This window comes from Saimiri boliviensis, chromosome 2 (genome assembly GCF_048565385.1).
Source record: "Saimiri boliviensis isolate mSaiBol1 chromosome 2, mSaiBol1.pri, whole genome shotgun sequence".
NCBI lineage: Eukaryota > Metazoa > Chordata > Mammalia > Primates > Cebidae > Saimiri > Saimiri boliviensis.
In genome coordinates, this window is record NC_133450.1 from 97,391,569 (window position 1) to 97,503,510 (window position 111,942).

The 111,942-nt window shown below is 39.0% G+C and overlaps 1 protein-coding gene and 2 non-coding genes across 4 annotated transcripts; all 3 read right to left on the reverse strand.

The window, feature by feature from the left end:
* Nucleotides 1-15,028: 15,028 nt before the first annotated feature.
* LOC120364077 (U6 spliceosomal RNA) lies at nt 15,029-15,133 on the reverse strand. Its single transcript, XR_005579430.1, has one exon. It is a non-coding gene; the product is annotated as a U6 spliceosomal RNA (small nuclear RNA).
* A 6,469-nt stretch (nt 15,134-21,602) lies between these two features.
* FRMD6 (FERM domain containing 6) lies at nt 21,603-110,268 on the reverse strand. Of its 2 annotated transcripts, none has more exons than XM_003930528.4 (14): nt 110,159-110,268; nt 67,119-67,363; nt 56,874-56,964; nt 51,216-51,295; nt 50,144-50,220; nt 47,488-47,674; nt 44,160-44,315; nt 40,786-40,851; nt 39,849-39,917; nt 37,119-37,293; nt 32,187-32,522; nt 30,969-31,100; nt 26,500-26,591; nt 21,603-24,628 (listed from the first exon to the last, which is right to left on the reverse strand). In XM_003930528.4, the coding sequence occupies exons 2-14, from the start codon at nt 67,215-67,217 to the stop codon at nt 24,344-24,346; spliced, it is 1,845 nt and encodes a 614-aa protein (XP_003930577.1). In that variant the 5' UTR covers nt 67,218-67,363; nt 110,159-110,268; the 3' UTR covers nt 21,603-24,343. The 2 variants fall into 2 exon arrangements, with proteins under 2 accessions (XP_003930577.1, XP_003930578.1); XM_003930529.4 differs by having other exon boundaries at nt 51,192-51,295.
* LOC120364096 (U6 spliceosomal RNA) lies at nt 28,838-28,944 on the reverse strand. Its single transcript, XR_005579449.1, has one exon. It is a non-coding gene; the product is annotated as a U6 spliceosomal RNA (small nuclear RNA).
* Nucleotides 110,269-111,942: the final 1,674 nt, after the last annotated feature.

The following is a 111,942-nucleotide window of genomic DNA, read 5'->3' on the forward strand; positions in this document are numbered from 1 at the left end:
CGCGGCACTGTCTATTCGTGAGCAGTTCCTGGGCCAAATGTGTTGTTGATGCTGCAAGCTGTCTCTGCTGCTTTATGACCCATTTTGAACATGAAAAAGAGAATTGCTCACATTTGATATTTGTCCAACAGTATTTCCATAGTCTAAGATAAATATATAATAAACAGCAACTAATAAGTCATTAGGAAAAACCATAATGCAAGAGATGCACATTGAAATGATGTATAACATAACCACACTTATTTTAAGAATGCATTTCAATATCAAATGGCAAGTTTCAACAGTGCAAAAAACACAATTACATTTGCACCAACTGAATAGCTAGAAATGAGAAAAACAAGATAAAATACAGTCTAAGAAATTGAAAATGTTACTGTTCACTCTATTCCACCTGGACAGGAAGAATCCTCACATCCCTCTCGGAGGTGTGCCCCTTTGCCTTTATCCTTATTTCCTTCCTGCAGATTGTATATAAGTTCCTTATAATGAAAAAGAGTCACTTTCTGAAAGTGTAAATTGAAATGTGCTGGCTACATAAACTTATCAAATTAGTTTTCCTGGTGGAAAAATATCTTAATTAAAAGGCTGCTTTGAAATAAGGAAATGTAATAAAACCTTTTCATTTTGTTTGTCTTCACACCAGCCACATTCACTTTTATGATCTAATTTTAATTTTTCTTATTTAATGGATGACATTAGATTTGTCTTCCCAGCAGGTTCATTTTCAAGAAGTTAATGAAGTTAAGCTAAGCATATGTGGTAGATCATTAGGTCTTCTGCTTACAACCACCAATATTCCATAGTCCTGGATTCCACTTTCTCTTTCAGGACACAATGGGATTTTTCAGAAACACGAATTCCTCTTTCTAAATACAGAGGACAAAACCATGTCCTCTGATTTCATGTATTATGAAATCTCTTGGGAACTATCAGAATTACAGAGGAACCAGCACCCTGTCCATCTTCTCCAAATGAGTAAATTTGCCATGAGATCAGTTTTTTGTGGCTTTACATAATAAAGAATTGAACAAAAGTAAGATTTGGTCTATGAGAATCAAAACTTGAGAATTTTTAAATTGGTATGTAGTAACTTAGTCTTATTAAGGATCAGCATTTTAAGTATTTGTTGAAGTCTGGTAAAACTTAACTTTTTATAAAATCTTTCTCTTTGTTTAAAGGCGAAACCCAATCCTTCTTTTCTCAAGTGAGGCTACTTACAGAAAGAATATGGGATCTGGGGTCTAAATACCTTGGTTTGTGTCTGCGCTTTCTAGCCAAGATGAACAGGAATGAGATTTAAAATTCCTACCTGAACCAGCCACAAAACTCGGGGGAAAATGAAAGAATGTTTTTCAAAACACGGAAAATAGGAAACAGAGGGATGGTAAAAATTGCAGTGAGCCTTACAATATATATAGAGTCAGTGCAATGCTAAGTAAAATCTCAGAAATTTTTAAATACAAATTGACAAGCTGATTTAAAATTTGTATGGAAATGCAAAGAACCAAGAATAGTCAAAACAGCTCTGAAAAAGAACAGCGGAGTTGGAGGACTTCTCTACCTGATTTTGAGAATTCTTATTATAACGCTGTAGTAATCAGTATGGTATTGGCTTAAAAATAAATAGATCAATAGAACAGAATAGAGATGATAATAATGGAGTTATATATATCTGGTCAATTGACAGTCAACAAAGGCACAAAGGAAATTCAGTGGAGAAAGGACAGTCTTTTCAAAAAGTGGTGCTGAAAAACATTAGATATTCATTTGCAAAAAAAAAAAAAAAGTAAAATTTAAAAACTCCAATACACATCCCACATCATATAGCAAATTCATCAGAATAAATCATAAACCTAAAAGCCAAACCAAAACTACAAACCTCTAGAAGAGCATATAGGAGAAAATCTTTGTGACCTTGGGTGACTAAGACTTGTGGACCTAAAAACGTGATTCTCCCAAATTTTCACAAATTGCACTTCATTAACATTTAAAACATCTAGTCCTCAAAAGAAACTATTAAGATAATGAAAAGGAAATCTACAGAATGAGAGGAAATATTTGAAAAACCACATACCTGATAAAATATTTATATATGAATGTACAATGAATTCATAAAACGCTATAACAAGCCAATGGACAACCCAATTTTTTCAATGGGCAAAAGATTTAAACAGACATTTCACTAAAGAAGAAGATATATGAATGGCTAACAGGCACATGAAAATATGTTCAACATCATTAGTCATTAAGGAAATACAAATTAAAATCACAGTGAGATGTTACTACCTACTATAGTGTCTAAAAAGAAGACTAACCACACCAAGTGTTGGCAAGGATGTGGAGAAACTGAAAAACTCACACACGCTGGTACAACCACTTTGGGGAAACAGTTTAGCTGTTTGTGAAAAATCTAAACATACAGTAATTACTGATCAAATAATGCAGACATTTCGTTTTTAGACTTTTACCCCAAAGAAATGAAAACTTACGTCTGTTGCAAATATTTTCACATCAATTTTTATAGAAGCTTTATTCATTATTGCCCCAAAGTAGAAATAATCTAAATGTCTATCATTAAGAGACTGAACAGTGACATACCCATGTAAAGCCATATTCCCTAATGAAATGGAATGGTATACAAAGCAACATAAATGAATCTCACAATAATTATGCTAAATAAACAAAGCCAGATAAAAAGGGACATACACTGTATGTTTCTATTTATATAAAATCTGTATAAAATGAAAACTATAGTGACAGCAGATCAATGGCTGCCCAGGGATGGCAGCACAGGAGTGGAGACTGGGGGATTCCAAAGGGGCATGAGGAACACGATGGGATAAAGGATCTGTCCATTATCTTGATTGCGGTGCTGGTCTCATGGGTTTATACTGTCCAACTGATCAAAGATCAAATTTTGTACTTTAAATATGTGCATGTAGTCTATTGTATGTCAATGATACTTTAATAAAGTTATTTAAGAGAAAGGGCTGCCTTCAAGTCACAGCTGTGTAATCTCAAACAGGTGTTTTTACCTCTTTGCACCTGAGTTCCCTCAAGAATAAAAAGAGGATAATAGCACACACCTCACAAGGTTGCTGTGCCAGGAAAGATCTTGTAGCAACAGCCCTGAAACAGCACTAAATCAACTCCACAGAGAGCGTCTTGTCGTCTCTGTCAAGATTTAACTTTCCGATTGATCCCTCAGCAGAATGGCAGTGTTCCCTCTCTCATCTTCAGAAATCAAAGGACATGACTTTTGAAGCTAGAGTCGTTAGATCTCATAAATGCCTTTATAAACATTAGATGGAGAAAAATGAGAACACACAGGAAATTAAAAAGCAACACTATAAGTATCAGTAGCTTTGTTGAGCACTTGTGAAAATTGGGCTTGCCCTACCATCAAGGGACATAATAAATTTAAGCCATCTGGCCTATGTGTAACCCCTGCACACACACACACATGAATATATGTATCATATCCATAATACACAATTATGAAAGGCAAATTTAAAAAAATAAACTGCAGCCAGGTGCGGTGGCTCACACCTGTAATCCCAGTACTTTGAGAGGCCGAGGCGGGAAGATCATGAGGTCAAGAGTTCAAGACAAGCCTGGCCAACATAGTGAAATCCTGTCGCTACTAAAAATACAAAAATTAGCCATGCCTGGTGTCATGTCCCTGTAGTCCCAGCTACTCAGGAGGCTGAGGCAGGAGAATCGATTGAACTCGGGAGGTGGAGGTTGCAGTGAGTTGAGACTGCCCCACTGCACTCCAGCCTGGGCAACAGAGTGAGACTTTGTCTCAAAAAGTAATACAATAATAATAAATAAATAAATAAATAAACTGCATATGCTTTAGAGTCAGACCTTGAATCAGATCCTGACTCATTCACTGGCTCCATGACACCTTGGACAGCTCCCTCAACCCTGCTGAGGATCAGTTTCCTCACTTGTAAAACACTAACCTGGAGTAAGAAAGTGGAAAAACAAAGCAACCCATGTAAAGTACGTAGGACAGTACCTGGCAGAGGATGCTGCTCAGCAAAACAGCTTCCCTAAGGTAACACACTAGATTGTGATCACACCTAAATTCAAACTTCCTGGTCCCAGGTCAATAACTTTTCGGTTGTCCTCTATTGCTAGTTTACTTGAGTAGTCTGCAGCAGAGAAGCAGTTGGAAACCAGTTGTCTCAGCTCTCACTCTGGCGTTGTTGCCACTGTACAGAGTCATTTTTTAAACATCATCATTAACGAGCATCTATTAATTGGGCGGAGAGGTTGGGGGTGGGAGGGCGGAATGGGACCTAGGGCTGAAATCACACTGGTTGAGGGATCAGGAAAAATCCCTTTGGACCCTACTCCTATGCTACTGATTACTACCAAGTCAGTCCCCAGTGTGACACCTGTCTCTCCACTGGTCATTCCCTGTTTGCCCCTGCAGAAGAATCCTTTCCAGAGCTTTCTATCTGGAAACCCCGGTACCGGACTGGGCGGGATGTTGGGAGTACATAATTGTTGTTGTGGCGGCCCTCAACCACAAGATGGCAGCACACGACTCTCCTCTTTCAGAAGAGAAACCTGCAATGGGAATTTTGCAACCTGGAACGTTTCGAATAATATGAAAATGTATTTATTTTTAAAAGTTGCCTCCGTCACCCTTCAAATGGTAAGCATAAACCAAAGAGCACAAAAGGAGGCTCTGCTAAGGCATGAGGATGAGGGATGAAGGGAAGACTGCAGTAGACAGAGCCTGTAGAGATGCTTGGCAGCTATAGGATGTGCCTTCTCGGTGTCTGCACTAGACCTTGTTGCTGTCCTCTTTGTTCACATTTTTCCCAGAGCTCATAACTCCAAAATGAACTATGCTAGGGGTCTCTGCCCTCGATCGAGTCTATCTGAGCTTTGACTAGACTTTAAAATTCTGAATTCCTCTATTTCCATTAAGATGTGAGTGTATTCCTCATTTATTTTCCCATAATATCAAGGGCGTGGATTTTTGTTGTTGTTGTTGTTTGTTTTCTGTCTTACTTTTCTCTGCATGTTCTCTGCTGCTGCACATCCACTTTGGACATCATTTATTGTTGTGGTTATGGCGGTATCAGGAGATGGAGCGGATTTTAATCTCCATCTCACCTCAGATACACCAAGACCTGAACTAAAGCAGTCCTGGCTACCCTCAGTGCCTCAGCCCCAGGTAGCCCTCTGCTGATGGGTTTCTCACCTTCTTTCCAAGTTCCTCCTTTTCACCTGGAATCTAAACACCTGTGAAGGGCAGAGCGCAGCTCCTAAAGCATTTTAAACTCCATTGTGGGAGCCCATGAATCTTTCTTTTCAGATGGAGTCTCGCTCTGTCCCCCAGGTTGGAGTGCGGTGACGTCATCTTGTCTCATTGCACCCTCCGCCCCAGATTCAGACAATTCTCCTTCCTCAGCCTCCTGAGTAGCTGGGATTGCAGGCACCCACCACATCTAGATAATTTTTTTGATTTTTTTTTTTTTTTTTTTTAGTAGAGACGGGGTTTCACCATGTTGGCCAGGCTGGTTTTGAACTCCTGACTTAAGGTGATCTACCCACCTCAGCCTCCCAAAGTGCTGGGATTACAGGTGTGCACCACCAAACCTGGCTGGTTTTTGTATTTTTAGTAGAGATGGGGTTTCACCATGTTGGCCAGGCTGGTTTCAAACTCCTAACCTCAAGGGATCCACCAGCCTCAGCCTCCCAAATGCTGGGATTTCATAAACCTCATGTTGCAAGCAAGAGAATACTGTGATTACCAAAAGTAACTAGAAGTCCTGCATTTAAATTGAGTATCATCATCTTTACTGTTAGGTCTTAAGAAAATGTGGTACGGGCACATAGATAATCGGAATGTAAATTGGAGGGGGTGGGGATAGTTGGTTAGTGATGATTCCTAATGAAGAAATGAGCAGGGCTTAGCAAGGCTTAGGTGGAGCGGGGTGCTGGGGTGAGGAAAGACATTCTCCTCGGAGAGCAGTTCCTGAGGTGTGGAAATGAGAAACAGTGAAATGCAAGCAAGCAACCACAGGCAGCTCTGTCCTGCGAGAGGGTGAAGTGCGGAGAGAGTCAGTAACAGAGAGGCTCTTCCCATAGGCAGTTCCTAGACCAGAGGATGCCTTGCATGCCATACAAAAGTGCCGGGGCTCCTGCTCTAGGAGATGGACAGTCACTCAAGGGTTTGATGAAGACAGTTCATATTTCAGATAGATCACTTCACCCTTAAGATGGGGAAGATATTTAGGAAGCTGATTCCTGTAAGTGGGGAAACCAGTGGAGATACTGCTGCAATAATGCAGGAAAGAGACAAAAGGGTCAGAGCCGGAATATGGGGAAAAGATACAGAGGGGCATTTAGGAGCCTGCTCAGGAAGGGCCCGCCCACTGGTTGGATGTAAAGTTTCAAGGGTGGCTTCAAAGTTTCTAGCTTAAAGGACTGAGGAGATGGTGTCATCGCCACCTGAAATAGAGACGTTTAAGGAAGAGTTGGTTTAGAAGGGAACCCTGGTGATGAAATTGGTTTTGTGGATGCTGAGGCAGAGGTGCTGGGAGGACCTCCGGGCGGGGAGGCCAGCAGGCAGGTAGATACACACAGCAGAAGCCTGAGAGAGGACCTGGGCTTGAGACATTGATTTGAGAGACACCAATGGTTGGGGGCAGTGAAAACCAGGAGAGTGAATACAATTGCCCTAGAAGCGGGTGAAGAGGGAGAAAAGCCGGGGGTCAAGGAGAGAACTCTGGGAACATCAACAAAGGATAAGTAGCAGAGAGAAGCTGTTGGGAAGAGAAGTCCATAAAGGAGAGGGAAAGCGATGGTCAGAGAGGTAGAAAGGTTGCCCTAGACACCAAGTGACTAGGGACCCTCGAGGAAGACGGAGCTCACAGTTTCAAATACAGCAGGAGAGGCCTAGCAAGGTGAAGACTGAAAGCTCTCCATGGGATGTGGCAGTGAGAAGGCTGCAGATGTCAGAGAGTAATGGACTGAAGAGTGAGCGGAAGCTGGGGAAGTGGAGCGGGGATGGCGATTACATTCTGCATGGCGCTGAATAGGAAGAGGAGAGACGTGGGTGATGGGTGGGGCTGGTGAGGTGGAGCTAGTGGGGTGGGGACTGGGCAGGGTTGAGCTGGGTATGGGGCAAAAGCAGCTCATTTTCTTGTGTTTGTGGGATTGTGTAGAACAGGAGGGCCCTTGACACATTTAGGGACTGAGTGGGGAAGAAACAAGAATGTGATAATTTGAAGGTGTAGGATGAAGATGAAGAGGCATCGTCCTAAGAGGGCTGGAGAAGTTGCAGTAGGGGAGCATGGGCTTCACAGGAGGGTGTGCGGCTTGTCCTCTGAGACTGGAGGAAAGACCGTCAGGCTGGGTGGATGGGTAGAGATGACTTTGTTAAGTGAGAGGGCGGGAAGTGTACTTTCTGCAAGAGAGCAGCAGATTAGAGCTGGGAGATCTTGGGGAACTGTGTGGCCTGGTGGCCACCAGCATGGACTCTGGAGTCAGGCTGACCTGGATGGCAGTGCCACCTCCACCACTTACCGGCCTTTTGGCCTCGGCCAAACTATCTGACCTTTCTAAGGACTCGGTTTCCTTATAAAGTGGGGAAGAAGACCTCCCTCATAGGATTATTGCGAGAATGAAATGAGATTCCATGTCGTATCTGAAGGAGATTGACAACAATGAAGACCATGCAGCAAATCGAAGAGCTCAGTGTGCCAGACAGACTCATGGTCTAAATAATTGTTAATTTTCAGTTTATACGTCTTTTGATCGCCTCCCTCAAGGCTGAAAATAACCTGGGGGTAGGGGTCATATGCCTTGCTTTTGTTGGTCTTCCTGGCATTCAGTACAACACCTGCTTCATCAAGGGCTCTCAGTAAAGTTTGTTAAAGGATTGAATACATGAATCGCACAGTCAACCCAACCACAGCTCCAGTCTGCACACCACCACCAGACTGCACAATTCCCATGCTAAAAAACCCACTACCTTTCTTGGTCGGGCCTTAAATTCCCTGTGTTTACCAACATCGTTACACTATTTGTGATGACTACACAAAAGAGTAACAGTTCCTAGCACTGGGCACTAGGCTTTGGTTCTGGAAACGCAAAAGCGCATTATCATCATTGAAGTCAGGTGACCTAGTTCTAGTAACTAACTATTAAGTTAATTAACTCCTAAGGACGAAAAAGGAAAAGGAGAGGGTGATTTATGGCCAGAGAGGCTTCTTTAAGTATTTTTATGGCCATTTTCATCCTGTGGGTGACTGAGCTTTTTAGCACGTTGACCAGGTTAAGCAGCTGGTTGCCGGAAAAGCCACACCTGGGCCTGGCGGGGCAAGAAAGGGCCGCCGCAGCTGTGGAGCGCGCATGCTCAGGCCTCAGTGGTTTCAGGTGCCCCAGGCACGTGAGAGCGAGGCAGAGTGGGCGCCCGGCTGCTGAGAGAAGGCCCGAGGCATGAATGATGGAGGCCACAGGCACAGCTTCCACAGCTGTGCCCGCTTCCTAAGCTTTTCAACCTTGGTCCCCCGCCTTAAACCAACCAACCAAAATAACCTTTAAAAACATGAAAAGACCCAACATGTCCTTCCTTGTCCTCTCTCCTCTACCCGTTCGATGAAATGCAGCGATGCAGCTAAAAATGCTCCCACAAATGTTCAGAGCCAGGGGAGCTGGCGAGATGAGTGTGCCACGGAGGCAGAACAAGGAACCTGGCAGAGCCGGAAGCCGCGCGCCACCCCCTCCTCAGATAACCCCAGGCTTGGCAAAGGAGCCTCTGCAAGTAGAGATGGAGTTTATAAGGGTTTAATTTCCTCCTCCCCCAAGGCCCCAATCGCAAAAAGCCAAACTTTCTGGCTTCCTCCTACCCAACTACTCCCTTCTGACCACCAGAGGGCAGGCTGCAGTTAGGAACAGGCGGTAGGTCCCCCAAAGGAGAGCTCTGGCCTAGTTCCTCCCGGGCTCTGCGGGTGCGCCTGGAGCTCCTCCAGCCTTACCCGAGCTCGCCCAGCAGGGGCCTGTGGGATTCCTTTCTCCTCTGTCATGGACACGGGCAGGCATACCAGAGGCTGCCTGGACTGTGATAAATTGAAGGTGCGGAAGAAAGATGAAGAGACAACATCCTCAGAGGGCTGGAGGAGGCGCGAATGAGCTTCCTGAATGAGTCATCCCCCACTTCCACTGATTAGGTTCGAGAACCACTCACCTAAGAATCCTGTGAAGCAGGGAGCTGATTAAACAGCAGACTCAGGGCTCTGCTTGTAAAGGCCGGTTCTGCAGATTGGGAATTGGGCCCAATCCCCTGCGTTTTAGCCAAGCTCTTCGAGAGGTTCTGACGTTGGTGGTGCAAGGTTACACTTTGAGCAGATGATGCTTTAAGCAGTTGCTCAAACCTGGGGCCGTAGCTAAGCACAGACTTCGGGTTTGTGCCATTCCCAAGACTCAAGCAAGCAGATGGGATTAGGCCTCCAGGCCCTCACAGCTGTAGGCCATTGAATGTGCGCTTGCTGGAGCACCTGAAGTCAGGCAGCTTCTCCTGGCCCCATCCACTCCCAAGCTGGGAGGAAGGAAAATTCGTGCTGCTCCGTGCAGGATGAGGACCATGGCAGGCAGGCCCTGCCATCTCCGGATGCCTTCCTACTCCACGTGCCTTCTCGACATTTCTGGGCACTGGTTTCCTTATTCCCACCCCTTTGATGTGCCTCGATCCTCGTTACTCAGAAAAAGCATCCTGGATTTAGAGGCAGCTAAGCTCCCTTCCCGGGATAATCCTTGTTTATTGTCCTTCCTTGGTGCTAAGACACAGTCTACCACATGAGCACCTCAATGTACCTGCAACTTTTCAGAGGAGTGAGAGTGAAAAGTGACATGAAATATGCACATCCAATGGAAGATGCAGCCCCCTTCCAGAATCGATAAAAAGTGCATTTTAGAAATGTGGAAGTTTTCTCTCCTCTTCTAATGATCTAGTGTTACTGTATTCATTCCACCCCAATTTATTGAGTGCCTGCTGTGCCAAGAACCTGCTCCAAGTCCTAGGAGAAGCGATTAAGCAAGACAGACAAGGGCCTCACCTTCACAGGCCCACATTATAGCATAGGAGGCACGCAAAGAATAATCAATACGTGGATTAGTGAATCAGAGTTGTGATTGCTGGTATTAACAAATAAACAGGGTTTGGTGGTAGAGACACAATGGAGAACCAATTCTGGAATGGGTGGTCATGGGAAGAACTTTAGAGGGAGGGTTCGTGGAGCTGAAATCAGAATGAAGAATACAAGTAAGGGGGGCTTAGTGGTTGTTCCCACAGGCTCACCTGGCCTCCCAGCACAGGCTGCAGAAGTTTCACTCACTGCTTTATTCAACATTTATTGGGCGCCCTTTCTATGTGGCATTGGGCTAGTTCCTCAGGATGAAGCTGAAAACAAGGGAGACGTGGCTTCTGCCCTCGTGAAGTTTATAACCTGGTGCATTTGTTATTTAACGAAAGCGAAAGCTCTGCTGACCTTCAATTTCTAAAGGTCTGGATCTTCTCCATCGTGGAAAATCTGTTCTGGGCCAGGTACTGTGGCTCATGCTTGTAATCCCAGCACCTTAGGAGGCTGAAGCTGGTGGATTGCTTGAGCTCAAGAGTTCAAGAGTGCCTGGGCAATATGGTGAAACCCCATTTCTACAAAAAGTACAAAAATTAGTTGGGCATGGTGGCACATACCTGTGGTCCCAGCTACTCAAGAGGCTGAGGTGGGATGATTGCCTAAGCCCAGGAGGTTGAGTCTTCAGTGAGCTGGGATCACACCACTCCTCTCCAGCCTGGGCCACAGAGTGAGACCCCATCTCAAAAAAAAAAAAAAAAAAAAAAAAAAAAATCTACTCTGGATTTTGAATTAGGCTGGTTTTGGTGGGAAGGGCTTTGTGACTACAAATATCAAAACCCACAGGAAAATTAGCAATGGAGGTCCCAGGCAGCTGAATATGACATCTAGTGGCTCAAATTTTAAAAATCCAGTTATCACCTTCCCCCCATTTTGAGGGGGGATAAAGTTTTGTCTTAGCTCTCTAGCATTGTCCTCATACTATCCAAGTCTTCTGTGTTCTGGGAGGGAAAAGAAATTCAGTTCCAAAGGCAAAGCTCTATTTTCCATCCTGAATTCAGCCCGTTCAGGTATCTTCATTTTTGGTAGCATCTGTTGGTGCTGAGCAAAAGCACAGCAGCCTGGTCTTTGATGTTCCCTACCACACACCTTCCACACCTTGGAGGGTGCAGGAGGAGCAAGAAGTATTTGTCTTTGAACCTCTCAGTTCATTCTCAGAGAACCTTCAGAGGTCTAAGAATCTTCAGAGGTTCTAACTGCAGATGAATGATGGGAATAAAAATGGCAACAACCTACGGGCTTTGCTACAGCCCCTCCTGGGAAGCACCTGCTTCTCTTATAGCATGAGATCATAAATGACAGATGCCGTCAACACCCTAGCAAAAAGCAAATCTTTAACAATGTTCTCTCAGACACCTGGGTTTCAGAAAGTTCTCTTTGCATCTGAAATTCTAATGAAGAGGGAAGAAGAGAAAGCTCAAATAGGCAGAGGATTCCCTTGGGAAATGGGCAGGGGTGGTCTGGAACTGGCACAGCTGGCTCCCAAAGGTGGTCAAACAATGAATGGGTGCATCAGAATCCTCGGCCTTACCCTTAGAGATTCTGATCAGTAGATGTGGGCTAAGGCCTGGAAATAAATCTATACTTCAGCAAAGCTCCTCTGGAGCTTCTGAGAATCATTTAAGTTTATGAACCCTTGAACTAGGGGCCAGACTGATCAACAATCTCCTGGTTAGCCTCTCCTCCCGTCCTGACTCCAGAACTCTCCACCTCTGTGTCTCCAACCTCTCCCTCTGAACACCAGCCTTACGTTCGGTCTTTAGCTCCACTTTTTGTCATTAGCCCCTAGAGGCCTGTGGCTGAAACCAGAGTCAGCCCCAGCCCCGGTGCCAGGTGGAGCAATTGACTTGGGCTGTTTCAACAAAGGCTTTGGGTTACCAGACACGCATCTGCTGGCTGTTCTCCCCAAAGAAATGGGAGTCAGATCACTCTCACTGGGTGTCAACCCCACACGTCCCCAAGTGCGGCAGGGAAGAGGATCTGCCTCACCTTCTGGCGCCTTCACTACTAACAGCTCTCAGACAGCTCCCCAAGGCCTTCTCATGAATAGCCTAACACCTCCCAGAAGAGCCTGAGTGTGTTGTCAGCAAGAGCCAGTCCAAAGGAACAGCAGCCTCCCTCTTCCACTCCGTCTCCTGGCTGGGCGCCCACGTCCTCTGTTCATTCAAGATAAATTTAACAGCCCACTCCTCAAAATAGAGACCCAACACCCACACATCCTCAACCTCACTTCCTTCCATTTGTTGGTCCTTCTCTCTTTATGGCTTCCAGGAACCCAGGGTTATTAAAAGGAGTCTGTGCTAGTGACTGAAATAGTTTTTATCTTCTTCTTATAAAAAGAGACTTTTTATTTTTATCCAATATGTCTATACAACTTAAAAGTCAAATATACTATAAAGCCTCAAACAAACAAACCAAAAAAAGCCGTTTTCTCTTCCTTCTTTCCCCAGCCACTAACACTTTCAATTCTTAAAGTGGTTTTAGCAGAAATGCTAAAACCTCCATATTTCTAAACAATAGTCTTATATTTGTATGCTGTTTTTTCATGCTTTTTCAACTTGGGACACTATCGACTTCCTACTATGGAAAATGGCAATATAGCCCTTTTACATACATTTACTCTTTTCTCACTATGCACATAGAATTTCCCTTTTCACATATTTATATTTTTAACTTTTAATATGTAACTTTTAAAGCTATAAGGTAACTTTTAATAAGTTGACATTATAATATCATTTACATTATGATTGTACAAGTGCTGTTCATTGTTAGCCCATGTATCATACTATGATGATGTGTTTTCCCACAACATTTTGTTCTCAGCGTTAATAAGCTCCTCTTTTTGCTTGCTCAGTTATTCTATGTAGGCATCATCAACTTTTCCCACTTTCTTCAAAGAACCGTAAAAGCTCTTGTCTTTTCTAAAGACTCTGGAAGGGTTATGACTTTTACCTTTAGGATTTAAAATTTCATGATGCTATGTCCTGGATTGGTCTTTAGTCCTCATTTTCTGGGCATTCCTTGCATTGTTGTTGTCTTGCATTTTGGAAATGCATGGCTTTCAGTTCGGAGGAATTTCCTTGTAAGACTTTTTTCCTCTATTTTTTGCTGTGTACTTAAGCTGCCTACCTATCTCTGTGTAAGCATACGTGTAACATTTGTCCTTAGATGTTGGGAAGCTCTCATTGTCTGTCCTTTTTCTGGTCCAAATTGTTGTCTTTTTGTTCTGCTTTCTGAGAGATTGCCCTGATCTTCCACTTCTACCACTGGAACATTTATTTTGGCTATTATATTTTGAAGAGCTCATAATTCTCTCTCTCTTTCTATATAGCAGTCCTCTCCAATTTTCTGAGTGCAATATTTTCTCTCTCTCTGACAATTATTATGAGGTTGTTTTTTCCCAAAGTTTTTTGCTTTCTGCATAATCTCTGCTTTTTTTTTTTTCCTGAGAAGCTGGAGGTTTTTTTTTTTTTTTTTTTTTTTTTAAGGCAAGTTCCCTTTCCTCTCTTTTTTTAAAAAAAATTTAAGTTCTGAGGTACATGTGCAGATCTTGCAGGATTGTTACATAGGTATACACATGCCATGGTGGTTTGCTGCCTCCATCCCCTCATCACCTACATTAGGCATTTCTCCTAATGTTATCCCTCCCCAATCTCCCTACCCCCTGTTATCCCTCCCCTAGCCCCCCACCCTGCAACAGACCTCAGTGTGTGATGCTCCCCTCCCTGTGTCCATGTGTTCATCACCCACTTATGAGTGAGAACATGTAGTGCTTGGTTTTCTATTCTTTTATCAGTTTGCTGAGAATGATGGCTTCCAGATTCATCCATGTCCCTACAAAGGACATGGACTCATCCTTTTTTATGGCTGCATAGTATTCCATGGTATATATGTACCACATTTTCTTTATCCAGTCTATCTTTGATGGGTATTTGGGTTGGTTCCAAGTCTTTGCTATTGTAAACAGTGCCACAATGAATATATGTGTTCATGCATCTTTATAATAGATTGATTTATAATCCTTTGGGTATATACCCAGTAATGAGATTGCTGGGTCAAATGGAATTTCTATTTGTAGATCCTTGAGGAATCGCCACACTGTCTTCCACAATGGTTGAACTGATTTATGCCCTCACCAACGGTGTAAAAGTGTTCCTGTTTCTCCACATCCTCTCCAGCATCTGTTGTCTCCAGAGTTTTTTAATGATTGCATTTCTAACTGGTGTGAGATGATATCTCAATGTGATTTTGATTTGCATTTCTCTAATGACCAGGGATGATGAGCATTTTTTCATGTTTGTTGGCCACATAAAGGTCTTCTTTTGAAAAGTGTCTGTTCATATTTTTCACCCACTTTTTGATGGGGTTGTTTTTTTCTTGTATATTTGTTTTAGTTCTTTATTAATTTATTAATTTTATTAATTTAGTTCATATATTAATCTACAAATATACAAGAAATTATATTAGCCCTTTGTCAGATGGGTACGTTGCAAATTTTTTTTCCCATTCTGTTGGTCGTTGGTTCACTCTAATTGTTTCTTTTGCTGTGCAGCAGCTCTTTAGTTTAATTACATCCCATTTGTCTATTTTGGCTTTTGTTGCCATTGCTTTTGGTGTTTTCGTCATGAAGTCCTTGCCTATGCCTATGTCCTGAATGGTATTGCCTAGGTTTTCTTCTAGGGTTTGTTTTTATGGTGTTAGGTCTTATGTTTCAATCTTTAATCCATCTGGAGTTAATTTTTGTATAACGTGTAAGGAAGGGGTCCAGTTTCAGCTTTCTGCACATGGCTAGCCAGTTTTCCCATACCATTTATTAAACAGGAAACCTTTCCCCATTGCTTTTGTCCAGTTTGTCAAAGGTCAGAAAAAATATGAAACGCTTCATGAATTTGTGTGTCATTCTTGTGCAGGGGCCATGCTAATCTTCTCTGTATTGTTCCAATTTTAGTATACTGCTGCCGAAGCAAGCACCCTTTCCTCTCTTTTCTTTCTTTCTTTTTCTCTTTTTTTTTAAGATGGAGTTTCAGTCTTGTTGCCAAGGATGGAGTGCAATGGGGCAATCTGGGTTCACTGCAACCTCCACCAGGTTCAAACGATTCTCCTGCCTCAGCCTCCAGAGTAGCTGGGATTAGGGGCATGTGCCACCACACCCGGCTAATTTTGCATTTTTAGTATAGAGACGGGCTTTCTCCATGTTGGTCAGGCTGGTCTCAAACTCCCCACCTCAGGTCATCTGCCCACCTCAGGTGATCTGCCCGCCTCAGCCTCCCAAAGTACTGGGATTACAGATGTGAGCCACCATGCCTGGACTCCTCTCTTTTCGTTAATACTCCCTTCTTCAGGTTTACCAATAGTTTAGTTTGCCAGAATCTTTCAAGGTCATTTTTCAGGCACTTACATTTAAACATACACATATACTTATGTATCTTATATTTTTTTATACTACACTAGTGAACTGTATTTTGTCTTTTTGAACATAACGAATGCTGAAGATATTTTAATGTCTGTACATCTTAACCATTTATTATTTTTAACTTCTTTATTAACTCCACAACAAGATTGTGCCAATATTTATTTGACACTTAGATCATATAACATGTTTCTCTTTTCAAATCAATACTGCTAAATTTTTTATGTTTATTTCTATAGGATAAATATTTAGGAATCAAATTGCTGAGTTGCAAGTAATTTTATTCAAAATTTTGGTAGAAACTATCGAACTGTTCTACAAAAATGCAGTATTAATTTATACTACGATAAAAAATTATGAAGTTACCTATTTCTTCACACTCTTACAAACACTAGATATTTTGAATCACTTTAATTTGTCAATTTGATAGACAAAAAATGTCAGTATACTAATGTTTGGTTACCTTGTTACTGGTAAGGTTGAACAGTATTTTATAAGCTGTTTTAAAATTTTTCCTCTGTGAATTGCCCATTCATAGATTCCTCTAATATTTCTACTGTGTTGTTTGGGGGTTTGCAGAATGTCTTAATATGCTATAGATCCAATTATTTGTATTTTGTAAAAGTTGTAGATATTTTCCCCATGTCACCTATCTTCAGGTAATGGTATAGTTTTTAAGCCTTTTTTTTTTTTTTTTTTTTTTTTTTTTTTTTTGCACTCAAATTTATCAAATTTTTTTGTGTGATTTGGGAGTAATGTATGAATCTTAGGAAAGTTTCCCTACCCTAAACATTCTCTATTACTCTCTAATATTTTGATAGTTTTAATTTAAAAATATTTCTTTATTTTTGTGTAAGGTAAAAGGTTGAGGGTTAATTTTATTTTTCAAAAGAAAGCTAATTTTTTTGGCATTAACTACTGCACAACCCATCTTTCCCTCTGTGATTTTAAATGCTGCCTGTTTCATACACTTAGTTCCCGTTTGTAGATTAGACAATTCCTGGATTTCTTTGTTTGTTATATTGCTCTCAATCAGGGATTGGCGAACTGTAGCCTGTGAGCTAAATCCAGCCTGCTGCCTGTTTTTGTAAATAAAGTTTTATTAGAACACAGCCATGTCATTTGTTTACATATTGATGATGGCTGCTTTCAGGGTGCAATGGCAGAGTTAAAGTAGTTGCAACAGAGACTGTATGACGGTGAAGTCCAAAATATTTACTCTTTGGCCCTTTATAGGAATACTTTGCCAGTCCTTGCCCTAAATAGCTATTGTTGTATTAGTATAATTAATAACAGGAACCCAATAGTGTGTTTGCATCCAGAAAGGTAAATACCTCCTCATTGGGTCTATATTTCAAAATATTCTTGGCTATTTCTTGTAATGTCTTTGGGGTAAATTTTACATTTAATTTACTGTTATGGCTGGGTTTAAATGTACCAGGTTTCTATTTTTTACTTGTCCTACTTGTTTTTGGACCCTGTTTTCCCTTTTTGTCTGACTTCTTTTTAGTTTATTAATTTTTTATTTCATTTTATCTCTTATGCCTCTTTGTTTTATTTCTAGGGGTTGCTCTAGAATTTGTAGTATACATCTTTAAGCTATCATAGTGCTCCTTTACATAATATTATACCACTTCAAGTATAGCATAAGAAACTTACAACAGTATACTTTCATTTCTTTTTGCTATTGTGGTGAGACATTTTACTTTTTACATATGTCATAAACCTCAGAATGCATTATTTTTATTTTTGCTTTAAATAGTCAATTATTTTGTAGAGAGATTTGAAGTACTTTTAAAAAATTTTATTTGCCCACAAATTATCATTTCTGAGGCTCTTCATTTTTTTGTGTAGATGTAGTTTTTAAAATCTGGCTTCTTTTTATTATTTTTTTCTTCTGGCCTAAAAGACTTCCATTAACATTCCTTGTGCAGATCTGGTGTTGAGTTCTTTCACCTTTCGTTCACATGAGAAAGTTTTTATTTCATCTTTGTTTTTTGAAGAGATTTTTTGCTAGGTATAAAATTCTCAGTCGATAGCACTTTTCCTTCGATATTTAAAAAGGATTGCTTTTCAAGCTTTGTTAGGCAGGACCAGAGCAATCTAAAGGAATACTCTTGAGTCCTTTATGAGGTGCCCTATGTAGTACAAGGGACTGAAACTGTTCTTGGCCCTCCATGAGCTCCAGGGATGATTGTGCTCTTTTCTCCTGGTTCACTCCATGCCTTGGTGCTTTCCTCTCAGGTACTTACAGGTCAGCACTCAGCTAAAGGCTGGAGGGGAACCTTCTGCATATCTTTATGACCTTCTCCTTCACTCTGTACATCCTCTCTTTCTCTGGTACTCTGGCCTGTGAACTCTGGCTACTTTGGCCCACCTCAATTGTCAACTCTGCCTTCTCAATTCAGGGAGACTACTGGGACCCATTTAATTTCCTCCTGTCTGTGCTGTGGCCTGGGAACTCTCAGGCTGTGAGATGGGGGCATTTATCATGTTTACCTTCTTTAGTTTCCTTCTCTGGGGACTACTCAACTGCTGTACCTATTGTCAAATGTCTAAAATACATTTTTTTTCATTTATATTTTTTATCTTTTTAGTTATTTAACACGGGAGGGTAAAAGCAGTCCCCATCCTTCCATTATGCCTGAAATGTTTCATTTGGGATTTTCATTGGAATTGATGGGAAAACGTGACACATTATATCATTCTTCCTTTTAGGAATAGGGTTTTTCGATTTATTTCAGTCTTCTTTAAAATCCTCCATGGACTTTATGGTCTCACACATTCCTATTGATGTTGTATTTAAAGGCCCCAATACAGGCTCCTTACCTTCTCTCCCAAACCATGTTATTCTTACTCTAGCAATTCAGGAATAGAGTCTAAAAAAGACCCTGGGGCTTCTGCTCCTTAGAGTGACTCCTAGACCTATCCTCTTCCTCCTGCCTTTTCAGGTCAGGAGAAAAGGGCCTGTTCTAGCTTATTCTTTTAAAATGGCAGAGCAGCTTGAGCAGCTCCGGACTAGAGGGTGTGGATGAGAAAACAGTGGATGCATCCCTCATGGAACCCCAAGGGAATGCTGGCTTAGAGCTGCATGGCTTGCCTGAAGCTTTCTTCTGCTGTTATCCACAGTACGGCATGAATGTACTATGAGAAGTAAAACCTGAAGAGTCAACTGTTGATCTACAGGGGGTACTAGCATCTCTATCTGGTTGTGGTGTCACTCCACCTACCTTGTTTATGTTGTGGGCCTGCCTCTTTGACAGATGGGTTACAAATGCACAGAAAAAAATCTCTAATAATGTCTCTGGGCTAAATAGGCATTTATAGGCTAATTAGGGAGGCTGGGGATCTGTGTTCTAAATGTCAAACAACCAATTAAGAAGCAAAGTTGGAACTGAGTCTTCCTTCCTAAGTTGGGAACTATATGTTCTTATGAAATCCATCTCACAGTAATGACAGTAATAAATTGAGGAGCCCTCGGCTGACTACATTGACACTAGATAGGTAAACACCCATCCTAAGTAATGAGTTGGTTAATTATAGCTGTGCCATGTTCATAGACCTTCAATTAATCTCTTGAGAAAATATAACTTTATCACCTACAATGGTTCACAGCATCTAAGCAGGACTTTTCAGAGGTCAGGCTTCTCCATTAACTCAAAATACACGTCTTAAGAATCAAAGGGCTGGGTGGAATTTAGCCTACTTATTTTCATTATACTTCTGTGTGGGGATCAACTGTTATAAAGCACTAGAGAAATGACAAGGCAAATACAAGAATGATAGGGAGGAGATTTTGAAATATTTTGATGCACTCACATTATCCCCACCCTCATACTTGGCCAAACAGTCATACGTAACACCCTGATTTCTAGAATGTGGGTGTATTCAGACTTTCTGAAAGGGTGAGTTGACTGGCCCACTCAAACATTGCTCCACTCTCTGACAGCTTTATTGGCAAAAGAAAACAATGTCATTCTGACAAAATGCCATATACCTGGACACTCTGGAGACCTAACCCATCCTAACTGTAGATCATGCTAGTTCAGGGTATATAGCCTGGCTGATCTATATGGTTCAGGCTCATGTTATAGACCCATGGGTTGCAATCCTGATACACATTAGCATCATTTACAGAACCACCCGAAGACCAAATATATCAGAAACTTGGGGCTGGGACCCAGTCTTTCTAGGTCATTCTAATGTGCAGCCAGGGTTGAGAACCACTGCTGTGAACTTAACTGCATTGCGCCGATTTTTAACATTCAACAAATTTATCAAGAGTGAACTTTAATTCATATTATAAAGCAGTACTTCACTCTAGTTTTCCCAAGTAAGGGAAGATTGCCTATTTCTCTGGTAGCATTAGGAGATGACAAACTTTTGTTTTTAACACAGTCCTTTGGTTCTGTTTCTGAATCTTTTCCTTTTCTCTCTGCTACCAAACCCTCAGGTCAGACCCTCATCACCTTCCAGTTGCCTCCCAACCTTCTGTTAGCATTGCTCCCATTATTTCTCTCAAGCCCCAAACACATGTCTCTTCCTTTTATAGCTCCCTTCAGTGGCTCCCTGCTGTCCCCCAAAAAAACTCAGTGTCCTCATTTGGGTGTTCAAGGCTTTCACCGCTAGATTGGAGCATGATTACTCAAGCCAAAAAACCCCTTGCAGTTCATGCAGGTACCTGACTGACCACTGTTATCTTCACCTTCTAAGCTTTTGCTTGGATAGTTTGTGGCTTACTCCATCCTGCCAGAAGTCCCCATGCACGTTGCAAGTCACAAGTCGTCTTTCCAGTAAAACCTCTGATCTTCCTGCTTCCCATTTCTCACCTCTCAGGTCTTTACTGCCTCTCAGCCAAAGCAATGCCTATATATGCTTTGTAAATGTCTGGCACACAGTAGATGCTAAAAAACAACAACAACAACAACAACAGAACAAAAAAAAAACCAAGTTAGCAAATAAATTTCATTTATCACACTATCAGAATTTGAGTCTGTCTTCCCTCTTAGGGTCTGATCTTTAAAGGCAGTAAGTAACAAGGTGTATATAGTTAAAAAAAAAAAAAAAAAAGCAAGGCTTTTGGAGAAAAGTTTGGGTTTAAAACTCTGCTCTACCAGTCACTAGCTGTAGAATCTTGGGCAAGTTTAACTGTTTCCTCAGCTGTGAAATGAGGGTGACAACTCCTTGAAGGGTTTTGAGGATTAGAATATTAGACACATAGTAGGTACCAAGTATTTTCTTTCCTGGACTCAACTCACCATTTACCAGATACTCTGCAAAATTCACCAGTAACACTCAACTGGAAAACATTTGTTTTAGACTGTATGAATCCAAGTGGCTCTGTTTCACAAAAGCTAAATGTTAGATCTGACAACCCTCCTTTTTCCCATCTAGTCATCAGGGGCATACGAAACCATTAACTTATTTGATTCTCGAGAAACAGTCCCTTGAATTATTATCTCCATTTTATGGCCAAGAAAAGTGGAGCAAAGAGAAGGCAATGGATTTCCCTTCGGAAAAAGATCTGGAGCTTTTCAGAATCCTGTTGACTGACTCTCAGCTCTGGGCTCTTTTCTTAATGCCATGCTGCCCTCAGTCTTGTGAATACATGCTTTTAAATGCAACCATTTGTTTATTTTATAATTAAACCAACAGTCCAATGATGATGGTTTCCAGGGTGTAAATTAAAGTAGTTATTTTAATTAAAATATTTCTTTTTAAAGGAGAGTTTTTTTCAGCTGCATAATTTGGACTGAATAGTTACGGACTAAGAATAATAACAGTACCTGCCTTATGAGATGAGGATTGACTTAAGACATACAATCTGAATACACGTGCAACTGGGTCTGGCACATGGTAGTACTCAGCATCAGCTATTACCATCATTGCCACCAAGACTGCTTGCTTGGAATTCTCTCACATGGAACCTTGTTGTCCTTTACTGTGATCGTTACAGCAAAGAACATGAAGAACACACTGTCACTTCTTAATGCTTCTCGATTGAGAGCTCTAATAATCAAAAAGGCAAATTAAAGGCAAAAAAGTAACTTTATTGAGTACTAATCTTACCATGAAACATCTATAAGAAATAATTACAAAATAACGCAGGTTTTTTTTTTTTTTAACATACTTTTGGTATCATCTTGATATGATGATCCTTTCACAGAAAGGATTATTTACAGTTTATGTAGATATAAAGCTCACTGTTACAAATACAAATGTAGGTTTGCAGAGGCAATATATACGAAATGGGTATACTAACTAGCAATAGATATGTCAGAAATGCAGAATAAATAACAGCTTCATATTTTCCTTTTCCTTTTTTTTATAACAATTTCCAAATACAAAATATGGATTATTCAAAGTGGATTTTTCATATACATATATATAATTCTGCTGCAAACAGTGGATCAAAAAGCAAAAGTGTTCTTAGCATGTTTCATTTTTGAAAACCCACAGGACTATTTATAAATCCAATTAGAAAGAGCATGTGCAAAACCACCAACAATGCCAGCAAAACCTTAGTGATCTGATTTTGGTTGAAGTAGAGAGAAAATAAAGCATAAAGCAGTACCTGTTTACAGTAATTAAATAGGTTTTTCCTTTTACCTTTTGTTCTTAAATATGTCTTTTTTTTTTTTTTTTAAGGTTTGCAAGAAACTCTAAGGGCTAAGGAAATGCACTGCATTATGATCTGGGCTCCTTAGAGTACAAACCTCATCAGGCTTAAACATCATCCATAAGAAATGGTGGATTACTTAATGACTTGTAAGTAAAACAGTCATTAAATGATCCTTTCATACTTTAATCCTTTTATGCAGACTGAGATACTTCCAAACATTTCAATATCTGCAACTTTGGTTCTATTAAAGCATTTGATAAAAGCAAAATAGTTTTGTGACCACAGAACTCGACACAACTTTTTTTCCTTTTAAAGTGTCAGGTGAACCTAATGTGATGAGGCAATTTTGCATACAAATCCGAGACCCAGCACAGGAGGGGCAGGCAGCACAGGCAGGCATGCTCCCGCTCACCATTTGTTGTGTAATACTGACTCCCAGCCACGGGTAACACTGCTTATGTTCCACTGGACCCTAAATCTACTTCTTTGTTACCTGAAAACATAACTTTGTATAAAAATATGATTGTTTCTTTAGAAAATAATATATAGTTTTTTTTTAATAAAACCTGGCAGATAGAAAAAAATGGTATATCAAAATATGGTAAACAAACGTTGTAAAATACTAAATCATTAAAAATATCTCATAGAAAGACATTGTGCTATGAAGTTCTCTCCTGAAGTATGAGCAACGTTTTTACTGTACACCAAAAGATTGATAAATTCACTCCCCTGACTTGGTTTCATTATGTATTGTCACAGCAGCACAGCAGGTAACTGTCTTAAAAATGGCCCTTTCTCATACACTACATCTTCTGTACACCTTTACTTCAAAATTAACAAAAGACACCCCTGGGATCAGTGGTTTTAAACTCTGTTGCATATTAGCTCCATCTGGAGAACTCTCAAAAAAAAAAAAGGCAATTCTACCTGGGTCCCACCACAAGAGAATGATGTAATCAGACTGGTGGGAGACTCAGTCATTATTTTTTAAAAGCTCCCCACACCACATTCTATTATACAATCAGTGTTGAGAATCATGGCCAAAGGCACATGAGGAAACAGTCATTCTTAACTCTATGTAAATCAACTGATTGTCTGCAGGTATCATTCATTCAGTGACATATTCTCAATCTTAAGTAATTCCACGTATAACAGATAGTCATGGAAGCCAAAATGAAGGCATACTAAGCTTTAAACACATATAAACATACACAATCCCATGTATTTATATATATATAATATATACATAGAATATTTTGGTTAAGCAGAAACTAGCATTGCCATGATTTTTTCTTGATAATTAAACAAAGCATCACCAAGCACCAATGTTTTCTAAGACATTTCTCCGTAGTTTTAACAGACACGGGTTTTGTAAACTCCACAAAATGCGTTACGACATGAACATAATTCATCTGTTACTTGGATGAGGAACTCAACTGAATCCTGGAGATTTCTCGAAGATCACAGAAGAGGACACGGCACTCAGCGGGGTGAAGGAGTCACAGGCATCACAGTATATGCACTTCTGGTTTTCTGGTTATTGCTTAATTCATGTCTTGACTCTGCGCAGGTGCTTCCGTCACGTACGTATCTTTGGCTTGCTACAACCTCATGATTTTGACCACTCCATCAGTGTTCACTTTGGGACAGCCTCAGGGAGGAAGCAATGGCTATACAGAGCAACCATCTCTGTTAAAAGAAGAATCTTCCCTCTTTCCTCTCCCAAACGATGAGCATTTTATGAGGGAGTGGTAAAAAATTTACAAGCAAACAAATAAATCTACCATCTTTCACGTGATAAAAAATGTGATTTACATGTAGCTGAACTAAAAAGCATCAGATGAGCAAACACACCACACTCCAATATTCTGAAGGTATTGTAATCAGTAAAACGCACTTCCTTCCAAAGGAGCAATGGGCTTCTGGGCACTTCTCTTGCTGTACATTTTCTGTAGTTCTTCTACTTCTGTGTTTAATACTTAAAGTGCAATTGTTTCAAGGCTTTTGTTTCCATCATCACAAATATTATAAAGAAAGAGTTATGCTTAGGGTGAAGAAGATATGGCACAAGTAATACGTAAAGAACCCATGATTTTCGCATCCTCTACCAAACAGTAAGCTGCCTGTACAGCTGCACACAGATGGACTTTATACAACAAACTCTGGAACTTCATCATGAGTGAGATCCAGAGAAAAGTATTTGCTGGTTCTTTTTACTGGAAAAGCATCTTGCATGTTGATGCACTGCTGAGCCAAGTAACTGTTGCAATAGAGGCCTTCCTCATCCAGTTCATGGCCACATCCAAAGGTGTAACTCTGAGCAGTGTCCTGACACAGACCTGCAATGCGCAGGAAGTCTTTCTGGTAAAGTCTGATGTCATCAAGGCTCAAGCTGTGTCGATCAGTGGAGGTCTTTGGTTTCCGACATATAGTCTGTAAGATAAGGGAAGGCTGAAATGACTTTATAGACTAAAGTGAAAGGTTCGACTATTTGCCTTGTAAAGAGAAATGCTACAGAACCACAAAAGGTTAAGTAATCCTTTTATGTTAGAAAGTGGTTTCCAAGCTGTGGTTTCTGGGCCGTAGGGGGAAATACGCCATCAACACCATCTCCACCAGAAATAGCAGCTAACATTTACCAAGCAATTACTATGTGCCAGGCCCTGACCTAAACACTCGGCATGCCATTAACTCATTTAATCTTCCCAACAGTCCTAGGAAGCAGGCACTATCATTCTTCTCATTTTACGGATAAATAATCCAAAGCACAGAATTGCAAATGCAACAGGAATCCAACTATCCTTAGCATTTCAGAAATCAAGCAATTATCTTGAAATAAGGCCATACAGGTAAAGATATGGTTTCTTTTGTTTGTTTTTTTTCACTAGGATATGGCAATTCAATGTGGCAATACTTTTAGACCAAGGTCTGTTATTAGAAATGGGAAAATAAACCAACTATTATCAAGAAACATAGTTTTGCTTTTTAAAAAGTCAGAATTCTTGGGTTGAATATAAAGTGTTCTTTGTGCTGGGTTGAATATAGAGTGTTCTTGGTGTTGAAGAGGCTGGGAGGCAGGCACCAGGACTCAGTTCCCCAAGACAAGGGCGTGGGATTCTGCCAAATGCTGTACACAGTAGAGGGCAGACTTTTATTATCCCAAGAGGTGGTATTGATGGAAAATAGAAATGGGTTAAAAATGGTTCTGATAATTACATGAATGGAAGATATTTAATGGGTTATTTAAGGAAACCAGCCATTACATCTTTAAATTTTGCTGCTTAGCACCACAAAGGACAACTCTGTTAGAATAAGATGCAATTTTTGCTAAAGGCAAAAGTTCCAGAAGCACGTTTTACTAGGAAGTGTCACATCTGAGTGATCCATTGTGCTGATGTGGTCTTTAAAGGCTCCAACAGGATTTCACACATCGAATCATCTGGTCATTCCCACAAACCCTCAAGGAAGGCACACAATGTTTTCCTCATGATGTAGGTGTGGAATCTGACTATCAGCTATGCCCCAGAAACATCTAAGAGTAGATTATTCACTGGAGTTTTCAGAAAAATATTTCATAAACATCATTTTCACATTATGGTTACTTCAGTGGAAGTAAAAGAAAGAAAAGACATAAGAGAAAAAAAGGGAAGAAAGAGGAGGAGAAAGGTAGAGGACAAGGAGAGCCAGAATGCAAATAAAAAAAGAGAAACATACACAGAAGGGAAAAAAAAAGAGAGAGAGGCAGGAGGAGGGAAGACATGCTCTGGAAGTAGAGCCATCAGTCACACATTACATTCCAATGCTGAAACCATGAGTTTCATAGTATTTTATCTATATTGTTGGACATTTAATAGTTTAACCAGTGATCACAGGTTGTCAAATGCTCTAGGCATAGCATACTTTGAAAATTCAATCTGAATGGAATAACCAGAGTGTGGAAACATTTCTGCCAGAACACATTGACAAAAATAGTATTCTCCCAGGTTGAGAACAAGCAACACACACAAAAACACATGCATGTGCACATGTGGTTCACTTGAGGTCTGAAGATCAGAGGCTACCCAACCATATAAAGTGTGAAGCAAAATACATAGTTTATCTGAGTAAAAAATTGGTCAGCTCAAAGATAAGCAGAACTAGCAAATAAGATGGAAATAAATTCAGAATAAAGCTAGAATGTACGTATCTAAGAAGAAACACTTCCTTAGGGTTTTTAATTTTTTCTCATTTGTATAAATGTAAGTTAATACTTAAAATTTTCTATAATTTATTTCCTAATTTATGTTTTTCACTTTCTTTAATACCTGTGGAAGAGAATCAGTACTCTGGCCACGAAGCTTAACAACTGTTTCTGAAGAGCTCGAGGTGGAAGAACCAATTTCTTTCACAATCAACCCTGAAATAAAACACAGAGATATAAACAACAAATACTTCAAATTATTCATACCTCTTGCCATATAGTCTAACATACTGCTATCAGGAATGAAAAATTCAATATTAACCATTACCAAAAAGTCTCATTGTGACTCTTTGATGGCAGACAACCAAGACAGCACACATTCTCATCTTACAGTAAACAGAGGTTAATGAGTAGGGTTAGAGTGTAGGAAGACGTTTAGAGTCTGAATTTTCTAAAACAAACTTTTAATTAAGCTATTTATGATGAAGTTAGAGATAAAAAGCAAAGACTATAGGTGTAAAGCAGCCTTTTTACTGCATCTCATAAAGCTTCCTCTCCTCCCCTTTCTATACAGCAGCAGCATTAAACTTTACCCTTGCTGAACACATGCCTCTAGATTTGGTTTGGCTTGGATGTATAGTGATGAATTGTGGAGGCTCTGGCCTCTGAAGTCAGACAGATCTGGCTGGATCTTGGCCCAGACAACTAATTAGCCATGTATCCTGGCCAGTTACTTAGCTTCTCAGTGTCTCAGTCTTCTTCTTGTATAAAATGGGGCCAATAACAACACCTGCCCGCTAGTTTTAATGATGATCACACAGTGAACGCATAAAAGGGTGAGGTACAGGGACTATACATGGATACCCTTAGTTCACGACAGCTCTGTTTGGCTGATAGGACACTTGGCACATACCTCCTGCAGCAGATCCCACGGGCAGGAGACAAACCAGGAGGCCACAGTGAAAATTCAGTACTGGGTATTTGAGAACAGTATCCTTTCACCTAATCACCTCAGCACGCAGTGGAAACCCGCTAAAATTTCAGAAGCAGAAATCCAGGGCTGACACTTCCCTACGTGACTGGCATGTGAGTGAAGCATTTAGAAAAAAATGTCTCAGAAGTAAAATTACCAATAAGAACTAGAGGTGTACATAAACAAGGCTGAAATTTTTCTTGCCAATAGATGAAGCAAATGTACTACAGGTCAAGCCCTAGAACCATAAGGCCAATGGCTACTTAAAAAAAAAAAAAATACATCCTCATCTTCAAAACAAACAAACAAACAAACAAAAAACACCTTAAGTAATGTGATTCTTATTCAAATATTGCCAGTAGTCTACAGAATGACTTTTTGGGTTCTATCCCTTAACTCTTTAGAAACACTTCATAATGACTCAGTGTCTAGCATATGCCATAAACACATTTAAGTATTCAATAATTAGTTCAATTGAAACATGAAGACATTCCTGGTTTACAAGTAGACACTTTACTTATGAGACGGAGTCTTGCTCTGTCACCAGGCTGGAGTTCAGTGGCGTGATCTCGGCTCACTGCAACCTCTGCCTCCCAGGTTCAAGCAATTCTCCTGCCTCAGCTTCCCAAGTAGCTGGGACTACAGATGCATGCTGCCACACCCTGCTAATTTTTGTACTTTTAGTAGAGACGGGGTTTCACCGTGTTGGCTAGGATGGTCTCGATCTCTTGACCTCATGATCCGCCCGCCTTGGCCTCCCAAAGTGCTGGGATTACAGGCATGAGCCACCATGCCAGCCTACAAGTTGACACTCTAAAAACTCAGGTGATGACCGGGTCTGGTGGGTCACGCCTATAATCCCAGCACTTTGGGAGGCCGAGACAGGTGGATCACCTGAGATCAGGCATTCGAGACCAGCCTGACCAACTTGGTCACCTCTGCTAAGAATATAAAAATAGCTGGGTGTGGTGGCACATGCCTGTAATCACAGCTATTCTGGAGGCTGAAACAGGAAAATCGCTTGAACCTGGAGGCAGAGATGGCAGTGAGCTAAGATTGTGCCACTGCACTCCATCCAGCCTGGGCAATAAGAGTGAAACTCCTCTTAAAAAAAAAAAGAAAAAAAGACTTAAGTGATACTCACATTTTAGGAGTTAGTACAAACTGCTTTAGTAGAAGATCTAGAACAATATCTTCTAAAGAACATTAAAACAAATCATCACAGAGACATGTGGACTTGGGTCTGTGTGCACTGGTTGGCAACTGGCATGGTTCCTTTTGGATTTACTGGTAAATGTGCCCTCAGCTACCATGCCTGTAAGGTCTTCTCCAAACCCAGATCCAACATTGGGAAAGTCAGCAATGAGCTCGTGCTCAAAACACTGAACCAACTCCTATCAAACTCCGTAGGAATGAAAGACAGAGAGGTATACTTCAGCACTACTCAGTCTTAGGCTGAGGGTGGTTATTCACTTATTTATTTTTTTTGAAAGATATGGAACGCTTCACAAATTTGCATGTCATCCTTACACAGGGGACATGCTAATCTTCTCTGTATCACTGCAACTTTAGTATATGTGCTGCCAAGACATGCACTTAGCTGAATGTTTCATAAGCAACACTTAAATGCTCAAATTGTAGAGAATTTGGGAAACTAGGATGATGTAAGAAATAAAATCATCTATTTCTATAACCCTAACATCCAAAGAAAAAGCTATTAATAGTTTTATGTGTTTTTTAAATACACAGATAAACATTCTTATTTTTAAAGCAGATTTTATATAATTTTTACTGTTTACCTTAACTATCTTACGTTATTAAATACTGTTTGAAAATCTCAAATTTAATGGTTATATACCATTGTATGAATATGTGATAATTTAATCACTTGTTTCTTTTTATTTTTTGACAGAGTCTCACTCTGTCACCCAGGATGGAGTGCAGGGGCGCAATCTCAGCTCACTGCAACCTCCACCTCCCGGGTTCAAGTGATTCTCTTGCCCCAGTCTCCCACATAGCTGGGATTACAGGCCCATGCCACCATGCCTAGCTAATTTTTTGGGTATTTTTAGTAGAGATGGCATTTCATCATGTTGGCCAGGCTGGTCTCCAACTCCTGATCTCAGGTGATCCGCCCGCCTCGGCATCCCAAAGTGCTGGGATCACAGGCATGCGCCACTGCGCCTGGCCTTACCACTCATTCTTTAATTTTTTTAAAATAACAGTTCAATAAACATTTTCATATATAAATCTTCTTAAACAGTCATCCTTTTTACTTAAATTTTATCTCTATTTAAAATTTACAGTGATAAAAATTAAATGCAGAAATATATAAACGCAAAATGTAGGTGAGCTTCCCTAATATTCCCCTTCCCAGAGGCACAGTGGCACACAGTTTTTAGACCATTTCCCTTCCACAAACATATATACATAGAGCTATCTACGGACCTAAAATGTGCATATAATTGTGAATGTTATATTTAATTTAAATTAAAATGTAAAGCAGATGGGCAAAAAGGGGCAAAGTTTGGTATCTGAACTCTAAGCATGTTTACAGCAACCAGCCTGAGGAGGCAGTGTTGGTCAGAGAGTGATTCTCTGCAGCCACAGGCAGAGAATGCTCCTGGCAGAAGATCTGGAGGCCAGGGTTCTGCTGGGTTAGCAAATGGAATTCTGAAACAAAAGATGCCTCCTGCTCTTGAGGACTAAGTGCCAGGATGGTGGTGAGTGTGTATCGGTCTGGATCATCTCTGATTTCCAGTGCCTGGCACCTGGAGGAAGAGGCTCAATGAGCATCAGGGGCTGTGGATTTGCCAGAGTAGGGACAGGTCACCCCAGTTGGGAACTTCATTCAATCAAAGCTGGAAGGAACCGTCAATAGCGTTGGTTGCTGAGGCATATTTCTCTAGAAAACAGACTGATTCATGATGTGTGACAACTGCAGTTAGATGTGACTGATGTCTATAAACAAACCCATACTGCTGCCATTTTTAAAAGATAGTTATCTTACATGTGACAGAAATATATATTGTACATTATATATCTATAATAGGATTATAGTGAATGCATGTTTTCTAGAAGAATTTATACAAATATGGAATTTAAGAGTATCTTTTTAGGTCAACCCATTTTGACACTTTTCCTCCCAGACTCCTCTACGGGTGTTAACACAGTGGGGGAAAAAAAACAAAAAACAAACAAACAAACAAAAACCCTGGAGGCCTACTTCTGTTTCTAGCCATGTAGAATTTGCCCTCTTTGAACTATAGGATAGCTGATCTGTAAAAAGGAGGCCAGACTGAAGGGGTCTACAGGCCTTCTGGATATATTATATGATTCTCAACATAGCCTAACATAGAGAGAACCCTATTGTACAACTACCTTTTGTCCAAAGTGTGGAGAAGAAAATGCTAATTCCCAATCCTGGGTGTTTCTCCTCTTCCCTTTTTTCCACAGAAGGCACAGGGTTCTGCAACTTATGATACTGACCTGGAGAGGCTCTTAGTGCAGCCCAGTCTCTGATCTAGAGCACCCAGCCACCCCTTCTATTTTCTGAGGCAGGTGTTTTTCAGTCCTGGATAACCTGCTACCACGGAAGAAGAACTTCTGTAAGAGCTCACCAGAGTGTCCATTCAGCTTCCGCGACATGAGCATGTCCTCTGTGATGTAGATGCACATGTCTGGGCTGACTTCCAGAGACTCTTCATTCATCTGCTCCAGGTCCCGAGGGTCATCAACCAACATCTCTATTTCTGACGCAGAAGAAGGAAAAGACAGTTAATGACAAAAACGGAAATGGTCGCCATAATATACAACCATATTTTGTGGGTGGCTAGGTAATTATTCATATTTGAAAATAAATTTGCTAATGAGACTCTAACAGAAAACTCCAGGGACAATTCTCAACAGCTGCTACTTGTTCTTTCTGATAGGATTGCTGCATTATCTACATGTTTTCTAATACTATAATTTGCCAATTAATCTGTATTTTTTAAGAAGAAAAACTATACTACCTTGCTGCAATGACAAAGGATAAACCAAAACTGATGGGCCCTTTGCCTGATGCCAAAGCAAGGCTCACTGACACAGGCAGATGAGAAGTTCACAAAGCCCCCCATGTCCCATGGTTGCCTACTCTCAAGGGCACTGAGGGACTTGAGATCCGCACAAATTCTATAGAAACTGAACAGACGGTCTGCACTTTAACAGTCTGTCTTTTCCCTCAAGCCTGAGTGCTATAGCACTTATTTGAGACAGAAAAATAATATAAAAGAGGAACATAAATATTAACTTTGGCTGAGATAAGCCATAGGATTCATCTTATCTCCTTAACACTGAGTAAGTTCCTATCAGCCAGGTGCTATATTTATCTTCTCTATAGATCTGGATACATGGGAGGCACTTAAGAAAAACATTACGAAGTAACTCAGTGGCATGGACTCCAATCTTTATTTTGTGGGGAGGGGTAGAGAAGTTTAAGATGTTTTTGTTACTATTACTGCACTCCACCGTGTTGTTCTAACCACTGTTTTATTTACTCTGGGAATTAGAAATACAGACACAAGGGCTCCAGGACTTATCTCCAATCTACTTCATAGAAACAGCTAAGACTTTGAGTCCACAACCATCTAATCTTGCGGCCACAAAGGATCAAAACTAGAGGGATGTTTGTGCACAGCCAAACACAAGCAACGCAACCAAGTCATTGGGGAAGACAGGGCACTTCTGCTCTATTACTACGACGTAAAGTTCTCTCCAGACACCAGTGCTATAGAGCCAATACTTGAAAAAACTGGGAGAGACTAAAAAGAGAGCCAGTGAGGGGACAGTACTGTTACCATCATCCTGCGAGTCCTCTTCTAGTCGGTCTTTGCCGCCACTCTCCACCCCTGAGGTGTGGGAGCTGCCATGGCTGGTCATAGAGCTGCAGGTTTTCAGCTTGCGGTGGATGGCACTGCTGGAGTAGCTGTCTTCTGGCCCTGTGTCCCGGGGCTTGGTGTCTGCCTCAATGCCCGAGGTGTGGGAACTGCTGTGGCTGGCGGTGGAATGACGAGACAGGCGCTTGTGCTTCATGCTGCCTGCGCTGCTCCCGCTGGCCCGTGACCGCTTTTCTAGCTGGTCCATGTCGAGGTCCAGGTTGTCACTGATGTAAGATTCCCGGTACTGCTTCTTCTCTGTGTGGTGGGGAACACAGTTCATCATAACATCAACCAAGACAGAAGGGACAGCTGGTGAGCTTAAGTGACTCATCAGGCCAAGAACAAGGATAACTTCTAATTCAGGATCTAGTGATTGGAAAGTAGTGATAATTTAGACAGGAACTTGACTTCAGAAGACTGAAAAATGAATAAAAACCAGTGCAACAGATTTGAGGGGGATATTTAAACTACCCAGTTTGTTTTTTTTTAAAGCTCCAAGCCGTAGAAGAGTGGTATTTAAAGTGTAGTCACAGACCACTTCTTGTCTGCAAATTTACTGGTCCATAGTGAAATAAGTTCAGTGAGTGATAATGAACATTTAGAAACTTTTAGAGCTATGTGACATTGCCATGACAGCCACCAATGTGATTTTGTATTTTGTAAAAGTATCCACAGCATATTAAACATTTTAAAAATCTGGGCCTTTTATGCAGATAATTTCAGAAGCATTGCTCTAGAAGACTACTTAATATAATCATGCAAATTGCCATTCATTTTATTTGTTCATTTGTTCAGTTTGTTCCATTGTTAGCTTAGCTCTATCTGCTGAATACAATTTAAAATGAAACTATTCTTCTTAAAATTTCCTGTGAAGATTCTAAAATTTGGATTTTCATTAATATAAGATTGATTTTCTCCACTTAGGTTGAATTAGTAAGGCTTTACCTTCTACTTGGGAAATATCAGTAATCACTACTGGTCTGATGATTTCCAACTCTGACTGGTAAAGCTGTTCTTTAATTTAACATGTCAGTGCTGTTCTTTAATTCAGTCAAAAACACAACACTGCAAAGTCCCTTTTATTACATACTAAACTAACCATTCCACTAAGGCACAAAGTTACAACCCAGCTGCCAGTTACCATGCAACTGATGCAAAAATATTATTTTTGTCTTTCAGGTCAGAAACGTAAAACAAGGAAGAAGTTTAGATTCCTTGGCTTTTTAATACTGTTGAGAAATAATACAATAAAACAATATTAAAAATGGAGAGTGCATTTGGAGAATGTTAAGTTGATCTAATTTTAGAAACTGCTAACTAGTAGACTAATTGGGTTCTCAGGGGCTCGTTAATGGATTTTAATTGTCTTGTTTCTTGGTTAAGTGAAAATACTTGCACGCCTGATGTCTGAATCCAGCTCAGAAATATAATCAACGCAGGCTCCCTACAGAGAAAATGAGCCGCAGGAGAAGGAAAAGATGCCCCTTCTAGGATGCAAAATGCACAAATGCTTGGAGAAGGCCAAGTGTACATTTCTAGGTTCCAGCCCATTTACATCTTTCCAAGGAACTGGCTGAAACTCAAAGGTGAGTACATGTTGCCACACGGGAAGTAGGATGAAACCAGACACCAGAGCCCCGTGCACACATCATCAAAACAAAAATGCATCCATGTACAACTCATCATTTAGAGGGTAGACTAGGTTCTAATAATCCCTATCTTCTAAATCAGCAGGCATGAGATGAAGGTGGAAAGCTAAAGCAGTTTGTAAAAATTGTCATAGTTTCTATTCACTGTGGTTTCACAATAATAGCCATGTGGCCCTTGGATGAGTAGTAAATGAAGAGAAAAAAGTAAAAGTCTGTAAGTTGCTGGAGTGCCATTGCTCTAACATAATTAGGAATTGTGGGTCTAATCATTTTAAAGCTTTTCTGCATCTTTACACATAGCCTTTTTACTCCCAACTTTCTGATAGGTTCAGAGGTCATTATAGTTCCTCTATACTCACTAGAGTATGCTCACGAGAAGACAAGTACTTGCCAGCCTGTTTTCTACCTATTTCTGTGAACATGTTAGCATGGTCTGGGTGTTCCACATGGCTGGCTTCTGTTCCTAGTGCTGTATCAGACCCTCTCCAGATATTTAAGAAGCTTCACACCACTCAGTTACAAACTGAGAGAAATTTAAATAATTCTGAAATTTATTTTAAGAAATGTAAAATGCAACCTCTCATCCCCTTAATAATCACTAGGGTCAACACTGCAGATCATCAATATGCCTGTGCTGTTTCTACTCCCTCTGTTGTAAAAGCCCAGACACAATGAGGTTTTTCAGACACTGTTTCAGAAAATAATGCCGTAAATGTGACCACTTATCCTAAGAATAAGCTCCAGCTGTTGAATAAAGTTAGGCTTGCAAATGTTTTCTAATGACACAAGGCATGTTTTTCTTTCTCTTTTAAACCCTATAGAAAAATTCTTGTGATCATTTTCTGCTAAAATGCTAAAATAGTGTTTCAGACAAGGTGATTCTAAATAAAATTAAATTAAGAAAAACACAGACTGTCTTTATGCTGTTTTTTTGTTAAACTAAAGCCCAAAAAAGGGCTTTTCATGTTAAAATGATAGAGCCTTTAAACGTGGGTGAGATCATTGGATTCAGGCCAAAATTGGCCCAGAGAAACTTGGTTTCAGGCCTTTTCCAGACCTGGAAAACCTCTAAAGTAGAAGAAACTACATATGTTTTTCTTTGGAAGAAAAAAAAAGGCTTCCTCCAAAATCTGCCTCCCCTCATCCAAATAAAAGATCTAGTCTACGTCTCTTTCATTCCTTCATTCCCCTACTGCTATGGTTTGAAAGTTCTCTCCTAAACTCATGTTGAAGTCTAATTGCTATCATAATAGTAAGAACTGGGAGCTTAAAGAGACGATTAGGTCACAAGGGCTCTGCCTTCGAGAATGGATTAATGCCATTATTGCCCTAGTGGGTTCATTATGAGACGGAGTTAGGCCCCCTTTTACTCTCTCTCACCCTCTCTTTGCCCTTCTACCTTCCACCATGGGATGAAGTAACAAGAAGGCCCTTGGTAGATGCTGGCCCCTCAATCCTGGACTTTCCAGCCTCTAGAACTGTGAGGAAATAAACTTCTGTTCTTTAGAACTTACCTAGTCTGTGGTCTTTTGTGACAGCATCACGAAACAAATTAAGATACCTATACTAACTTAAGCCTCCAAATATACCTGACACTATGTTTGGCAATGAACAAAGCCTCTCTGAGAACTCAAAATGCTTTGTAATTTTTACCTTAGAACCTACAGAGGAGGATCATTAATTCTTTTAGGCTCTAAAGGGATCTCTTACGGTCATCTGAACAAAAATGTGCTAAAACGCATCAGGCAGAAAGCTGACAGAACAAATGAATTTCTCAAGGTACCATGTTAGACATTTAGGACTGAAGCTGACTTGGCAAATTATGAGCTCTGCACCTAATTAAGACGCCTGCCCTCACAGGTTCTCCTGCTTCTTCATCCTCCTCCTGTCCCCATCTGAATTCCTTTTAATATTCATGTCAGCATAGGAGAGAGATATTTGTGGCACTGTTGAGTCATCGTGGAGAAGAACTGGCAGTCTAGCATCAGCAGAAGCCAATACACCTGACAGTTATACCAATTCTCTCTGAAGACACATGCAGTTTGTGGCAGACAGTGAGGAATGATTCATGTTCTAATCGCTATTAAATTACAAGAGAATTGTCAAACCGGATCTCACTTGGGTTGAGAGAGAATTTTTGAGAGAAATCAATCAGAATCACAAACTTGTACAACGTCTTTTGTTTGTTTAAGAAGGGATGGGTATTTGCCTTGTTTCTAAAAGAAAAATGAGGTCTGAGGTGTCAAAATTTATCTCAGACATAAACCTAAGATATGAATCTTCATCCTGGTGTTCATACAAATACCCCAAATCCAATCTAATCATATTGCTGTTAGCTATTACTACAACGTGAATTTGCAAAACAAATTTTTGCAAAACAAACCTTTGAAAGCATAAACAAAACCCCAAAGCATGAAAAAAAAAATACGTAATGTAGCACTTTTGGAGATTAGGGTTGGGGTGTATCAAATGGAGGAAATCCAGGGTGCCACAACTCAAGATAAAAGGCTGTTAGATTAATGTTGTTAGTTGAAGCCTCATGTTACAGACGCTAACACTGCCTTCTTTCCCATCCTGACTTGCTTCCCTTTCCAGGTCCAGTACTCTGGGGCCCCAAAGACTGGTCTATTTCATCTGCATCTCAGCAAAGCCCCCATAGGACTAGCTGACTTCCCTCTCCTTTGTTTGACATTCTTGCCAGACCAGACTTAGGGGGCCTCCCAGCTGTTAATCAGAGGCTGGAGACACATCTGTAACCCACCTTTATTGTGACTCTAACCCTAAGAAATAATCACATTGGAAGGAATTCCAGATCACTTGTGGATAATAGCACCAAGGTGTGTCACTGTATATACAAAGCTTTAAAAGCAGATAAAATCTGAGTTGCAGATAAACCCTTGCCCTGTGCCTTAATGGGGTGGCTTTTTGCAAGGATTTTCAAGTCAGGCATGGGAAAACATTAAAGACCGAGACAGCTAAATGGGGTCACCTCAAGATATTTTGAATAGGTGCCAAGGTAAGTGGAGCTGAAGCCTAACCCTTTGCCTTCTGGAACATAATGAGATGTAAATAGAAATGCTGCTCTCAATCGGAAAGTCCCAGTCCCAAAATCCAATTCTGTAGGAGTTCAAGACCCCCATCCAGAGTAAGAGGCATGGGTGCAAAGGTACAATTTGCTTCCACACCCTGGACCCTGCGATACCTTCGTTTTCCTCCAGCTTCCGGATGTGGCGCAGGACAGGCTGCAGATTCATGTAGAGGCGGTGGCTGTTGCTCAGAAGTTGCAGGAGGTGTCTGGAGCGCATGGGGCACCCCGTGTAGTATATGAGCTTCCGGGCTGAAGGCAAGCCATCTGGCAAAATCTCAAATTTCTTGCCCTTTGGAAGGAAACCATGAATCAAATTCAGGAAGAAAAAAATCTCTCATTGGCTTGCCAAAGTCCCCTTTGTTTTCTATTTAGTAAGGAAAATTATAGATTCTGAAATAAATAAAGTTTCATTTAAAATTCCTTGTGGGATAAATTACCGTTTTCCCTTTCAAAAATGTCATAGGACAAAAATTTAGGAAAGCATCTAGCCATAAGGGTCTGTCGGTAAACACTGACTATCCAAAACAGCTGAGGAGTGTCTTTGGTTTCTCTGGCTGGGCAGGCTATTTGTGTAATGGAGAAGAGAAGGTCCATCATAAAAGAACCATCAAATGTAATCCCAACACCCTAACTCAGCAACGAAACAACCCATTCTAAAAGAGACTAATGCAGTCAAATATTTATTGAACACTTACTATGTACCAAACACCTTACTAGGCACTGAAAAAAAAAAAAAAAAAAAAGGTAGTGAATAAGACAGACCGGATATCTATTTAGGGTTTAGAAGAAATGGGAAACTTCCCTAGCTGGACACAGAGAGCTGGTAGTTGGAGGGATGAGATGGGAAAGAACAAGAACAGCTATCAGTAGAGATATAAGGAATCTCATTCTCTAAATGTGAGATCATTAAGATAAAGACCTCAGTTAAGGGCAAGGCTTTGACAAAGTTTCTTACAGTTATGGGATATTATGAATTCTCTTAACTTTCCTAATCATGAATAGGGCAACTGAAATACAAAAAGGAGTACTTCAGATATAATGATTCTCAGCCAGAGGGTGGAGGTAAAGCAAGGATGGAGGCATATTCTAACCACACACCTTGAAGTCTGCACACAGCAGTATGGGCTTGTGTAGCCCAGATAGGGATAAGGTGGTAGTGTTTTGTTTTTTTTAATCTCTGAGCTTTCCCTCATTTTAAAGGAACTACCAGTGGATCCCAACAATGAAACAGTAACAACTGACGTTTATTGAGCACTAAGCATGTATCCACTCACTTAATCGTCACAGCAAGTCTAGGGAGATAATTATCCACATTTTAGAATGAAACCAAGAAACAGAGTTTATGTAACTTGCACAAGGTCATACAGCTAGGCAGGGCTGGGCTGGCTGCAAGAAGTATCATCTGAGAAACTTGTCAAAATAGATTCCTCATCTCTACTCCAGACTCACTGAGCCAAAAATCTCCTGGAGGAGGATGATGAGGCCCCAAAATATGTATCTTAAAAAAGAGCTCCTCGAATAAGGGCAATACACAAATAGATTTAGTAAGCGCCATGTCCAGGACCCTTAAAAAAAACCTCAATTTTATAAAGGTACTTTATTATTACTTAATTTGGGACATGAAAGGGGCAAGTGGGTCAATAATTTGCTCATTTTCAGACAGCTCAGATCCTTTCACAAACAGCTTGAAACAAAAAAGAGCCAGTTAGGATGAGACAGGTCAGGCCCAATGTAATGTATGAGTAAATTGAAATCAGATTGAATTGTGCCCAAGTAATTAAAATAATGTGAAGTCAGAAACACATCTTTTGATTCACAAGGCAGCAAAGAGTCAATGCCCACATTCTATCTGCAATATAGCCCTTTATTTATATAGGCCTTCTTCCTTACAGGAGAGAAGCCCACGTCTACAAATCCTTACCTTCCTTTCTTCATATATTTTTTCCAACAATTTCTGAACAAAGCAGAACTGTGAATTTTTTTTTTAGTCTTGGCTCACTGCAGCCTCTGCCTCCCAGGTTCAAGCAATTCTCCTGCCTCAACCTCCTATAGCTGGGATTACAGGCACCCACAACTATGCCCAGCTAATTTTTTTACTTTTAGTAGAGACGGGTTTCACCACGTTGGCCAGGCTGGTCTTGACCTCCTGACCTCAGGTGATCCACCCACCTCGGCCTCCCAAAGTGCTGTGACTACAGGCGTGAACCACTGGGCCCAGCCAGAACTATGAATTTTTATGATGAAATGTACACATTATTAACTATAATTATTTGAACCCTACAAAAAAAATGGATATAGCTGGCAAAATAGAGAAATCATTGGGAAAAATGAAGAAGCTGCTCTAACAAAAGAAAGCATATCACTCTCAATATTGTAAGAGTATTTTTCCTCTTAAGAGTTGTAGACCTCTCTTTAAAATAATGAGTTTTAAATAGTCAAATATTAATAGAAGCCTCTTTTTATGTAATTCTTTATTCTTTGCTCAAAAGAGGTAACTTTCAAAAGAACTGGCTAACTTCTACACTAATTGGTTTCTGCAATTAGAATAACTTAGGGTCATGTGCTAGGGACCAACCATAAATTAAAATTACTAACTTCTTTTGCTCTAAGATTCTTTACTGTAAGATTCTTTGATTTTAAGATCATTACTGATATACGTGGGAATGAATATATAGCACATGCATCAGAATACAAGAAAGTAAATTACCTCCAGTGTCAACTTCTTAAAAACAACAGCTTTTGTACCTGAGACAATATTGTTTAAAAACAAAAACAAAAAATAAAAATCCACAAAACAAAGCAATTATTGAGACTCTTCTTTTAAGCCAGTTATTTTAAACTTACCACAAACACCAACTTTCCAACATTTGTCCAGGGGAAATCATAAAGTAATTGTTTCTCTTCATCTAAATTCTGTGAAAATAACAATGCATATGGAGTTAGCGGGAAAATGACAGATACTGTAAAATGGCTCTAACTTCTTTCCCTGAAAACTAAAGTATAGTAATTAAAATCTGAAAACCCTCCCACATCTCTTTGGAGAAATACAGAAAATAATTAAAAGATTAGTGATAACAATTCTGTGGCTTTTGGTTCCTGTGTAACTGTATTAACTGGCCCTTTCAAGGCAATCTTTTCCCTTCTGGCCTATCCCTAAATTTAAATAAAGAGTCAAAAAGACTCAGGTGTTCAAGAGATGCGATAAAGCACTCAGATTTTCCTAACTGGATATTTTGCCTACATCAAACCTAAGAATCCTTCTACTTTTCTGTGTCTTGCAGAAAGAGGTATTCTGTCTCCCTTTCTGATGGCTGCAGGATAATACTGTCCCACCTGCTAAAGGGTGACAGTTACTACTTATTTAAGGGATAAGTTTGATCAGAAAAGCATAACGGAAATTAACATGTCTGGTCAGGCACAATATTGAAATGTTATTTTTCTTTTCACTTATAAATGCTCCAGAGGATAAAAGAATATTTAAAATCAATGATGCACAGAGAGAAATATTTGGATATTAACGATCTGTCAGTGATCTATTAGTGACGAACCTGGGTTAATCTTTGGCTTATTTTTTTTTCTGTTATAGAGGATTTATAGAGGAACAACCAGGCTGAGTCACTTTATCCATCTTACATCATCCACATTTGTGCTAGATAAATAGAAAATTAGGACCAGCCAATGGCCAAAAATGGACTACTGAACCTATGGCAGGACCACGGAGGCACACTGTAAATATAAGACATGGCCGATAGCATTTGACACTTATTTCTCATTTACCAACCTGAAAAATCTGTATTCCTCGCATGGTCAATCCAAGAGTCAACGATGCTTCAATTTCCCTTTTATCCTGTAAAAACAGGATTTTATAAAAAAATTAAATCTTTTTATATATTTTTTTCTATGGTGGACAATTTAGCACCAAAGAAACATTTCAGGATGGAAATTCAAGACTGAGAAGTTTTTGACTTAAAATAACTTTGCTCAAGCCTTTCCAAATACCTAGTTTCCTACAAGAATTAAGAAAACCATGAATACATATTAAATCAATAATGGTATATTCTACTTTTTAAATTCCTGAGATTTCAAAGCTTTAGTGTTTTCACTACATTACATACACTTTTGTATCTGACAATATTCTAAATACTTGTTATTGAAAACTCCAATAAACAAGACTATTTCTGCTGATTTTGCATCATTTGATTTTTTCAACCTTCCATCTCAAGATTACTCTTTTCTCAGATGTTAGAATCTTAAATCTAATGTAATAGTTATATTCTGAGATGCATAAGATTTTGTATGTTTAAAACTGGGCAAATCTTCCATCTCTGAAAACAAAATTAGGGGCAAGTGATTAAATATTCAAGGCTCTCTCATGAGGATAGATAAAAAAGTTGTAAAAGCTTTGTATTCAGTTAGTTTGGAAATGCTTATTTTTAATAAGTTCAATTATCACTTGTTAATATGATACACAGTCTACCAGCCAAATCATACATTGTAGAAAATAAACTACAACAGTATAAGGGAAAAAGAACTCCACAATTAAAAATGTACTTTAAAATTCAGCCACATCTTTTAAGTTTATCTGTGTAATAAGTATGTAGTTTATAAAGTTCAAAATAGAAGAGAAATGAAATTACTAAGTAAATATTTTCATTATGAGATTTCCCAGTAAACTCAATGAATATGTGCAGATCTTCAGGCGTAGTGCCAGCATTCCCATGAACATGGAATGAAATATTTTTAGAAAATGTATCCTCACCTGGCATTATAAGACACAGCCTATTTAGACTATTTAGGCTGTTTCTTTCCAACTAGTATACTTTTACATGAAGAAGGACACATACAGTATAAGCTTTAGGAGGAGAAACGAATCCATCATTATATGAGTTTTGGTCAATTTTGCTTTCAAAGTTGTACCTACTGCTTTCTGAAATAAAGCTATGCTCATAAAAACGTTGGTTTTCAAGTATAAGGTATATATTGGTGGGAAAGGGGCACAAAACAGTTTTTTTTCCCCCCAGAATGTTCCCTGTTCTTTGTCTACCTTATTTCCAGTTTATGAGCAGCCCCTAAATGGAGCAGATTTAATAGCTGCCACTGAATTTCTCCAAAGAATAAAAACTGCACATCAGCCAATAATGTCTTTTCCCCTACTTCTTTCTGTTACATTTTTATCAAAAATCTTGTTTTTAGCAGATAAGAGTCCTTTTCTATGCAATTCATAGGCGCCATATTTTAAGTAAACTTGAAAATTAAGTTTTACACAGAAGATAAATTGGGGATATCTACTTCAGTAAAAGATTCTTATGTCTTAATAGGATTCTTTAAAATAGCAAGTTTCCCAAGCAAATAAGGCGAAGGGCAATTAATGGTTATTGAGCACTCACTAATGTGCCAGGTATTCCATCTCATTATTTCAGATTCATTATCTCACTGAAGCCTCCCAACCTTGTGAAGCATATTGTATCATCCCACTTAATAGACGCCTCAGGATTATAGTTGTCTAGGATCCCAGCTATAGCAAGTAGTGACATAGGGTTTCTAATTGACATTTGATTCCAAGGCCACACTCTTACTCTTTCTAACATATCATTCATACTTCTAAAACATTTAAAAATATAAACAAATTATCAAAACTGTCATTTATTTTCATCTTTTCATATAAACTGAGGTATCACAAATGACATTTCTTAAGGTTAAAAAAAAATTCACAACTTATTCCTTTAGGACTTTAGCCAACGAGATCTTATGGAACTCAATTATGTCTTTCAAGGATGATGGGGCATTAATAATGCATCTCTTGGGCATAGAAGAGAGACAGAAAAACCATCGGTTGGTCTGAACCAGCTAAGAAGATTACTGAGCAATACATCCAAACTAAAGCCCAATTTCCAATGGTCGAGCTATGCTAATCCTACCACAAAGGGCACAGTAGAGATAAAAAGCATAATACTAACAATAGTAATGGTAACGGCAGCAAACTTAACATCATGCTTAACAGGTGCTGGGCACTGTTTTAAGCAGTTTTCATCCAACAATTTCTTTAGTATTCAGCAATCCTAAAAGGAAGGTATGTATGTCGCTGTCCCCTTTTACTATGGGGAAACTGAAGTGCAGAGAGTTTAAGTAAGTAACTTGCCTGAGGTCACAAAGTAAGAGGCCAAGCCGAGATTCAACCCCAGGCAGTTAGGCCCCACTGACTGTGCTCTTAACTACTTTATCCATTTTAACCACTTCATCCATTTGGTTTGAGAATATACCTTTGAATACTTAAGTGGGTATTCAGGAGTTCTTACCAACAAAGTGGCACTTATGGAATAGCGGAAAGGGGTCAGGAGGAGGGGAAGAGAAGACAAGATGATAAAGAGTAGTGTGAGTGATTCCCTGCAGAGCATGGCCCAGTTGTTATTTAAGTGTGTGACCTCAGCCCTGGGATGGAACAATGAGGCTAGAGATACACGGGACACAAAGGAGAGTAACTTCTGAGAGTGAGAAACCTGTGGAATACAGTGCCTTAAGCACACAGGCTGTGTTATCAAGAAGGTCTCAACTAAATCCTGGCTTTGCCAATTAGTTTTGTGATCTTAGGTAAATTATTTAATCTCTTTAATCCTCAGTTTCCAGGTCTGTAAAACAAAGATTAAAGTACTTTTTGTATAGAGTTATGAGGATTTAAAAAAATACATATAAAGTGTGCCCAGTCAACACAGGACTCCATAAACACTGCCTGTTGTTGTAATGCTCTTGTAATTAAGGGACACAATGCAGGTATAGCTTTACTTTGAGGAATATCAAAAATTATTTATCAAAGGAGTTGTAAATGCCATTCCCCAAAGCAGAAAAGCAGATTTGCGGAGGAGAGAAATAACAATGTCATCATCACTGAAAAAGTCAGATTAACATTTTATAGCCATTTGTCATCTCACTATTAGAACCATTAAAAAATACTCCATCCTGCTTCTAGGCCAGAGGGAAAGCACCATGGCCTCCAAGATTGACCTGCAACAACAAAAAGCAGTTCAAGGACACTCTTTTCAAAGTGTGTGAAAAGCGAAATAATCATTTTTAATAGAAATGAAATCCTAAGGTTTTCCTTCTCAATCCTATTGAGAAGGTTTTTTCTCAGAAGCTGAAGACTTAGCTGCCGTTTCGTACCTTATACAATCTGTAGTAATGAACAGCGACGTCATCCAGTCGGACAGCCTCTTTGATATATTTAAGATGAGCTTCGGAAGCTGTCAGTGCAAACTGATCCTTGTGCATGTTTGGAATGTGCTTCAGGATGTAGTCCTTCCCCCTCTTGGAAACAACCTGTTGGGATACATGGGGTGTGCAATGCAACATTTGTTGGAGAGATGTAAATACTACCCCCACCCACAAAATAATGAAAGAACGAGAATCTAAAATAGGCCGTGAAAACTGGTTGGTTTCCATTAGAAAATTCCCACTTTCATTCCGTTTTCACCATCTGTTACGTTACGAGGCTGAATCAGCTAAGTCTAGAAGCTACAGAGTCAATTTAGTTGTACTACCTAATACCTAGGAAGAAAAATTACAACAAATAGGAAAAATAAGTCATCTTTGCTTTAAAGTCACCAAGAAAAAAAACTACACAAACTTTCCTAATTTTGTAGACATAATTGTTTATCCTTGCAAGTGTATACTTGGTACCATGAAATACATCCAGAGTACACACATCTTCAGGTTCTGGATCCTACCTAAACCCTAAGAAAATTACAGCCACAGAGTGGGAGGCTCTAAATGTTAATCCAAAGAAGGCAGGGGACTGGGAGAAATTCTCTAAAACATTTTTGGTTCTTGCATAAGAGGCTGATATGAACACTGTGGGAATACTCATGAGAAAACCGTTTCATTCAAACATTCATTGTGATTCACTGTGACTTAGATTTTCATCAGACAGTAGTCTGGGCTTTCAGATGTCAAATATATAGTATCCAGCAGCTATAGGCTAAGAGAAAGGTGTTGATTAAAGTCTTAGCTGATTCCATAAGGACTATAAAAGATGGAAATAATGATGCCATGTGCGCAAAAGAGTAGTGTTTAAAATAATCTAAATTTTAAAATTACAGAATTTTTGATTTAAAAATGTCTTTATATTGACATTTTGTTTCTTCCTATTTAATATTTTACAGAGACTCAAACATGATGAATTAAATAGTGAGTTGTCAAGTTCTGCTAAGAACTCAAGTTATGGATTTTTCTTTCCAGATTCCTTTTACATGGTGATCAGTAAATCAGTACTTGTCAACCTTTTTTTTAGGTCAAAAACACAATGAAAATGGTATTTGTAAACGCACTAGAGTAGATGGTTTTAGTGATCCCAAAGGTGGGAGACACTGGTATCTCAGCACACTGGTTGCCATGGCAAACTTACTGGATTTCAATAACCAAGATTCCATGAGCAGCTGATGACAACCAGAGAATGCAAACATGCTAGAGACAGGAAGAGTCTGACAGATACTGTGATTTTTCTTCAACAAATGAAGCACCATAAGTCACACAACAAAAGATTACTGAGTACCTCAATGTGAAGGGCTGAGGAAATAGAAAAGGTTAAGGTTATATCCGTCTTTCAGAACACACTGAGAAACAGTTTACTGGGAGCAAGGAATAAATAAAGCATGTGAAATAAGATGTAAAACACTATGGCCAGGTACTTGAGCACTGGGCACCTAGATGGTCTGCCCAGAAGAGGCCACACTTGAGCTGAGTCTCAGAGGACAAGTAGGAGTAAGCCAGGTGAAACAGAGAGGGGCTTCACTGGCTAAAGGAACTGCAAGAAGAAAGGCCCAGAGGCATGAAACACCACAGTAGGTATGGAGACATATCCATGGCTGAATGTTGCCAGAGCCTAAAGGTCAAGGTGCAAGACAACCAGAAAGAAAGTTGGAATGGCTGACAGGGACTACAATCTGGAGAGTTTCTAGGTTATGCGTGGGAGCCTGAGTCACCCTGTGACTCCAAAGGTGACACAGGGGGCTCTGAAAGTTTAAATCAGAGGCAAAATCATCTCGTTTGCAAGCTGTGGAGTAAAGACTGGGGCAGGGACGAGCTTCTGCAACAGGGCTGCTGAGAACAGGAACCTAGAAATGGTAGGAGCTAAGACAGGGAGGGGATGCAATGCACGTTTAGGAAAGCTAGGGACAACAAAAATAGAAGAGAATTTTATTTCTTAAGCTGGGTGATCGGTACTCAAGCATATAAGTCACAGGGTGTTGCAGTTGATGGGACAGGACAGGGAGAAGGAATGGTGATAAGGCCGAGTTCCGGATGACTCTCATGTACTCAGAGGTAGGAATATGTAGAATTGAGGTGGCCAGAAGATGAATTTGATTTAGGACATTTTGAGTTTGAAGTGCCTATGGGTAAACAGCCACCTTAAGGATACAGGGGAGAGAAACAGATTTGGGAGTTGCCTTCACGTAGGTGATCGCTCAAAGCATTAATTTGGATGAGGTCTCCCAAGATGCGAGTGATTAAGTGTCAAGTGCAGCAGCAAAATTCAGTGAAAAGAGTCTACTGGATATGTCAATCCAAAGCAATTGGTGTCAATATAAAGCAAAGGTAATGTATATTTAATTATTTTATTTTATTTTTTTACTACATTGATATAGAGCAACCTAATGGGCAGCACCGTAAGTAGACTGACAGGGAAAGAAGGCAGATAGAAATGGCTTGAAGAACACTTGTGGGAAGTAAAGAAGCTGAAATAATCAAATATATATTACATTTTCAAGACGCTTTACTGAGAAGGAAAGGCAAGAGTAGTAGCTCTTCTTTCCCTCCCCCATTTCTTTCTTGAGGGTGGGTGACTGAGAACCAAACATGTTGTGTATGTTCTTACTGAAAAAGAGTTAGTTTGGGGAGGGGCTAATGATACAGAAGAGAGAGAAAATACAGCATAGGCCTGGAGGAATGAAGGGAAGAGACACAGACATGGTGGAGTGGAGAAAGGGCAGCTGAGACAGTTCACGTTGGAATAACTGAACTTATTTTCAGTTTTCTTGCTGAAAGAAGGGATTAGTTCCTCCCCTGGGAGTAAAGGACATGCAGGTGGGAGCCAGAAGTTGACATACTTGTTTTCTCAGCAAAGGAAAGTGAAGAATAATCCTACTTTTAAAAGAGTTATGTTTTTCTTCCTTCAAAGGGAAACAATGCTGCTTCAGTAAGAGTGGGCAAGAAGGTCAAGGACATATCAACGCCAAAAGGAGGCTGGCAAATTCCAAGCTCCACCGTATTACCAGATGGATGGCAATCCTCTTCCCCATTCACCTTAAGCAGACTGAGCACATGAAGACGTGATGTGCGCCATGTTCTCAAGTGTTCAATTTGTATCTGGGAATCATGAAGAATTTGGCCACAGAACATCTGTGTTCCCATTTCTTAAAGAGCGTGAGTAGCAACACAAGAAACCAGAAATGCTGAGGGAAAACCCTCTTTCGAATTTAAAAACAGTGCTTACCCAAGATGGGAAGTAAGCCTCTGGCTCGAAGTATTTTCCGTAGTGCTGATTCCTTTTGAAGTTCCCAAGATCAGCCTGCAGGGCAAAGGCTGCCAGCAGGAAGTAGGCCTCCTCTCGGAGCACACACTGAGAATGAAGAACTTGTTTTCTCAGGTGCCAGTAATAATAGTATCTTGCTGCTCTGTCACTAGGAAAATAAAAGAAAACAGAACTCACATTCTGATGGAACAATCCAATGACATGTAAACAGAACCCAAAGCTTGCTCTCTATCTGGTGACAGGAGCCCTTCTGTTTCTGCTCCTCCCTCCCACCTCATTGAAAAGGGAGCGATTGTAGCTAATATCTAAGAGCTGCCTCACTGAGACTGCAGGGAGTCAGAACCCCAAGTCAGACTATCCAAACAAAAATAATATTTCCTAAGGCTTACAGCATTTGATTCGTCCAGAGAAGAAAAAGGTCTGAATCATTCTACTCTAAAATGGTAAATATGTCACTGAAGAAGTATTAGAATAGAAGCTAGACATGTGTTGTCTGTACTAATTTTGCTACAATGATGCTGCACACATGACATAAATAAGGAAAAAATCTGAGGAGCAATCCTGCTTCAGTGTTTTGCTGTTCTTTTTATTATTTTTTAATGGAACACCCTGCAAATGTTCTAAGTACTTTTATAAGTGTTTGTATATATACTCTTCCGGAAAAAAAATTTGCTTAATGAAGGTGTTCTTATACTTGTTTTGAACTTCTCTAAGAAGAATGAAATGAATGCTTTCCTTAAATCTTTTGGGGTTTTTAAATTAAGTTAATGTTACTTTTTTGGTATTTTTTATAGGCACATGTCACAACAATTATTATACTCCCCACGAAAGGAAATACTAACAGGGCACTCACTACAATTTGTTGAGGTCAGAAATCAGTGCAGTCACCATTAAATATATTAAGAAGTGCTGACTGGGGAAAACATGGTAAAAGCTCCAAAAAGCATTTACTGGCAAATAGGATGCTTTTGTCATCAAAGTAAAAATGTGTGTTTACGTATTTTAATGAGCTCATTTGCCTCTACATTATTTCAGGTTCAATGTTTATCTGAGGTTCACAGCTAATGTCATTAGTAGATAACAATAAACACATATGGGTTTATTTTAACTAAGACCACGTTTAAGTAGAAAAAGCTTAAAAATAAAGCATTTATGTAATTTCTCCCCCTTAGAGCATTTTTCAGAGAGCTTTTTTTTTTTTTTTTTTTTTTTCTGAGATGGAGTTTCACTCTTGCTGCCCAGGCTGGAGTGCAATGGCGCAATCTTGGCTCACTGCAACCTCCACCTTCTGGGTTTAAGCAAGACTCCTGCCTCAGCCTCCTGAGTAGCTGGGATTACAGGCACGCATGACCACATCCAGCTAATTTTGTATTTTTAGTATAAACGGGGTTTCTCCATGTTGGTCAGGCTGGTCTGGAACTCCTGACCTCAGGTGATCCACCCCCGTTGGCCTCCCAAAGTACTGGGATTATAGGTGTGAGCCACCGTGCCCAGCCTCAAAGTGCTTCTTTTTATAATGCCAATGACACATGGTTTGGACTGGTTCATGCCTGGGAAAAAGGGGCAGAAGCATAGGGATGCATTAAAACTTAGCCGTAGGGGGCTAATAATTAATTTGTTAAATATTTAATTTGTTAAATATATATATTCCTTCTTTCCAGGTCATGCCACACCTAGCAGGTAAAATCAGTAAAAATTTTACGTAAACTGAGAATAACTAATGAAGTTTCTTAGCCTGTTAAAAAATTATTCCGGGTTTTTTTACTTTTTAATTTGCATTTGGCACTGATAAAAATATCAAGAGCTAAATTTACATATAACTCACCAGCCAAATATATTTTGTTTTTTTCACATGGAGCTTCTCAAAGTTTAAAAATATACAGGCAAAACAGAGTTCATATTTCTAGTATTTTTTATTGGTTAAGAAAGTCACCTCTGAAAGTTTTCCAGCACTGAATCCTCCTATATAGACTGAGCTTCTGAAATAGTCAATTCTTAATCTCTATCCTGAGCCTAGTATTGATCATGCACACTCCTCCAGAAAAAGAATCAACTACCTGCCCTTGTCAAACTGCACCTAAGATTCTTATAGGATGGCATCCCTGGGCTTAATCTTGGCTTTAAAGCTACTGCCAAGAATATAAGCAAGACCCCAAACGAGAAAAGAAAACTGATCATATAAACACGCATCCACTTTTATAGGAGAGTTCCTGCCCCTGACTCACTCCCACCTTACCACTGGAAAGGAACATAATCAATCCCCTCACTCTTCACAAAAGTGTTAATTTCTTCTTGAAAAAAGTATCTTTTTGGAGACCGATTTGTTTATGAAAATGTGGAGGGCAAAAAATGTGAGCCAATGATACTGTCAACATTTTCATCAATAGTCTAACATTCATTCACTTAACAAATATTTACTGAATGCCTATTGTATCTCTGTTGTAGGGACTGAGGATATACCGGTATACAAAAAGATTAAAAAGAAAAAAAATGCTGCTCCTACAGAGTTTATATATTAACAGTTGAAGACAAAGAATAAACACAAGTAACTTATTTGGTATGTCAGAAAAAGGGCTATGGGGGAAAAAAGGTTTTGAATCGCTCCCTGTCCTCTTACCTAATCAATCTGCCATTTTCCACATAGTACTGCACACGGAAGTGGATTATCATAGGAGGCCCAAATTGGTCAATACCCTAAAAACAAAAGTACACGCACAAATCAAGCTATTTCTAGTTACTTTGAAAATGGGTTTCAAAAGCAACCAAAGTACAATTATTTGCAAGACACTTTTTAAACACTGACAGTTTTAGCTACTTAGAATGAGTGGGGGCTTGTGGTAGGTAGACAGTTGTCCCACAGAGATACCAGATTCATATAAAATTAGGAAGTTAGAAAGCAAAACAGGGCACTATCCCTCTATCCGATTTGCATTCACTGTAATGCCAATGACAACATAAGGGAAGATAAAAATAAATGCCAGTGGAAATTTCTAGCTGAGATCCAGCTCCTCGCTCAGCTCTGTTCCCTGTGGTGACCATTTGCTCCTTATTACAAATGTTCTCTTGTTCCTCTGACATTCCACATACCAAATTCTAATATGCTGTTTGTTTATTTAGATATTCAAGTTCTTTACTTTGTAGTTGGCTTTGAAGTAGCCTTCTAGTTTATTCCAAGACTTCTTAAATACAAATTAGAGGATTTGTATTACTATTCCTGACTTACTATGGAGGTTCTGGAAACACGAGTGAATTCCCTATTAATATTCTCCCATGTAAATGAAATTAATGTTTGCGAAATAAAGCACCAGTATAATGAAAGGACAAAGTATCAAATGCAAGTATAGAAAAAGTTGATTTAAAAATTCATAATAACTTCTAGAACAGCACTTTTGAAACCTAGCATAGCCACATACTTTTCATTTCAAAGCATTATTCCAAGATTACTAAAAAGTTATTATCCTACATTATTTAACAGATATCCACCTTTTATTTATTATTTGCTATAAGCTACTAATACTCGATTAGTGTGACACTTTAGAACTTAAAATTTTCTTTTCTCATTTTCTGCTATATAAAGTATTGCTTACAGGTTTCTTCCAATGTATAACAGCTAAAATAAACATTTTTTAAAATCAAAATAATTTTGCTTATAAATGTAATCTCACCCAAGTGACTTCATATTGTCGTACCTTGCTGGCCTCTTTTTTCCATTCTTTTGGACAATATTTATAAAGCTTTTGTGACAACTCCATATACACATGTTCATTATCTGCACATTAAAAAAAAAAAAAAAAGGAGACCAGATGCTAAAGAAAGGATTTTATAAAAGAATATAGAAACAAGTTTCTTTTAATGCCTTAAGATTTGTGAATATAGTCTGAATTCACATATTACCAAGAAAACCCAGTGAGATACTAGAAAAGGCCCTGTAAACTAGATATTAATGAGATACTTGTGAATTATTTTGCTTTTGCAATACAGAACACGTACTATTAAAATATATAATATTTAGAAGAAATGTTAGTTTCCAACTTCTGCTTTTTCTTAGTTCCTAGGGTCATTACGGCTTATAGTCTAACTTCTAACATTGTGGGTGTCAGTCTTAGGAAAACATGCTTTTGTTCAGCTCAAAGACTGCTCTTACAGGTACAAAATAATGAAACGGGGCCGAAACACCATCTTAAATACTACGTAAGAAATTAGAAAACACTGACGATATCAGCTCATTTCCAAGTGAGAAATCTGACCCGTATTTTGTGAAGACTAATCTTTATTTCTTGTCTGTGTTCCACACGCAGCAAAACACAGCATGACAAAATGATAAACCATTACTCACACTGCCTTTGAGATCAATTTCATGGAAAAAGAAGAAAAATTTTATGAAAAGCAAGTATGAATGCCAAAATATCCCTCCCAAGGGATGATGTTCATATGGCGAACAGAAAATAAGACTGCTAAAACCTATGTTAAAGTGATCTAAACATGTGAAAACAGGTAAAACATAAACACCTTCACATTTCCCAAAGATAAATCTTTTAAAAGGGAGAGATATTTCACAAAAGAAGTCTTTGGTATTCCTAGATTGTACAAAGTTTTAAATCTTTTTAAAGTTTTAAATATTTTTTTAAAAATTCCTTTTCTCGAGAGAGATCCAAGATGGCCGATTAACAGCAGCTCAGGATTGCAGCTCCCAGTGAAGGTGCAGGGAGTGAGTGGACGCCAGACTTCCAGAGGAATTTTTGTTGCCCACGGGCCAGGAGACTCCCAGCGGAGGAGCCCCACGGGTCGCCAGCGCGACTCTTTTGGCCAGCGTCCCGGCGTGGTGGTTCTCAGTGCAGAGTATGCAGGACTGGGCGCCCTTTTAGTTGACATTTGGGGCTCCGAGAAGGCAGAGTCACCCATTCAGCTGATTGAAAAGGGGACTGAAGCTGGGAGCCAGACCAGGAGATGCCCGAGCAGAAAAGTGCCATCAGCGCCGCTGTTTCAGCTGGCGCGGTCGCCACATGGGAAACTGCAAAGATCCCGGTGCCTTTTTGGTGGGCGACTCAGGCACCTGGGAGAGAATCGACCCTTCAATTAGGAAAAGAAAAAAAGGTGGCTCTGAGGTGGGGAGCTGGGTGATCTGGCTCGGCTGGTCCCACCCCCACAAAAAAACAGCAATTGGAAATGCTGGTGGTTGAGAGTTTCACAGCAAGCACAGCTGAACCCAGGAAGGGCCAGCTCTGTGGGGGAGGGGCATCTGCCGAAGGAAAACAAAAAAACAGAACATCACCAACAAGCTGGATGTCCACTCAGAGACCCAATCTGAAAGTCAGCAGTTACAAAGATGACAGGTGGATAAATCCACAAAGATGGGAAGAAACCAGCACAAAAAGGCTGAAAACATCCAAAATCAGAATGCCTCTCCTCCTTCAGGGGATAGCAGCTCCTTATCAGCAAGGGAACAAGGCCTGATGGAGAATAACTGTGATGAATTGTCAGAATCAGGATTCAGAAGGTAGATAATAAGAAACTTCTGTGAGCTAAAAGAACATGTTCTAACCCAATGCAAAGAAACTAAGAACCTTAAAAAAAGATTTGATGAAATGCTAATGAAAATAGACAATTTAGAGAGGAATATAAGTGAATTAATAGAGCTGAACAATACGAGAACTTCACAAAGTATGCACAAGTTTTAACAGTCGAATTGATCAAGCGGAAGAAAGGATATCAGAGGTCCAAGACTAACTCAATGAAATAAAATGAGAAGACAAAGATTAGAGGAAAAAGGGTAAACAGGAATGAGCAAAGTCTCCAAGAAACACGGGACTATGTGAAAAGACCTCATCTACATTTGATAGGTGTACCTGAATGTGACGAAGAGAATGAATCCAAGCTGGAAAATATTCTTCAAGATATTATTCAGGAAAACTTCCCCAACCTAGCAAGGCAGGCCAATATTCGAGTACAGGAAATGCAGAGACCACCACAAAGTTATTCCTCAAAAAGACCAACTCCAAGGCACATAATCGCCAGATTCACCAGCATTGAAATGAAGGAGAAAATGCTAAGGGCAGTCAGAGAGAAAGGTCAGGTTACCCACAAAGGGAAACCTATCAGACTCACAGCAGATCCCTCAGCAGAAACCCTACAAGCCAGAAGAGACTGGGGGCCAATATTCAACATCCTTAAAGAAAAGAACTTTCAACCCAGAACTTCATATCCAGCCAAACTAAGCTTCATAAGTGAAGGAAAAATAAAATCTTTTGTGAACAAGCAAGTACTCAAAGATTTCATCACCACCAGGCCTGCTTTACAAGAGCTTCTGAAAGAAGCACTACACATAGAAAGGAACAACCAATATCAGCCATTCCAAAAATATACCAAAAGGTAAAGAGCATCAACATAATGAAGAATCTACATCAACTAATGGGCAAAACAGCCAGCTAGCATCAAATGGCAATATTAAACTCACATATATTAATATTAATCCTAAATTTAAATCGACTAAATGCCCCAATCAAAAGACACGGACAGGCATATTGGACAAAAAGCCAAAATCCATCGGTATGCTGCATCCAGACCCACCTCACATGCAAGGATACACAAAGACTCAAAACAAAGGGATGGAGGAAGATTTACTGACCAAATGGAGAGCAAAAAATAAATAAATAAATAAAAAGCAGGAGTTGCAATTCTCGCCTCTGATAAAATACATTTTAAAGCAACAAAGATCAAAAGAGGCAAAGAAGGACATTACATAATGGTAAAAGGATCAATGCAACAAGAAGAGCTAATGATCCTAAATAGATACGCACCCAATACAGGAGCACCCAGATACATAGGCAAGTTCTTAATAACTTATAAAGAGACTTAGACTCCCACACAATAAGAGTGGGAGACTCTGACATCACATTTTCAATATTAGACAGATCAACGAGACAGAAAATTAACAAGAATATCCAGGACTTGAACTCAGACCCGGAACAAGTACATTTAATAAACATTTATAGAACTCTCCACCCCAAATTCACAAAACATACATTCTTATCAGTACCACATCACAACTACTCTAAAAGTGACTACATAATTGGAAGTAAATCACTCCTCAGTAATTGCATAGCATTTCACAGGTTTAAATGAAATACTGTTTGGCTGCTTGTTTGTTATTTTCCTCCCTTATTCCTTCCTGTCTCCATTGTTAAGCACAATTATTAGCATAAAAGAGGTTTTCAATACCCATTTTTAGATTGCATTCTAGCCTGGGCAATAAAGCAAGACTCTGGTTCTCTCTCCCTCTTTCTCTTCCTCTTATTTTCTCTTTCATTTTCTTTCTTTCTTTTTTTTCTTTTTCTTTTTTCTCTCTTTAAATAAACAAACAAACAAATAAATAAATTAAAAAAATAAAATTCCTTTTCTCCTATCACTAAAGAGACATCTTCATGGAAAGCTCTGCATAAAAATATACCTGTTCTGGAAGTGTGTCTCTCTGATTACTCCAAAGATGTGCATACTTTGCTACATTTTGAATCCAAGTCAAATTGGATTTGACTGGGAAAAGGCCAGAAGAAAACAGGAAGGGTAAAGTTACTCCTTGGTTATAAATGACATATCAGTCAACCAATTTTAATTAAAGGGATGGGAAAGAGATCCCAGACACACAAAAAGGAATGCTACTTAAATCCAGTTATTAAGTCAACTAACACTATCTCCCATCTCTCATATCACTGATTAAACATGAAACAGACATGACCAGACAACTTTCCTGTCGAAACTGATTTGTGTTTGGCTTGAGTTCTCATCTAAGGAAGCAAAATAATGAACGGAATTAAGATTGTTCACTCTAATAATACATACATACATATATTTATAAACTGCCACTATACCTCTACCACCTACAGTGTGACCAGAGCTTTACACCTCAAACACACATTAATCCTGCAAAGCCAATAGAGTACTAATTTCCATTTGACGTGAAAAAACTGACATTGAGAAAAGTCAAGTGGCATGTCCAAAGCCACACTGCTAGTTAGTGGTGGAACCAGAATTAGAACCAGGTCAACTGATTCCTGTTCCAATGTTCTTTTGCCATACTACCATCTCTTTTTTAAAAAGAACATCTTAAAAATTATTTTGAAACCTAAGGAAGTTATAAACTGGTTTTATTGGACTGACTTGTTGAACAACAAGCATCTAGCAGTAGTTGTAGTAAGAAGAATTAACTTTGAGCATGGAATACTAAAAGTTGCTTAGAATCTATAGAGCCTTTTATCACTCTCAGACTCTCCCCTGAAAGAATGACTGAAGTATGCACTAACACAAGGATAGAGCTTAGCAACTGTGTTTTATTGTTTTAACTACCACAGGAAGAAACTGAAGAGCAAATGGCTGATTCACAGGGTCCTGATGTGTTTTCTGCTCCATACTCTTTAGCTTCTCCTAAAAAGGCAACTGAAAACAGTTTACATTTTGGGGGAAGGGGCCTTGTTTATCAGCTGACCAATCCTATACTGATACACTTTCCAACTTGGCAGGTGTAAGCATGTATTGGCCAGATTTCCAAGATATCTTAAGCCTTTAAATTTACACCAATGCCAGCATAGAAAATAGTCCACATTCAAGTATAAAACAGAATTAAATACACTGCACCAAAAAAATTGTTCTTGACAAAATGAGCAAAGATACATGAAAAACTAGAGAAATTTAAAAATATCATTTAAAGGAAGAAAGCTTATAATAAATGGCTTTAGAGAAGTCCCAGAAATTTAACTCTAACTAAGGTGTTATGAGAAAAGACAGTTTATATGAAGTCCTTTACTTAAAAATCTCCTCAAAAAGAATATAGAACAAACTGATCCAGTATTTCCAAGTCATAGTCTGACTGGAAAAAACAGGAGTGAGAGAGAAAAACAGAAAATAAGATTATATTAATAATGACTTTGTGATACTATATAACTAATAGCAAGAAAATCTGAAAAGAGAAGTCAGTTAAATGTCAAAAATTATAAAACAAATTAAATTACTTTTAAGAGTTCCAGCTGCTCCCTGAATGCAAGGAAACAAAAATCAAGCTAGCTTCATTAAAACATGGAAGAACAAACACACAGAATCTAGATTCCTAAAGAAGAATCAATTTTTAAGTTCAAACTATAATAAATACATGCCTAAAATCCTAAATATTATCAAAAATACACAGTAATTGAGGTTAAAAAATCAATACTACACCTACATTAAAAATGAAGATCAGTTTATGGGTATTTCAACTGTCATCGTTTAATAACAATATGGCCAATTTAACTTAGAGCTATAAGATGTCATTTCCTCAGGGATAATAGGCTAAATCCATCAGAGAGGGCTCTAAGACTTACTTTGTATAACACTGAGTCCAAAGAGGTGGCAGTCCTTTAGCCGGAGCAGGTCACAAACCTGGACCAGCAACTGGTGACACAGAATCTTAACCTGTAGAGAAAAAGGCATGACTTGAAATAGCAATTCAACTGAGTTCACACGGGGAGCCACAATCAGGCAATTTAACGCATCATAAATGTACTCCTTGAAAGACAGGCTGACACTAGAAAACAACTGTTGCTTTATCAAAATCACTTTAACCTGGGGCTGTGTTTCAGTAAGGAGGATCACAGTACCAGTTTTTACAACATGGTAAAATAAAGTACAAAACTCACAGATCTTATGATACATGGACAGAACTCTGAAACCATGGTGCATGATAAATGATAAATGAGTTTTGGAAAGTAAACAGCATAGCCTACTCAGATTACCAAAAATATTTATTTGGCAAGTTTCTTTTTAAAAAAATATTCATTTGTTTTTTTAATTGACTAATAAAAATTGTATACATTTATATTATACCAGATAATGTTTCAATATGTGTATATACTGTGGAATGGACAAATCAGACTAACATATACATTATGTCACATGCATATCACTTTCGTGGTGAGAACACTTACAGTTTATTCCCAGCAATTTGCAAGTATACATCATTAACTACAGTCACCATGTTGTACAATAAATCTATTGAACTTATCCCTTCTAACTGAAATATTGTATTTTTTGACTAACATCTCACCAGTTTCCCTACCCCTCAGCCTCAGGTAACCACCAGTCTACTCTGCTTCCGTAAGTCAGACTTTTTAAAATTACGCAGGATTCGTCTTTCTGTGCTTGCCTTATTTCATTAAACCTAACATCTTCTATAAATTGCAAATTTTCCATTGTTGCAAATGCCTTGTTTTAAAAGTCTGAATTGTGTTCCACTGTGTATATGTGCCACATTTTCTTTATCCATTTATCCACTGGTACACACTTAGGTTGATTCCATACCTTGACTATCATGAATAATACTGCAATATAAAAGGGAATGCAGACTTCTCTTTGATATAATGATTTCATCTCCTTCGGGTATATACCCAGGAAAGGGGTTACTGAATCATATGGTAGTACATGTTTAATTTTTTGAGGAACCCCCATGCTGCATTCCATAATGGCTGTACTAATATAAATTCCCACCAACAGTGTACAAGGGTTTCCTTTTCTCCACAACCTCATCAACATTTGTTATCTTTTGTCTTTTTGATAACAGCCATTCTAATAGGTGTGAGATGTCACATTTCCCTGCTATTTAGTGATGCTGAGCATTTTGTCATATACCCACAGGCCATGTGTACATCTTCTTTTGAGGAATGTCTACTCAGAGCAAGTATCTTTTCATGGAAAGATTTCCTCTTAATAGTCTATCCTAAAAACTCATTTACTGTACAAGTTAGTCTAGACTTTTTTTTTTTTTAAAGACAGGGTCTCAACAAACTTTTTTTTTTTTTTTTTTTGAAGAGACAGAGTCTCTCTTACTATGTTGCGCAGGCTAGTCTTAAACTCCTGACCTCAAGCAATCCTCCCATCTTGGAGTCCCAAATTGCTGGGATTACAGGTGTGAGTCACCATGCCCAGCTTGCCTAGCTTTTAGTTTATCATTGTTATTGTCTAATATAGTTTTAGTGCCTAAACCAGATTCTTTTTTATGAGTCCTAGCACAATTCAATCACAAACCATATTAATTTGGAATTCAGGCAATAAGTTATTCTGACAAGTCAAAAGTTGAATGATAAAACAGCCTAAAAGATACAATTTCCTTTCTCAATAATAATAATAATAATAATCTCATAATAATGCTTTCTCAAATGTTTAAAGAAGTATTATGGGAGACAGTAATTCTGCTGAGTCTATCTTGTTGACTTCAGAATTATCAAGGTTTGTTAGAGTTTGGACTGACTTTAAGAAACCACCTAGGTCAATTTATTTATTCTATAGGAACAGAAAATAAAACTCAGAAAACTTAAAAGTCATATCACTAATAGTGGCAAAGGCAGCAACTCGCAGCCCATTTGTATATTAAAATACTTTATTATATATATTAAAATGTTATAACCTAACAGTTTTTCATTTTAGCTATATACATTATATATGACACCTCCCCCTATATTAGTACTATTTGCTTGACAAATTCTTTTTTCAATAATGATGACAATTAGTTTAAATTATTATAAATTCTAAAAATTTGACTCTCAATTGATAGCTCTTTATCATATCTTAATACGGAACTCAGGAAAATAAAGACACACCAAGACCCCTCAAAAAACTGAAAGTCAAACAATTCAGAATTGGTGATAATTCTGATTGTAGTAAGAAGAATTTCCACAATTATTATTAAATAGGAACCAACCTAAAGCATCTTACCCACTGGAAAAAGCAGAAGATATTTAATACCAAAGTAGCCCCAAGTGAGCTACTTGGAAGTACCAGGAACTTATGCAGGGACAGTGTCTTATTTTACTTATTTATACTTATTACACTTTAAGTTCTGGGGTACATGTGCGGAACATGCAGGTTTGTTACATAGATATACGTGTGCCATGGTGGTTTGCTGCACCCATCAACCTGTCATCTACATTAGGTATTTCTCGTAATACTATCCCCTGCTTAGCCCCCAACTCTTTAACAGGGCCCAGTGTGTGATGTTCCCCTCCCTGTGTCCATGTGTCCTCATTGTTCAACTCCCACTTATGAGTGAGCACATGTAGTGTTTGGTTTTCTGTTCCTGTGTTAGTTTGTTGAGAATGATGGTTTCCAGCTGCATCCATGTCCTTGCAAAGAACATAAACTCATCCTTTTTATGGCTGCATAGTATTCCATGGTGTTTTTATCTAGGAGCTGGTTTTTGAAAAATCCACAAAATAGACCGCTAGCTAGATTAATAAAGAAGAAAAGAGAGAAGACTCAAATAGATGCAATAAAAAATGATAAAGCGGATATCACCACCTTTCCCCCAGAAATACAAACTATCATTGGAGAATACTATAACTACTTCTATACAAATAAACTAGAAAATCCAGAAGAAATGGATAAATAGCTGGACACATATACCTTTCCAAGACTAAACCAGAAGCTGAATCCCTGAATAGATCAGTAACAAGTTCTAAAATTCAGGCAGTAATTAATAGCCTACCAACCAAAAAGTCCAGGACCAGATGGATTCACAGCCAAATTCTACCAGAGGTACAAAGTGGAGCTGGTACCATTCCTTCTGAAACTATTCCTAATTAACAGAAAAAGAAGGAATCTTTCCTAACTCATTTTATGAGGCCAGCATCATCCTGATACCAAAATGTGGCAGAGACACAACAACAAAAAAAGAAAATTTCAGGCCAATATTCCTGATGAACACTGATGTGAAAATCCTCAGTAAAATACTGGCAAACCAAATCCAGCAGTGCATCAAAAAGCTTATCCACCATGATCAAGTCGGCTTCATCCCTGGGATGCAAGGCTGGTTCAACACATGCAAATCAATAAACATAATCCATCACATAAATAGAACCCACAACAAAAACAACATGGTTATCTTAATAGGTGCAGAAAAGGCCTTTAACAAAATTCAACAGCCCTTCAGTGTCTTATTTTATATTCAGGATATGTAGTAGGCATTCAGTAAGTGTTCAATGAATGAAAGCCAGAAATCTGATTCCCTGTAGGATCTCCTCACTTTCGTTCTGTTCCACGACTAGAGACCAAAACCTCTCCCTGAATTACTGAGCCAACTATTTTATAAACACTCCACTCAGCATTTTAGAAAAACTGTATAAATGCAATCCCACCCACCAACACCACTGGAGAACACATTTGCCAATGGGAAATTATTATTGTTCTCTTTGTGTATAACTAGCTTGAATAACCTGACAGCCTAGATTTCTGTCCTACAGATGTCTTATGTCATTTCCAACATTCATTTTAACAGGCCTCTGGGTTTTGAGTTCCATATCATCATAATTCTACTTTACAAATAAACTTAAACAATGATAAAGAAGAGGAGAAGGCATCAAATGTCATATAAAATTCTTAAGTTCAACTATATACTACAAATCTGCAACTTAAAATGTTATGTTGTTTATAGCACCTTTAATCCTTAGCCTGACTGTATTTAAAAATGTTGGGTAAGAAGCAGCCAAGATAAAATGCAGTAAGAAGCTAAAATTCCAAACCACAAACTAAATATATAGGAAATAAACTATTTTAACCTTGTGTGACTGTAGCCCAAATAATGTTATATATTTCCTCCATGCAGCCCATACATTTATTATTGTTCTGCTAGTTTAAATCAAGTATTTGGAGCCTACTGGTAAAGCTCTTCAACAAATATCAAGTAAGCAGTGCTCTTATTCAAAAACTGTAATTAAATAAGGCCATGGCTCTGAGGTCTTGCCTGCTGTGAAAATAAGCCTGAGTTTTCTGTATTTGCATATTATGAGTCTTTAAGGCTATGTTTTAGCTGACTGTGAAATTTCTCAAGTTCTTTAATCTCCAGGAGCAATGAGAATCTTAAAAAGTGCTATATAGTTAGTATTAGGTATTAAAAATAAGAAATAAAGCTTTATGTAAAAATATACTCTATATGGACTTTTTTTTTTTTCTTGAGACAAGGTCTTACTCTGTTGCCCAACCTGGAGTGCAGTGGCACGATCATGGCTCATTACAGCCTCAAACTCCCAGGCTAAAGTGATCCTGCTAACTGTCTTCCAAGTAGTTGGGACCATAGGCAAGTACTACCATGCCTGGCTAATTTTTAAATTTTATGTAGAGATTGGGGTCTCACTATGTTGCCCAGACTGGTCTCAATCTCCTAACCTCAAGCGATTCTCCTGCCTCAGCCTCCCATAATGCTGGGATTACAGGCATTAGCCACCTTGCTCAGCCTCTATATGGACTTTTAAATTAAAATAGCATGTGATCCTAAGTGTTAATGGTTTGCTATTATGCAAGAATGTTTAAAACATATTCTAGAAAAAAAGTATTGTTTAGTCTTGGTGAAGACATAAAAGCTCTTGGCCACAATTTATATCACTCAAATCTTTATGGCTCCTACATTTACCATGGTTTTACTTCCAAAATTTTCCCAAGTTTCCATATTTGCCTGATGATTAAAATCCTTTAAAATAGCTTCTACTAATGCAACTAACAGGGAATTCAGAATGACCAAAACACTAAATCTTCCATATGCAAAAAGGCGACATTCTATCAACCACACCGGTCAGGGAACAAACCTGCACTGTTAAAAAAATATGTATAGAAATTATGAAAAGAATTAGTTAATAAAATCATTTTTGCTACAGTAAATTTATTACACTCAAACTCGATACACATTGACTGCTATTTTCTGAACAAAAAGATAACTTTTTGCAGAAAAGGAGAGCCCACTGGCAGCCATGAATTGTTTTTCTGGTAATGGGGAAGCCTCCACCCCACTTAACCTAGTCCCTCCTTTGGCCCAACCGCTTACTAGAGGGGAGTTTGGCCATAGCAGCAGTCTATATGCCTGTGTTCTACCTTATATCTACCCTGAAATAAGAAATCCTATAGGCCTACATGGGATTCAGACTCTTCATCTTCATTTCATTAACAAAGTACACTAACGCAATGAACAAACAGTTCAAGGAAATAAACACAAGTAAATTGATACTCAAGGGCTCACTGATGAAGCAATTCACCATATGCCAGGCACTTCACTAAGTACTCATGCATGTGACGTCTTTAAATCCTTGCAATGTCCTGTGCATAGGGTAAGATTATCCCTATTTCATGGATGAGGAAACCAAAGCAACAAAACAAAACAAAAACTAGGAAATTTGCCCTAGATTGCAAAGTAAGTTGTAGAGTAGAGATTTCAACCCAGGTCCCTCTGACTCTAAAACCCACCTTAATCATGATATATGACTTCACAGTCTATGATCATAGTCCAAACCATCTTAGAGAGATTATTATACTAATATCATAAAAGAGAAGAGTTGAAAAAGTATAAATTATCTCTGCCTAGGGATTAAAATAATAATAGCAGCTATTATATATGCATAAGAAATTATGCTGAGTGTTAACCCTGAATTCTCACAATCACCCTGAAGCAAAAGTACTATTCTCATTTTAAAGGTGAAGATGTTGAAAGAGGTATAATTAACTTTCCCAAAGTGGGATTCAGACAGGAGATTTGAATTCAGGTCTGTGTGTTTTAAGTATATCCACATCTTTTCACTTCCATACTACTCCTCACTTATTCTATAAAGGGAAGACAGAAAGAAAGCTAATACAAATTCAGTACCCACTAGGTACCAGGTACTGGGAAAGTTGCTTTTACAAGTAAAACTGGTGAATAAGCTTAGGCAATTTGTTCAAAGGTCACAAATCTAGTAAATTGTAGAGTCAAAATATGAATAATCTTTTCCTCAGCAATGATGATGATATTATTATTAACAACCAACATTTATTTTGCCCTTACTATGTATCATGTACGGTTCTAAGAGTGGGCCATTGATGCATGCCAAAAACACAATCAAGTAACCAGAATCCCAGAGAGTGAAAGAAACTAGGTGCTGCTGGCACATAGATCTTTGCCTGTTTTACTCAAATTTTAGAGTTATCTATAGCATCTATTTAGGGGATCTTTTTTTCTTTTTTTGAGATGGAGTCTTACTCTGTCACCCAGGCTGGAATGCAGTGGCACAATTTTGGCTCACTGCAACCTCTCAGCTCACTGCAACCTCTGCTTCCCAGGTTCAAGCAGTTCTCCTGCCTCAACCTCCTGAGTAGCTGGGATTACAGGCATGCGCTGCCACACCCAGCTAGCTCTTGTATTTTTAGTAGAGATGGGGTTTTTCCATGTTGGTCAGGCTGGTCTCAAACTCCTGACCTCGTGATCCGCCCATCTCGGACTCCCAAAGTGCTGAGATTACAAGCATGAGCCACTACACCCGGCCTAGGGGATCTAATTAAATGCAGATTCTTGTGTCCTACCTCAGATTCACTACATTAGCATTTCTCCCATCCAAATACTAACCAGCCCAGACCCAGCTTAGCTTCTGAGATCAGATGAGATCAGGCCCATTCAAGGTGGTATGGCCATAGACTACATCAGCATTTCTAAGGAGTGGAGCCCAACAAACTGAATATTAGTAAGCTGCCCCAAATAATTCTGATGTACATTCAAGTTTCAACACCACTAATCTACAGGAGAAAATGAACTGGTTATCTTCCAGTCTGTTCTCTATAACTATCTCCCTCAGCTGAAATTTTAGTATAAATTAATTTCTTTGAAAATTATAGTCAGCTTTCAGTATTCTTCACTAAGTCGGATTAGTCTTGCCTTCACTTAACTGTGGTTAGTAACGTGTAGTCCACATCTTGTATGTATGTGTACAAACACAAGAACATACACACATATTGCACCAGGTAAAAAGACAAATGAAAGTGAGAGAAGTTTCTTAAGTGCTTATGCTATATGTCCTAGATTATGTATATTTTTAAAATGTGGTGGATATCTTTTATATAACTGTATAAAAAGTAAAATAGAATATTCACATATGTTAAGTAGGATTAGATTATAACTTATTTTGCTAGTGCCCACCCTGAAAAGAGATATATTGTCAATTTTTATTCAGTTAAAAAAACCAAATGCTGTCAAAATAATACCCCATCACTTTACATATCCAAAAACAATTTTAGATACCCTGAGCAGCAATGTAGCTAATCAATGGAAATTCTGCCCAAAAGATGACAAAGTTCACCCAACAGGCAGGCCTACTGGATGCTCAGGCAATCCCTACACAGATATGAGAATACAGGAGTAAATTAAGAAATTGTGTTGATTCCAAGAATAAAGCCAAAATGACCATGGCAATAAGCAGAAACTTAAAGTTTTTAATAAAGTTATTTAAATGTTATGTAAATTTCAGTATAACATTTGGAAATATTATTTTATATAGCAATTGGATTAAAAATATAGTAACATGGCTAGGCGCGGAGGTTCATGCCTATAATTCTAGCATTTTGGAAGGCTGAGGCAGACAGATCACTTGAGGTGAGGAGACCAGCCTGGCCAACATAGTGAAACTCCGTCTCTATTAAAAATACAAAAATTAGCTGTGCGTGGTGGTAGGCACCTGTAGTCCCAGCTACTTGGGAAGCTGAAGCAAGAGAATCGCTTGAACCTGGGAGGCAGAGACTGCAGTGAGCCAATTCACTGCAGCCTACGTCACCGTACTCCAGCCTGGGCAACAAAGAGAGAGAGAGACTCTGTCTCAAAATAATAAATAAATAAATAAATCATTAAATAAAAATAAATTAAAATATAGTAGCATATAGGAAAGAAGACTAATTCAAGTCATGCACTAAGAAAATTTTTCTTCTAATTCCAACAGAATACAATCCATGAAAGCAAGAGTATGAAAGGTGATAATACGGAGGTTGAAAAATGTTAGATAGCTGGGCGCGGTGGCTCAAGCCTGTAATCCCAGCACTTTGGGAGGCCGAGGCGGGTGGATCACGAGGTCAAGAGATTGAGAACATCCTGGTCAACATAGTGAAACCCTGTCTCTACTAAAAATACAAAAAATTATCTGGGCATGGTGGTGCGTGCCTGTAATCCCACCTACTCAGGAGGCTGAGGCAGGAGAATTGCTTCAACCCAGGAGGCAGAGGTTGCAGTGAGCTGAGATCGCATTGCACTCCAGCCTGGGTAACAAGAGCGAAACTCCGTCTCAAAAAAAAAAAGAAAAAGAAAAATGTTAGACATGACACTGATCATCATAAAATTGTTTGGCAGTCTCTACCAAGGATAAATATAATGTAACCTATGATTCACAAATATACTTTTCAATATAAACCCAGAAATATTTCTACATGTATATACACATAATATGTTCGTGACAGTTTTACAATAGCCCCAAACTTAAAACAATCCAGTATCTATCCATCAACAGTAGATGAATAGATTGGGTGTATTTGTACATGGAATATCACACAACAACGGAAAAGAAAGAATTATTGTCACATAGATTCACATGAATGAATTTCACAGTCCAAATGTTGAATAAAAGAAGCCAGAAGAGAATATATACATAACTTCAGCTTCATGAAATTCATAAACAAGCAAAACTTTGGTGACGGAGATCAGAATAGTTTTTGCCCTTTAGGTGGAAGATATTGACTAGGAGGGGTCACAAAGGATCTTTCTAGGGTGCTGAAAATGTTCTATATTTCAAGCAGGTGATGGTTACATGCATGTGTACAACTGTAAAAATTCATTGAGCTGCACACATAAGGTTTCTATACTTTTCAGTATGTAAATTGTAACTTGATTTTTTAAAGTTAAAAAAATCATATTCCTCAATGTTGAGGTTACGTATGCAAGCTGACTATGACTCACAGACCATAAGCAACAGCTTAGTGTTCAAATGCACAGCCTATGCACCTAGTCCTGGAAATAGGCTAGACTTCGGCTACTCTTAAGATAAAATCGAGATGCATATTAAAAAACTATCTAAGACCAGCCATGGTGGCTCACACCTGTAATCCCACCACTTTAGGAGGTCGAGGTGGGTAGATCACCTGAGGTCGGGGGTTTGAGACCAGCCTGGCCAACATGGTGAGACCTCGCCTCTACTAAAATACAAAATATTAGGTGGGTGTGATGATGTGTGCCTGTAATCCCAGCTACTTGGGTGGCTGAAGCAGGAGAATCTCTTGAACCTGGGAGGTGGAGGTTGCAGTGAGCCAAGATCACGCCTCTGCACTCCAGCCTGGGTAAGAGTGAGACTCAGTCTCAAGGAAAAAAAAAAAAAAAAAAAAAGCTATCTAAGCTGGTGCAAAAGTAATTGCAGTCTTTGCTATTACTTTCAATGGCAAAAGCCACAATTACTTTTGCACCAAACTAATAGCAATGATAACCATTTCCTGTGTGTGAGATACAACTCTAAGCACTTAAGACACAAATTCATTTAATTCAATAAAAAGTGTAGAAAGGGCAAATGTTTGTTCCTCAATATAGTAACCACAATTCTCTAATTCTATCCCAGGTGAGAGAAAGTTGACAGTAGCTACACACAAGCCACAAAGCTAAGTTAATATACGTGTGGACTATTTAGCAACCCAATTCTGCCACATTATTATTGCCCTAATTCTGTAAAGATTTCACCCTTAATCAAGTCATAAGTTGAATGTGGTCACTGGAGGAAACATAATACTTAAACATTTCTAAAACTGGATCTACTCACATTTATGATGATGTTCAGAGATTTATCGTCGGGAAGGAAAATGCACACGCTGCGGCGGTCTTGCATGACTCTGTTGTTATGGAAATTCAATTTGTTCATTGTGTTTTGGGCTCTCTGGTGGTCAGGGCTGGGCTCTAGGTCCTCGGCAATTTCTCAGGTTCCCAGCACTCAAAAGCCAAACTTGCCTCCTCATCACACGCTCTGCAGGAGAAGCATCATGGTGCTTGACTACGTGGGTTTCATAGCTGTAGAAAAGCCAAAGGGGAGACTCCTGAATAAAGGCGGTGAAGACTGTGAAGAGGGGGGTCAGGAAATAAGCACAGCACTACTATTCTTGTGGGCACAGGGACCAGGGATGGCACATCTCCAGCCAGCGCCACCTTGATACATGAGAACTCACTTAAATTCACTCTGTATTTTGCCCACAAAGTTTTAAACCTTTCATTCATAGTCAGGAGTTAAACTTAGAGCCAATGAGAGCCTCACATATTCAAGGATGTACTAAGTACTACAGGGCTCACAGAAACAGAGATCCTGTCTTGGAGGAGTTTCCAGTCCCACATGGGAGATAAAGAAAGTGTTTTCAATATGAAATGACAAAAACAGCAGCAACGAGAAAATTCTCTTTCTTTTTTATTACTATCAAATTCAAATAAATGTCTTGGCTCTCCCATTACATTCATTCTTCAACCACTGTGGTCTGGCTTCCACTTCCTTCATTTTACCAACATGGCTCTGCTAAAGGAAGCCCGTGATCTCTAGCCCATCACTTTAATTGATCTCTCTTTGACATTTATCCTGGTTAAGCCCTCCTTATAACATTCTTCTTCCTTAGTTTTTATAGCTCTTTCTCCCGATTTTTTTTTTTTTTTTTTGGAGACGGAGTCTCACTCTGTCACCAGGCTCGAGTGAAGTGGTGCAATCTCAGCTAACTGCAACCTTTACCTCCTGGGTGCAAGTGATTCTCCTGTCTCAGCCTCCTGAGCAGCTGGGACTACAGGCACGTGCCACCACACCCAGACAATTTTTTATATTTTTAGTAGAGACAGGATTTCACTATGTTGGCCAGGATGGTCTTTATCTCTTGACCTCGTGATCCACCCACCTTGGCCTCCCAAAGTGCTGGGGTTACAGGCGTGAGCCACCATGCCCAACCCCTGCCCAAGTCTTTAACCTGATAACGCAAACTTAATTTTTCCATTTATTATTTCATAAACGAACACACAGATAAAACAAGACTGCATATATCAAATCATATTTGTATGAAGAAGTGTGATGGATTTTGGACATCCCTCCTATCTAATTAGTTCTATTAAACATATCAATTGTATTATCTGATTTCTCAGGTTTTTGAGAGAATTTTGTTTGCAAGTAATAGAAATTTTATCTCCAATTTTCAATAATTACACCCATTATTTCTGTTTTATGTCTCACTGCATTGGCAAGACCTTGCAGAATAATTTTAAAACAGAAGTGGGTATTTTCTACTTTTAATGGGTTTGTCTAGTATTTCATATATTTTTGCTAATAGAACACTATTCAACCAAGACATGTCAAGAGTAGTTGTCCCTCAAACTATTAGTATTCATATTATTCCTTTCCAGCTACAACTGTAGGATGTAAAAGACCATTTCCAGGAACATGGAACTGTTTCACTAGGAGGAGGGTATATATAACTATACAATTTTCACAGAAAACACATTAATACTCACATAAATCAAAGCATAAATGAGATAGAATCTTGGCTAATTTGCTTAAGGTTAAATGTCTAACTCTTATCAGAGGGAAGGGAAAGAATATATTCTTAGATAGTTGGCACATTTAGAAAACAATCTAGTATTCTTTTTAAAGTATAAATAAAACATCATTTATAAAAGAATCACTCAAAACAAAAACAAATGGTAATCACATATGTGGTACACTTCATTATTAGGAAGGTGGCTAAAAGCCCATTTAGAAGTATTCTGCTTTTCTTAAAGAATAATAATCGTTTTATGTTAGCTTATAGCCAGCACATCACCTTGTGGGGTAATCGGAGGCCTGTGCTATGTTCTCACTAGCATAAATGATTAACGCATATGTTCTATGATCACAAACTACACCCTAATCTACTCATTCATCTACAAAAATGCATGCTTTTAGTTTAACAATTCCAAAGCATCAGTTGGAGGACCAGTATTGGCTGCATCAGAATCACCTGAGTGTTTGTAATTAAATACAGAATCCTGAGCAGGTACAGAAATAGAAATTCTGGCATTTCTACTCATACAGAATCTCCAGGGTCAGGGTCAGGTATTTCTGATGTGTAGGAACAGATGGAAACCATCACTTTAGTTGGCGGAAGGAAGGCACTGAGCAGAGGGTTGAATATAATCCACTGGAAAAATATCTTAAAAGATAAAGAATTAGGAAGAAGTAGTATATGTGAATGATATCACATCATCATAATAGGAAAAAAAAGTCCTCAAATAGGTTTGCAAAGTACTGTACCCTATATATGTTCTCTCTTAGAAATTCAGGAAGCGTTTAAGGCTCTGAGAAGACCTGCAGGCAACTTCTTAAATTTAATGCAGTATTTCTCAAACTTACTTGAGCACACAATACATTTTTCCCCCAATGCATTCTATTAAGGTCCTATAGAACAATATTCTTAGGCATACCATTTAGAGATGCAATTCTAAAATGATTTTCTTATCAAATATTATATTTCATGGTAAAATTTTTCCCTATATATTGATATATTCCAACATTTAGTCTTCTTTTTTGCTATATAAATCTTTTCAAGAAGAAATTATAAGCTCTGATTAAATGTATCTTAAATTCAAACCCTTAAATAATATTCACCCCAGTATAATAATTCTTATTTAAATCTATACTTAAAATTGAGTTAGTCCTATAATTTTTCACTTCTAATTAAATCAATTAAAGCAGGGTATGTCTACTGACCTCCTTTCCAGAATTAAAAAAAAATATAACTAGGAAAAAATATCTTTTGAGCTTTGGGATGTTTCCAGAACTTGATTAAAATAACTTGAAATTTGCATTTGTGTACAATTTTTACTTATTTTATGGTTCAAATATGCAGCACAAAAGGTGACTGCAAGAAGATTATTGAAGCAAATTTAATAGAAGCACAGTCTACATGAAGCAGTGCTACTTCATTGCTGCTTTTTCTGCTTTGAGGATGGCAAACCAGTAAAGCTCTTAAAAAGAGAGATTAAGTTTTTACTTTACCCAAGACAGCATTAAAGTTGATTAAAAGGTTCTACTGAAATGGCAAAATAGCCATATCTCTAATATGCGCCAGTATAAAACTTAATCTTAAATTGGGCAGTCCTAGGGAAAAGAATTAGATTAAATTTATACCAATTTGAATTATAGGAGTCACCCTCATGACTATTTGCTACATATTCCGTGTCCTAAACTAAATTGCAACTCAGTCCCAGGAGGACACATTTCCTACTAGAGGGCAACCCTTTTCAGCACAATATGTGGTACCATATTTTCCAAGGAACAAAAAGTCAGTTTTAATAGTGATCAAACCCCAGCCAGCCTCTTTATTAATACCCAACTTACAAAAAAATATGTTAAGCTATACAATTCCCCCACTAGAGTTTTAAGCCCACATTATTATGAGTCCCTTATTTCCTGATAAGTCCCAATGGTTACAAAGTTACTCAGTTTCTTTTAAGAATCAGGAAGCCACCACCCATGGGCATTCAATACTGATTTCATTTTTAACAAATTGTGGGAAATAAGCTTTAAAACTGGGTCACTACCCCTAAAAGTATGCATTTTAGTTACAATATATCAATACTGATTTATTAGTTGTGACAAATGTATCATCATCATGTAAGATGTTAGCAAGAGAGGAAACTGGGTGCCTGTGGGTATACAGAAACTCAATACGAACTTTGCAACTTTTCTCTAATTCTAAAACTATGGTAATTTTTTTTTAATTTTAAAATCAAAGGTAGGTCATCAGAAATTTCCTATCTACATAATATAGTCTCATTTTGAATGGAGGCAAAGGAGGATTTGCAATTCTAGGACTGTCTCTTTAAAAAAGCAAAAGGATGGTAATTTCATGAGATTACTATAAGGGAAGCACGACTAAGTAGGCATTATGTCAGCATTCAACATGGTATCTTCATTACCTAACAAAAACAAGGCAAAAATTTATCTTGGACAACTATATTGCAGATAATCCTATCTTCTAATTTAATCATCCCACATTTATATAGCTCATGTTATACTCGGTACTGTAATATTTACTTGCTGAAAAGCAGAATATGAAAGCAATATTCCCCTCTACCTATGAATTCACCATCTAATTAAGAACACATCATTGCCAAGAAGCTTAAGATGATAGTAATGTCCCTGATTTCTAAGAGCATGCATACTCTGATGGACAACTCTCATGCCAAACTCAAAGGAAGATATAATGGATAATAGCATTAGTATACAAACACTGTGCTATGAATACTGTAGCTAAGATCATTCTGGAATAAACAGTGTATCATCTTTAATGCATAGTATCCTATCCCAAAAGTGTTATCAAAATGTCTTTAGTAAAACAAGTTCTGTTTCTTTTTGTTCATTAATTCAATACCTACTGTTTGTCAAGTGCTGCTGTATGTGCTAAGTACACTAACAGCATTAACAAAACAAATATCCTGCTCTAACAGAAACAGACAATAAGCATATGATATAGACAGTGATATGTACTAGGAAGAAAAATAAGCCTAGAACAGATGAGAGTTGATGGAGATATGGTTGTGATATGGATGCTATTTCATATAGGATTAATCAAGGGAAGCATCTCTAATGAGTCAATATTTAAGGAAATATCTAAATGAAGAAAGAGATGTAATTTCCTTCCATCTGTCCATCCGTCCATCCATCCACCCATCCCAGGAAAGAGTTTTCCAGGCCAAAACTCATTTATTGTTCAGAAAACAGGAAATAATAGTGTTAATGATAGCTGGCATTTACTACAAACTTAGTATGTTCCAGGCACTGTTGTTAACAACAGTGGTATGTACCTATGGTATGTTAAAGAAACCTGCAAACTCACTGCCATGCTTCCCATTCAGAGGTGGGATCTACTTCCCCTCTCATTGGATCTGGGCTGCCCCTGTGACTAACTCATGCTCAGTAAGAAGTTTTTCCTTGCAAATCATCTACTTGTGCAACACTCCTTGTAAGGACTCCTCAGTTGTTATCCCAAAGCACTACCTCTACACTAACACCTACTTCAGTAGCTTGTAATTGTTACTTTTCTCATCTGTCTCTACTCAGCTCTTCTCAGAACAGGATCACTTCACTAGCTACATACTATGTTTAATCGTCAATGACAGGCACATAGTATATGATCATTAAACGTTTTGTTTGGCTTACTATACATGAAGATTCTACCAAAGAGTTTTTTAAACTTGGCACTACTTACATCTTGGGCCAAATATTCTATGTAGTGAGGGGCTGTCCTGCACATTGTAGGATGTTCAGCAGCATCCCTGGCCTCTACTCACTAGGTGCCAGGAGCCCCACTCCCATCAGCTGTAACAATCCCAGATTCCCTTAGACATTGTCAAATGTCCCTTGGGGGCAAAATTACCTACGGTTGAGAACTAGTGCTCTACAGGTTTCCATATAGACATTATGGGCTACTTTTTACCATCCAGCTGTGTTTTTATCTAAGTAACAATACAATTCTTACTAAATACTTATTTTCCAACTAAAGGTCAGCAATTGAGTACTAAATTCAGAAATCCAGCTTGAACTTTAAAGGCAAAATTTTCACCCTCTTGAATGTGTGTGGCCTCTGGCTTTAGAACAGCTTTGAAGTTTAACTTTTTAAAACTTTAATATTTAGTACAGTATATTGCCAAACTTCTCACAGAAACACACTTCCATAATCCCCAACTGCTTGCTCTTTTAGAGTCCTTTATTTTGAAAACAATACCTGAAAATATAAAAACTGTTCTGGAAACAACTGACACCTAATTTTTAATTTGCCTTCATACTCTGTGTTATAAGGGTTTTTTTTTTTTTTTTAAAGGGTCATATATTTGTTTAAAAAAAAATTTAGGAGCCACAGATTTACTTTTCTCACTTTAGAAGTAAATTGAACACTCTCTGCTTCATGGCCTGTTTTACCTATAAAGAAAGTAGTTGATAGATATCAGTCATCTGGACCCAAACACTCCGGAAAGAACATCAGATTCTTTGTTGCTGTCTCTTTCCCACCTTCCAACCATTACTCTGGTGGACAAATAAGTCACTGTGGAAAGGCTAAGATTACTTTTGATATGCCTTAGCCTTGGATGTTTAGAGATAATACGTAACAGAATACTGATTAAGAAGACAGACTTAACACTTCCTCAATCAAATCTGGATCTTAATTTGGATTCCACAACACCTGCTATGTGACCTTCAGCAAGTCACCTGATTTCTAAATCTGATCCTTTATCTGTAAAATCTGTAGGATTGGCCTTCTATGATTATTGGGAGGGTTAAATGAGATAATGGATATAAAGTATTAGCTATCAGGTTTTTTGGGTTGGAAAGATTGTTACTTAAAATAAGAGTCAAAGCCAGACACAGTGACTCCCACCTGTCATCCCAGCACCTTGGGAAGCCGAGACGGGAAGATTTCTTGAGGTTAGGAGTTTGAGACCTGTCTGGGAAATACAGCAAGACCCATTTCTACTAGAAAATTTTTTTAAAAAATAACTGAGCATGGTGGTACATGCCTGAAGTCCTAGCTACTCAGGAGGCTGAGGCAGTAGGATCACTTGAACCCGGGAGATCGAGGCTGCAGTGAGCAAGGACTGTGCTACAGCACTTCTACCTGAGCAACAGAGCAAGGCTCTGTCTCAAAAATAAAAAAATCTAAAAATAGTCGTGAGTTGCCAGGTCATGAGAAGGAGTATTTACAAATGATTAACAGTAATACACTCATACGGAGATCTAGACCTCAGAGCCAGATGTAGCAAATCAGCTAAACTTGAGGAAGTCTATTTTTGGGTAGGGAAGTTAAGCATATTGCTGGTTGTAAACAGGAAAGTGGTATTATATTAGGTGGTTACTCCTTTGAAATTTTATGTATTGAAATAGAGTATGTATGGGTGTATGGGTTGAAATGTGTGCTGGCTGACCAAGAATGGAAGGTAGAGGACATCTGTTTTAGTCTGCTTGGCACCATCTTTCCAGTGGGACTATCAATCACAATGTGTTGTCCCCACCCTGGCTGATGGTGGTGATGCAGGGGAGGGATGTAACTCAGAGCTGGCCCAACAGGGTTTATTCTCCAACCACAATGTTTGGTGTAAATGGCAAACATGTAACCCAAGCAAACTCAGAATTCCTCCATGAAATTTGTGATAAAAGTGCTGGGAAGGAGAGAGCTGCTCTTCTTTTTAAATTGCTATTTGTGAAAATAATATGAGCCTGGAGTTGCTGGCAATCAACTTTGAAGCCGCATGGTAACAAATCTCCTAAGGACATCATTTCAAAGGAGAGAGAAGCTCAGAAAAAATCCTGATTGCATTATCTGAACTGCTGCATCTAGCTATGTCTGAAGCTAGAAACTATCCATAGAAATTATGATATAGTGAGCCAGCAAGTTATCTTTAAGCTAATTCTGCCACTGGCCACTACGTCCTCTTTAATACAGTCCACCCAAACAAGAAGCTGACTGATTGCTTGATACATTTATTTATTAATTCACTGTTTACTATCTCTGGCCATACCAACATTGACATTTACTTAAAAAACAACGACAACAACAACAAAAACTGCTTTAAGTTTTAGTTTCTCTCCAATCCAAAAAAAGGAGGAGAGTCACTATTCACCATAAGCAGAGAAGATGGGGGATAAAATCTGAGTAGCTGAAAAATTTAGGTGGTTGGGTTAAAATAATAATAAATTATTTATTTCACCAAAAAATCCCACCTACCGGGAATGTTTAAGAAGAAAATAATTCAAAATAAATCACTAGCACTGTAAATGATTTACGGAAATAATGCAAAATTCGTTGAAGGCAAACAAAGTATATTAGGAAATTAATTCATAACAGTAATTTTTAACAATAAAGAAATATCTCATCTGGAATACTAATGTGTGGGTGAACAGTCCTCTTATGAAAGACCACAATGTGTTTTTACAGAATCATGCTGAATATGCTTTTATTTTTTATTTTTATTTATTTTTTTTCAGACGGAGTTTCGCTCTTGTTACCCAGGCTGGAGTGCAATGGCGCGATCTCAGCTCACCGCAACCTCCGCCTCCTGGGCTCAGGCAATTCTCCCGCCTCAGCCTCCTGAGTAGCTGGGATTACAGGCACACGCCACCATGCCCAGCTAATTTTTTGTATTTTTAGTAGAGACGGGGTTTCACCATGTTGACCAGGATGGTCTCGATCTCTCGACCTCGTGATCCACCCACCTCGGCCTCCCAAAGTGCTGGGATTATAGGCTTGAGCCACCGCGCCCGGCCGAATATACTTTTATTGTATTGTATGTTTGTAATAAATTACAGTAGCTGTTAAGAAAATGCTTTTACTGCAAACGAAATAACTGGGAAGTATGGTTGATGTATAATTTAAAAAACTGATCCATTAACAGTGTAATCATAGCAAGTTTAGTAACAATAGCTTTAATTTCAAGCATATTTTATAAATTTGGTAAGGGGAAACCCACTAAGCTAGTTATCAAACTATACAATTATAAGTGGCTATGTTTGTCACTTGAAATGCAGGCTAGTTGTTGAATCAACAGAAAGGCTAAGCTGTGAAAGAGGAAACACTATATGGCAGTAGGCAGTATAACATCCTGGTTAAGAGCTTGGACTCTGGAGCCAAACAGCTTGGGTTTGAAACCCAGCTCTGATACTTCCCACTTGGGTACCCTTGGGCAGGTCTCTGTACTTTTCTGTGTCAACTTTGCTCACCTTTGAAAGGAGACTCTTGTGAAGATTATTAAATGGGTTACTCAAATGTGAAGCACGTAGAACAGATCTTGATACACGGTATGTGTTATTGTATTTACTGCCAAGAAACATAACTGCCTTCATGTCATGTAAAGAAAGTGGAAGCACTGTTGTTTGCAAACACCTAGTGGTCACTATCTATGCTATTTTTTATTGTACCTTGAGATCTAAATAAACGGTGTTTTTTTTTTCTCCTGTTGGCAGTTAACAGATTATTTAACTCTGTATTTAACCAATGAGGTTAACCTGGGGATTAGGAATAAAAAAGAACCTTCCAATTAAAGTGGACTTGAATTGGTGCCAAGTAGTGCTCATCATACTTGAATGAAAAACATTATGTGGCTAGTCCTTGGCTATAGAAAAGGGAGAATATAAAAAGACCAGCAAAGAGCTTAATATTGCAATAAAGAGAAACAACAGTGAAACTGAATCAAAAGCTGCAGTTAGCATTGTAAATCACTGCACTAATTTGGCTTTGTCTTCTAAAAGTCATAGAGATGTTCATACCTTTTCATCCAATAATCCCAATTGTAGAGAATGTATAAGAGGAAAATAATTCAAACAAAGCATTCAACATTTCTGAATAAAAGTATTCACTAAAGTATAGTCAAAAGACAGGAAAAGATTAGTAAATTATAGTATATAAAAAATTACATCAATAATTAAAAACATTTATTGAGCACATCCCCCCTAAATCACAAATACCCACTAATGCCAAAAATTACCCTGTTTCACTATATAATTTTGAGAATACGACTAGCAGGAATAAAGAAAGCTGTTAAATCAAAGAGGAAAACAATAAAAGAAAACGATCATGAGTATTCTGTTAGTCAATGAACAATCATAAACCAACTGATAATTGCGTACTCCAGCACTTTAAAGTGTTAATTGATACTTATTTATCATCTCTGTATTTTAGCCTTAGAAAGTTTATACTCTCTTTCAAGAGTCAAATTTAATACAGTAGAAACAACAGGAACTGATACAACTACATCTTAAATGAAACTCTGTGGTAAAGTGAAGGCTGTGGGATTTGAGAAAAGGCTAAAAACTGGGAGGAGCACGGCATTCAGGAAAGATTCCATGAAGGGAGGTAACGTCATGTATGTTGTGGAGAGAAAAAAGAATTGCAAGGGTGGGAAGTAATACAGGTAAGGGCCCTGGTGGAGAGGCCTGAGACTGTGCTGCTGCCCCACGCAAACTCAGACAGAAGAGATGTAAAGCCTGGTTACTGAGAATTCTCCCACAATGTAAGGCATTTTCTTCAGTACCTTGAGAGGCTTCCAACAAAATTTGCTCGGATGGCTCACAGTACCGTACACTATGGACTGTTTTTCCAAGTTTTGTTCCTCGTTAATTCAACCAATGACTAAAGCCTTTTCCAGCTTTAGTCGTGGTTTTGCACCCTGTGCTATTTGGACTCAGCCTTTCCTCCTCTTTTTTGGCATAATTTTCTGCTACCACCATACTCACTCTATTTACTTGATTACAGAGGCAAAGCAAAGGCTAATGATAATAGGGGTATTCGGGAAAATGAAATCATCGCTTGTCTTATATTAGAGATTAAAAACATATTTCTCCAAAGCCCAGTTCTGATATATCCTTTCTAAACTGAACAGTAATAAGTATAATTCTGTTAATCAACTATTACAATGAAGTCCATAAAAGAAGTGATGGGGATCTTTAAGTATCTCAAAAAGCCTGATAAAAGTGGCATATTTTCCCACAGCAATATCTTAAGGGAAATTAAAAGATCTTTCACTTAAGTAATACTAGCATTATTTTCAAGCACTTATTTTGATAGCACACTTAGCTCTACATGACAAAGCAGAAAAAATGAAAACAAATGACTTAATTTGTTTTGATAGACAATCGTTCCAAACATAAATCCTGGGGAAGGTGAGGGGAAGAATAAATGAAAGCGGTCCTCAATGACTGAAAGGTTGGGAAAATTACTTGCCCTCTATTATTTGCTATATATACATATGCTATATATGCATTTTATATATGCATAATATAGATTAAATAATATGCATTTTATACATAGCAAATATATATAAATACATTAAAAAATCTTAGTAAGAAAAAAAATCCTCCCTCTGTCTAGCCTTTTTAACAGCTTTCTTCTCTATTATACAACCTCACTGTATTCTCACCTAAATTTTTAAATGTTCTCTGTCTTGTCTAATTCCTTAAAGCCACCCCCTACAACGCTGCCAGGGTGACCTCTTCTACTGCATAGCTGATCATACACATCACACCATTGCTCACATTCTTTAACAGTTCAGCACATCCACAGGACAACACCTAACACTAAAGCACAGTAATCCTTCACTAACAAGTCCCATTCCTCCTCAGTATGAGCATTTTTCAGTTCATGTTCTGAATTGCTGCAATTCTTTTCCTCACAGATCCCTGAACAAGTCTTGTTCTCATATTTCTATGCTTTTGACCATACTGTTCCCTCTGTCTAGAATATTATCCCTTGCATATTATCCTACCCACCCACTCACTCCAAAAGAACAAAACAAAGTATCTTCATTCTCCTTGGAACCTCAAGATGCTGGTCTATGAAGCATGCCTCCACATTCCTAGGCAGCTCAGTGGTGTTTCTCCTGCTCCCACTGAGGACCAGAGTTTCCTCAAGGGTAAGTTGTCAGCATCTTTATGTCACTAATGGCTGGGGGCAGTAATGGCTCTGTATACGTACCCAGTAGGACTTGTTGAATACATTATTTAGACTTACTCACCAGAAATGTGAATAAATCTTCCCTAGCAATTAAGATTAAAATTATGTTCCTTTATGACACACTTTTCCCCCACAATGGGAGTCAGTGTTGGTCAGAGCTTCTTGAATATTTTCTGTGTGTTAGTTATAGAGGAAATGTGTACATGTTTTTCTTGTCTCCAAATTTGGTGAACATAATGTAAGAATATGATCCTCCAACACTGTCCACAAAATACAGTTTCTGCGAAAGTCCCCATGTGTGTCAGGTTAAGCCAACATATGTGAAAGCAAACATATAAGGAGACATACTGGTTGGGATGCACTAAGTTCCAAGTACCAAAAATATCCAACTCAAATCTGGACTTTGAAGCCAAACTGCCTGGGTCTGACTCTTAGCCAGCTATTTATTAATGCTAATTGTATAACCTTTGACAAGTCTCTCACCTATCTCAGCTTCCATGTCTGTAAAATGGAAATTATAACAGTACATACTTTATAGGGTATTGTAAGCACTAAAGAAGTATTAGTTATTAGTAGAAAAAAAAGTAGGACTAGTTAAATGAAATAAGGGAAATTTCAAAAGTAACTCAGAGCCTAAAGCAAAATGCCTACTGTTAAGGCATATGGTAAACACTATATAAGTGTTAGCTATTAGCAGTTAAGCAATAGGACTAGTTAAATGAAATGAGGGAAATTTATAAAGTAACTCGGAGCCTAAAGTAAAATGGGTGGGGCCATAGATGGTTTGATGTGGTGGCACACATTGTCATACGGAACCTAGATTTTTTCCGGCACCCTGAAATCAGTTCCATCTTAAGTCTGGCATCTCTCAGAGCGGACAAATCAACAAGAATGTGGAAGGAAAAAAGAAACTGAAACTCTACCTGACTGGAGAGTTCACAAGTCCCTCAGCACTGCACAGGGATGGGGAATAGTTGAATTAACCTAAGCCATCTAGGGCCCACATCTAAAACCGGAGGTGGGTTAACTTCCCCTGAAGTACATGGGCATCAAAACGAAAACTTGGGTACCTCTAGGAAGTTGGGGTATAAGAAGAGATGCTAAAGAGGCAACCAACCAGAACAAAGGCAACGGTAAAATTCACGAATTTTAAACCACAGAAACTATTTTCACAGCCATCTATATTCAAAAGTCATATCAGGTTTAGCAACCAGGCACAAAAATTCCTTTCAACCAAGATGAATTTCTAGCATGACATTGCCAACAAAAAGTGCTGTTGTCAGGGAAAATCCTCCAACTTAGAAGCATCTGCTTCTAATTTCCACAATGAAATCTTTGATTCCCTCATTCATGGGACTTGCACTCAATTCCCTCTGACACAGGAACTGCAGTTTTCTAGAAAATGACTTTGCTGTGAAATTCTCATTATCTAGTAGCAACATATGAATCTTAACATTAACTTTACTTATTTTCCCCTGAAATACTTTTTCCCAAAGAGAGCATAATGCCTCTAACAAAGATTGAACTAAATATTTGAGAAGCTTTGCTAGCTTTCTGGTAACATTGCAGAATGATTTTCTGTGTAAATAAATGGCTTCTAACAACAAGGAAATGTATAAGCTAGGAACACAAAAACCCACTGACAGCAGACTAAATAAAATATGGTACATTAAAACAATTAAGCAGTGAAAAATCATGAACTACAGCTACATATTAACAAGTGTGAATCTCAAAAACAACATTAACCAAAAAAAAAAAAAAAAGTAACACAAAAATATATGATAGATTCTATTTCTTTCAATAGAAAGTTCATACGTTCACAATGTCAGGTTCAAAAAGAAACAAAGAGAAAGTTTAAAAGAAAGCAAAACTAATGAATGATTCACTTAGGGATACATATATGTGTGATAAGACTGTAAAGAAAGGCAAAGGTATGATTAACTTCAAAATTATAATGTGGGGGAGGCTGGAGATAGGAGTAGATATATTCAGAAAGGAGCAGAGAGCTTCAAAGGTTCGAGAGAAACATTTTTTTTATAAACTTGGTAGTGAATACAATGGTGTTCTTTCACCACTATTATTGTTTAAAATATTCAGACATTACAAACACTCTTCTATGTGTATATTTCATAATTCTGTAAAGTACATCGGAAGTACTGAGGTTGAAAATGCTGGAATAATAACATACCGATAATTAAATTTTAAAAAGATACATAGAGCAGGGCAAGTATGAAATGCTGCTCTAACTGCCTACTACATTTCACATAAGATGAATCCATTACCAACCCTATGCAGAGTTTAACTACCATGTAACTACCATGTACCATGTACTTATAAAATATTATTTCACTTACTACATGATTGTTTTCAGGGATGTGAAACTAAGACAAGCCTTAGAGCTCCTAGTATTGTTAATGAATTCTTGCAGGAGTTTTTATAATCTAGTGACAAGCATAAAATAATTTCTGAGTTTCTACTTATTCCTAACTGGAAATAAATGTAACAAAGTACAATCAAATGAAAAGTTTATCACTGTATCAGATTTTACATATGACGTCATCCAACCCTTTAAGTTTATAGGTTAGGAAATTGGCACTTTGAGAGAATGTGCTAACTGAGCCAGCCGTAGGACTCAGGTGTGCTTTTCCTTAATGGGATTGTTCTTCCTAAATTATATTCCAAAGTTCCCATGGGTTAAAAAAAAAATTTAGCTTAATCTAGTCTCTTTTCCAAAAGTTCATATTTTATATTTTTAAATAGAAAGTTAAGAAACATGCTAAAATAATTCACAAAACATAGCCAAATGCTAATAAAACCTGCCTTTTACTCTGATGCCTTTCATCATGTGAAAAATTTTATGAAGCCAGAAAAGGGCTTTGAGATTCTAAGACTCTAATTTTTACCCTACATAAATTTGGGGGCTGAGATTATGCTGCTACCCAGACACACTCAAACTAGCAGCATTTGTAGTGGGACACACCCACAGACACACACACACACACACACACACACACACACACAGTGCAGGTACAAGTGCAGAATGACGCAAAGTGAGGCTCCAGGGCCAGGTACTCTTTAAAGTAAAAAAGATCAAAAGCACAATCTACAGACTTCAAAGTAAAAGGAAGATTCCTCTGGACAATCTAACAAGACTTTCTACTGCTACAAAAGTCCTTATTTAACACCCCCTTGGGGGTTTTGCAGTGATTACACAAGCTGGAGACAAGTTGTTAAATAAACTTTTAAAGACAAAACATTATACGGTTTTAAAAGTCCTTAAGAGAAATGATAAAAACGTTTCTTTCATGTATGGTTTTATTATAGTTTCACAACATATTTACCATCATCATTTTCATGTACAGATTCTGCCTCCAACGTATTAAAAAACACCTCAATCCTAACAAAGCCTTCCATTAATCAAAGATCTACAGTTGTGGGGAGTCATCAAATCTTTAGCCAATGTGCTCTAAGGAGACTAAGGTGCCTTGTGTCATTCCAGAGAAACAGGGATCCAAGACTGTTAAAGTGGCTGTTGGGAACATAACTGGGAGCTAGGGATGGCTGTGTCCTTTATGTTTTTCCAAGGGGAACCTTCAATCAGAAGCCAACCTCTTCTACTGTCACTAGTAGAAACACTGTCACACAGTGTTTCATTCTCTTAGCTTACTTCTAGAAGATAATGACCATGAATTTGCCGGTTACACCTAAGTGTAGAATCTCATTCTCAGCAGTACTTACCTATCTAGTTACATTCTATTTCCCATATGCCAATTCACAGGCCTTATTTCTGTAACTCTTCTCAACTAGAGTTTTGAAATAAGATACAAACCAAGATCAATTCAATTATTATCCATCTATTCTGAAAGTAATAGAAATAAAGCCAAGTAACAGTGAACCTCTGATCTATCTGGTGTGTGAAGTCGACAAAATCCAGGAGTGAGTCACTGAAAAGCCTGGTCCAGTCACCTCCATTTGACCTACCTGTTCACTGGATCATCTAGTTGTTCGGTGTGCATCCCCCTCCATATCACTAAAAGAGAACATTCCTTCTTACAGTAATCATCCTCTGATGTTTTGAGAGAGACTTAAAGTCTGCTTTTTAAAGGGTGTGGAGGAAGAAAACCAGAATTACACCTTACCCTACACAAAAAGGGTTAATCTTCCATGAAAGATGGAATCATACCTCAACCTTGAAGGTTAGAGCTAAAAAGAAGAACCCAAACCAATCAAACAAACAAAAACCAGAAACCACCCTACCTCTGCTCAACACTGCTTTTTCATATGGCTCTAATCAAAGTGGAAAGGCAGAAGTCCTGAGATTGACCCATAAACATTTATCCTGGAGAAACCCAAGGAGCAGACTATTTCAAGTCAGGAGGCATACCACGACCATGGCTCAACACCAATAGCTCATTGTTGCCTCTTACTCGCACAATCCTGCCCTAGAAAGACTATCTATTACCTACAATGAATTCCCTTGGAATCATCTGATCTCTGATCCACAGGCAAAATCATTCAAATATCTAAAAAGCACTCAATGAGAGGAGAGCTTATCTTCCTTCATGATTTCCATGTTTGGAAGAATGAATTAAGAAAACATGGTGATGGCTGGGAGTGGTGGCTCACGCCTGTAATCCCAACACTTCAGGAGGCTAAGGTGGGCAGATCACAAGGTTAAGATATTGAGACCATACTGGCTAGGTGAAACCTCGTCTCTACAAAAACTACAAAAATTAGCTGGGTGTGGTGGTGCACACCCTATAGTCCAAGCTACTTGGGAGGTTGAGGCAGGAGAATTGCTTGAACCCAGGAGGCAGAGGTTGAAGTGAGCTGAGATTGTGCCACTGCATTCCAGCCTGAGTGACAGAGTGAGATTCCATTTCAAAAAAAAAAAAAAAGAATGAAAACATGGTGTTGTCTAGTGCCAGATTTCAAAGGGAATGCTTCCAGTTTTTGCCCATTCAGTATGATATTGGCTGTTGGTTTGTCATAAATAGCTTTTATTATTTTGAGATACATTCCGTCAATACCTACTTTATTGAGGGTTTGTTTGTTTGTTTGTTTGTTTGTTGTTTTTTGTTTTTGAGACGGAGTTTCACTCTTGTTGCACTCCACCCCAGGCTGGAGTGCAATGGCGCGATCTCGGCTCACCGCAACCTCCGCCTCCTGGGTTCAGGCAATTCTCCTGCCTCAGCCTCCTGAGTAGCTGGGATTACAGGCACGCGCCACCATGCCCAGCTAATTTTTTGTATTTTTAGTAGAGACATGGTTTCACCATGTTGACCAGGATGGTCTCGATCTCTCGACCTCGTGATCCACCCACCTCGGCCTCCCAAAGTGCTCGGATTACAGGTTTGAGCCACCGCGCCCGGCTTATTGAGGGTTTTTAGCATATAGGGCTGTTGAATTTTGTCAAAGGCCTTCTCTGCATCAATTGAGACAATCGTGTGGTTTTTGTCTTTGTTTCTGTTTATGTGGTGAATTACATTTATAGGCTTGCGTATGTTGAACAAGCCTTGCATCCCTAGGATGAAGCCTACTTGATCATGGTGGATAAGCTTTTTGATGTGCTGTTGTAATCGGTTTGCCAGTATTTTATTGAAGATTTTTGCATCTATGTTCATCATGGATAGTGGCTTGAAGTTTTCTTTTCTTGTTGAGTCTCTGCCAGGTTTTGGTATCAGGATGATGTTGGTCTCATAAAATGATTTGGGAAGGATTCCCTCTTTTTGGATTGTTTGGAATAGTTTCAGAAGGAATGGTACCAGTTCCTTTTTGTATGTCTGCTAGAATTTTGCTGTAAACCCATCTGGACCTGGGTTTTTTTGGGTGGTAGGCTCTTAATTGCTGCCTCAACTTCAGACCAACTTGTTATTGGTCTAATCAGGGTTTCAGCTTCTTCCTGGTTTAGGCTTGGGAGGATGCAGGTGTCCAGGAATTTATCCATTTCTTCCAGGTTTACTAGTTTATGTGCATAGAGTTGTTTGTAATAATCTCTGATGATGGTTTGTATTTCTGTGGAATCTGTGGTGATATTCCTTTTATCATTTTTTTATTGCATCTATTTGATTATTCTCTCTTTTCTTTTTTATTAATGTGGCTAGTGGTCTGTCTATTTTGTTGATCTTTTCCCTCTCTCACCACTCCTATTCAATATAGTATTGGAAGTTCTAGCCAGAGCAATCAGGCAAGAAAAAGAAATAAAGGGTATTCAAATAGGAAAGGAGGAAGTCAATAGTCTCTATTTGCAGACAACATGATTGTATATCTAGAAGACCCCACCATCTCAGCCCAAAATCTCCTGAAACTGATAAGTGACCTCAGCAAAGTCTCAGGATACAAAATCAATGTGCAAAAATCACAAGCATTCCTATTACCAATAACAGACTTAAAGAGAGCCAAATCAAGAACAAACTGCCATTCACAATTGCTACAAAGGGAATGAAATATCTAGGAACATGACTAACAAGGAATGTAAAGGAACTCTTCAAGGAGAACTACAAACCACTGCTCAACGAAATAAAGAGAGGACACAAACAGATGGAGAAACATTCCATGCTCATGGTTAGGAAGAACCAATATTGTGAAAATGGCCATACTGCCCAAAGTAATTTATAGATTCAATGCTATCCCTATCAAGCTACCAATGACCTTCTTCACGTAAGTGGAAAAAAACCACCTTAAACTTCATATGGAATCAAAAGAGTGCCCGCATAGCTAAGTCAATTCTAAGCAAAAAGAACAAAGCGGGAGGCATCATACTACCGGACTTCAAACTATACTACAAGGCTAGAGTAATCAAAACAGCATGGTACTGGTACCAAAACAGAGATATAGACCAATGGAACAAAACAGAGGCCTCAGAGGCAACACAACACATCTACAACCATCCGATCTTTGACAAAAACAAGCAATGGGGAAAGGGGTCTCTGTTTAATAAATGGTGTTGGGAAAACTGGCTAGCCATGTGCAGAAAGCAGAAACTGGACCCCTTCCTGACATCTTTCACTAAAATTAACTCCAGATGGATTAAAGACTTAAACTAAGACCTAACACCATAAAAACCCTAGAAGAAAATCTAGGCAAAACCATTCAGGACATAGGCATAGGCAAGGACTTCACAACTAAAACACCAAAAGCATTGGCAACAAAAGCCAAAATAGACAAATGGGACCTAATCAAACTCCACAGCTTCTGCACGGCAAAAGAAACAGTCATTAGAGTGAATTGGCACCCAACAGAAGGGGAAAAAATTTTTGCAGTCTACTCATCTGACAAAGGGCTGATAACCAGAATCTACAAAGAACTAAAACAGATCTACAAGAAAAAAACAAGCCCATTCAAAAGTGGGTGAAGGACATAAACAGACACTTTACAAAAGAAGACATACATGAGGCTAACAAAGATATGAAAAAATGCTCATCATCACTGGTCAGTAGAGAAATGCAAATCAAAACTACATTGAGATACCATCTCACGCCAGTTAGAATGGCAATCATTAAAAAATCTGGAGACAACAGAAGCTGGAAAGGATGTGGAGAAACAGGAACACTTTTACACTGTTGGTGGGAGTGTAAATTAGTTCAACCATTGTGGAAGACAGTGTGGCGATTCCTCAAGGACCTAGAAATAGAAATTCCATTTGACCCAGCAATCCCATTACTGGGTATATATCCAAAGGATTATAAATCATTCTACTGTAAGGACACATGCATACAAATGTTCATTGCAGCACTGTTTACAATAGCAAAGACCTGGAACCAACCCAAATGCCCATCGATGATAGACTGGACAGGGAAAATGTGGCACATATACACCAGGGAATATTATGCAGCCATCAAAAACGAGTTCGTGTCCTTTGTAGGGACATGGATGAACCCAGAAACCATCATTCTCAGCAAACTGACACAAGAACAGAAAATCAAACACCACGTGTTCTCACTCATAGGCAGGTGTTGAACAATGAGAACACATGGACACAGGGAGGGGAGCACTACACACTGGGGTCCGTTGGGGGGAAATGGGGGAGGAACAGCAGGGGGTGGGGAGTTGGGGAGAGATAGCATGGGGAGAAATGCCAGATATAGGTGATGGGGAGGAAGGCAGCAAATCACACTGCCATGTGAGTACCTATGCAACAATCTTGCATGTCCTTCACATGTACCCCAAAACCTAAAATGCAATTTAAAAAAAAAAAAGAAAACATGGTGTTGTTCCTCATAGTGGGCTTTCTAGGAAAAGCTGGATTCTTTTTCTCAGATATAAGATTTGCAAAGTTGTAAATTATCTATTGGCTTTTTACCTTTAGTACAAGTTTCAATAACCAGGAGACAAAATCCTGAAACTACCTCTAACGAGTCTTTCCAAAGGCATCTTCCAGTTGAATGTAATCTGTCTAGGATTTGGAAATTATTTTCTCCAAAAGTAAAAGTCATCATGATATTTCCTAAGCTTCCATGTATAATACTGAAAACGGTAGCTGAGGTATAAGTTATCCACTTTAGTGAATAAAGCCATTAAAAGCAAAGATTCTGATAATTAAAAATATACTTTCAGAGTCTTAAATTGTCACATGTACCACAAACTCTGGAAAATCTACAAACCTCCACTAGCAAGTGATTATTTTCAGGGACAATTCCTCAGAATCAGTATAATAAGCACCATTTTCCACATAAAATTATGTAAAAAAAAACCTCTGTACTTTTTTTCCCCTCCAGATTTTTCAAAGCATTTCTTCCAGTTTTGAGGAGTTTTTAAATTGTTACATCCAGGAACTGTCAATTCTTGGCTATCAAATATTAATTGCTGCAGGAATTGTCCTCTGCCATAAACAACTAGAAAAGTGGATAAAATACATCAAATGGTTTTTAGACAATGAAGGAAAACAAACTAGGTGAGCCTAATGATTCCTCAAACTTAATGACTGGAGGCAGTTTTGGACCACAGTGAGGAAAGGAATCCAAACAGAACTGGGCAGACTCACTGAATTGAGAAGATAAAGAGAAAAGTTTGGGAGGCACAGGTAGCTAGAATTTGTGGGAGGATTAGCACAGAAGAAGTAGGATAACTCAGAGAGGTCCAAAGATCTTCAGGGAGGTTCCCTTGATACATTGGCTAACTATTGATCTGTGCTTATGTGGAGAAAAACTACAAGGCAGAGGAAAGAATCTTCAGCAAGCAATAGGTCAATTACTACAGCTCACACAGAGCTGGGCATAGTTCTCATTCCCACTAGCCAGAGGAGAAACTTGTAATATTTACAGCATCAGATAGCTTAGTCTGAAAGACATCACCTCAATAGGGCAAGTAAAGCTTTAGTCTCAAGGCTGCTCTGAACAAACTCTAAAGAAGCTTAAAAGCAAGTCTCCAAAGGATCAAATGGGCCCAAGTAATTTACCTACATCGTGAATAATGCCCAGACTTTTTAAAGCTTAGAAACATTTATATGCTAGAATAAGTCCAAACTCTTTAATGCCCAAGTAACTTGTCTACACTTACCCACCATGAAAAATGGAACCCAATGAATGGGTTCATTCCTCCTTCTAGAATGAAGTCCAAAATGTCAAAATCTAGCATGCAAGAATAACAATATTATGAATAATTTTACATTAATAAATTCAAAAACATAGATAAAATGGACAAATCTGTTGAAAGACCAAAGATCATTCAAGAAGAAATAGATAGCCTGAATAGCCCTATATGAGGGAACTTCAAAAAGTTTATGGAAAAAATAGAATTAAAAGATAAAAATAAAGAATATAATCTTTATTTCTCAACATAAGCTCTATAAGGTCAAGAGACATTTTTATAAGCAATGATACCAGCCATTTAGTGCATTCCTAAACAACTGAGGGTCCTGGGAATTGCACATTATTAACTGAAGAAAAATAGGTACCCTCTGAAGATTTTTTAAGATTAGGAAACAAAAAGAAACCAAAAGGAGCCAAATCAGGACTGGAAGGTGAATGCCTAATGATTTCCCATCAAAACTCTTCCAAAGTTGTCCTTGTGTGAAGAGAGGCATTGAGCAGGAGCACTGCTGTGGTGGAGAAAAACTCCTGTGAAGCTTTCCCAGACATTTTCTGCTAAAGATTTGACTTTCTCAAAAGACCCTCATAATAAGCAGATGTTACCATTCTTTGGTTGTCCACACAGTCAACAAGCAAAATGCCTTGAATATCCCAAAGAACTGTTGCCCTGACCTTTGCTTTGACTGGACCACTTCTACCTCTTCGTGGCCACTGCTTTGACTGTGCTTTGTCTTCACGATCATACTGGTAAAGCTATGTTTCATCTCTTGTTACAATTCTTTGAAGAAATGCTTCAAAATCTTAATCCCATTTCTTTAAAATGTCCAAAGGATGTTCTGCTGTTGTCTGCAGCTGATTTGGACACAATGGTTTTGCCACCCATCTAGTGGAAAGTTTGCTCAACTTAAATTTTTCAGTCGGAACTGTATAAGCTGAATCAATTGAGGTTCTATGGTATTGGCAATTGCTTCTGCTGTTAATTGCTGGTCTTCTTCGATTAGGGCATGAACAAGATGAATATTTTTTCTCACAAATGTATGTGAATGGTCTGACCCTGCAGGCTTCATTTTTAACACTCGCTAGTCTCCTCTTAAAACAAGTATGTTACTCACTTGTAAACTGCTGATTTCCTCTGTTGTTAAATAAATGGAATTTTTAGTTAAAAATAATATGACAAAGAAAATTCCAGGCTCAGATGGCATCACTGGTGAACTCCATCAATGTTCAAATAAAAAATTAGTATCAATTCTACACAAGCTTTTCCAGAAAACCAAAGAAAAGGGAATATTTCCCAACTATTTCTATGAGGCCATCATTTCCCAAAACTAGGTGACATTGTAAGAAAATTTTTTAAATGACCAATATCCCTCATGAATATAGACAAGAGATTCCTAACAAAATTTGGTGTACTGAATTCAGCAATATATACCATAACGTACGATGGCCACACTGGGTTTATCCCAGGAATGCAAGATTGGTTTGATATTCAAAAATCAGCCAGGGTGGTGGCTCATACCTGTAATCCCAGCACTTAGAGAGGCCGGGGCAGGTGGATCACAAGGCCAAGAGATTGAGACCATCCTGGCCAACATGGTGAAACCCAGTCTCTACTAAAAATATAAAAATTAGCTGGGCATGGTGACACGTGCCTGTAGTCCCAGTTACTTGGGAGGCAGAGGTGGAAGAATCACTTGAACCAAGAAGATGGAGGTCGCAGTGAGCTGAGACTGCGCCACTGCGCTCCAGCCTGGCGACAGAGCAAGACTGCATCTCAAAAAAAAAAAAATCAAATCAATGTTACTCACCATAACAGATAAAAAAATAAAATTATATGATTGTTTCAAAAGATGCAGAAAAACTGCTGATAAAATTTAACATATGTTCATGATAAAATATAAAAACCCATCAGCAAACCAGTAATAGAAGGGAACTACTCCACCTGGTAAGGCATATGTATGAAAAATCTATAGCTAATATTACATGAATGGTAAAAGATGGAATGTTTTTCTCAGCTAAGCTTGGAAACAGGCAAATATGTCTGCTTTCACTATTCATATTCAACATGCTATTGCACTTCTCTCCAGTGCACTAAGACAAGAAAAGGCATCCAGATCAGAAAGGAAGAAGTAAAACTGCCTGCATTTGTAGACATGATTATCAATGTAGAAAATCCTAAAACATGACTAAAAAATCTATTATGAAGTAAGTTTATGAAGGTCCAAAACAGAAGGTCAATATACCAAAGAAAACCAGTCAGTTTTACTTCTAAATACTACCCAATGATTGGAAACTGAAATTTAAAACACTATTTATAGCAGCATCAAAAATATGAAATATTTAATGATAAATTTAACAAAGTATATGTAAGACCAATACAATCAAAAACAATATTTCTTAGAGAAAGTGGGAAAAACACCTAACTAAAGATATAAAAATGTACATGAATAGGAAGACTCAAAATTGCTAAGGTATCAATTCTCCCATAACTAATCTATATATTCAATGCACCTACAACCAAAGTTCAATCAGCATTAAAAATGAGTACACATAAAAACTGAAGAAACCTAAAGCTAGTTAATCATATTGTACCAATGTCAATTTCCTGGTTTTGAAAACAGACTACAGTTATGATTATCATTGGGAAACTCTTCTTATGAGTTTAAAATTATTTCAGGCCAGGTGCAGTGGCTCATGCCTATAATCTCAGCACTCTGGGGGACCAAGGTGGAAGGAGCACTTGAGGCAAGCCTAGGCAACATAATGAGACCCTGTCTCCACAAAAATATAAAAAATAAGCTATGTGTGGTGGTGCACACCTGTGGTCCCAGCTACTTGGGAGGCTGAGGCAGAGAACTGCTTGAACCCAGGAGGTCAAGGCTACAGTGAGCCATGATCATGCCACTGCACTCTAGGCTTGGCAGCAGAGTGAGACCTGCCTCTAAAAAAATAAAAATTAAATTATTTCAAAATAAAGTTTTTAAAAATCCCAGGGACTTTTTTTTTTTTTTTTTTTGGTATAAATCCACAATCTGATTCTAATCTACTTCCACCCTTATACAGAAATTACTTTGAAATGAATTACAGGTCCAAATTGAAAAGCTAAAACTCTAAAAGTTATAGAAAACTTATAGAGGAAGACCTTTGTTGCCCTGGGTTTCTTAGGACATTAAAAACTTTTGCTTTTTAATTCTTCCCTTTGAAAGTCTCTTAAAAAATGACAAATCATCAGAACAGAAAATACATTTTAAAACATATCTGGAAAAATAAAAACCCATAGCTAATTAAAGGCTTAAATCTAGAACTATATAAACATTGCAACTCAAGAACAAGGCGACTCTTAAAAATATGGCCAAAAAATGTAAACGGCCACTTCACCAAAGATATACAAATGGCAAATAAGCACTTGAAATGATACTCGACATTATTAGTCATTAGGAAAATGCAAATAAAAATCGAAGTCAAGTATCACTACAGACCTACTAGAATGGTTAAAGTCAAAAACACTGACAACACCAAATCTTAGTGAGAATCTGGAGCAACTAGAACTCTCACACACAGCTGGTGGGAATGTCAAATGATACAGCCACTTTCAAAATAAATTTGACAGTTTTTAAATAAACATTCAAGTACCATACAACTCAGAAATGAAAAGATACATCCCCCAAGACTTATATAATACATGAATGCATAGAGTTACTTCATTCATAATAGCTCCAAACTAGTACAATATAAATATCCACTAACAGGTAAATGAATAAACAGGTAAATGAAAATTGTGACAACTGAATACCACCCAACAATAAAAAGGAACTACTGGTATGTGCAACAAAATGGATGAATACATCACGGTTAGTGAAACATGCCAGATACAAAAGCATCTAGAGTGGCAAGGGAGGAGACTGACTAAAAAGGAACTGTAGAAAACCTTTTCACTTGACAAAAATGTTCTGTATCTTGACTGCAGTCCTGGTTACGTGATGAGGTATACATTTGTCCAAACTCATCAAATTATCCACTTAAAATTTGTTAATTTTATTATTACTGTATATAATTCATCATTTAAAAAGCTGATTTTGGCCAGTCATGGCTGCTCACTTCTATAATCCCAGCAATTTGGGACACTGAAGTGGGTGGATCACTTGAGGTCAGGAGTTCAAGACCAGCCTGGCCAACATAGTGAAATCCCATTACTGCTAAAAATACAAAAATTAGCTAGGCATGGTGGTACACTCCTATAGTCCCAACTACTCAGGAAGCTGAGGCAGGACAATCACTTGAGCCCGGGAGGTGGAGGTTGCAGAGAGCTGAGATTGTGGCACTACACCCTATCCTGGGTAACAGAGGGAGACTCAGTCTCAAAACAACAACAACAACAACAAAAACACCAGCATTGCTTCATTCGAGCTTCATGGCTTTCTGCATTCTAATTTAAAGATTACAAAGTTCTGGGCTGGGTACAGTAGCTCACACCTGTAATCCCACCACTTTGGGAGGCCAAGGTGGGTCGATCACTTGAGGCCAGGGATTCAAGACTAGCCTTGGCCTGATAGGGATGGAGGCAGCAAACCACACTGCCCTAAGTGTACCTATGCAACAATTCTGCATGTTCTTTACATGTACCCCAGAACCTAAAATGCAATTAAAAACACATATACATATAAAAAGACTAGCCTGGCCATCATGACAAAACCCTGTCTCTACTAAACATACAAAAATTAGCCAGGCATGGTAGCTCATGCCTGTAATCCCAGCTACTCAGGGGCTGAGGCAGGAGAATCACCTGACCCCAGGAGGCGGAGGTTGCAGTGAGCAGAAATTGTGCCACTGCACTTCAGCCTGGGTGAAGGAGTAAAACTCTCAAAATAATAATAGTAATAGTAATACTAATAATAATAATTACAAAGTTCTAAAGAGTAAATCAAGCAACTGTCCCTAATATCTTACCTTTAAATGTATGTGCAATGATTTCAAAGCACCTTTACTTTCATTTCCTTTTTCTAACCAGATCTATTATAGAGGATTTTTCAGGGTAACGGCTGCTCTGAACAAATGACTGATAGTAAGGATTAATTTAGACCCTGTATCTATAATATACTCATTAAAAAATTCCTGAAAATTTACTCATCAGCAACACGAGCCTAGTTCAAGAATATATAAAGTAGTAATTAAAGAAAATGTTGTTATATAAGTTAGATAACTTCAATTAGCTTACCCTGTGAGGTTTTACTCTACAACTTATATTTATGAAAATTTCTCTTTACATTTCTCTAGACACCTGTAGAAGCAAATAATTTAGTAAATTACAATTCATTAGCTCAACATCCTCTTTCACAGATTTAAAATGAATGGGGGCTCAGAAAATGAGTATTTGAGTTTTAAAAGATTTTGAAGATTTAATTAGAATATTAAATTCTAGATAACATTTATTAAAAATTGTTCCTGATTTTAATTTCCTTAAATATCTTTAATATTACATTTGAAAATCTTGGGTTTCTTGGAACTAAAATCTTCAAATATGTCAATTTTTCTGAATCTCCTTCTATAATTATAAGTAACATGAGTTCCTCAAAAGAGATTTCAGAAATGGCACCACTGCAGCTGACCTCTGTTTCAGTGTGTCACTAAACTATGCAAAAAATTAACTTTACCACTATATTTAGATAGCTTAAGTATAGAATTCTATTTTCTTTGGAGGAAAATACATAAAACACTTCTGATTGTTGTGATAAAACATACACAACCACACAAAATTCCACTCTATATTTTGGGTCACACATGTCAATAATTTTACTGCTGAGTTTTTTTTCCATGATACCCTATTACTTCACTCTTGCAACTGATAAAGTATTAATATTTTCCAGTTATGGGCTTAAAATATAAAATAAAGGTGTTATCCTCTAGTAACTGGGGAGATTACTAAGTTTTTTTTTTAATATTCTATTTCTGAAAGCCATGAGAAAATTCCTCATTACAAATACTTTCGAAATAATCATAGCTTTATAAAATAAAAGTTGTTTTGTAAGCTAGTCATATCTGAGTTTTTTTCTTTTCTTTCTTTTTTTTTTTTTTTTTTTTTTTGAGACAAGATCTTGGCTCTGTCACCCAGGCTGGAGTGCAATGGCATGATCACAACTCACTGCAGCCTTGAACTTCTGGGCTCAAGCAATCCTCCCACCTCAACCTCCAGAGTGCTGGGACCACAGGCACACATCATCATACCCAGCTGACTTTCATATTTTTTGTAGAGACAGAGTTTCATCATGGGGCTAGTCTCAAACTCCTGAGCTCCAGCAATGCACTTGCCTCAGGCTCCCAAAGTGTTGGGATTACAGGTGTGAGCCACCGTGCCAGGCTAACATCTGAAATTTCTAGCCCAATTTCCCGTTTGTCTTTTGTTTACTTATTTAAACAGAGTTCAACTCAGTTACCAAACAATAAATTCTAGAGCTATAAATTATAATTGTGTTTATCACCAGTGCAATGATGGCCAAGTTAAGTTCTGAGGGAAAAAACTTTGTAACTATTATTTTGTTACAAAATTACCTTTTTATTTGTTTGCAAGGTTAAATTATTACATTCCTATTACTTTACAAACTGCCACGGAATATATATGAGAAAGTTAAGGAATTCAAAATTCGGTCTTATTACAATCCCCACTTTAGTTCTCACCTCCCAGTCCAAACTGCCCTAAAGTCTCACAGCACCTTTACTTCTAAGTAACACTTTTTGAAATTAAATCATTATGTAGTACTCCATTATTTAAATCTGCCTTTCCTACTAAAAAGTAAAAGCTTCAAAAGGGCAGGTACCATAGTAGACATACTATTTACCAAATTAATAATAATAAAAAAGACATTTAAAAGAGTATTAGTAGGAAGAAGCATAACTAAAATAATAAAATGGCATATAGTAATGACCCATTCATCTGGAATCATCATCCATCTACATAACAGAACTAGAGAAATGGCAATAAATGAGTTGTTTAGTGAATTAATACTCAAATAGATTATATGTTACTACAAAGCTACAAAGGAAATGACATAGTAAATGAAGAAACCACTATTAGAGGAGGCAGATTTCACATAAGATTTTGATTATTTTCTATTTCTTCTACAAGTGTCACTATAATCATAGATTACCACCCACTGGAAGCTAAATCTAACAATAGTGTAATAGCTTGTTTTCACGTTGCTGATAAAGACATACCTGAGACTACAATTTAAAAAAGGAAAAGGTTTATTGGACCTACAGTTCCATGTGGCTAGGGAGACCTCAATCATGGCAGAAGGTGAAAGGCACATCTCACACGGCAGCTGACAAGAGAAGAGAGCTTGTGCAGGGAAACTCCTGTTTTAAAACCGCCAGATCTATTGAGACTTATTCATTATCATGAGAACAGAATGGGAAAGACACGTTGCCATGATTCAATTACCTTCCACTAAGTTTCTCCCACGACACATGGGAACTGCAGGAGTTGCAATTCAAGATGAGATTTGGGTAGGGACACAGCCAAACCATATCAAATAGTTAACCTAGAAAATCTAAAATAAATTTGCTAGGTGTTAAATGAAATGATCTTTGCCTTCAATAAACTAGTACAGCTGGGGAGCTAGAAATGTGCCCTGTTCCAATGATGTGATACAGGCAATATGCAGTCCAGATGTGGTGGAAGGAGAAGCCAGAAGTGGAAACGTGAGGTAGACTAAGTGTGTATGCATTAGACAGGACGATGGGAAGAACAATTTGGCTAGATTTAAGGAATTCTAAGAAAAAAGTAAGTATCAAAACACAAGGTTAGCAAACTTACATGCCTACAGGGGCAGGACCAAAGAATTGAGGCCTGGAGGATGAAAAATGCCTACAGCAGCTTGGTCCCAATGTTGGAGGCAATAGGATCTCTGCCAGGGACTGTAGGAGACTGCAGAGCATACACCCCGTATAAAGGGGGAAGCTGTTATGTTGCTACAACAGACCTTGCCAGGCCTTCAAATTTTTTAAGAGAAGGTATAACACTCATTTGCTTATGTAAAATTTCTCAATTTTTAAATGTTGGCAAATAAATATTTTTAACACTGTGTTAAAAGCCAAAACACATCTGCAGCCAAACTTGTTGGTGGGCCACAGGCTTGCAACTCTGGGTTAGCTGGCATGATGAATTCCACACTAAGAGATTTGGACTTTATTCTGTAGTCACTGACAAGTGACTTAACATTTATTTCAAAACTTGCTCAGTTTTATACCTCTGCATACTTCGCTATCTACAATGTAAAATCCTCAGCACTGCCAAATTATTTCACATTAGACTTGTATATTTCTGTTACAAGCCAATTACATTCTAACTAACTGTAGAAAGTTATAACTTTACTAACTGTAGAGTAACTTACAAGTTTCAGCTGAAAAAACATTCAAAATGATACTAATAAAACAGTGCTGGCAAAGCAGTACCTAAGAGAATGCTGACATTATATGCATATACCACAACCCACTAGAAACACACATATAATCACCAGAGCTCCACGTCTCAAAAAGCTTGTGCCCTAATCCACTGCAAAGGAAAGTCTTTGCCCTTTCCAGCATTTTCTAAATTAGCAACTTTCTAAAGACTATTATTATACCTTGGTATTACCAAACACTAAAATACATGTAACAAAGTTTTGATTCTACCAATCACTCTAAGCTTTTAACTATCCAAAAGCAATACTTATGCATTAAAGGCCTATGTGTTAGCATTTTAATAAGCTTAGAGAAAGAAAAGATAATTAGTATCAGAGACTTGTTGATTCATTTTGATGATAGTATTACAGACAGTTAGCAAAATTCAAAGGTAGTTCCCAGAAGAGAAAATTCTTGGTGTATAATTATAAAATACAGAACTATGAAAATTGCTTAATCACATGCTTTGAAATAATACTTCATGATGAAAGTAATCAACAAAGTATTTAAAATTTTAAAGAGGCAATTTTTCTATTACTCAATTTGCTCTGGCTCTTGGGATTCACTAAACTGAGCCTTTTTACTCTGTGAATGATGGCTTCCACACCAGTGGGGAACTATGCTGTCTGGCCTAGTCAGCTCAAACCTACCATGATTGCTGAAAAAGAAAGCAACTCAAAGCACATCTCTCACCTTTCATGAAAAATGATTGCTATGGTTTGAATGTGTCCCCTAAAAGTTCATGTGTTGGAAACTTAATACCCAATGCAATAGCATTGGGAGGTGGGGCCTAATAAAAGATGACTGAGTCATGAGGGCCAAGTCCTCACAAATGGATTAATGTAGTTATCACAAGAGCAGGTTGTTATAAAAACCAGTCCAGCCCTTTGTGCTCTCTCTGTCTTGCCGTTGCTTCTGCATTCCACCATGGGTTGACCCAGGCCAGATGCTAGTGCCATGCTCTTGGACTTCATGACCCCCAGAACCATAAGCTGAATAAACTTCCTTTTTTAAAAATTTAAGTTTTATTTTAAGTTCAAGGGTATGAGTGCAGGTTTGTTATATAGGTACACTTGTGTCATGGGGGTTTGCTGTACAGATTATTTTGTCACCCAAGTATTAAGCCTAGTACTCATTAGTTATTTTTCCTGATCCTCTCCCTCCTCCTGACCTCCATCCTCTGGTATGCTGCTCCCCTCTATGTGTCCATGTGTTCTCACCATTAAGCTCCCACTTATAAGTGAGAACATGCAGTATTTGGGTTTCTGTTCCCACATTAGTTTTCCGAGGATAATGGCCTCCAGCTTAATCCATGTTACTACAAAGGACATGATCTTGTTCTTTTTTATGGCCGCATAGTATTTCACGGTATATATGACCACATTTTCTTTTTTTTTTTTTTTTTTGAGACGGAGTTTCGCTCTTGTTACCCAGGCTGGAGTGCAATGGCGCGATCTCGGCTCACCGCAACCTCCGCCTCCTGGGTTCAGGCAATTCTCCTGCCTCAGCCTCCTGAGTAGCTGGGATTACAGGCATGCACCACCACACCCAGCTAGTTTTTTGTATTTTTAGTAGAGACGGGGTTTCACCATATCTTGATCTCTCGACCTCGTGATCTACCCGCCTCGGCCTCCCAAAGTGCTGGGATTACAGGCTTGAGCCACCGCGCCCGGCCGACCACATTTTCTTTATCCAGTCTACTACTGACAGCCATTTAGCTTGATTCTATGTCTTTGCTATTGTGAATAGTGCTGCAATGAACATATGAATGCATAAGTCTTTATAATAGAATGATTTATATCCCTTTGGGTATATACCCAGTAACGGAATTGCTAAGTCCAATTGTATTTCTGTTTCTAGGTCTTTGAGGAATCACCACATTGTCTTCCCCAATGGTTGAACTAATTTACACTCCCACAAACAGTGCATAAGCATTCCTTTTCCTCCACAACCTTGCCAGCATGTTTTAACTTTTTAATAGCCATTCTGACTGGTGTGAGATGGTATCTCATTGTGGTTTTTACTTGCTTCTCCAATGATGGATGACAAGCTTTTTTCCACCTAATTGTTTGCTGCATGTATCTCTTCTTTTGAAAAGTGTCTGTTCATGTCATTTGCCCACATTTTAATGTTTTTTTCTTGTAAATTTGTTTTAAGTTCCTTACAGATGCTGCGTATTAGACCTTCGTCAGATCCATAGTTTGCAAGTTTGCAAGTATTTTCTTCTATTCTGTAGGTTGTCTGTTCACTCTGTTGACAGTTTCCTTTGCTGTTTACTTAATTAGATCCCATTTGTCAATTTTTTCTTTTGGTGTCTTCACCATTAAATGCCCATTTTTATGTCCAGAATGGTATTGCCTAGGTTGTTTTCCAGGGTTTTAACAGTTTGGGTCTTCACATTTAAGCTTTTAATCCACTTTGAATTAATTTTTGTATATGGTATGTGAGGGGGTCCAGTTTCAATCATCTGTATATGGCTAGCCAGTTATCCCAGCACCATTCAAATAGGAAATCCTTTCCCCACTGCTTGTTTTGTCAGATTTGTAACAGATCAGACAGTTGCAGGTGTGTGCCCTTGTTTCTGGGTACTCCTTTCTGTTCCACCGGTCTATGTGTCTGTTTTTGCACAAGTACCATGCTGTTTTGGTTACTGTAGCTCCAATAGCTTGAGTTGTGTAGCATGATGCCTCCAGCTTTGTTCTTTTTATTTACGATTGCCTTGGCTATTCAAGCTCTTTTTTGGTCCCATATGAACTTTTAGTTTTTTTCTAGTTCTGTAAAGAATGTCAATAGTAAACTTCCATTCTTTATGGACAGAATACCCTATGTGTGGTACTCCATTATAGTAACAGAAAACAATCTAAGACAAGGATCAATAGATTGAATTAAATAACACATCTTTACCAGAAACAAAAAGTCTTTAAACAAAGTATGAATATTTTCAAGATGCAGTTCTTATCCAAAAATATTTAATAAAGAACTAAAAAGCTGCATAGAAGTGTTTCTCTATTCTAAAATATGCAAAGTACAATCTGTATATTAGAACCCTACCAAAAACAACTATGGAAAAGCTCAAAGGCTCCCTCTCCCTGTCAAAACCTGCTGAAGATACACATAGCCTCCAACATTCCAATTTCCAAAGTCCCATGGCACATCCTATCAGGCATATTAAAATGTACTCACATCCAATATTAAATATTTGTAATATAAAAAACTGAATTATAAGTAATAGTTATCTTTCATAAATTTTTATTCTCTTTGATCCCACTCCAATAAGGTTTGCATCCCCACTCCTCCAGTGACACTGCTGTTGTCATCATCACCAATGACCTTCCAGGTTGATAAATCCAATAAGCAACTCTCAGTTTTCACCCTACTTGACATCTCAGCAACATGTGACATAACTGATCCACTCTTCTGCTGGAGTTTTTTTTTTTTTTTTTTACTTGATTACAGGGACATTTTTCTAATTTTCTTCCTATATTCTGCTTGTTCCTTCTTAATCTTCTTTTATTGATTCCTCCTTGTCAACTCAATCTCTAAAAGATGAAGCATCCCAGGTTTAGCCCAAGAACATCATCTCTATTAAAAAAACAACTCATAGCTGGGCGTGGTGGTTCATGCCTGTAATCCTAGCACTTTGGGAGGGCGGGTTGGGCGGATCACCAGGTCAGGAGTTTGAGACCAGCCTGGGCAACATAGTGAACCCTATCTCTACTAAAAATAGAAAAATTAGCCAGGCATGATGGCACCTGTAGTCCCAGCTACTTGGGAGGCTGAGGCAGGAGAAGTGTTTGAACCCGGGAGGCAGAAAAAGTGGTAAGTCGAGATGGTGCCACTGCACTCCAGCCTGGGCAACAGAGCACGACTTCATCTCAAAAAACAAAAAAATAAATAAAAAATAAAAAAATAAAGAAAATAAAAGAAAAAGAAAGAAAAACAACTCATAGTTCATTATTCCATGGTGTGGGTCAATAAAGTTAATATCTTCTAGTGATAACACTATTACTCAAGGAATGGAGATACTTAATTGGGTTCACTACATTGGAAAAATATGCATACTTACTTTGCCTTAAAACACTTTCTTGTATTATATGTGTGATTTTTTTCTATTCTCTACAAACTATAAATATTGATATGCTCCAAGGCTTGGTCCATAAGCCTCTTTCTCTGACTGCACATATTCTCCAAGTGATTCTTCCAAATTCTGTTGGCAACTTCCAAATTTGTATCTACAACCTAGACCTCGTCCCTAAATTCCAGATTCCTACAGCTACCAGTGATTGTATTAAAATGCAATCAAATCATCTCACTCCTCTGCACAAAATCCTCTGATGGCTCCTCATTTCACTCACAGTCAAGTCCTGAATATGTCCAGTCAAGTCCAGGCAAGCCAAACATGTGTTCTCCAAACATCTCTGACCTTATCTACTGCTCCTCTCCTTGCTCTCAGTGCTCTGCCACTGTGGCCTTCTCCCTGTACCTGGAACACACCAGGCACTCTTCTGGCTAATGCCTTTACTAGTCCCTCTGCTGGAACACTTTTCCCCCAGCTAGCTGTGTGTGCTCTCTTCCTCCTGCAAGCCCTCTCCTCAGTGAGGCCTATCTGGATGATACTCCTCTGAATCGCGACGTCCCTGCCTCCCTCCCCCAGCACTCCTACTGTCCCTTAGCCTGCTCTACTTTTTCTTTTTGCCATCAGACTTATTACCTTTCAAAATACTATAACACTTATTTTGTTATGCTGATTGCCTCCTAAGAGAATATAAGGTCCATGAAGGCAAAGTTTTTTTTCTTTATTCCCTGACATCTCTTAGGCCTGGACCAGTGCCCGGCATATACTGAGCGTAGATTATGTTGAATGAATGAATTTAAATATTTAATAATTTTAATTTCATAGTTTTCTTTTAATATTTGAAACTTTTTACCAGATCTTGAACATTTTTGTTGCTCCTTAGAAAAATTGTTTTTCTATGGGATTAAAGGATAGAAAAATCTCAACCTGACTTCACTGTCTAATATAAATCCAGTGGCCCCAGGAAGGCTGGGAAGATCCTATGTCTGGCCGTCCTTGATTTTGGACCCTAAAACCAAAGCTCAATTTCACACTCATCTGGAAACATCTAATATCTTTTCACACATATGTATTTTGTTTCCCCAACCAGACATGAAACACATTGGCAGAAACTGCACAAAGTATTTGGCATAGTCCTGAATACTTCATAAAGACATAAAATCTGTCTTTCGATGGACTTAGTGAACGTTTTTAAAGTGTTAAATTTACTAAGCTCAAGATTTTACAGACACAATCATAAAGGAAATGGGGTTATCTGAATAGGTCCCCTGCCCTTTAATGAACAGATCAGAATTATACAGCATGATTCTTCTAGAGGATCCTGTACCTTTTTTAGCTGAGCTTATCATTAGGCTAGATGAAAATGCGTCTTTCTAAGGTGCTTAAGTATGTTTTTCTTAAGTTTCTTTGAATGAATGGCTTAAAATCTTAAACTCTGGCCCTCATAGCAGAAAATCACAAATGGTTCTGACCCACATTATATAAACTGTGCCAATGGCTAGGGGGTGGGAATGAAGAACTGCTTCTTACCAATAATCATGGCTTTCTTCAAAAGTACTCACATGAAACCATACAGGGAACATGAGCAAAGATATGGGCCACTCAGTGGTACTCTAAGTTTAAAAGAACTTTGTACAACATTAGTTACCATAAAGAGAATTTTAAAAATCTGCAGGCTGGCTTTTTTGGCATATGGAAAGAAACAATTATCTAGCAGGCAGAAGCTGAAGGACGAAGATGGCTGGAAATTAGAAGAGCATTAGGAAAAATAACTCAATCAATTAGTAATCAGTGGGACAGGCCAGCTGCTCCTACTGCAGCAACACAGACTGCCCAGTATGTGTAACTGAGAAACACTACGTTTTGTTGCCTGCTTAATGCCATCAAAAAAACCAAGTATAATAAACTCTCATGAAATGCTTATAAATGAAGGCTTGGGAACCTTCAATAAAACTAAGTCCTTTTATACATCACTTCTTTTTGTCTGAAGCTGCAATAGCTAACATCACTTAAGACTGTTCATTATACATTAAAAACCATGCCAGTTGTTTTACATGTCCCATTTCACTTAATAGTAAGAACAATCCTGTGGGATAGTTATTATAATTATCTCCCGTTTTACTGAAGAAAAAGAGGTGTACAGAGTTAAGTAACCTCCCCAAGGTTACACATGGGAGAATACTGGAACCTGCATTTGGGCTCCAGGGGAATGATCTCAAAGATCTCATTCTTATTATTATACTTTACTATCTCTCTTCTATGCTGTCTTCAAAATGGATTACTCTGTTCTATAGTAATTTCACTGAGCAACTTGTCAAAGCTGTGGCCCTATGGTCAGCACATTTTTTATTTTTAAACATTACATATGCTAAATTTTTGCTGTGATATGCAGTATCTTATTCAAGTAGGATATATAAATACCACACATTTATAAAATTCTCTAATTTTACCTTCTCTTTACCTTTTTAATGAGCCTTAGCTGAAACTCTTGAGTCTTTTCTTAAATAATAAAACTGTCCTTTATTCTTTAGGGAAACATAAAAGAAAATGTATATACGAATAGTTTTCCTTTGCAAGCACTTTGTTTTATCTATTAGATCTCTCACTGAAATCATAATCTTATGTTTTATAAGTGCTTCCTGGAGACTGCCACAGATTTTAGAATCAGAATTTCACTGCCGCTCTCACCAGATCAAGACTGGATGTTTCCAGGGATCTTTCAGAAAAGATAACTGGATAGGGGGTGGGAGGAAGACACAAAAACAGGGAAAAGAGGGGGAAGCATGAAGGCAGAAGGAGTCCAAAAAATGAATTTTTGAAACACTTTAAGAATGAATTATTCTGAAAATATGGACAAAGCAGTCCTTTGAAATTAGGGGTCCATTCTAGATCATTTATGGATCAAAGACAGAGTGAATCAAGAGGGACCTCAAGAGATCGCCTACCAGACACTTATAACCCATTAGTCTCTAAGGAGACTTTCTAAGTCTCATTAGAAAGCCCTACAAGTAAGGGAGAGAAAGAAAAAAGGGAAAAGGCAGGTCTCAACAGAGCTCTCTATAGAGGGCAGAGGTACAGCAGGCTGAATGAGAAAAATTCTGCCTCACTGGGCTACAGATCCATTTTCTCTGGGCAAGTCTGAGTTTATCGGAACAGAACCATAGGACACCTTTGCATGAGTCGCAAAAGGGCACCCATCCTCCAGACAGTGAACCTCCCAATGGACTCACTGCTTAGACTACATAGTAGGAAGCTGGTTTTCAACCCCACCTTGCATGGCAAAACCTACACAGCTACAGGTGGTAGCCCTGATCTTGTCTCCTCTCTCTCCAGCAGGCATGTGACCCTAGAGGAGACAAGACTGATGGTCAGAGCAGCTTCTACTATTGGTGCTGTCATTAGCTGTGAGACTCTGTATCAATCATTCAACCTCTTGGGGCTGCAGTGCCTCCATCTCTAAAAATGATGGGGCTGGCTAGATGTTGTGTAAACCCTCCTTCCTCTTACCAACTCTCAACTGAAATGTGGTGATACCTAGTTGGTATATTCCAAACTGCATCTTTAAGATACAGTGGACTGAGCTGAACCTTTAAAGTTTTCGTAAGATTGCTTTTTTCCTCTCACATCTTATTTCTGATGTTACCTTTTTTTTTAATCTTAAGACCATACTCTGCTTTCAACCCCAAAGTGCTCAATATTTTTAGAGCCATGAAAAAAAGGTCACCTACCATGTACTGTCCTTGTCAAACTACCCAAATATCCACCAACAAAATGGATAAAGAAACTGGGCATATTCATTCACAGAAATAAAAAGACCTACTGCTACCCACATCAGTTTGGATGTATCACATGACATTATACTGGGCTAAAGATGACCAGAAAACTTATATTTTATTGTATTTAAATGCAGTCCAAGAACAGTTTAACCCATGACAATAGAGGTCGCAATAATGGTTATCCTGGGAGTGAAGATGATGACTGTAAAGAGAGGCTGGTAATGTTCTGTTTCTTGATTTAGATGCTGGTTGCCCAGAGGCGACCATTTTGTGCTGTACACTCCTGATCTGTGCATTTGTCTCGTCGTGTATAATAAGTCAATAAGAATAACAAGTTCAAAGAAATAAAGCTACAGGGACCAAAAAAAAAAAAAAAGTCATCTACTGAAACTGTACACAAAAGTGCTACTACCTGCGGGGAGAAAAATCAATTATATTTTATTTAACCCAATCAGAGAGAAAAACTTGAAAAGCTAAGTGAGAAACTTAATTACATTTCTTAAAATATGCACCAAGAAACTGCTTAATTTTTAATAATGATTTCTTCCCTCACATGACACTGTGGCTATAAATTAATGCAAAATATTGTTTTTCCCTCTGTCTTCACATACCAGTAAAATATTATTACTCAAAGTTCTATAAAACATGTACAAAGGTAATATTGTTGGAAAACATCTGAAACACCCCAAGAGGACCCATTTGGAATGTGAGGGTCTAAACAGATACTTGGTCAGAATTATCCCAATTGTCAGCACATTAATGCAATGACCTGGATAACGATCAGATCATTACCTAGTTTCATGCTGTACTGATTTAACTCTGCTAGGTAAGGCCACATAGGTGGAGAAGACATTCAAGAAAATGCTATACTTGCTGGGCACAGTGGCTCACGCCTGTAATCCCAGCACTTTGGGAGTCCCAGGTGGGCGGATCACAAGGTCAGGAGCTTGAGACCAGTCTGGCCAACATGGTAAAATCTCGTCTCTACCAAAAATACAAAAATCAGCTGGGCGAAGGGGCAGGTGTCTATAATCCCAGCTACTCAGGAGGCTGAGGCAGGAGAATCATTTCAACCCGGGAGGCAGAGGTTGCAGTGAGCCCAAGATCATGCCGTTGCACTCAAGCCTGGGTGACAGGGTAAGACCTTGTCTCAAAAAAAAAAAAAAAAAAAAAAAAAAAGGTTTTCTACTGACAAGTCCACGGAAGCTCTGGGAAAACACTGCCTTCTCCTTGGGACTGTATTTGGTTCATCTATGAATTGTTTCGGCACATTTTTCTCTTCTTGAAGTAATATAATCAGCGGACAAATCAATGATTTCTTTCCCCTTGTCACTGTTTTGTAATTCATCTTTGATCAACATGGTATATATACTGCATGACTGCTCCATTCCATTTGATACATATAAAAAGTGATAGTACACAAACTTGCATCAGCAGTAATTATACCACTCAATTACATAAGATAATGAGAAGCACAGAAGCACAGATTGCTTGTTTTAAAACTTCATAATAACTTCAGCCATTACTGTTGCAGAGCCCCCTTTGGTACCACAGCAAGGGAGGCAGGCAGGCACTAGTAGTTTCTTCAAATGTGGGGGGAACTAATTAAATATCTGTAGAATCATTAGCACTTAGACAAAAAATGTTTCCAGTCTTTGAAATGGGAAGTGGCTTTTGGAGTGATGGGATACAGTTATATGCATCCAGTTCCTACACATTATTTAACACCAAACTAGTGATTCAACACTAAGACAGGCAAAGTTTCCAGGATACATATCAATTAGCAGTCCTATTTCATGTTGCATACAGACCTTATAGGGCACTTTAATTCTAATCATTCTAATCCTTGTTTTTCAGCTCAAAAGACCTTATTCTTTAATCTACACTTCTAAACAATAGTTCACTCTCTGTTGGCCTTGTTTTAAATACTTATCCTTCTTAGTTTAAGTTTTCCTTCCAATTCAGTGTCCAGTATTTTACTTCCTCCTTCCTCTCAAATTATCCCTTTAACTTGTTTCTATTTATTTTTAAAGGCCCCCAAAGCCTCTTCCTCAGGATAATGCGCAGTTCAGAAAGCCTTCTTAAACTAAGTTTAACCACAGAGGCCAACAATAACATTTTTCCTGTTTGGGTTTTAGGGAACATACATTATAACTGAAATTTCACTACTCATAAAACTCCTTTGCTAAGTCTTTCCCATTCCCGTCTCCTAACTCTCCACTATTTTATACACAATCACAACATAAGCACACTCCCAAAATGTGTAATGATATAATCACACAAACACTTCCTAAAAACATAATTTTAATGTGTGCAACAAACAGCCATTATAACTCTAGTACTGGGAGTACATGTTTAAAAATATACTTTTTAATAACTTGTGTTTGTTGTTTCTTTTTGGGGGTGGGGAGGAGGTAAACGATCATCACACAAGGACCAACTGCTATACCTGAAACCACAAACTGTGTTACAGTAGGATACTATTGAGAATTGTAAACACACTTAAAAAAAAATTTTTTTTTTTTTGCTTTAAAAGAAGAAAGTTGAAATTGCAAAAAAGCCAAAGCTTCTATGCTTTACCCACAAGGATACAAACTGAATACCTCCTGTTTTCCCACTTAGAAATGAAATATGCTTCATCCACCAAACTAGAGCATTTATGAGATTTCTTAATGAAGAGAAAGACAACTGCACAAATGCAAAAAAATGTTCTATCCTTTAGAAGACTTAATATTAAAACGACCTTAGGGAAAGCTCAAGATATTTCGTTCTCAACTCAGAAAACTACCTAAGGGATAATTTGTGAATGCCATCTGGGATCCAGGCAGTCCCATCAACAAAAGGGAAAACTTGTTGAGATCATCCAAATCTAAAATTCACATACATTTCTACATCTGGACTGAATTAATCTTTTCTTGGTACTGGCTTTCATGTAATAAAATAATTGTTTGCAGGTTAAAAAAAAAAAACACATCTTTAGAAATCAAAATATACAGCATCCAAGTCAACAACTACAAAGAATTCCTTTATCAAAAAAGTTAGTTGTGAGACAGGACTCATTTACACTCAACTCGGAATCTGACAGCTCAGTCAAAAACAATTCTGTTTGAAATTTTCATTTCAAGCATCTGCCACAAAAGGCTACGCAGTCTATTACGTCATAAATTCAGAAAGCCAAAAGCTTTATAAGTTTAATTAAATGCGGAAACAAAATCCAAAAACTAACAAAAAAAAAAAGACCCGCCCTCCCAATTCAGCTAACCTAGTTAACGATTTTCTAAAGAATATGTAGCTAAAAACTGTTACCTAGCACACTGGCATTTTGCTTTCAAAAGCTGTGTCTTCACCCAGGCCCATATTGTTTCCAGGCGTTTTCCTGTAGAGCCAAGGGCATCTTAAATCTCTAAGTTCAAATTATGTACTTAAAACTAGCAGCTTACCCTTGTTGCCCCCAAAAAAGAGGTACTGGAAATAGGGAAAGTTTTCCTGCCCCTTAAAATGTCTTGAGTACTGCAAGAACTGCCGGTTACTGTAGCCCATCAGTGTCAGATCTCAGAGATTCTTGCAAGCAACTCAAAGGGGGGAAAATTAGTTCATATTACAGTCAGTCTGCTTTCTGGAGAAGATGTCCTGCAGATAACTTGATATCAGATATCCCCTGGGGGACCGTTTTCATCTAATAATCCTACTGAAGGTCCATTTTAATACGAAATGTGAATCCAATATATTTACAAACATACTGGGAAAAGTATTCAAATGCCAGCTGTCTCATACTGTGAAGTATTTTCATTTTTAACATAAAATGTTTATGTGTCAAAGCCACACCCAAGAAAATGATTAGGTGCTGTTAAGTTTTATACTACAAAGGACATCAGCAAAGGCATCTGTTTTCCTGCTTCTCTTCTGGTCTTCTCCCCTCCCCCACTCTCCATCCTGCAGGCCATTTGTAGGTCCTGGTTGTTAAATGTCTCATAATGCTCTAAATTCTAAAAAAAAGTTCTCATCCTTTAACATTGCTAAACCTAAATTCATGCACTGCTCTAAGAAGGAAACCCAAAAGTCACAAGCGTTTTTAATGACAGCTGTATCACGGAAAATTTTCCCCACAAAGTTTTGATGCTGTGAAATAGCAACTCCCTGAAATCACAGAAAGGAAATGACTTACATTCTTGGAAAATGAAGCCACTAGCAGCTTTCTCCAACAGCATTTTCTAAACCCCAAACTACACCCTGTGGCAAGAGGGAGTATTTCGTGCAAAAACTAAATTTAAATAGATGCTTATAAAATCAATAAACAAACATTGCCCGGTCCCATAGAAGAAGGGAAGGGAATCATACTCGGAAAACCCAGCAAGAGATACTTTTTCTCCACATTTAGAAATGCTGGAGAACACAGGCTGGGAGTCAGAAGCAACCTGAGAACGCTAGCTGAAGTTTTCCTTCCCTGCTGTGAGCAATGCACAGCTCCTAAGGGAAATACTGGCAAAACAGATTTTGCTAAAAAAAAAAAATGAAAAGGGTGTAAGGGGGAAAACAAGCTAATATTTCTCTGGACACTAGCTACACAACTGCACGGCCTGACATCCGCCAGCTTTCATTTCAACTTTAAAATACGCTTATTTTGACAGTTTCCCATCTATTCATGCCTTTAAGAAAACGTCCGCTCTATTAGGTTATGCCGTCCCAGGACTCGAGGTGGTGGTGTAATTCCTGTAGACTTTACACTTAGACGGGTGGACCCCAGTTGTCCATACCTGACAGCGCCTGGTCCTCCCGGAACCGAATCTGGTGGTCCCGTTCGCCTGGGGCTCCGCCAGCGCGCCGCAAGCGCCTCCAGACACGCAAATTCTGAAGGCAGCGCCCCCGACTCGTATCCCACCGAGGCCCCAGTCTGGCGCCGATCTGCCCCGGCTCAATCTCGGGCTCCGCCGACTGGGCACTTTCTGGGACGCCGGGCAGACCCTGCGCTCGGGTCCCTTCCCGCAGCCGGCCTGTCCGGCCTCTGCGCGCGCACAACAGGCTGCACGGCTCAGTCCCCGGGAGCGCGGGATTCGGGTGCCGGTCCCGGCGCCCAGCCACAGCGACACGGAACTGGGCGCCGGGACCCGCCAGGGAGCCCTGTGACCCGGAGCTCCGCGATGCAGAGGACCAGGCGCGGCGCCCGGAGCCCAGGCGCGCAGTCCGCAGCCGGGACCAGCCTCCCGCCCCCGCCGCTGAGGCGGCCCCGAGTTCCACGCCTCCCCCGCTGCCGGGCTCGGCTGCCCCGGGGCCTCGTCCGCCCGTCCCGGAGTGGGCGAGCTCCGACTCGCGGAGAAGCGACCTTCCCGCCGGTGCCCGATACCCAGAGCTAAGGGAGCCAGAAGAAGGCGAAGAAAGAGGCAGAGAGCCGGGCACTGCCTTCGCTGGGACTCGCGACTTCCAGAAACCCTCCCGAAACCCCGTCCCGCCGCCGCCCCGCCGGCAGGGGGCACAGCCGGAGGCCGGGGCGCGGCGGCTGGGTGATGGGGCCAGCGGAGAAGCCCCAGACGCCGGGTTCCTGCTCGTACCTCGGAGAAAGTCTTGAGCACCAGGCGTCGGGCTCTCGGTTCGGCCCTCAGTCTCTTCCTGCCGGCGCCGAGCCTACCCCGCTGCACTCAGCCCCCTGGCCCCTGCGGCCGGAGGAGCGCTCCACGTCCGCGCCCGCCCCCCGCCCACGCCTCCAGTCCCGCCCCCTGAAGCCCCGCCCCTGAGAACCCGCCCCCGGCCCGCCCCGAGTGGCGACGGAGGCAGCCGAGCCGCGGGAGCGGAGCGCCGAGCTTGTGGCCCTACTCGGAGCTCCCGCCCGCTCCGCCCTGGAACCAACCAAGTGCCCCGCGGAGGGGTGCGGCCACTTGGGGGCAGGAGAAAGCCGAATAAGCCACCCCTCTGGGGGCCCGGAAAACGAGGCGAGCCTCAGCTGGACGCGGTGGTGTGGACCACGGCGATCAGGGCCTTTCCCCGTGCTGTGGAGACGGAGACGCGAGTAGTTGCCGGCGGCGGCCCACCTTCTGGCAGAATGGCCCTCTCCGCCGCCCGCCAGTCTCCCTGGGGGCTCTCCCTCCTCGGCCGGGACGAGGTGGCCGGGGGCGGCTGTTTGCCCTGAGCATCGTCTTACTAATGCGGAACGCCGGAGGGGAGGCCACTCCGAGAGGAGGCGTTTCCCGGCGGAGGAGGCTAAGTGGATCCACCTGCCCGCCCGCCACTCGGGACACTGCGCCTCGTGGGCCTCACGCTGGATGGAGGGGGCGCCGCCGAGGAGGCCCAGCCTCCCGCGCTAACTCTGCCTCTCCGGTTCCTCAGGTAGACACAGCCTCTGTCTGCTGTGGTTTTAGTGGACATGGCCCGTCAGAAATCATTTTTGTCCCCTCTCGATAGTGGCTTTGTGGTATGGAGGGCGAAAGATGCAAAGGGCCAGTGGAAGATTTTTTATAATAAGATTGAAGCCAGGAGATGGAGGTTTCGTTGCCACCTCGGGTCGGGGATGGGGCGAGCCACACCTCTCCGGTCAGCCTGCGCCCACCAGGACCTGCTGCGAAAGGAGAGACACCCTGCACCTGGCCCCTAGCCCCGCAGGGCGCCAACCTCCTGGGCTTCTGCCCTCCTAGGTCCCCGCTGACTTTGCTGACCGGACGACCCCTGGCCACGGATGGCAAAAACGCCCTCGCTGAGCCCTTCGCTAAAGGAGTGGGGGGGTTATGTGTCTGGCTTTGAAAATGGGATGAGGAGACGAGGAGACAGAGGAGGACCTGAGAAAGGACACAGTCCAAAATCTGTTGCTCTCAGAAGTCCACTTTAAAACTGCCCTGATCTTTTCATCCAAAGATCAATATATGAAACCAGCTGTTACTGGTTGAAAGGGTACCTCTCGTTTGCATGGCAAAAGAAATTCAGTTTTGTGTTCATTTACAGCTGAAGCGCTCTTGAAATAGTTGCCTCCCATCACAGCTTTTGCATTTTGGGAACCATGCCTTTAGAACTGAATATTAGGAACTGTCATCTTTTGTCTTTTCACAATTAACAATACATTCAGAGCATATTTCTGATAATCCCGGGCAGTTTCTAAGGATACTGTACTTATCATTTGAAGTCATGACTCCATTATAGAAAAGAGAACAAGAAGTATGTTTCAATGACTGCTTTTTTTATTCTTCAGCACTTGGAGAGGCTAAGGTGACAGGATCCTTTGAGGCCAGGAGTTCAAGACCAGTCTGGGCAACATAGACCTTGTCTCTACTAAAAATAAATAAATTTGCTGGGCATGGTGGCCCATTCCTGTAGTCCCAGCTACTCAGGAGGCTGAGGTGGGAGGATG

Bases quoted from the DNA above. Each gene is read 5' to 3' on its own strand.
- FRMD6 (XM_003930529.4), bottom strand. From the start codon at position 67,217: ATGAACAAATTGAATTTCCATAACAACAGAGTCATGCAAGACCGCCGC. The intron at 56,965-67,118 runs GTGAGTAGATCC...TTTTCTCTACAG, and splicing joins CTCTGAACATCATCATAAAT to GTTAAGATTCTGTGTCACCA. The intron at 47,675-50,143 runs GTAAGAGGACAG...TTATTTTCCTAG, and splicing joins GAAAATGGCAGATTGATTAG to TGACAGAGCAGCAAGATACT.